We start from the raw sequence: 144,179 nt of genomic DNA, 5'->3' as shown, positions 1-144,179 counted from the left end.
TCTCTCTCTCTCTCTCTCTCTCTCTCTCTCTCTCTCACACACACACACACACACACACACACATTAAACCTTTTTCCTAACAGTTACAACTCAAAAGCTATTTTTTTCAAAACATTCTACCTCTACCTGGTGCCACAGAACTGCAATCCCACATCTTGAGATATAGAGGCAGGAAGGATCACAAGATCAAGGCCTGCCTGGGCTACAGAGTGAATTCCTATATCAAATAAGACTGCCTCGCAATAAAAGATTGAAATGGGGTTGGAGGTATAGATCAGTGGTTGAGTATTTACGGGCATGCATAATGACCTAGCTTTAAACTCTGCCATGAAATGATTTAAAACAAGAAAACACAAAACAAAACAGACAACAAAAACAGAAACACTAGTCCTGAAGTGTCCTTTGCATGGTACAATCTAAGTCTATAAATGACCAAGTCTCTATTTTTAATTTACTATTTAGCGTCTAGATATTTGAAGATGAAGAAGCTCTAAATATCACCTAATACTGGTCTACATTTTCTTGTTTAACAGAAGAAACACCTGACCAGGCCTGGAGTGGCATTCCACACTCAATATAAGACAGTTGTCTCTTACTAGAAACAAGTTATCCAGAAGTGTCCCTGAGGCTGTCCGTCCCCACTCTTGTAGAAGGAGGTGGGGCTAAGCTAGGTAAGTATCATGAGGACAGGCTTTGTCAGTCAAGATGTGCAGGGCCCTGCCTGGGCCCAGGGGTTCCTCCATCCTACTCCAGTGTGCCAGGATTCCCTGAAGTACTTTGGGACTGTTAGACTGATTTTTCTCTGTTCATCATATTTCACAGGGACAGGGATTTCCCATTTCCATGGCATACCATCAGGATACTCTCAACACCTCTATACAGAATGTATTATCTGGTCATTGAGTCTCTCTGTCTCTCTGTCTCTCTGTCTCTCTCTCTCTTTCTCTGTTTCTCTCTGTCTCTCTCTCTGTCTCTCTATCTCTCTGTCTCTTTGTCTCTCGCTGTCTGTCTGTCTCTGTCTGTTTGTCTCTCTGGCTGTCTCTCTCTCTGTCTCTGTCTCTGTCTCTCTAACATTGTTTTTTTCTGTAGACCTGGCTGGCCTGGAACTTCCTGTGCAGGTCAAGCTCACAGAGGTCAACCTGCCTTTCACTGTAAAGGCATGCAGCACCACACTGGGCTCTCTCTCACTTGGTTCTTCCTCAGATCAATCCAGCCAGCGCTCGCTCATAGCCTCCCCTTTGCTGCCGTTCTCCCAGTCCACTGTACTTTCCCTTTAAAGGATTAAACACAACTCCACTATCTACTGCCTCTCTGTACAACAAGCTGTTGCCATGGTTCTGCTGAATCTTCCACTCAGTGGCCTAAGTCTTCCTTCTTACCTGGGAGGGAAGTTGGCTTTACAGGCTGGGCAATCTCCAAATAATCTGGGAACACAATCACCCAAAGGGCCCTATCGGCTAAGTTATTTTAAGTTTCAACCTGTGGTTTTCAAGTCACACATATAGCAAACATTCTATTCTTGATACACTTGTGGCCAGAACATTTCGCAGAATCTCCTCTACTTTCCACTAGTCCCACCACAACCACAAGTAGCACAGACAGAACCACTCCTTTCCTTTTCTTCCAGGGCAAGATCTTTCTGAGCTCACACTAAGCTTGTCACTGAAGAGTAACAGCTCTGTGACAGGTTCTCAGGTGCAGTTCTCACTACACTCAGGTCCTAGGCTTGCTCTGGGCAAGGCATATGAAGAAGGTTAAACCTTGCCTATGTTAGATCTGGTTGGCTATTTGTATGCACAGAGAATGTGTTGTTTCCCACCTCCCAAATATCTTTATACACCTTTATGATGTTTTGAATGAAAATGGCACCCATGGGCTCACAGCAGCACCCTTAGGAAGTGTGGCCTTGTGGGAGGAAGTATATGACTGCTAGTGGGCTTTGAGGTTTCAGATGCTTAGTTAGGGTTTTACTGCTATGAATAGACAGCATGACCAAGGTAACTCTTATAAAGAAATTTAATTGTGGCTGGCTTACAGGTTCAGAGGTTCAGTCCATTATTATCAAGGCGAGAACGTGGCAGTGTCCAGACAGGCACGGTGCAGGAATAGCTGAGAGTTTTACATTTTCATCTAAAGGCTGCTAAGAGAATACTGACTTCCAGGCAGCTAGGATGAGGGTCTTAAAGCCACACCCACAGTGACACACCTATTCTAACAGAACCTTACCCTCTAAGTGCCTCTCCTTGAGCATATACAAACCATCACACAGCCCCAGTTAAATGTTTTCCTTTATAAAATTTGCTGCTGTCATGCTGTCTCTTCACAGTCATAGAAACTCTAACTCAGACAGCCTTTCGTGGCTTTTCTATAGGCAAATTGCCTCAATTTTCTGACCATTCTCCTACATGTTCTATAATAGTATTCTAGGATCCATTTTGCTTCCATCAGATCTTTGTTGTATCCAGAAGCTGTTTCCTAGTAAAAATATAACCAGGCTTCAGAACTTAGTTTAGTTGTTGCACTGATAGGTGTCTTCAAAACAAAACAAAAAATAAATAAATAAAAATAAATGCATAGAAAGAGAAAGAATGAGAAGAAAGACCAAAGCAGTCAAGTAATCTTAACAAGGTTCTCTATATCTAACAGGACATCAGTATGGTGTCTCCTGAGTATTTGTAATAGTCAATAAAGTTTCTCTCAAGATAAGGACACTTAATATGCACCTTGTATTTGAAAGAATCCTCCATCCAGGTATACTTCATTGACACATGATTAAGCACTTTGAAAGAATTGTTAAAAAATCTATAAAAATCACCATTGGTGTTGGTGTTCTTAATACAAGTATGGCTGATGTCCAATTTCCTGTCAATTAGCAAGACTATGTGGGATAGGCTGGTTTGACTCCCTGACTATCAGCTGTTGAACTCTCCTTTGCTGCCCTCCATGTATTGATCAAAAAGACTGTCAATCAAAACAGCTGGCCAAGACTACCCTTGTGTCAGCATCAGCCTCTGTGAGTGGCTTAAGAAAGCCAAGCTGTAATAGCTGGTTGCTCTGATTTCTGAAGGTGCAGCTGCATACAGAGCTACTTGAAGCAGTTTATACCAGACAGCTTTTGCTATCACAAGCCTCGGTGAGCTTCATTTCTACCTAAGTAGACTATGGGTTGAGAGGGCATGTCCCCTGGTGAACTAACAGAGGACTGCTATGACTGATGCTAAAGAGACAGTGCTATGATTGGTGCAGACACAAGCCTTCAATTACACGTGAAGATATGCTATGATTGGTGCAGACATAAGCCTTCATTTACATGTGGGGTATGCTATGATTGATGCAGGCACAAGCCTTCATTTACATGTGAGGGTATGCTATGATTGGTGCAGGCACAAGCCTTCATTTACATGTGGGGGTATGCTATGATTGGTGCAGGCACAAGCCTTCATTTACATGTGGGGGTATGTTATGATTGGTGCAGGCACAAGCCTTCATTTACATGTGGGGTATGCTGTGGTTGATGCAAACACAAGCCTTCATTTACATGTGAGGATATGTTATGATTGGTGCAGGCACAAGCCTTCATTTACATGTGGGGTATGCTGTGGTTGATGCAAACACAAGCCTTCATTTACATGTGAGGATATGTTATGATTGGTGCAGGCACAAGCCTTCATTTACATGTGAGGGTATGCTATGATTGGTGCAGACACAAGCCTTCATTTACAGGTGGGGTATGCTATGATTGGTGTAGGCACAAGCCTTCATTTACATGTGGGGGTATGCTATGATTAGTGCAGGCACAAGCCTTCATTTACATGTGGGGTATGCTGTGGTTGATGCAAACACAAGCCTTCATTTACATGTGAGGATATGTTATGATTGGTGCATGCACAAGCCTTCATTTACATGTGAGGGTATGCTATGATTGGTGCAGACACAAGCCTTCATTTACATGCGGGGTATGCTATGATTGGTGTAGGCACAAGCCTTCATTTACATGTGAGGATATGTTATGATTGGTGCAGACACAAGCCTTCATTTACATGCAGGGTATGCTATGATTGGTGCAGGCACAAGCCTTCATTTACATGTGGAGGTATGCTATGATTGGTGCAGGCACAAGCCTTCATTTACATGTGAGGGTATACTATGATTGGTGCAGACACAAGCCTTTATTTATATGCAGGCTATGCTATGATTGGTGCAGACACAAACCTTCATTTACATGCGAGGTATGCTATGATTGGTGCAGACACAAGCCTTCATTACATGTGGGGTATGCTGTGGTTGATGCGAACACAAGCATTCATTTGCATGTAAATTGTGTTGGGATGGGAACAGACACTCATTCTCTGGCAGGCTGCTTTAGATCATTTAGTGAATCTGCTAGGAGACAGCATCGAGGACATCCTGATATAACATCAAGCCTGATGAAAAATAAAAAGCTTCTTTCAGGCAGCCTTTTCTTTTCATGCTCAGAGTGTAGATAAAACCAGCGACAAGAAGAAACAGGCAGCTAAACAATTCAAGAGGGTGGAAGGGACGGGAGCGGGTGGGGCGGGTGGAGGTCGAGCGGACAGAGTCAGACTGACCAAGACGTGAAGACCAGAAAGAGCCACAGATGAGAAGCAGCAAGTCTTGGCCAATGGAAGAGTTCCAGAGAGAGCTGTCAGGCTCTGAGCAAGCGTCTCAGACACTCCAGACCTGGGAGCTGCAGCACTGACCACTGTCAGGAGTTGAGGAATCCTGATGCCTAGATCTATCAAAGATCCTCCAACGCTCTCCAAGGCCAAAGCCTGGCAATGCCTACTCCCTAGGCTGGCAAAGGAAAGGTAACGCTTGAAAGCTAAGGCTCATTTTGCAGATCCTTCTGGCTTCTTGCCCTCCCATTACACACCTTCTATCATTAGAAACCAACGGTCAGAAATTAAGAGCAAATGAATCTGTGTGAGTAGCTTATGGTCTCCTAGCTGGTGTGCTAAGTGTGTATCAGGCATGTGGGTTCAGTTCTCCCCCTTGGCATGTGGGTTCAGTTCTCCGTTGGTTTTCATAGCTGCTGGGGGGCTGATTGCTCACCTGGGGAATTTTTGGTGAGACGGAAAAATGGGAAACCATTGTTTAATGTCTCTACTCCTCATTTTCCAGAGCTGGAGTTCAGTGACGATGATTCTTTCTGGACAGGTGGTGGTTGCTTTTGTTCTCTCTGTGCCTGTCTGTCTTCCTTTCAGTTGGGAGATCACGCAGGCCATGTGTACTGGGAACCACATCCAGTCTTCAGCAGTATTTCTAGGGAGGCTATTGAAACAGGCCATGAAGGGTCATGGGCAAAGTGTGTGTGGAGACTCCTTGGACTGAGAGAAGGACTACATGGGACAACAAGGACAGACCAAAGAACACACGTGGATCCTTTTATTCTAAGATCCTGGGCCTGTGTCTTGAGGAAAGAATGCAAGCAGTTGCAGTGATTTTCCAGAATTTTCTGCCGGTCTCGTTGGGATGGAAATCCTAAGTTGCTGAGGCTTTACATAAAAAAGAAATAGCTCCAGGTCTGGAGAGATGGCTCAGCGGTCAACAGTACTAGCTGCAGTTCCAGAGGACCTGGGTTCAATTCCCAGCACCCACCTGGCAGCTCAAAACTGTCTGTAACTCCAGGGGATCTGACGCCCTCACACAGACATGCATATAGTCAAAACACCAATGCACATGAAATAAAAATGAATAATTAGAGAGGGGGGGAGAGGGAGAGGAAGAGAGGGAGAGAGGGAGAGAGAAAGAGGAGAACTCATTCCATTTCTTCTACACACGGAGTTAGGTTTACAAGTGTGTGCCCTCCACAGGTATCTGTGAACGGACAGTGTTACCTGTTCTCAGGCTGTCTGTACACACACAGGCCTCACTTCCACAGGAAGCTGTGGGTGTTCTGAGGCAGAGACGCTCACAAACCACAAAGGTTCTACCCACGTTTGAGATCTTCGCACAATATACAGTGCTGAAGGGAACTGTTTTTTTTAAATAAAATACACATCAGATAATGCTTAAAGGATTTGGCATAAGACACCTATTCAAGTACTGAGTGTCCCAAAGTCACTTGCTTTAGAGATTTATATAACTGAAGTTCACACCATAATGAGTTTTTAAAAAAATAATTCCAGAGACACCTAGAATAATTTTGAATCTCAAATTTGGTAATTTCCTTGGATTCAATCGTTTTGTTTTCTTCCTTTTTTAAAATTTAATTATTATTATTTTTTTAATTTTAAGATAGGGAAATTACCTGGTTGCCCTGACTGGATTAAAGGCATGCGCCACCACGCCCAGCTGAACTTAATTATTCTTTCATTTGCTTGAGCGAATGCAGTTGCCAGCTTGGGAGGGCAAATATTGGTGCGGTATCAATGATTTCCTGTATTTCTCCCCGGTCAGCTATGTGAAGAGCTTGACAAAGGTCACTCTTGCCTTCCTGACAAGGAAAATAACTACCAGACAAAGTAGAAATCAATCGCTGTTGGGGAAACTGGTAGAGGGTTAAGGCTGACTGCAGGCCATGGGTCCTGGGAGGGTGCTCTAAAGAACTAAAGGGTACCTCCCTCTGGCTATCAGACTATTAAGGCAAGGGATACCAAGGCCTGAAAGGAATTCAAAGTTTCCCAGGAATCTCATAGGGTGTTAGAATGAGGAGGTAGAGGTGTCAGGATGACCAGGTCAGGGTTACTTGTGTTTTCCTCTTACCTTCCATTTAAATTTAAGCCTCATGTCAGGGCTCTGAGGATCAAGGAACCTCTTCATCCGTCCCCCTTGCCAGTGTGGTCTCTCTGAACGAATCTGCTTTTTACCGTTGCTTGTCTGTTTAATTGGTCCATTGAAGGTGAGTGGCCTAACCTAGCTTGTCATTGACCTTTAAAGCTCTGATAACAGGGCCCCTGAGGCAAGATTTAAAAAAAACAAAAAACAAACAAACAAAAAAAGACAGGCAGATGTGGAGACCAGGCAGTTTACTGAGCGCTGAGCTGGAGGCAGCTGCTCTGGGGACAACCTGCTCAGGTTTAGTCAGGAGAAGGGAAACAATCTTAAGTTAGGGGCCTCCATATTTCCCAGGAGACCTAGTGGGTTTTCATTTTGAAGCCCATAGAAAGATCACAGCAGAACTCCAGCAGAGAAACAGGCGCGTCTATATTTTTTAAATACCTGCATCAGATTTTGTTCTGGGAAGAGCAATCCTCAAGGGAATCCGTGCAGCCAGAGCATCACCTACAGGGGTCTTACTAAAGCCTCATCAATAGGCTGAGCTGAAAGATAGAACAGGGGCACCCCCAAAGGCCTGCGCCCTAAGCACGGTCTCTAAATGTATCCCCTACTCTGCCTACATCTGCGCCTATAGGGTGAGTACCATTTCAAATCTGACCTGTAGTAAGCCTTACTTCTACTACTGTAATACCTTATACCTGAGAGGGTGATTGCTAAGGGCTGAAATTCAGAAGAGGATCTCCTTTCTTCTGTTGTCAAATCAGCTTGTGGGACCAGTAGGTTGATACAATAATGTTTTCCTTAAGAAGGTTTCATGCTCTGAATCTGCAGACCCATTGATGTCCAGCTCTATTCATGACCCCAGTGCTTCTGAGGGTTTTCTGAGGTGCTGCCAGGGGTCAGTGAATGTTTTTTTTCTGCAGGCCAGATCGTCTTCTGGGACAATCTCCTGGCTCAGCCTTAGAGCACCATGTGCTAGTCAACAGCAGTGGCTTCCAATAACTTGCATTTATCGAAGCAGGCTGGCAAAAGCATTGGCCCTAGCTTGCAAGTCTCTGATCCACCTAGCCATGGGCAGCCCCACCCCCAGGTGAGTGGCTTTGAAATTGTGTTTGCCTATGCTCCACCCTCTCAGCCTGCATTTTGGGAAAGAGTAGAGAGAGAGAGAAAGACAGAGAGAGAGAGAGAGAAAAACAGACACACAGAGATAGAGACAGAGAGGGGCAGGAGACAGAGAATATTTTTTGTTTTGCTCTTTTCCACCATCTCTGAGCTTTCCTAGAGACGCCTTAGGTATGTGTGTTGGTGGGAGGGGGAGCTGGCAATCCCTTCCCATGGTTGATGGGACAGGTCTTAGACCTGTCCTCATCTGTCCCTTCATCATTGGTTCATCGCATCATGTCTGTACAGGTTACTATATAATTATTCGCTCACCTAACATCTGTAGGCATGCAGGCTGACCCCAAGCCTGATCTATTTATTTTACCATGCCATTAAAAAACGTGTTAGTCAGCCAGCCAGGGATCTCAGATTCCGGAGACGGAGCCAAAACCCGAGCCTGTTGTGTCTTATCTTCATCTTGAGTCTGAGTTTTCTGAATGATTCTCTGAAGACCCCTCTCTTTGGTATGAGAGGCGGACATGGCAGCAACTTAATACCTCAATACCTATAGCCAAATAATTTCTACTAATCCCCTTCACGTCCCAACAGTCAAACTACCTTTTGCCCTTGGCATGGGTGGATGTCTAAGGTGCTTCAAAGTCATCAAGAAAATGGCATTGGTCCTCAGGTCTCAAACAAACCAAGATAGAAATGGCCTCATTTTCCCAACAGCGTGGGTGGAGCTCTGTGGTGGGACTGTGCAGACCCTCCCTCCATCTGATCCTCAGCTCCTGAGGTTTCTCACACTGGAGTCATCAGGATATCCAACACGGCTCTTCATTTTTATTTTAGTGAGACCAACAATAGAGGAAATACAAACTACAATAATTCATGAATATTCACAATCCCTCTATGTCCCCCTTGTACCTTTTAACTATCAGAGAGCAGCTGGATAATGGGACATGGACTGGGGTGAGACAGAGATGGAGACAAAGCAAAGGTCTGTGAAGGAACTCTGGGGAGGGAGGCGGAAGGAAGGAGCTGCTGGAAGGGAAATGAAACAGAAGAATGGGGGCCTGGGGAAGGAATTGGGGATACCAGGCTATTTGATGATGCACCCACTGAAACATCAATCCTCCTTTCAAGAAAACCCTTTAATGTCTGCACCACTTTTCTCCAGGTTTCTAGAACAGTCTGTATTTCACTCCCCTTTATTCTCATGTTGGCAGGGAAGGTTAGCATCTCAGCACCAAGGCTGGCTTCAAGACAGTCCAGCTACATTTGGGCTGCAGTCAACAATGGAAAATTAAAGTATTACCCCTTAATTTCAATATTGGTCACGTGATACCAATAACAAACTGCCTTTGGCTGGTTATGTAGCTCTGTGTTAGAGCAGTTGCCTGGAATAGATCCTCAACCCTAGTCGAGAGTCAGAAGAAAACCTTGGGGCTGGAAAATGGCTCAGTCGTTAAGAGCACAAGTCAGGTTGCAGAGGAATGGGACCAAATTCCCAGCACCCACATGGTGGCTTGAAACTATAATCCATGATTCCAGTTCTTAGAATCCAATGCCCTCCTAGCCACACACATGGCACACAAACATGCAGGTAAAATACCTAGACCCATAAAGTAAATAAATCTAAAATCAGTTTTTTTTTTTAAAGATTGCCTTTGGCGATTTCCCTATTGACTCAGAGTAAGCTTTATTATTGTCCATTTTTCCAGCATAATACATTTAATGATGCCCCCCTTTCACTCTGGAAAATATCCACATTTGGATAATAATAGATCAGGCATCACTCTGTGTCTCTCATTGCTTGGATGGCTTTAGAGTACACTGTGCTTTATACTATCAAAAGCTGAAGGGGCAAGCTGTTTCTACCAGCAAAAGCAACATAGAACTTGGGATGGGGGTAGGAGGCAAGTACTGTTCAGAGAGTCAGGAACACATCTGCTGCTTATAATCTTCAGAGAAGAGGGCTCATGTAGCTAGTCCGTCTCAGCTGCAAGAGAGCAGACAAGGTGTCATATAAATGTAGCCCAAATCATGCTAGCCAGCCTGGCATCGTTAACACCAGCAACCTGAAGCACTCATTCCACCTACACTGCTATCCATGGGCATTTCCAAGTGCAAGTCATCTTGTCCCCTCCTCTCCAGCCACAATATTTCTTGAGAATATCCAACTATGAAAACTTCCGAGTTCACATGTGTTTCCATCCCAGACTAACCACACCAGTATCCCCAAGACATCTGCTTCATTCCTCACATCCAACCATCTCTTTCTTTGCCACCCCCACTGCCGAAAAAGACGCTTGGAAGAATTTCATTCTCAGATTCATGCCTCAAATAAGGATGCATCTCATCTGTGTAAGGTGCTTGCTAAATAATCCCAAATCCACCCACAGTAAATGGCATTACCACAGTGTAATGCTCCCGAGACCTTCAGGGAATACCTTCCTCTCTCACTGCCATAGTTGGTCACTGGGTCTCTCAGAAGCATGCTTGTACTCAATAATTCAATTTCTGGCCTTTAGTGCCTCTTTCTACAGGAGTCCAAACTAGAACGAAGAACAAGAAGAAACCTCATTAAGGCTTATTCTCTATCCCTCCTGTTCTGTTCTGTAAGGAGCCCCCATCTCTGCTGTGATATCATTTTTTGCCCCCCATTCTCCCTCTCCCGCTAGTGGAATTACTTATCTGGGGATATGTCAAAGCTAAACCCAGATTCATATTACCCCGCAAGGACTCTGTAATAATTAGACATGTTTGCCAATACCATGACACGTCTAGCTGGGTCACAATTTGCTCAAAATACTAGTGATACCACGGGAATAACTGCTCTGTGTGACTTTCCACAGAGGACTTAAATGAGAACTTAGTCATGAGGCCACCGGACTACCCACAATCCCTCGACTGTCACTCTAAATGTAAGTTACTGCCTGCTGACATACTTAGAGAGATGAAAAATAGATTTATGGTGAGCTGAGGGTGTAGTTCAGCAGCAGAACCTATGCTTGGTGTGTGGAAGGGATTGGATTTAATCCCTGACCACCAAAATGCAAAGAATAATTAAACTCACAGTGTGTTGATCACATCATGTTATTGATGAGCTTGGGAAAAGGAAACGGACAAAGACACATTGCCTAAACAAAGCTATGCTCCTGCTTCCTATTCTTCTTGACTCTCAGGCTCCTATGCATCCGTTTGGTACTTGACATTCTTTGGGAGTTTTGTGGACCCGCTCTATTTAGACTTGAACATCAGAAGCTGTTTTTGCAGGCTCTGGGGTGACTGGACCCCTCTCCTTCCCCTCGGGCATGTGTGTGCAATCACCCAGTGGCCCTGCCTCCTCCTGCCAGGAGATGTGGCCATTCCAGACGTTTTATCACTTCCTTGTTTCCCGTCACATCCGATTCATCAGGGCAGAATAACTGGCAGGATTCGAGTGCAGCTGTGAGTCATGGTCCTCCCCCCAGAGCACCTGATCTCCCATTTGCTCACTGTTGCTGTTTTGTGCCTCATCTCTACCCAGGCAAGAGGCCGACTTAGCAGAAGAGCTGACGCATTTGGGTGAAAACGAGTTTAAAACAGTGTTTATTACTGTGCTTCCATTTGTAGAAAACGTAGAACTTTGGGGGATCAAAGAGAGCCAACAGCCTAAAAAGCTGGACACCTACACCCTTACATCTAAAAATATAACTTTACACAAAATATAAGTATATACACCATACATGATATGGATATCTTTTCTTCCTCTATAATGAAATGTTAGTAACCCCAGTGCATTCCCTCCATTGCTATTTTAATATCCCTCAAAGATTATGGGAATAATTCCTATAACAATGTAGTTACCACATCATCACTCTCACTTAAGTGTCTTTATCTATACAAACATTTGCACATATGCAGCCTTCAAAAACAACCTTCAAATGTATGTAAAGGATACATTTATTCTCACATACAGTAAACGTGAAAGTGGTCCATGCCTATAATCACAGCAATAAGGAGGCAAAGACAGGAGGATCAGAAGTTCGAGGCCAGGTTTGGCTACATACAGGAGACTTTCAAAATGAAAAAGAGAAGGAAGGAAGAAAGGCAGGAAGGGAGGAACAAAGGAAGGGAGGAAAGGAGTGAAGAAAGCTAAGAAAAAAAACCTTGGAGAGTGTCTGCTTTGTTGGTACAGTGACATCAAAACAAGTCCTAGAGAGGCAGCTGTGGCCTAGCTGCACACCGTAACTTGCCTCCCTCTCTGCCTCCCCAAAGCTTTCTAGCATAGTCTTCTATTACATGGCCTAGATCTAAGTTAACAAATGGGTCAGCTCTTCTGCTAACTTCTCCAGGTTTTAACTTTCATGTTACATTTTAGAATTTTGGAGCCCCTTGGAGGGGAGAGGAAGAACTCCTGTCATTGATGTGAAAGGTCTCTTAAGTCTTTTCACTCTCCAGTCTTCCTATTCTATTTAAGGCCTGAAAAAAATATGGTATATAATGGAACACTATGCAAAACTGTCTGCAGGATTGGGGATTTTTACCTCTCATTTTCTTCTTCTCTTCCATGCATGCCTCTATTATAATTTGATTACAGAATGGAGCAACGCACCGTAACTTCTGTTGGATGCATTAAGGTGGGTGTTGGAAGATCAAAGTCTGAGTGCTTTTCAAGCCTTAAATAAAGCCTGTGACTAAGTTGGACAACTCATTTCACCTGCCAAGAAGTCTTCTCATACTTACCCATTCCATCATGCTATTTGAATTTAGGAGAGAGACAAACATACAAACACTCAGAGCACACCTGTACAGACAGCCACATTCATTTGACGAGACGTTGCTATGAGTTTCTTTTGCTTTGATTTTATTCAACGGATAGAGCTGATTCTGACGCAACAGTTTCCACAACTGTCATAGATCCAATTGGTGGCGTGGTGATTTTTTTTCCAGTTTGCTTTTGATAAACAATCACCATTAGGAAAAAGATAAGTTCTATGTATAAACATGTATTCCCTGTGCCCAGGATGTCAGATGTATTCTAACTCCCCTTTGTGTAAAGAGATCATGTTTAAATCCCTTGAGTGGCTGTTCAGCTAAAGTTTAGAGTCTCTTAATCTAGTATTTGATGCTAAACCAAATAGGCCCTTAGGAAAGAATTAAGAACAAGCCAGACAGAATTTTATTGCACAATAAAATTCTTGTTTTGTGCAAGTTGAACAGTATCTGTTATTGTATTGTGTGTGAAGAGAACAATCATTGTGAGGGACAGGTAAGAACACTGTCTATGCACAACCCTCCCAAAAGAAGGTGATGTGGGGATACACATAGACTAGAGAGATGAACATTTGTATCATATTATCTGCTATTCAGAGTCTTACTCTTTTTGGTGACTCAAATGTCACTCCAATGACAGATAAGGTCATGCTAATAACAAAACAAACAAACAAAAAACCAAAACCAACCAACCAAACAACAAGCCTAGTATTGAAAATCTTCACCTAAATGTCATGAAGCACCCTCCATATCCTTGGCCTTAAATTCTAGCCACAGAACCACTCTGGGATTATGTGAACAATACAGACAGATTCACTGGCAATTAGCAAAAATCCCATGGAAAATGATCATGACCTCCATGGAACGCTTGGGTCTGCAATAACCAGGCTGACAGCTCTTTCTTCTAAGGAGAATAATTGCACATGAACACATTTCTTTTTCCTGCTGAATCACAGACCTTTCTTTCCTAAAGCCTGAGTCAAAGTGGAAGTCCCTTCAATCCTTCCACCAGGCCATTGGCTCTTCTCATTGAAGGTTACACTGACAGTAATCACTTTGGTTTTGTCCTTTGTTTCCATAAATTCTTTGGGGTTTGTTCTTATATCTGTTTGTGACTAGGATGTTTGTCTCCTCCCAGCTCTTCTGTTCAAACACCACTCTGCTAAATATTCCTGAGTGCCAAGTCCCACCATTGCTTTGCAGTGCCGTGGCAGCTTCTGTGTGGGTCCATAGATTCAGTGGCTCTTGTAAGGAAGGCCCTCTGCCTTTCCTGGATGCCAGGCATGGGGCTGTGCAGTTCGAGGGTACTGGGTGTCTGCCACATGTCTCTGCACTCTGTGGGTTAACACTGTCTCCTATAGCCTGGCAGCAAATGCTGAGACACTAAACGTTGTAGGTTGGTGACGGTTTACCGATCTGGACAACAGCCTTTCTTTGAGTGGGTTCCACTAACTTCTTTAGAGCTTGTATGCAGATGTTTTGAGAAACTACCATTTTTGTCTTCGTTCCCTCTACTTTGACAACACTCCAACATTCACTGCTATTTGCATGCAGCTATTATTATAATTTTCCCAGCCTCTTCTATGGATTTTGTCATCTCCTGTGTCTTCTCATGAGCTCACTTAGTGGTTTCCACAGGTGACCTAAGTTGTTTTTTTCTTTCTCATTTTTATTTTTGCCTTCTTACTTCCTGCGTGAAGATTTCCCTTTGAAACATCCTTCCTGCCTTTGTGTAGCACATTTTTTTCCCTCAGCCAGTCTCACTGTGTTACCCCAGGCTGGCCTCAAACTCTCCATCCCCCTCCCTCTGCCTCCTCAGTGACAGAATTAGATATTGTTAGTTATACAGGGCTTATATGTTACCCTTGGTAGGATTCCTGTCATGACTGGATTCTCTGTTCCTTTACTTGTTAGATTCATGCAGTTTTTTCTTCTCTACACCAGGCCAAATAATAATAATAATAATAATAATAATAATAATAATGATAATAAATATAGTATTGATGGGAAGGGTCTCAGATCCTGGTGACAAGTGTGCAGCAGTGAATGTTCCAGAAAGAAGGACATTTTCAGTTCTCCCTTTAGCCATCTAATTCAGAGACTGCAGGAGTTTTTCCTGATGACAATCAGGGATCAGAAGTCCAGTCATGCATCTGCCTCCTTTCCCCTGTACACATGTTTAATATTGTTTTTCCAAAATGCCTGAGACCAGACATGAAGGACTAGGAGTTAGACAGAGTCCCTAGTAGGCAGACAGTAGGTAGGAGGGCCTTGACTAGGGAAGAAAGATGGCAAACTTCCACGATGACTGGCTTCTTCCTCCCAATTTAAGACAAAACACCAGTGGCCTAAAACAAAGGCCTGGCCTGTCTGTGCCTCCCCTCCCAGGAGGGCCCCCAGATGATGGGCATGCTCTGACTAGTTTAAGACCAGATCAGAAACTGTTTATACTAACATTGTGGTACCTTGTCATTGTTGAAACTGATCAACCCTAGATTAGGGAGGAAGGTCCCTCAGAGCCCTCAAACCTCCAACCTGTTATGAAGCTGGATTTTCAGATTCCTGAATCCCCAGTCAGCTTTGTAGAACATCTTTTTGCTCTTGTGGGTGTGGAGTGTGTGTGTGTGTGTTAAATTTAGGAATATTTGCATTCTATATTCATCAGACTTATCTAGAGAAACAGAACTAATGGAATGAATACACACAGAAATATATGTATAAGTACACACACACACACACACACACACACTTTATTAGAGTAGCTCAATTAGTCCAACAAATGCGGTCTACCAGTGGAAAGTCCAAGACTCTAGCAGTTGTTCCGTCTACAATTCTGGATGCCTTAGCTGGTTTTCAGTCTAGGCTGGAATCCAGAGAAGTGAGCGCTAATGCAGGTGAAGAAACAGACTTGCCAGTAGGAGCTAGGACAGCAAAGAACAGAAGCTCCCTTCTTCCATGTCCTTTGTAAGAGCCGCCAGCAGAAGGTGTGACCTGGATTAAAGGTTTATCTTCCCATTTCAAAAGATCAAAATTAAGAAGGAGCCTTCCCATTTCAAATGATTCAATTGAGAAAAAAAAATCCCTCACAGGTGTACCCAGCCACTTGGGTTTTGGTTAATTCCAGAAGTGGTCAAATCAACAGTCAAGAACAGCCATTACCCGTGCCTATGGTGAGCTAGCTTAGGGATGGGGCTTGAGTCCCATAGAACTCAATTGGGATGCATATGTACCTTACACACACAGTCAGAAAGTAAATCTATGCGGTACTTTGAGCATCAACTCTGACTGTCACCTGAGATCAGCCATGGAATTTTCCAGTTGCGGCAGCATCATTGCTGACACTCTAGAAGGTTCGGGCTCTGGAGCATCTCAGACTACAGGTTTTTACATGAAGGGCTTTCAGCCTGTGCAACCTGCAGAGAATTTGGACCCAGTCAACTGCTGCTGCTGCTTCCCAAGATGCAGCACAATTCTCAAATCCTGGGCTGTTTGAGCATCCCTTGATCTGTCAAGACCCAGTTTGAAGTGGTGCCTGACTGCTCTATGAGAATCCTTCATCCCATATCCTAACAAGAGATCTGACCTAGGGACCCCATTCTGTTTGCCTCTTGCAACCAGCAGTGACTATATCACAGGTCCTCTTAATGGTGTGGGTTAAGCTCTCTAGAGGGAAGGCCAGGACTTTGCGCGCGCGCGCGCACGCACACACACACACATACACATATGAAGGATTTAGCACAAGGTAACTAACTACTCAACAGTCCTGTACATAATGGAGGGAAAAAGACAAAAGAGCAGTGAGTAGCACTGACAGGAGAGGCGATGGCTGGAATGGAAGGATGTGGCAGTGGATAGCAATCACCATGTCCTAAGAAGTCCGAGTGAGAGGAAGGAGCTGTGAGGTAGAACCCAAGGTCTTCTCTCCTGCAGATGAGGCACTGACTGAGTTTTAGAACCCAGGGTCATCTTTCCTGCAGATGAGGCACTTAACCAAGTTTTACCCTGCCTGGCTGGTCCAGCACAGGTTGTGTGTCCAACCTCTGCTGCTTTTCATCCACCCCTTCTTAACTACGCAAATGGATTCTCCCTAGAGAATGAGAGATGTTGGGGACAGACCCCGCCCCAAAACACAAGTGTATACAGAGCATCAAAGGCCAGCCAAACCAGTTGACTACCTGACCTGCTACAGGCTTCTTTGAGATCTGTCCTTTATGCTCAGACCTATCACAACGGTGGCTTTTAGAGCCCTTCAGAATCCAGAACACTAAACCCATGCTCCAATGAACATGCCTACCCAACATCAGTTTGAGGCTGTACCAGCCTGATCCTGGCTGGGTCCAGGTAGGTAGTCCTTTCAGTAGGGACCATGATATGTGTAGAAATTAGTTGTCATTTGGAATCCTTGGGAAATGGGATCAAGATCTACAGATGCTCAAGTCCCCTGTATAAAACAATGTACTATTTACATATGACCTCTGTGTTTCCACTACATACTTTAAATCATCTCTGGATACTCAAAACACACAATTCAACATAAATTCCATGGTAATGTTATTATTCATACTGTTTATATTGTTTAAAGGATGATGGTGGGGGCGGGGAGTCTATACATGGTCCATACAGACATAATTCTCTGTGCCTTGCATTTTTTAATCTAAGGTTGGATGAATCCAAAGATGCAGAGCCAATAAAATGGGATCGGATATGGTACTGTATTTTGGGGGGGTGACCATAAGCCCCCAAAATTTGACTACTGGGCCACCACAGACTTCTCTCATTTGCTCAGCCTTGAGAGTCTCCTCTTTCAAAGTGCTCTACCCTCCAGTGTTGACTCTGGGCAGCAAAATTTCCTCTTTGGTCTTTTTGTCGAGAAAAGATGACTCAACGGGGGTTTAAGGGAGGGAATTCTGGGAATTGGTGAAAACGCAGACCTTCCCTTTCTTCAGCTCAGTGAATCAACAGGTGTAGGTGCCTTACCATGTGTCAGGACAGCACATTGCCTTGTCCTCTGCACACCTGAAGACCCCCTTCCTCATGGAGGCCACTGGTGGAGACAAGAGGCTTCCTCCCATTGGCTTCCAGAACATCCAGAGATGAGCAGAGTCACTCATGAAGTAGGAGATTGTTTCTGTTGGTTAGAAGAGAATGTGTCTGGCTGGCTGGACCTTGAGTTCCACCCTGGGCTCCAGCACACACAGCCCAGTGACTCATCTCTGCTGCTCGGTTGGGGCCAGCATATCCTTCCTTCTTATTTGCCCATGGAGTACAGTTTTGCATACATCTCTCTTCATTCTGACTCACAGACCTCATCTTCAACCTTGACTGGAGGGAGTGATACCCGGAACATTCATTCCATCGAGCTGATTTCAGCAGTCCCCACAGCCTCACCCACAGGGTGCTAGTGCACGAGCACTGTCGGCTTGCCGTCTCACCTTTCACAGGCACGTCCTCAGAAAAGGCTGTTTTCCTGGGAGCTGTGGAAGTGGCACCTTCTCAGGGACCTCAGCATTTCCCCCATGTGGGGGCCAGATGGCTACAGAACAGTGAACAACCTTAAGCAGGTGGACTCTCGATGCCAGGAAGGGAGCTCACGCAATCAGGGCTTGGGGGGCTTCTAGGCCACTGTGGGGAGCCTCCGAAGAACATAGAGCAATTCCTTCATCACAGCCATGCATGCAGTGGAAAGGGGCAACTAAGGGCTTGTGAAGAGCCCCAGGAAGGCTTGCTAGCTATGGGAAAGGAGTGGGTCCATGTTTATGGGTGGCTCCTATAAATCTTCATACATAGCATCCCCCCAAGGAACAGGAAAAGGCTAGATTGAGTCAAAGGCCACACTGAGTTCTGCTGATTCCGGTTACAGTCCAAATAAGATGACGATAGTCTGGGTCATCATTTGGCCTCTGAGTCATCATGGAACCCAAGGATGTGGTGCTTGGCTTTCATCCTGTCCTCCTCTGAGTTTGAACAGAGCTAATGGCATCTATCTTCAGCTGTCCCCAAAGGACCTGGCAGTGACATACACTTAAGCAGCAGTGGCAGCAGCATGGTCAAAGAATCAAGGATTTCTGCTCTACCATGACAAGGCTGGGGGAGACTAAGTGTGGGAAGACATTTCCTCTCCAGCTGCTAGCCTCTGGGTCAGGATCTTAGTTCTGCCCCTCTGCTTTGAGAGGTGGGCAGACTCCGAAAGGAAATGAACCACTTCCAGAAGAGCTGGCCACCTGGACGAGGCCAAGGACTAAGGGCTCAGCTGGGAAATCCCCCCCGAGTGGGGGAATTCTCTGGGAGTCTTTCAATTAGTAAAAGCGCTTTCCCACGGGCACATGGTGGGAGATAACCTAAGGAAACCAGAGAGAACAAGAGAACAGGTAATGTGGGTAAAGAAAGGGCAAAGGAAGTTGCTGGCAGTTGGAAGCTCAGGGGCAAATTCCTGCTAAAATGCTAGCTCACCATTTCCAAATGGTCTTGATTTCGTGCAGAAAAAAAGTAGGCATGGCGATTCTCAAGAGCTATGCCAGGTGAAGTGATAGTAAGAAAAAAAGAGACAGGGAAACATTCTTCTTTACTGATCTCTGTTATAAATGGTGAAGGTAGAGGCTCAGAATGGCTCATATAGTTCAATAACTTTCACTGCAAGTTAAGACTGACTGAATGCACTTGACGATAGCTCATCCTGTGCCCCATCATATGCCCCAAAACAGGGCCTTGGGGGTGAGTACAAACACAGACCATGCCCATTCGGATCCCTCCCCACAACACCACCAAAACAGGAGGCAGCATCAGAGAACCAGCCCCTGTCTAGAATCCATGGGAAGGCAACCCCTGTGCCCTTCGGACTCCATTGGGGCTGACTGATAGATGACAAATGTCATCATGTCCAGTTCCTCTCCAGGGTAGAGCACAACAGCTGACAAAGGAGGAAACCTGTAACTTCAACTTAAGGCCAGCCTTTCATAAAAGGAGATGCAGTGGTTAAATTTAACAGAAAAATAAATTTCTGAATTCCCAAACTTAGCAATAATGCAAAATCATGAGATTTTATACATTAAAAAAAGACCCTTATTTTTAAATATCTGTTTTATGTGATGAGTGTTTTGCCTGTATATTAGCCAGGATTCTTTAGAGTAATAGAACCCATTGGATAATTCTATAGAATTATTCATATATATATATATATATGGAGAGAGAGAGAGAGAGAGAGAGAGAGAGAGAGAGAGAGAGAGAGAGAAAGGTGGGGGGAGATTTATGAGAATGACTTATAGGCTGTGGTCCAGCTAGTCCAGTCATGGTTATCTATGAAAGGAAGATCCAGGAATTCAGCAATTGATCAGTCTATGAGGTTGGCTGTCTCAACTGCTCTTCAGTATGTGCTAGAATCCCAAACAAGTCAGCTGCAGTGCCAGTGAAGGAATGGGCTTGTTACAAAGCGAGGGCATGCAGGCCAAGAGCAAAATCTTCCATCTTCCAGGTTCTATAGGCTTCCAGCAGAAGGCATGGCAGAGATTAGAGGCATGGCAGAGATTAGAGGCGGGGTCTTCACATTTCCAAAGATCTGTATTCAAGGTGTGCCTTCCCACTTCAACAATTCAGATTAGAAGTAGATCTCTCCACTTCACATTAAGCAAAAATCCCTCACTGGTGTGTCCCGTGGTTGGGGTTTAGTTAATTTCAGATATAGTCAACTTGACAACCAGGAATAGCTATCACGGCATGCACATGTATATGTGTGTGTGTGTGTGTGTGTGTGTGCGTGCCCGCACAACATACATGTCTAATACCTGAAGAGGTCAAAAGAAGATGTCATATTCCCAGGAAATGGAGTTGCAGATGCTTGTGAGCCACTATGTGCCTGCTAAGAACCAAACTCAGATCTCGATTACAAACAGTGGGTGTTTCTCTCACCAGCCCCTGGGGTTGTATTCATGATAAAGTCCTTCAGCATTTTTGACAGGAGAGTGTTGCTGCTAGGAAGACAGGAGTTGTACTTCTAAAAGAGTCTGAAGAGGGCTGCGAAACTGGAAAATATATAAGCAATCACTTTCTTTTTTTTTAAAGATTTATTTATTTATTATTATATGTAAGTACACTGTAGTTGTCTTCAGACACCCCAGAAGAGGGCATCAGATCTCATCACTGATGGTTGTGAGCCATCATGTAGTTGCTGGGATTTGAACTCAGCACCTTTGGAAGAGCAGTCAGTGCTCTTAATCACTGAGCCATCTCTCCAGCAAGCAATCACTTTCTAATGTGACTTCCAGACTGATTTTTAAAGCAGAATGATTATAAAAACCAGGCATATTCGCATGATTACAAGTAAGTGATTGGTGAGATAGAAAACTATAAAAGCTGTACTTTTGATCAGGCTGTAAGTAAGCCCCATGCTTGGCCAGAAACACTGATCAAAGTCTGGAAATTGGCCCTGGGTGCTTTGGACAACCCCTTTTTATTGTCATCCTAGTCTGAGGTTCTTGGCTCACTACCTCCCTGGCTTCCTCTTACCCTAAACCCCCACCCCTCAACCAAGAAACTCATGGAGGAGCTGAGGGTCACAGAGGAGCCAACAACAGTAAGGACAAAGAATTTAGAGGTGTGAAGACCAGTAAGATAAAACCTTTGCTTGGAAGGTAAATTAGTTTGCCTCTTATTTATGAAAAAACAAAAAACAAAACTATTTGTGACATGGAACAGGGAACTTAAAATGCCAGTATCATTTCTATGATTGTCTCTTATGTCGATCACCAGAAACTACCTACTTCTACCCCCACACACGATATAGACAAAGGTCTATAAAGTTAAGCTGAAAAGGAACTCCAACATGTTGCATGCAACTATGAGGTACTTTATAAAGCCCTAAAAATCTCTGCTAACACCACTCTAGAAGCCTGTTCTACTCTTATATGTTTACCAGGAAAAAAGAAAGCATACATCTAACTAAAGTTTTGTGCGTGTGTGTGTGTGTATGTGTGTGTGTGCTCCCTGTGAGTGCTCCCAGCCATCTTACCTATTGAAACATTAAAGTGGACGCTACACAGCTCATCAAAAGATGACAAGGACTATAACTGGTACTATCGATGATAGTTATACACCATGCATTATTCCAAAATACAAAAAAAAAAAAACCCAAAAAAAAAGAAAGAAAATATTTCAAATACTTTCTCCCTAAGGAAATGATGAAAGCTTAATGAGATACATTTCCTTAATCTCGTTTGATATCTGCACAAATATGTAGACATGCATCAGACAACTCACGGTGTCTCAGTAACGGGCACAATTTTGATGATTTTGTCTACCAGCTTAAAAAAAGAAAAAGGTAGTGACCACTGCAGACTGTGGTGTATTCATACAGTGGAATTTCACCTGATAGTTGAAGGGAATACACTGTGGAAATAATAATGTGTGGCAACATGAGTAGGGCCTGCACAGCTTCATGCTGATAGAGTCTTGTGCTGAGAAGGGGAGCCGGACATGGTCCCCCATTCCTAACCAAGAAGCTATTGATAACAATTCGTTTTCTTCGATGGAGTCTCACTGGATATATAAACCACCTTTAAGGGCAGCTGCTGCCCCCAAGCCCAGCTAAAGATGGCCAACACACAAACTCAATGATGTTTTTCGTTTTTTAGTTTGTTTCATATCGCTTTGTTAGGGCACCTTTTATCTTAGTGGTCTTTTGTTTGTATTATTAAATTTTCTGATTTTGTGTTTTTATGGCTTTTGTTTGTATGTGTGTGTGTGTGTGTGTGTGTGTGTGAGAGAGAGAGAGAGAGAGAGAGAGAGAGAGAGAGAGATTCTTGTGTTCTTTCCTTTCCTTCCATCCTTCTAACTGTCTTTATTCTGGTTTGTTTTCTAGAGAAAGACTGGGGAGGGTAAGAGGGGGTGAGAGGAGTTGGATGAGAGAAGAGAAAACCATAATCAGATTATATTATCTGAATTTTCAATTATAGATAGCAATAAAAGAAAACATGTCACATAAATGTGCACAGAAATCACAATCATTTTGCCAAGTTCAGATACCGATCAACTGTGGGATGGGCAGATGCCTTTTATACTAAGGATACTGAGGTCACGTGGTACCCAACTGAAAGTGTCTTAGGGGTGTCAAAGGGATTTCAGAACACTTGCCAAGATTACAGCTCTTAATAACTAAACAAAGCCACAATCTCTATCAACCAAAATAGCAACGACTACTAAGGCCTCAGAGAACATCAGACAGTGATCTCATTATGATGCATGGTTGGCAAACGGAAGACATGACAACCTTCAGGATGTTCCACAAACATGAGTGGCGATAAATTTCCTTAGGAGTCTTCTGGATGTGCTGAGTGGTTAAACAGTTAAGATTCGGATATTTTACCTCATGACTGGATTTTGTTTGTTGTTATTGTTGTTTCTAGTTCAATTCCTAGAACCTACCTAAAAGCTTGGGTGTAGAGGTAGGTATTCATTATCCTATTCCTCCTACAGCAAGGAGGAAGGTGTGGACAAGAGAATCATCTAGAAGCTTGTGAACCAGCTAGTCGGGTAGTACCCTGCTCTGCATCAGAAACAAGACCTTGCTGCAACAAAATGCACTATCATGGGCTACCCAAAACTTGTCCTCTGATCTCCACGTGTGCCCTTAATCTCTATCAAGATCTCAGAATTTGCAAGCATTCACGGTGCTAACTAGACGCCAGAGACTCCAGAGATTTAAGGCCTTCTTAACCAGCAGGTTCCACTACTCTTTGGGGGTCTCCAGTTGTAGGTGCATGCTACGCAAGTGCTGGGGAAGACGGCCTCTATTGTCCTTACTTCCTCTGATCTTCCTGGGAGATGGCAGCTGAGAAGAACCAGCAGCTGCAATCTTACCCTGCTAAGGCCTGCGAGAGAGTCTACCTCCGGATGCAGGGAGAATTGTCATTCTCAGCCAAAACAAACACTTTCCCATCTGGGCAGGCCACTGAGTGACAAGTAGCTTTTGATGTAGACATCACTGCCCCAGAGAGCTATTTATTTGGAAGTAAGGGGAGGAGGAAGAAGGAGCTTGTGTGCAGGGAACTGAGCTATCATATCCATACTTCTGGCAACACGATCTTCAGGGCCCTGGGCTGAAGAGATTCCTCTGGTGCCTTCAAAGTGGTTTCTGAAACCGCGCTCTTCCTGCCATAGCTCTCACGAGGCTTTATGGGGCCCCATGGAACGATTTGTTTGGGTTTAGCTCATTCTGACAGACAGACCTGAAGACCAGAAATGGGAGCAAAAGCAGTGAGTCTGAACTCCTCCGCTGACTGCAGTTTAAGAGCCCTGGGACTGTTCATCAGAGTCCTGAATCCCAGGAAGCCAGAGAAAACCAAATTCCTGTTGTAAAAACAGAACTGTGAGAGGCGCTGAAAAAAAAGCACGGAGAGCCACTGCCAAGAAATAAAAGTGTATCTTTTTTTTTTTTTAAAGATTTTTATTTATTATTATATGTAAGTACACTGTAGCTGTCTTCACAGACACCAGAAGAGGGCGTCAGATCTCATTACGGGTGGTTGTGAGCCACCATGTGGTTGATGGGATTTGAACTCAGGACCTTGGGAAAAGCAGTTCAGTGCTCTTAACCCCTGAGCCATCTCTCTCCAGCACAAAAGTGTAACTTTTTCTGCAAGTCTAAATTTGGGGAAACTCATATATATATATATATTTCTGGAATTGGACAGACAATATTTTGAAAGGTTTTGTCTCTGTCTGGTCCAGCACTCCTCTCAGCATAGTGTGTGCATTCTGAACCCACTCAGGTTTAGTGGCACCAGGATGGTTAGATTTAGCAGTTTTGGGACAGTCTGAGCATAAATATGAGCATCTGGCAAGTTAGCATACTAGTGACAATAAGATTTCTAGCGGAGCTGGGCGGTGGTGGCACACGCCTGTAATCCCAGCACTCTGGGAGGCAAGGGAAGGTGGATTTCTGAGTTTGATGCCAGCCTGGTCTACAGAGTGAGTTCCAGGACAGCCAGGGCTACACAGAGAAGCCCTGTCTTAAAAAAAAAAAAAAACCCAAAAACCAAAAATAAAAAAAGATTTCTAGTGTAAAACCTCATGGTGTAGATCACAAAGCAGGCAGCTGAGGAAGCACAAGGATTCTCTCTCTCTCTCTCTCTCTCTCTCTCTCTCTCTCTCTCTCTCTCTCTCTCTCTCTGTCTGTCTCTTTGTCCAGTTGGTTTGTTTGATAGGCAGCAAGCCTGGGTATCTCATACATGCCTGGCAAAGGAAGCACATGGTCTCCCATGGTACTTGGAGAGCACAGAGATGCCTGAGGGTGTGAGGAATTCAGAAGCAGAGCTTGGTACAGGGCCTGGCAGGGCTGACCTAGGTAGGGGGTCTCACCCAGCCCACAAGGTTATACAGGGCCTCAGAAAAATAAGGTAGTACAGTGGCAGAGCAGGGGCCCCCAAGGTACCAGACGGAGCATCACAGTGCAATTAGAGTCATTCACTTAGAAACATTTCCAATAAAAGTAGCGTGTGAACAAGGCAAGGTACTGCATTTCTGTGTTCTCGTTGCTTAGGAGATAAGGCAGGACATCATGAATTCAAGGCCAGTCTGCAATGTATAACAGGATGTTTTCCTTTCAGAAAGACCATTCATGGGTATGTTAGCTCTCTGTTCGCCTCAGTCCCATTTGCTTCGGAAAGACAGATGTTTGCATGACGTGCCTAACAAAATACAAAAGCTTAATGTTTTTGTTTATTTGTTTGTTTGCTTTTGCAGTAGGGTCTTCTTTTAGAGTCCAGACTGGCTTTGAACTCACAGCAATCCTCTAGCCTTAACTCCCGACATGCTAGGATTACATTGTGTACCATCACAGCTGGTGGAATTTAATTTTTAACATTGCTAATGGAGCACTACAGGGCCATCCTTGTAGTGGAAACTGCCTAAGACAAGAAAAGTAAGTAGTAACATGAGCATGAAGACAGAGGTTTATGGGTTCTCCAGCAGTGTCCTGTCTTATTTGTCAGAAACAACGATCATGCTTTACTGCGGTAGAAAGGACATTAGATCCGAGTACTGACCTCAGCTCTGGCTGAGCCCTGCCGCTTATCAGTCATAAGACTCTCTGGCAGTTCAGTTTCTCTGGGGCTCATTGTCCTGCTGTCCTGTAGGCATGCCATCTGACCCAAGGGGGCTGTAGGGGCACAAAGCATGCGAAAGCCCTCTACCCACTGTGAACCTGGTACAGCTTGGGGGGAATCATTTGTTTATCGGTTATCATCTGTAACCTATTTGTTATGGGTTGAATCTGAAGCCCCACCCCCTTCAGGCTCAGATTTCAAAGTCTTGACCCTTCAACCCTTTGAAGCCTGTGGAACTTAGGGGATGCAACCTGGCTGGCAGAAGTGAGTCACTAGTGGGCCTTTGAAGGCCACACCTAATGCTGTTTCTGGCTGATCTGTAGCTACAGGAGGAGCTGCAATTTCTCTGCTTTGTTCCATTCATGCCAGACTGAGGCGTCTATGAAACGGTGAGCAAAAAAGAAATCTCCCTCCTCCCACCTCCACCTAACCTGTTTCTGTCATAAGGATGAGTAAAGTGGTATTTGTTTAATACCTACTGTATACAATGCAAGAGGCTAGGGAACTGGGGACGTTGTTTGGGAACCAACCTGCATTGTCAAATGGCTTACGGTCTACTAAATGAAATGGTCTGTTTATGGCAGAGTGAAAGGATATGTCTTCCAGATCAAGAATAATCCAGAGCCGGTGGTGGCGCACACCTGTAATCCCAGCACTCTGGGAGGCAGAGACAGGCGGATTTCTGAGTTCGAGGCCAGCCTTGTCTACAGAGTGAGTTTCAGGACAGCCAGGGCTATACAGAGAAACCCTATCTCGGAAAAACAAATCCAACAAACAAACAAACAAACAAAAAGAATAATCCAGAAGTGAGATGAATTCAGAGAAAGAAGGAAGCAGTAGCTGACAGGAGCCAGGACGCCTTGGCCTGAACGCTGGAGGACGGCCTCGATGTGATCACATATAAGGTACACTGGCGCTTAGCTGAGCACAGCACAGAAGGTCCAGACTCTAGGTTTGAATGCACCCTTCTTTAGCCATCTAACCTTTGTAAACGTTATTTATTTATTTTTTTAAATTAAACTCCAAGCTTACCTGTCCAGATTGAAGAGAAAGCGGTGTAAGAATAGGTTCTATGGCGGTGTGGGGGAAGGGGGTCCCTCAGCCGGCCCACACAGAGGCAACTCTTCCACCTGAGGGACCAGACACACTGACGTGGAACAGAGTTTATTTGGGCCATGGGGAGGGGAGGGCATGCGGTGGATAGTTAACGGGTAACAGAGGCAGAGAAAGGCAGAGAGGAAAGAGGTAGAGGCTGGGCATGACCACGTGGAGAGAGAGGGAGAAGAGAGGGGGGAAGGGAAGAGCCCAAGAGGGCAGAGAGAACAAGAGGTAAGAGGCAAGAGAGAGAGGAGGGGGCAAGCAGCCCCTTTTACAGTGGGCCAGACTTACCTGCTAATGCCAGGTAACTGTGGGGAGGGTCATACCTGTCTGTTGCCAGGTAACTGTGAGGTGGAGCTTAGACAGAATCCTAGCGTTGATTTCTCCAGGAAGCAGAGAAATGTTGTGAGAAGGTAGAATAATATTTCAAATACCAAGACTCACTTAAGTCTTCTGGAACAGAGAAGGCAGGTAAACAAAGAGATTATTATTATGCCATTCATAATTTCCTAGTGTTTACATCAGACACCACAGTAAAACCTCTTCTCCTGCAATCATAGGAGGTCACCCGAATCACTGAATTCCTGTTTGGGTCCACAGACCGCAGGGTGAAAGCTAGACGGACTACGTGAATGTCGGGCCATTTTTTGGTCACCAAAGGGAGCAGTATCCACTTACAGACACACAGATACCACACAGAGCCCGGTCTTGTAGCATACTTTCCCAGGGCTCCCCCGTGTACTCAGCAGGACCACTCTCGGAATATTAAGTGTCTCTCTGCCTCCTTTTTTGCCCCTTCAGAGAACTGTCCACAAAAGAGAAATTCCAGACCTCACAGGGTCTGTCCCTGGAATGTGATAATACCCCCCAGCAGAGCAATACTCCCCACCCCCCAGGCCTGTGCCCCAGTATAAAGCTCCTTTGTAGGGACACTCAAGAGCTGGGTGTTGCTTAGAAATGGTTAGCCTACCAAACGGACACAAACGGGCCTCCATCTCCCCTGAACAATGCTCTAGGTTTTTGTCATTCCAATGCTGTCCCCAGCGGGCTGTTGCCTTTTCAGAATTGAGACAAAAGGGGCTGTGGGGTGATAAGCCAGAGCCCAGCAGCTGGCCCGGGTCTTGGCTGCTATCAAATGTGTGATTCATGACTGGGAGGAGTCTGCCAAGCCCAGCTGCAGGGGCTCAGTGAACAAGGGCTTAGAAGGGCTCTGCCCGGTGCCCTTTGCTGCGTGTGGACCCTCCCACCCCCTTCCCTCTCCAAAGCCTGTCCACTGGTTCACACCCAGCCAGCCAGCTTCAGTCAGGTGCTTGAAAAGGCCCATGACTCACAGGCAGAGTCAGCCAGAACTAACAGCACCAGGCTGTGTGTGTGTGTGTGTGTGTGTCTAAGAATTAAGTCCAAGTTCCATCAATGATTTCGAAGAGTGGAGTCCTTGTTGCTGTGTTCGCCAAAGCTCTTTAAAGTCATGGAAAGAAATTACCACAGCGGAGCCACCGCAAAGCCAGGGCTTGGGTCATAGAGCCCTGTTCTTCCTTCCCTAGACACCAGCCTGGAAGCGAAAGCTCAAGTTTTCCCCTGAGGACTGGCTGTGGTCTTCTTGCTGGGTTTGCTGCAAGATCAAAGCAAGATTTTGGAAGCGGAGGTTCAAATGCAAACACTAGTAGACTTGCTCCAGGCGCTGGGTCTCAGGATGAATTTTAGCATTGGGTTTAGGAGCCTGCTGCCAACGCCAATTGTGGTTTAGGGTACACTGGAAGAGTTCCGTATGGGAAGAAAACAATCTTTAATTTCCCGAGGGAATAGAATGGGCTGTCCTGAGACCTAACCCAAGAGGCAAGATGAGACGAGATACTTAAAAGATTTGCTAAGCTGAGACTGTCCTAGCCTGCAGAGGATGGGGGAGGGGTGCTGAGTCTTATTCTGAGAGAATGGAGAGATGGCTCTGCCTGGACTGGTTCCTATTGAGGATCCTGTGACAGACAGGAGGAGAGTCAAGTATACACAAGTTATCTCTCCATGGCCCTGAGATACCCTTGTGAAAGCCCAGATCATTGGATGTTCGGATTCTTTAGATAAAGCAGTATCTCATCTGTGTATAGCCTCCCTTTATGCCTTATACATTAGACTATCTATGATGCCGAGTACAATGTTGGTGCACCGTCGCGCTTAGGGACAAATGGTAAGCAAACATCAGTGTGTGTTCAGAACCGTTGCAACTTTTTTTCATGGATAGTCATTATAATCTCTGGATGGGCAATTTTGCTCATGTGGAAGCCATGGTTGTGGAGGGCTGGCTTCTGGCGTCTGGCTGATCTGTGCAAACAAAATATAGGGAGGGTATGGAAGAGACTGGCCATTTTAGCTCCAATAGACAGTGGCCAGGAACAGGAGGAAGGAGGGACGGGTTGGGAAGCATGGTGGGAAGAAACTTTCCATTGCCATCCATTATTTTATGTTTTTAAAGTATATTTATTTAAAAAAAAAAAAGCAACAAAAACAAACTGTAAGACTCGGGGAGCCTTAACTTCCCGGAGATCCCCTGACTGAACAATGTGAAGACAGGAATGCATGCAAAAAGCAAGAGGAATTTCATTTACTCCAGCATTTTGGGGTCGCCCTGTACGTGGGGGAGAATGACCCCGTGCAGCGGGCTGTGCAGTCCTCAGAGCAGCCGCCATTAGGCACAATGTGACCGTCAGAACAGTGTTACCTTTAAACTAATTGGTTGATCTGGGGTCTCTGGGCCTTCCCTAGCTGCAGGGACCTCCCTGGGGTCTGAGGAATGTCATTTAGCCCCTCCCTTCTGGGAGGGGCAAGTGTTCTATGACCTTTCCAAAGTCCTTGAGCTAACCCCTTCAAAACAAAACAAAACAAAACAAAATAAAACAAAACAAAAAACCAAGACGAGGAGGAGAGGAGCGAACATCCCATTATTTCTTTAGGAATACCTAGGTGGTGTCAGTGGATATGAGAGGGGGGGTGCTGCTCAAGGCTCAAGGATAGCACAGGGCTTGCTGAGCATGTCCAATCCTAAACCTTCAGTGACACAGAGGGGCAAATTCTGAGTCCCTTAATCTTCAAGGAGCCTACGGACTTCCAGTTTTGAAACTGAACTCCCCACAATCTAGTAAAGTGGAGCAGACATGGCTTCCCCATTCTTGTCAACATGTAGGAAATGTTAAGTCAGACAAGTCTGTTTATGGTCTCAGGAAATTGCAGGCAGACACAATGGCCTTTCAGAACTGTGGACAGTCACAGAACTGGATGTGAGTTTGTGGGGATGGGACCCATTTGTTTCTTAGTCTTGTATTCTCACTTCCTTCTCGGTGTTCAATGTTCTCCACCTGTCTCTACCCCTGGTGATCACTAAAAAAAAAAAAAAGGTGTTGTCTAGGAGCCCCACCCCCTTTTTAAACCTGAATCCATGAAATCATTCATCAGTTAATGTGGAACTTTTTCCTGGGACCATGGATCCTACCCAGCTTTCTTCTAACACCTTTCTGGGGTGTAAGTTCCGGTCTCTGGATGACACTTTATTAAACACTGACTGCCCCTTTACCTATATTAATTTGCACTAGAACAAAGGAGAGAGGCTTAACTTGACATTCACCCTTAGCACCCGTAGTTCCAAATATCTCATTATTCTTTGGTTTGGTTGCACATACTTGTGTGTGTGTGTGTGTGTGTGTGTGTGCATGTGTACATGTTAGAGCATGTAGAGGTCAGAAGTCAACTTCAAGTACCATGTCCTCTGATGCTATCCACCTTGAGACAAGGCTTCGCGGGCCTGGAATTCACCAAGTTAGCCAGGATGCTTCAAGGCTCTGCATTTCCCCATATCCCTAGGATTACAAATGCACACCATTACGCCAAGCTTTTATCTTTCTGTAATAATATTTTATTAATTCTTTGAGAATTTCTTGCAAGGCTTTTTCATCATATTCATCTCCTTCCTCCAACACCTACCAGACTAACCACCACCTCCTGCTCATTTGACCTCCCTCTGACTTTGTGTCCCCCGTCCCCCGCCCCCACACACACCCTGCCATTAGTGAGTTCAATTTGTGTTGCTCCAATACTCTTAGATGTGGGGCCTGCCCTGGAATGTAGATGACTTACCAGGGGTCACTAACTACCTTAAAGAAAACTGAGTCTCCCTCATCTTTCCAGCAGGTAGTCAGTGTCTGTAGGTCTTTTGCTTGAGTGTGGGGCTTTTAACTGTCTTCCTCTCTCCATGCTGGGTTTATATCGGGGTTGAGTTCACACGGGCCACAACCACTGCAAGTTTATCTATGCAACTTCCCTACAGTCCAGAAAACACTCTTTCATTGTAGCCACCCACCATCTCTGACCCTTATAACTTTCCATTTCCTCTTCTGGGATGATTCCTTAAGAATAGGAGGAGGAGATATGATGTCGATGTCTCCTTTAGAGCTGAGCTCTCTGCATCTCTGATTCTCTGTGTGCTGACGAGCTGTGGGTCTCTGAGTTAATTGCTCTCTGCTGCTAACAGACATTTTTCTGATGAGATACAGAGATGTACTAATCTATGGGTATAGCAGTAAGTCACTAGGAGTTGCTTTAACACTGTGTCTGTTGAGCAGAATCAATTCTAGGGTTTTCCCCCTAGGTCTCATGCTCCATGTAGCCTCAGCTTCTTGGGCCTGAAAATGGTGCTGGCTTTTGGTTCCATCTCAACCAGAGATGAGGCCTTACACTCAACTAGAAATGGGTTGGTTACTTGGTTAAAACTAATTCCACTATTGAACCAGTGGGCAAACTTGCCAGACTAGGCATTATTGTGGCTCAAGGGTTTCCAGCTGGCTAAGGCTGGCTTTGGCTTTCCTCTGATTTCATCCACAGCATCTCCCAGCACCGTGAAAGCTAGCCAGCAAGGATGAAGCTTCCAGAACAGCATACACTTGATTTCTCCACGTTTTATAATGCACGTTTATGGTGTCTTCAGTAATAGGGTCTTACTGTCCAATTCTGGGATAACCACGACCAATGACAACAGCCTGTATTGTTTGGAGGGATTTGGAGCCCTACTGTCCAACAACTCAAAAGGAGGTAGGCTGTTCCTGGTACTGGGTTTTGTGTTTGCTAGTACATAGTGTTTAAATGGGGAGGGATAAACTAACACAAAGGCCTTTGAAAAGGCTACATGGAGGCACTGGTGGCGCCTGCTTTTAATCCCAGCACTTGGGGGACAGAGGTGGGTGGATTTCTGAGTTTGAGGCTAGCCTGGTCTGCAGAGTGAGTTCCAGGACAGCTAGAGCTACACAGAGAAACCCTGACTCAAGAAACAAAACAAAACAAAACACCAAAACAACAACAACAGCAAAAAGCCACATGGAAACCTATTACTGTGAAAGCTTTCTGACACATACATACACACACATAAGCCCATATAAGAACAAAAATGATGTTATTCTATCATAGGGATGGATTCCCCAATGTGTCTGGCTTTTATTTTTATTTTATTAGTGTGGATTCTGGGGCTTAAACTCAAATCCTTACTCTTATGTGGGTGGCAAGCACTTTCCCAACTGACTGATTGTCCATGATTAGCCACATTTGGGGCTCTGTTGGATCAGTTCCACTCACATCACACACACACACACACACACACACACACATTATATCCCATCACCATTAAGAGCAGCAAGTAAATTAACATTAAAAGCTACCACTAGAGTGAAATTTACCAGATTTATCTTTAGATTTTAAAGATTTGTAAAAATCAGCAGAGTGAAGAAGATGGCCTGTCTAGCTCCCTGACTGTCTTGTGTGTGTATGTTTTGTGTGTATGTTTTGGTGTGTGGAGCTGGGGCGTGGTCACCTGTGGTTGTACATGTGGTGGCTAGCGGGTGACATTTGGTGTCTTCATCTAAGGCTCAGTGCCTCACAAAATCTGGAGCTTGCCAGTTAAGCTAGATTGGCTGGCAAGCAGGTCCTTGGGGCTGGCAAGCAGGTCCTTGGGGCTGCCTTTCTTCTCCCTCCCTCCTCCTCCCACCCCAAGCTCTGACATTACAAATGTATGACAGCTTTTACCTGGTTGGTAGAGATCCAAATTCAGGTCTTCACATTTTCAGAGCAATTACTTCGTCTACCAAGCCATCTCCTCAGAGGCCTATTGGCAATGTGGCTAAAGCACAGATTTCAGAGAAGTCATTAAAGTAACATGTATCTTCCCTCTTCCAAATTTTCATAATATTTTGTGCGCATGTGTACATCACATGGGTTTTCTCCAACCCTTGGCTCTTGAAAAAAACCAGTAAGTGTTATATAAAGTGGGAGCTGGAGCTCTGCAGAGCCTGCGACTTCTGAAGCGGAGCCATGTGTTATGGTAAACAAACAACCCCGAAGTGCCTGTCTTGCTTTTGGCAAGAGTGTTCAGGATTCAGCTGTAAGGCGTTGGAACTCCCACAGAAAGAATTTGGGTGAAGAATAAAGATTCCACTTTGTAGCACGAAACTAGGAAAAGGCCCATTAATGGCAAAAAAAAATTACGTATGTGTAAAGGATATGGGGGCGACCGAGTTTAAATACCAGTAGCTAGTTTTAAAGCCAAGAAGAAAGAGGGACGCACGATCACAGTAGAAGTGTTTTAAAAAAAAAACCCTGGTTTTGCAGTATTATAATTGTTTTAAACGAGAGTGAATGAACCTCTTGCACCAAGCTGTACCCTCGACCCCAGAAGATTTGTTGGTCTAGACACTTTCTAAGAAGACAGCACTCTTCCTACCCTGGGTCTTTCTGACCTATAGCCCTACAACACAAAACTGTTGTTTCTGGTATGTTTAGAGCCAGAGCTACCTGCTAGACCAAACAGCACACCCAGGTGAAGTCTGAATTAGGATGACCAGTTTTATTGACCCTCTGAACGTAGCCTGACAGAAGTTATTTGCCAAACCTTTCTGGGAAGTTATTTGCCCTGCCTTTCTGGGAAGGAGCTTACACCCCACACACTTAGATTTTGTCAAGGGTGGATATAAGAAATTGCCCTATTTTAGAAAAACACCTTTTCTTCCTTTCCTTTTCAAAACAGCTCCTAGGATATTGTTCAATGTCTTCAAACAAAGGCTCCTTGGCAAATTCCCTTTGGACCCCAAAAAGCTAGCAAAGGTTCGTTCTCCCTGGTGAACAGTTCTTCAAAATTACACGAGAAAGAATTCTGCCAGTGGGCGCTTTGTTCTTGTAGGCGAGGCTGGCGAGCAGTCCAAGAGTAAGTTTAATTGATCTCATTCCTCTCAAGTAGAATTCATTTTTATTGTTTCCTTCTTCACACCCTCTCTTTTGTTTTTCCTTCCTTTGGCTACCAACACCATTCTCACGAATACAACTTGTTCTCCCCCCATCCCAGGTGGGTGGCATATTAAAAAGGTACAATTAACTTAGAGATTACAAATATGCCTCCAGAGACATGTGTGCTTCCAATTGACTCTGCAGTCTCCTGGCACAAAGCTCTTTCCTTTCTTCTTTATTGTTTATTTATTTTGGGAGAGAAAGGACAAGAAAAGCAAGAGACAGAATCAAGGGTTGAGGTTTTGTCTGAAAAAATTCCCAGTGTTGAACAGTGACAAATACAACCCCACCTATTTAGATGGATCCAGAAATCATGATTTCGGCACTTAAAGTTCCCAGACCTTCTGTGGACATGGGGAGGGCTGGTTTGAGCCGGTTTCTTTCCTCAAGTGACAAGTGACATTGCAAACATGTCCCCAGGTGCTACCTTCGAAGCTCTGGTGTCAGAGGCCACAGGATGGGGTCGTGCAAAGGAAGTGAAGCCAGTGGGCAGAAAGGGGCAATCTGCTCAGCTGCTAACCACACCCCAGACCTCAGGGACGCATATTAAGACCTTTGTGTGTCTTTAAAAATTGTCCATAGCCCTTAACGAGAAATGAGAAACAAATGGGTTCAGTAGGTGAGACGTTATTCTCAGGTAGATACAAGGACCTTGGAGATATTTCTCTTTGAATGAGTCATCTCTGTGTATATATGGAAAGATCTACCGCTTCTTTTTTTAATTTATTTTTTATTTTTATTTTATTTTATTTTTTTGCAGACTTAATTCATTCATTTATTTATTTTGTATAAAAACCCCTAGGTGGTAGCCACAACTGGAGCCTGGGTCCTCTGAACAGAGACTCTGGTGTGGATTTTCACAAGATGATCAGTGAATCCCTGATAAGGAGACTTGGTGAACACAGTCTCTTTCCAGAGGTCGGGGGTCAGGTAGCTATAGGTCTTGGAGATGGCATCAAAGGTAGCCTTGGCAAAGTTGCCCAGGGTGGCAGTACAGCCTCTCTGGCTGACGTGTAGCAGTCATCTATACTGGCCATTATCAGGAGCTTCTTGGGCACAGGAGCAGAGACAATGCCAGTGCCTCTGGGGGTAGGGATGAGACGCCCCAGCACAGAGCCACAGTGGCCTGTGACCTTGCATGGAACAGTGTGGGGCTTGCCACTTCTTAATTCTTTTCTTTCTCTCCCCTTCAGCATGACAATAAATATTAGCTTAAGTAGAGAGCAGGTACTGATATGTGCTAAATGAATTTGATGGGTTTTGTTTTGTTTTTGAAGACAGGGTTTCATTAGGCAGCCTTGGCTGACCTGGAACTTACTCTGTAGACTAGACTGGCCTTGAACTCAGAGAGCACCTGCCTCAGCCTCTCAAGTGCTGGGATTTCCATGGCCAGCTGTTAAATGACTTTTGTTTTGCTTTGTTTTTCAAGACAGGGTTTCTCTGCGTAGCCCTGGCTGTCCTGGAACTCACTCTGTAGACCAGGCTGGCCTCAAACTCAGAAATCTGCCTGCCTCTGCCTCCCAAGTGCTGGGATTAAAGGCAGGCGCCACCACGGCCTGGCTATTAAATGACTATTTAAAGCAAAAGATCCACAAGTGGATCTAAACTAGAGATCTCCTGTTGGCTGCTAGACCCCCCGGTGCTCCATTTTGTCTGACAGGGAAGTGTTCCTTGCCACTTGGAACCCCGTTTACCTGGAAAGGCTGATACTGCTGATAGTGCCACCCAAGCTCCCTCACTGTCAGATGAACCTGGAAATGGCAGGAAGGAAACAGATGCAGCAGGGAACTCTACTCTTCCAGCTCTGCCTGAGGATGAATGATGGCAAACATCTCCTACGAGTGCTTTTGTTTATTTTGTTTTTTCAATGGACTACACGCTTTCTCAGAAGACTGTCTTGGGGTCTTTCCTTTGAACTAGACAGGTAGATTTTATTTCTCAGCCAGGTCTCTCAATAGTACAATGGTGACAGCGTAGGCACATTGGAGATGGGTTAAGAGCAGCAGGGCTAAACTTTACCCCCCACCCACCCTGATGAATCCTGATGTGTGTGAAGAGAAGCAGAGAACATTTCCTCCTCCCAGCATACCCAACACACCCAGGCCTCAGTAGTTACTGCTCTATCGTGTAAGTGCAAATGGGGCAGGGCCAGACGGTCTGCTCCTCTGCGCTACATAATAGATTCTGCTCATCGAAGATTCTAGTGCACTCAAGCACTTGGAGATTAAAGGGCTTTGTTTGTGACTCAATTAATAAAAACTAATATAAGACTTACTTTTTTTTATTGTGGAGGTTGTTTTTTAAATAACAGTGACAAAAAAGTTGAGGAGACTCTAGGATGGGGTAGAGAGGCAGGAGTCCAAACTTGGTTCTGTCAGTGGAACTGTCCTCAGAACCTTGCATGACAATAGAACTGTACATAATTACAGGGGTGGCGGTGGTGGAGGCATGGGGACTCTGTGAGGAGAGGAGGTTGGTGTGTGTGAAATGACATTCCCAGTCTTTCATATTTATATTACATATGCATATATATAAAATATTACATCTAAGGACTATAGTCATTTGTACCATTTCCCAGGGTAACCCCGTAGCAGGCAAGGCAAGGGCATGGGGCAGGTGTGGAAGGCGGCGATGGAATGGTTTGACTAGAAGCTCAGAGAAGTTGCAGGAGCTTCAGGGACTGCAAGAGGGCCCCTGGCTCTGCCGAGGCCAGGTACTGGCAACAAAGCCAGTCCTCCAGCTCCACGCCCCGCCTTCGGTCTACCGCCTTCTCAGCAAACTTCATCATCATCAGGGCTCGCTTCATGTCGATCCAGTTGTGCAGAGTGCTACACAGTAACTCCTCCGAGATGCACGGCTGCTCCACCAGCTCCCGCCGTGGCCCCCACAGCAAGCACTGCAGCACCCGCTTAGCCTCGCTGATGCGGATGCGCTTGATGGGATCGGCCTCAAGCAGCAGATGGGCGAGCTGCTGCAGGCCCGGAGAGTAGAGGGACAGCGTGGGCAGCGGGGGTAAGTCCTCCCGCCGGTAGTCGCGCTCCCGTAGCTGCGCTCGAACCTCGAATGGGTTGGGCTGGTGGAGCAGCTCATAGATGAGGATGCCCGTCTGGAACTCATCAAACTTGCGGTACTGGGAGGCGGACACGATCTCGGGGGCCAGCCGGGCCTGGCTCTTTTTCTGTTGTAGGTTGGTGGTGCCTCCTGGCTTCTGCTTGGCCTTCAGGAAGTTGCTGATGATGAGTCTGGGCAGGTGCTTCTCACCAGGTCCTCCCTGGCAGGCAGTGGTGGCTGCAGGCGCGGCAGAAGGGCACCTGGATGTGGTGGTGGGCGCGGTGGGAGTGGCAGAGAGCCCGGGGGAGCTCTGAGGGTTACAATGCGCCAGCAGCAGGTTCTCCAGACACAGGTCCCGGTGGATGATCCCGTGCTCCTTCAGGTGCTCCAGACCGTTGCAGAGCTGCAGAAGCAGGAAGCACACCCGGCGCTCATAAACCTCAGGCTCTGCCCGGTGGCTGGCTATAGAGTCCCGAACAAAGTCTGAGGCAGTCTGGTGCGGTACCTCCCGTGTGATGACCACCACACAGTCCTGCTCCTGGGCAGGGGCGTGTGGGGGTGCGGCAGGCGCAGGGTCCTTGCTGGATGGGTCGGGGGAGGCAAGCATGCTGGAGGGCACAGAGGCCACGAAGTGGCCGCAGTCTTGCTGGATATTGAAGTGCACTGGCACTGACGGGCTGCCGTAGGAGGCTGATTTGGGTTCTGGGGTTTTGCAGATCTGTGGCGAGAAGGAAAAGTGAGGTTAGGCGTGGCACCTGGTGGTTCTGTGAAACAAATGCCTGGAGAGATGGCATTCTCCTACCGAGAAGCAAAGTACTTCTTACCTGTTAGGATTCTGTCTAAGCTCCACCCCACAATTACCTGGCAACAGCCAGGTATGCCCCGCCCCACCATCACCTGGCAACAGCAAGGCAGGCCTGGCCCACTATAAAACGGGCTGCTCAGCCCCTCCCCTCTCTCTTACTCTCTTCCTCAGCTACCTCTCTGCCCTCTTGGGCTCTCCTCCCTTCCCCCCCTCTCTCCATGTGGTCATGGCTAGCCTCTACTTCTCTACTCTCTCCTTTTCTCTGCCTCTACTACCCCCTTAACTCCCATCCTCTGCCCTGAAGAAACTCTATTCTATACCATGTCTGTGTGTGTCTGGTCCCTTGGGGGAAGGGATGCCTGGGTGTGGCCCACTGGGGCACCCCTCCCCCACACTGCTGTAAACCATAGTCTCTAAACCTCTTTCTCTTTTTATGATCACAATGTTACCTTACATTATACATTAAACATCACTTAAAGGGGCTCACAAGGACTAAAGAATTAGTGCTAAAACATACAATTCTTAGAAAAATATGGAGGAAATATATCATCTCTGAGACTTTAAGCAGCATTTTCCTCTCCCTCCCTCTCCCTCCCTCCCTTTCCCTCTCTCTCTCTCTCTCTCTCTTAACTTATGGGGCAATGGTATTCGTACACTTTTAGGATCTGGCCATACTCTCTTCGGCCGCCTTGCTTCCTAGATTTAGGTAAACACGGAATGCCTGCTATATGAAATGGCCTAAGGGCCGACTTATGCCGGTGGGTGCAGGAAGCTGTGCTCTGCTCCAAGCCAGAGCCTTGACAGCAGGGATTAAATGGCGAGTGCTCCCCTGGGAACAGGGAGCCACTGGGCTGGAGGGCATCCTCAGAATTGCAAACAGGAATAAACAAGATGGGTAATCTCAGACTTCCCTGTGGGAGGGTGCCTGGGGAAATCCACACAGTCACCATCTCTTGATCTATCAGACATTTGAGCTCTTCTGCTCATCCTGATGGGGTGTGCCTCCAGAGGAAAGCTAACAATCCTGTGAGCCCGACTCAACTGGAGATTCTCAAACTGGTCCGGAGATCCTCTTAGACCTCAGTTCCCTTGTCACTGCACTAGAAGGGACTGAAGATGTTCTCTGTGTGTCTCTGTCTCTCTCTCATCCTCTGCTTTTCAAGCAGTGCCGCCCCAGGTTTAGAGAGGAGAAAGGTACCTTCCATCTATGGATTATAAAAGCTACAGTGCAGGCCACCACCACCCTGCCCGTTGTGGAATCTTTCAAAGAGAGACAGAAAGACACACACACACATACACACATACATACACACACACACACACACACACACACTGACTGACTTTGGGGCAAAATTGGGTTGCATACACTATTCACAGTTATTTATTTATTTTGTAGCTATATAAACCTTACAGCATGGAATTTTGCATTGCAGAATTCCTTCAGCATCTGAAAGAAAGGTTTTATGGTTTTTTTTTTTAAAGCTAACTGAAGAGTGGGCGACACATTAATGTGTTAATTTCTCTATTGTGGGGGCAGAATTGACATTTCAGAAAAGTCTGTCTACTCCAGTAATCGCTGCTTGTTACACCAATAAAGCTGATTTGTAAGCTACAGTCTTGCCTCAGGGTCTCCCTGCAGCTTACCCTGCCACACTGCTTTTAAATGGCAATCCTCTGGAACTCTTTTTATATTTATTTATTTATTTATTTATTTATTTATTTATTTATCTATCTATTTATTTATTTGTTTATTTTAGTTCAGCATCATTTATTATGACAATGATATTTGCGTGTGGGGGGGGCGAGTTGTGAGATTGCGGATGTGGGGGTAGCGGGTAACAAAGGACAGCTTCCCCTAATTGGTTCTCTCCGCCCGTGGTGGATTCTGGGATCTCAAATGCACATTGTGAGGTTCGTGCAGCAAACATTTTCACTGGCTGAGTCATCTCTGTAGCTTGGAACACTTTTAAATGAAAGAAAATTTGTGGCAATGAGCCCTCACAAAAGCTTGGCCTATAAAATACTCATGTATGGACCAGTTACTGCCTGTCAAGGCCTCAGTGGACAAGTGGAGGATGGTTTGCTGGAATCTCTTTATTCATAGGACACACACACATACACACACCAGAGCCTTGTATGTGTGGGGCACTGTGTTGCTTATGGGACTTTCACAAAATAGCTCCTTAAACCCCACAAAAAAGTAGATGGTCTAAGAGAAACTGAGGCTGTGTGAGATGAAAACTATGTACCTGACAAGGAACCTGGGAAGAGTTCTTTAAGTTAAATGTATAGGCAGGAGCAGACTGGTTTTATATATCAACTTGGCTGTTGGTATCAGGACCTCCAAGACCTGTGACATAACAAGGGCAACAGGGCGACCTATATGCCTGTTGCCAGGGCAACAGCCACCATTTTCCCAGAGTCCATTGGGCTCACCTTTGCCTGTGACCACATCACCATCCATACATATGGGAGTAGCACCTCCTCCCCTCTCTCTCTTCCCACCGCCACCTTTGCCCTTTCTCTCCTCAATATACCCCACGTGGAACTGTTTGGCCTGGTGTGGTCTCTGCTGCTGCTGCTGCTGCAGTAGCTCACCGACCCTGCCGCTGCTGCCACAGGCACAGCCACCTGCCGTTCTTAACATCAGCAACCTTAACATCACCAATTTATTGGAGATTCTTATCTAAAGTAGCTACAGTCTATAAAGGAGCTTCAAATATGGAACTAGCAACTATGGAAGCAGGCTCCAATAAATTTAGGGCAAGGTTTCAGTGACTCTAGTCACATATTTTCAATAACTGATGGTGATGTGACTTTGTCTTGTCTGTACTCTGCTTAAAAAGCCTTATTTAATCTATATTGCTGATGCTGAATTCAGAGCTAGCATACTATAAACCCGTACATTCGCTGGACAGCTCACGACAGACTCTCTGCTTATGAGCACCAACAGTCCTTCAGCACTATGCTTGTGTGCATAAGGTGTTACACAGCAAACTCATAGACAACACCCGCAATGAAAAGCACAAAATCTGAAAAAGAGAGGCACTACATATACTAAAAATAAAATAAAATAAAATAAAATATAAAACCACATGCTTTTGGTCAGAGCAGAAAGCAACTGCAGAACATGCCCTGATTTCCCATCAGATGGAATCACACACACCAGGCCATCCCCATGTTTTCCTGCCCTGCACATGTCCACAAAGGATGGGAAAATGTTCTGAGCATCGATTTGTGGGTTATGAATACATTTTAGTGGGCAGATTCTGTTACAAATATGGAAGCGATAATGCTGAGGATCTGTGGTAGTTATCGCTTGTTCTGTTCTCTCTGTGCTCTGACCGGGACAATGGAGGCTCCCAGGGATGAGTTTAAAAGACGCAGGTATGGCTTTGGGCACCAAGCCTGTCCCATGGTGAGTTTGCAAGGACAAGGTTGCTATGGTGACTGCTCTTGCCATTATGTCTGTAGCCCTTTGGTGGTGGGGCAGAGCGACTGGTTTGCAAATTCTCTACAACAAGCCTGGGAAGGGTTTCCAAGGCTGCCTGTCTTTCCTCCAGACTATAAAAGGCTCCAGGCCCAGCAAACATGGGCCCAGAGCCCGGAATTGAGCCACTGACAGTTTGCACAGAGATGCAAATGAAGGATCTGGGTAAATAGTAACTGAGATGGAAGCATTACAAATCAATCAATCAATCAATCAATTAATAAATAAATAAATAAATCAGTCGTCTTGGAGAGATGGCTCAGTGGTTAAAAGCTACAACTGCTTTTCCAAAGGTCCTGAGTTCAAATCCCAGCATTACAAAATCAGTAAGCTGGGCCTTCAGAAAGAACCCCTGGCACAGTCACCCCCTCGACTGGAGAGAACAGCCACCAGGAACAGCCACCCAGCCCCTCCCAGACCTGGGCAGGGGCATCCCAAGATCACTCTCCAGTTGCGATGAAGATGATCTTTAGCCCTATATCCCTCTGCTGCAACCCATCTCCTTTCCAGGGGACCCCACCCTTGGTTTTAGCTCTGGAACTTTCCAAAGACCTTGGGCTCCCCTGAGATTTCAGACTTTGTGCAAACTTTGCCTTGTCTTAAGCTTTGGAATCAGAGCCCAACTGATACGTGAATAAGAAAAAAGGCCCAGAGGCTCAGTCAGTATAGGTCGCATAATTATGATCTGTGGTTCTACATGGCTGAGAAACAGTTTCAAAGCCCACAAGAACTAACGATTCCCCCACCCCCTTCTTTCGGCCACATATTCACAGAGTCAGGCTATAAGGGCTATAACACTGTCTCCATGTTGTAGGTTAATGAGTCTGTGGCGGGAGGTCCCAGAGTCAGGCACAAGCAGGTGCCCATCTGCTATTGCTCCCTGGGACTCAGAAGCAACACTGCATTTGATTTCAGGGTCTCTGCTTAACATGCATAGATGAACAGAGCTCAGGGACACGCAGGCGGCTGGGAAGGAGCCCAGCTCCCCCTCCTGTGGACTCTCAGATGACTGTATTCTGTCTAGACTGCACAGCTAATGAAGTGGAGCAGCTGCACGTGCCGAATGAGGCTCACAGCTCCCCGCCCCCCATCGCCAGACCAGGCACATTTACAAAGCAATAACGCCTTTTCTAATTACAGTATCGCTTCATGAGTATTTGCTGCTGTTCTCCAAACTTCATTTTTTTTTCCAACCTGGTTCAGTGGAATGCCACTTGTCCAGGAAAGTCAACTAGGAATCCTCTGGAACTGTCTTCATTGGAGATCAAGGCTTATTATCTTCAGGTTTTCTCCTGGTTTAAACTCGCAATGCAATGAGGAGAAGGGCTTGCTTCTAGCATCCTCTGGGAAAGCCTATGTGTTGTGTATTGGGGAAAATGGGCTCTTGATGCCAAGCTCCTTGGCACAATAGCTAGTAGATCAGAGAGATTCTCTGCTAAGGTTTGAACTCAGTGCTGGGCCCTCTGCTTGGTTCTTGCCGTGTAATCCCATCACTTTCTTTGAATTAAGTTCCTTTAAGATTGCCTGAGACCTCCAGGTTTAGCACCACGAGGCAGGGTGAAATCACAGGACAGAGACAAGGAGAAGACTGGAACATGAGTCACACGCCGAGTTCTCACGTTCCCTGAACATCTAAACTCCTGTCTACCCTCTCCTCTCACAAAGTCCACATGGTAACCTGGGTGTTCAGTTCATCTTGTTCAGATAGCTTTTCCATCTCCCTTTCTTCTTCAGATGTTGCCCCCGCCCCCATCTCACACAGGGGCAATAAGAAACATTTGTAATCACAACAGGAAATAAAGGAGACTCCCCGATGGCTGAGCTGTGTGCTGAGCAGGTTAGGTAGAGCGTTCAATGCATTTTCGACTTTGCTGTACTTGCAAGTCGAATAGTGGGTATTTTAGGACATGGCTTCAGTAGAAGTCAAGAAGCAAATATACTGGATACAGCCATCCTAACAGAAAAAGAATGGGCCCTTTTCATCTTTCAACTTCACCTGGGGAAGGGGCACAAAATTTATCTTATCCAGATGGCAGCCTCTGGGTTGGGACCTGAGGTGGCAATGAAGGACTTACAACGCAGAAGGTCCCTTGGGACAGCTGGCTTCTTCCTCCCCTCCCCTCCCCCCTCTGTTCTCTTCATTTCCTGTGGCCTTGTGATTAAAGCAGGGGCCTCACATAGGCTAAGCAAGTGATTTACTACTGAGCTACATCCCAACCCCTGCACTTCCTTTGTAAGACAAGAGTCTTGCTGACTTATCCAGATGGGCCCTGAGCTCACTGTGTAGCCCAGGCAGGCTGTGAACTTTGGATTGTCCTACTTCAGCCTCCGTAGTAGCTGGGATTTTTTCCCCCCAAGCCTGGCAGTACTTTCTCATTAACAGTGCCTACTTGCTTGGCCATAACCTGATCCAAGTCTTTTGTGACCCTGATATCTGTTAACTACATAGAGCACCCTAGTAGCTGACCCTGTACCCTCTCTATAGAAGGGTGGCTTTTAAATGTACACAGGTCCCTTGAACATACTCCTCAGGGATCCCAGCCATCTTGTCTGGTGGTATCACAAGTTCCTTCAAAGAAAAATCTCAAGTAAGAATCACTGCAGTGGCATAGGGACCTAATCCACCACCCAAGAATCTAACTGTAACAGTCAAATGTGTAACAGTCAAATGTGTAACAGTCAAACAAGCAAATGTTTACAGTTGCTTATACTGTTCAGGACAATGTCTGAGTCAAATGTTCCTGCTTCCATGACTTGACGAGCAGGCACCTTAACTGTCCATTTCTCTTATTGGATTATAAGCTCCGTAAGTTCACACCTCTGTCTTCCTATCTGTTAGGATTCTGGTCTATGCTTCACCCCACAGTTACCTGGTAACAGCCAGGTAGACCTGGCCCACTATAAAACAGGCGCTTGCCCCTCCTCTCTCTCCTCTCTCTCTGCCTCCCTCTCTCTCTCCCCCTCTCCCCCCTCCTCTCTTTTGCCCTCTTGTTCTCTCTGCCCTCTTGGGCTCTTCCCTTTCCTCTTCCCTTCTCCCCCGCTCTCCACGCGGTCATGGCCGGCCTCTGCTTCTCTACTCTCTCCTTCTCTCTGCCTTTCTCTGCCTCTACTACCCACATAACTCCCCTCCCCATGTCCTAAATAAACTCTATTCTATACTACACTGAGGTGTGTCTGGTCCTTCAGGGGGAAGGGTTGCCTTGGCATGGGCCCGCTGAGGCACCCCCTTCCCCAACCTGCCCATAGAACATATTCTTACGCCACTTTCTCTTTTTTTGTGATCACAACACTATCTTTGTGAAATACCCAACACAGAGTAAAAAACCTGCCGAATACTTGCACGAACTCTGCTGCACTAAGCCGTTTCCTAGGGCAACCTGGACCACAAACCCAAGAGCACACAGACCATATCTTAAAATCATGCTAGGAATTTCACGGCGCTACTTCCCCTGGTCTGGCGGAGAGTGAGGTCACCCAGTACCGAGTTTAAAGGCATGCTGGCTAACCAGCCCACTTCCAAAAGCTTGGCGAAGTGAGAAGACTCGCCAGAACCAGTTGATCAGACCATCGAATGGAAAGAGGGTAGCACCTACTTTCACGGCATAGATGCTGCCTGGATCCTCCGAGCAGGTGGCACAGTAGTAAATGGCATCCCCCGAGTCACAGCAAGGCTTGTTGCAGGTCAGCTTGAAAAGGGACCAGTTGTTCTCGTCGAAGCGTAGTTCCTTTTTCTGGCCACCCATGAAGAGGTCTTCGCACTTGGTCACCAGGCGGGCCAGGGACTGGGTGTAGAGGCCCCCGAGCTTGGCATAGGTGCCCTCCTTGCTGCTGATGCTACTCAGCAGGCTGTGCAGCTGAAGCTGGGTGCTGCTGGAGGAGGCCTGGCTGGACACGCTGAGCTGAGATGACGACGTGGAAGCGCCCGCTCTGCCCTGGAGACTGGGGCTCCCGCAGCCGCCTTTGCTACTTGCCGGCCCCAGAGCTGGAGCCCAGGGGGTACTGACTTTGAAAGCTTTCTCCAAAGGCTCAGAAGAGGAGAAGACGTGGTGCGAATGGTTTCCAGAGCTCAAGGAACAACTAAAAGGAGCCTCGTCATGGGCACAAACATTGGTATCTGAGTGGCTTAGGTTCAGCTTGGGACTTGCCGTCCGTGGCTTAGGGGAACCTTGGGTCCAGAAGAAGCCATCAGGGGAGGAGGCTGCACGGCTCACTATCTTTTTCTGGGGCAGAGGAGGAGGCTGAGCGGGACCGCTAGGGGACACATCCTCTGTGGAGCCTGACGGAAAAGGGACCGGAGCAAAGAGTTTTTTCCCGCTGATGGTGGGTGAGTGGGCAGGCTCATAGGATGGACCTAGAAAAAAAAAAGAAGCCAAAATCATCAGGCTGGAGATCAACGCCACTGGCTTAGGTACTGTGGGACTATTATTTTTTAATTGGCCAAAGCAATTAATGTCATCATATTTCTTTCTTTAAGTGATGTATGCAGAGTGAACAAACTGCAAACTGCACGAATGGTAACCACTGTCAGCGAAGTCTCCCTGCGCCCCTCCCTCAGCACTAGGCACCTTTCAGAGGACTTCTCAGTCAGCAATCTCTCATGCACCGTCTGACAGCCCCAATGCATCTGCATGCATGGCAGCAGCAAACCATTCTTTGGAAGGCCGCTTTTCTTTCACATCTTGGAGAGATTTAATCTACTCCACCCTCTGAAAGAGCCGGATCGTAACAGATCACCATAGGTCAGCATTATTTTTTAACTAGCCATCTCCTGATGGACCCTGGGGTGATTCTAAAGCTTCAAGAAAAATGCCGAAAGAGCAACAGTAAACTTGAACACACCTCTCTTGAGCCTACTTTTTGAAAAAGTCAGGTCTAAGAAAGTGTCATTTATTAGAGTAAAAGAACGTGCTTCCCACCCATCTTTTATGTCTGGGTTACTGGGACGTGTGTATGTGTTTGTACCTGCATGTGCAAGGACACATGTGTGTGCATGAATGTGGAAGCCCAAGGTCCACCATGGATTTTATTTCTCATGTGCCATCTATCCTGCTTTTTGAGAAAGGGTCTCTCAACTGGCAGGATGCTTATCCATTAGTCTACTAAGCTGGCCAGGGACAAACCTATCTCTGTGTCTCCAACATTGGAATTATAAATGATGTCATCACAAACTGTGCGTGCGTGTGTGTGTGTGTGTGTGTGTGTGTGTGTGTGTGTGTGTGTCTGTGTGTGTGTCTGTGTGTGTGTGTGATGGGTTCTGGACCTCATGTCTTTATGCCTGCGGCAGCACGGCAAACACTTTAATGACTGTGCCATCTCTCCAGTTCAAATCTCTCTATGTGTACAGTTCCTGTATGTGTTACTATGCATTTCTTTGGGCTTTTACAAATAAATATCTTTGCGATGTTAGAGAAAGGCGAGTCTGTAGAAATTTTACAAATCAGAAGGACCAGAAATTCAAAATCATCTTTAGTCACATATCAAATTCAAGGCTAGCCTGGGCTACAGTGAGGCCCTGTGTTAAGACAAACAAGAGAACCAAACAAACAGTAGACGTGGAGCGAGGCACGCTGTCCTCCTTGCCCTCTTCCAGCCTGCTGTGGTTCCCGCTCTTGCTTCCTGGTACATCACAGTTGATCAGGATCAAGGTAGCTGTCCTTCCCACCTGGCGCTGCTTAGCTAAAGGCAGGCAGGGTCTGTGGGGGGGCGGGGGTGTCAGGAGTTCTGCGGGCAGGGCTAAGTGAATGACCTCTGTTTCTCCCAGGAGGTGTGGGTTAATAAAAGCAGCCGGGACCAGCAGACTTTCCATGTCTAGGAAGTCTTCCCTCACAATCACAGCAGACAGTATTCCAGAACCAGCCAGTGTGTGGCAGGGAAACTACACTGGACTTTGACCTCAGCAGGCTCTACAAACCTGGAGTGCTTAGGTCTTCTATGTCATGCTCCCCAGGGAGGTAGGTGGCTCTGCTCCCACGGACTGGGTCAGTAATGGGGACACAGTTTACAGGTGATTCATTTCCTCTATATTCTAGCAGAGGAAGAGGAAGGAGGGGTGCTGCTTCCTCATAGCCTGGTTAAAAAGCATCAAGGGCAATGCCACCTGCCTCTGAGGCTCCCCAAGTCCATCCAGAAGGCCTCTGCTAGTGAGTTCCTATGCTCAGGAGCAAGAAGGCAAGTGCTTTAGAGACATCGTGAAATCTAAAGACTGGGCTCATGCCTGAACCAAGACCTTTGGGGTCAGAGGCAGCGTGCCCAGAGTCATGGTTCCTTTATTTCCCTCATTTGAGTGCCAGTGGGGCCACTAACCAGTCAGTGTCTTGGCTTGTCTGTTCTTTATAGGCCTTGTTCTGATTTCCTAAGCCTGACAGGGTCTGTCCTCACCTTTAATGTCAACTCTCAGAATGTCACCAACATGCCCCTTTATGCTTTTACTAGGGATTTAGAGCAAAGGGCAGGAATAAACTACTATTCATATCCAGTTGAATTTAAAAACAAACAAACAAAAACAGAAACAACAACAACAAAACCACCTGGATTGTACTATTTGGAATTCTACCATTAAAATCTATAATTTTAGCAACTCTCCACTTCAACCTTTCTGAACATTTGTTTTGTCTGACAGCCATCCCAGAAACCCCTGCGCAATGTCTAGGCAGGTGGTTAATTTGCTCCCATCATGCCTCTCTCCAACTCTAGTTCCTACATTGGAGACTGGTCAACTTTCTAATCAGGAACAATGGAGGGATTCTTTAAAAACAAATCCATCTCACACACATTCCCTAGATCTTCAAGAAGAATCAAAATGTCAGTTACAGACCCTGCACAGAAGCAGTGTTCAGGCACCGGAAAGCCTACTACCTACCTATCCTGTGTCCCCATGACAATCCCATAGGAACTAAGTTGGTGGAAACTTTTGACTGGATCTAGAACCTATAGCAGTTTGGCCAAATCTGATAAGTACTAGGTGTTCTAAGGCACGTATGGCACCAAGGATTGGCATGTAGGCTGGTCAAATATGTTTCACATCTTAGATGCTGTGAGTTTGTGCTAGGATGCTCCAGCTAACAAGATGGGGTAACTGCAGGAATGCTCCCAAATCACACATCTGCCCAGCAGAGGGAAAAGAATGAAGTTGCGCAGACATATCACTGATAGGTGGCTCACTTCAAGTGTGGACTTCCTGCATCCAACGGGGTGTTATATACATACATAAGGATTTTCATATTTTTGAAATAAAAATGGGTCTGGAGAGATAGCTTGAAGTGATAAAGAGAATGGAGTTGAGCTCCAGAACCCATGTCAAGAGAAAAAGCTTGTAACTCCACCACTAGTGCTGAGGAGGGGAGATAGGCAGATGTCTGAGGACTTGCCCTTCTAGGCTACTTGGTCAGTTTCAGATCAATGAGACTGTTCCTTAAACCTTAAAGCCATCACCACCAACGAAGCATGGAGGGTACTGGAGGTTGTCCTCTGACCTTTACACAAACGTGCACACATGTGCACATGCCTCTATCTGTGTAAGCAGGTATGGAACCACAGCTGGGGAGACGGTCCCATGGTGGGCTACAGACACCTCAGGGCCTTAGAATCACTTACAAGATGGATGCTCTAATGGATGCTAAGATGTGACCTTCTACATGGAACTGAGGGGACTGACACTGTCACGTTCTTGATTTTTTTCCTGGAGAGCCATCTCTTCAATGCTGCTCTGGGCAAACAGCCTTTGGATTATGTGTCGCCTAGGTCACTATTCTCAGCAGCTGTTATGGTCTGCTGCGCTCACCAAACCCAGAAGAGGACAGACAAACAACCGAAATGCTTCCATAACTCACAGGTAAGCCATCTGTCCGGGAAAATCTACCTAAAAAGAAAACCTGAATGGCTTTGGCCCATGGACATAAAGACTCAAATTCAATGGTCTACGAAACTGATTCTACCATATCCTGGTTGTCTGCTGGTACCGGGTCACTGTCTCCAAATTCTGGCTTACAATGAGGAGCAGGGAATGCTGGGAAAATTTTGTGGGAACTAGGCAAACTCTCTAACATTGAGCTAAATTCCCAGCTGAGTAACACTGCGTGTGAACTAAGACAGAAGGTTCCAAACATCATGTCCCAGGGGTTCCTTCCAGTCTTCAGTTCCATGTACAGCATACTCTGAGATGAACACCCAGCATTCCTTTAGTTCATGTACTTCAGATAAGAGAGAACTCCTCTGGAGGAAAGCAACACCTGTGGCATGCTGGGTGAATCTCACAAAGGCAGGGAGGAGGGGAGGGGGGATGGGAGAATGTATAATAGTTTGGTATCTTTATATTTAGAAAGCAAAGTCAGTATTTGAATGGTTAAGGAAAACAGGTTGCTCCCGCCTCAGAACGGAGGGCAAAGGTTCAAACTGTGGTAGCATGAGGTCTGCCTTATGATAGTCTTCTCTTCCTGCTGGGGTTTAATAGGTACTTCCACTGTCTCTTCAGCTATGAGAGCCGGGCTCACGGAGGAAGCGGTCAGCCCTTGTTTTGAGCCACATGAGCTAGCATTGTTCAGCTCTTCTGTGTACTGTTATCTGCCAGGCTGGAGCAGGCATGGAGGCGGAAGGCACAGTTCCTCCTGAGCTCGTCCAGCTCTGCACATTAATGTTAGCCACTGCCCCAATTATAAGTATTTTTTTTTGGTTTTTTTTGTTGTTGTTTTTTGGATTTGTTTTTTTCGAGACAGGGTTTCTCTGTGTAGCCCTGGCTGTCCTGGAACTCACTCTGAAGACCAGGCAGGACTCGAACTCAGAAATCCACCTGCCTCTGCCTCCCAGAGTGCTGGGACTACAGGCGTGCGCCACCACCGCCTGGCTAATTATAAGTAAATAAGTAAAGCAAAGACAATCACATTGCGTGTGTGTGTGTGTGTGTGTGTGTGTGTAAAAATTGAAATATTCTATGGATTGTCACTTGCCAATCTAATGTAGGTGAGTGGACATCTTTAAAGATTCACCCACTCATCAGTTAGTATTTCTTTTTTATTTTTTAAAGATTTATTTATTTATTGTATGTAAGTACACTGTAGCTGTCTTCAGACACACCATAAGAGGGCGTCAGATCTCATTATGGATAGTTGTGAGCCACCATGTGGTTGCTGGGATTTGAACTCAGGACCTTTGGAAGAGCAGTTGGTGCTCTTACCCGCTGAGCCACTTCTCCAGCCCGGTTAGTATTTCTTAAGCACCAAGGGTAAGATATTAGAAACAAATCAGACGTAGAATACTCGACTCAGACCCTAGAGAAGTTTGATTCTCTCATTAGAGATGAAGAAAGGACAGCCAAACCACCTGTGTAGGCACCGTGCCGTGCAGAAAGAGGCAGTCAGGGAGGTTTCTGCTGACAGATAGGAAGGTAGCAGCTCAGGCGTTCTCCAGCTGCACAATTTTCCTAGAGAATCTGGAGCAGCTCAGTATCACAAGGAGAAAGAAAGAGGCTGAGCGGAACACTCCTTTTAAAGGATGCCTTGCTTTTCCAGGAAGATAAATGTGGCTCAAACTAGAAGCATGTTATTAGCATTTTGCAGCTGGATGCGGCATTGGTCTCTCCAGACCACGCCATCATCCCAGACAACAACAACCAAGGCCACAGTGTGGTTTGCATGGAGGGAAGGGTCTCAGTTTGGAGGACAGGTTCCTGGGGTTTCCTCTACCCCAGTTAACAGCCCAGCTGGGACTCTGAAATTGAGATCTTTCAACCTCAAGTTGTGATGCACCCGTGAGCATTTTCTTCTTAGGTAGTTAAACCAAAACCTCATTCAAGTCACTTTTCATGTGCTGTTGGTAGAAAAGCAAGCTGGCATTTTTAGAAGACGAATTGAGGATGATTACTTGAAATGCATCCAAATTTTAGTGCACCAATTTTACTTCTTTTAAGAATTCTTGTCTCACAGATAAGATAGGTAAACCGAATATCCCCAGTGTGTGTTTCAGGATCCCACTTTAATTTTCTAACAAAACAGCCTAATTATACCACTGGCAAGAAAGATTTAACTGGTGGATAACAATGGAAAAAAATAGAGAGCATCTTTAAAAACAGAGGTATACTAACGGTTCTGACTTGAAAGACTTCAAGTACAAAAATGTATACAACTGAATTTCATGACACTTTGATTCATAATGATAGGGAAAAAAATGTTCAAAGTGGCAGGGACATGAGACAAGGTGTCAGGAGAGAGGCTTCTTGTTGTATACCTCTCTACATTGTTTGTTATTTAATCATAGATACGGATGAGCTTACCGAAATCATACCTTAAATGGTACTCGAATGTAATGAAATACAGTGGCATTAATCGGAGTGTTTATAGAAAACTGTTTAAGATAGCCTCTTTGCTGGCAGGGTATGGGATACTGGAAGTATTTAAATGGAGTCTGGTTTCCTCTGGAACAAATCTGTGCCTCAGCAACATCTGGGACAGAATCCCCGACTCAGTTCTTGACAAGCTGGGGTGCAGTGTATATTATGCTAGGGCAAATTACTTATATAACCTATTGGACTGAATGGATGGATTTAGGATCAAGAGATCTGATAAGCCTGTCTAATACAGCCCACGTTCAATTTAGGTAGACAGTTGTGAGTACCTGTCTGCAGATCTCTTTGAAAAACTACAACTTCTTCTTTGTTGTATTTTTGGTCGGAGATTGTCTGGGAGCAGAGCAAGGGCTGACTGGAGGTCAGACTGCCGGTCGCTTGAACTGCAGACTAATCTTTGTGGACTTCCCTGCCCCCTTCCTGGCTTACTTTCTCCATAGCCCTAATTGCCATGTGTGAAACCAGCCATGTGCCCTGTGAAGAAAGGGACTGGGCAGTCATTTCTGGATCTTCAGCATCTGAAATTGTACCCAGGGTGTAGTTTATATCAAATATCTATCAAGTCATTGGCAGAGCATGCATATAAAGACACCCCACTCACCCACACATATTTTTTTTTAAGTACTGGCATTATTGTGGAGAAAAACAGGCCGATTAAAGCTACAGTATTTGGTTACATCCCTTTGGCTCTGGCTTCCTAACTATAAGACCCAGGAGTGCCGCTCTGGCTCTTGTAATGAGTGAGGCTCTATGTCCACTGCATGGTTAGAGCTCTCTGCTCTGTTCTGTTGCTGATGCTGGTGGCTTCTGTTAGCTAACAGCAAACTCTGACCTCTGTCTGTTGACTCACTCAGTTAAATCAAAGAAGGAAATGATCCTAATATGACATTAAGTCTGTTTTTATTTGGTTTGGTTTGGGTTGGATTGGGGTTTGGGGTAGTTGTTTTGAGTTAGTGTCTCTTATAGACTAGGCTGGCCTGGATTGCCACATCGCTGCAGACTCTGTAGCACGTGATGTGCTTGCCTCCACTTCCCAAGGGCTAGGACTGCAGGCCTGCATCACCCTCCTCAGCTCTGGGTGTGTATATTTCAAGGCAGTCACAAGGGTCCTCTGGCCGTTTAGCCAATGATGTCCCCACCCATCCACTCTCCACAACAGATCTGACCTAACGGTTGGGTTGCGTTTGTTCCTCCAGAACCAAGCACGATCTGCTTTCTACACAGTGACTCTCTGCTTAACGAGCTGTCCCCCCTCCCCGCATTCCAAAAATGTCATAACAGATGCATCAAGAGGGATATGAGATCTGATAAAGGTATAAAATGAAAAAAGTTACAAAGATATAAACATAACATTTTGGTACTTTAAAACTTAGATAAATTCCTACTTGAAAAATTTAACAGGTTTGATATATATTTTGCTGCAGGGAGTTGGTTGAGACAGGGTTTCTCTGCATAGCCTCAGCTCTCTGGAACTAGCACTGTAAACCCAGCTGGCCTTGAACTTGGAGATCTGCCTGCTTCTGCCTCCCAAGTGTTAGGATTAAAGGCACGTGTCAGTGCCCAGGCCTCATATTCTTATACAATCTAAATGTTTCTTTTGCTCTTAACCCCAGAGAGCAGATAGGTCTCTAACTTTGGCCTTCAACCTTGATAAATTCCTAGCAAATTTAAATAAAGCAAGGTGGTGACAGGCTCTGGAATGATTTTTTTTTCCCTCAACTTAGGCCACACCATTGATGCAAAACACCAGGAAGATGGGCATTACTTCACCAGTGAATTCTTGCTACAGATAAATGTATTACCCACTGGTTTCTGTAGACCAGTGAGGAAGTTGCTAATTCTCATTTCACACAACTTCAGCGTGAATGGAGGCCTTGTCCCTTCTGATTCACAGCCCCAGTGTCTGTTGTAAATGTCAAAAAGTCAAGAGGCTCTAGCATTTCAGTTATAAGACAAAAGCAGATAAGAACTTGTGGGCCTGTGATATGAATGTTCTGTAAGAGTCTGAAAGTGCCAGGGGTGGTGGTGTGTGCTTTTAATCCCAGCACTCAGGAGGCTGAGGTAAGCGGATCTGTGAGTGCAAGGCCAGCCTGGTCTACAGTTCTAGGAAGCAAACCAAACCAAACCAAACCAAACCAAGCCAAACCAAACCAAACCAAAGAGTCCAAAAACAAGTAGACCAGATCCATAGTGGGAAGCCAAAGGAAGAATTTCTCTTGTCAGTTTCAAAAGCTAGGCCTGATTCAGAACCATATGAGAGAGAGAGAGAGAGAGAGAGAGAGAGAGAGAGAGAGAGAGAGAGAGAGAGAAAACACTGGTTTGCAAAAGGTGAACACACCTTCTTGACAGATGTGGAACCTACATTTGACGTTCTTGTCCACTGGTGAGTTGATTTGTGGGAGACAAATGTGAAAATAAATTCATTTTGATTCATGTTATTCAGAAAGTAACATGAGAAAATATCTTTGTTACGTCAGTCCAGCTTCTAAGCAAATGGGGTCGATTTCCCCTCGTCTGCACCCAGAATAGCAACTCAAGAGGCTCTCCTTCTCTCAGTGTGCACTGCTCCCCTGTGCCTCCGGCTCCCCTTGTCTGTTTTTGTCCCTCAGAACATTCTTCACTCCTCCCTCCCTCATCACGTTTGATCACACTGCAGACAGGAGCCACCGTCCCATCTTCTCAAAAGCGCGTTTCAGGAACGTCGTCCCTCCATACTCTTTCTAGAAGTCCTTATAAGTTCCGTGTTCTGGGGAACTCTGATTTTCCTGTCTTTCCCCCATCCACCCATATGTCAGGCATGTTTTCAACTTATCTTTCCCAGCTCTGAGAACAGAAATTGTGGTTTATGCTGAGGCACTTCAGCCTGGCTGTTCTCACGATATCAGACGTGTGGCGGCTGCATTGTACATGGTTAACACTCTTAAAACTGGCCATGGCTCTCAACTGCAGCTGGGCAGACTGCATGGGGGCCTGGCTCAGGTACCCAGGCTTTCAGAGAATGATCTGCTTCAATGAAATTTTGCAGTGGGATGGGAAAGGAAGGAAGGAGATAGGAGTCCAGAAGAACTGCGGAAAAAGACAGTCTTGTCTTTGCTACGTTTCCTCCAAATCACTACGAACACATTTCCTGTTTTTGAGTAAGAACTTGCAGAGTTTCTCATTAGAAAATGCATAACCCACATTTGCTGACAAAAAAAATTGTCTACCCCAAAATTGTCCCTTGAGAAAATGTACTTTCCATACAATGAGGAAGTTATAGCAGCACAGGTGTCACCCTATCATACTAAGGCAGCCTAGGAGAAGAGGATACCCACAGAACATGCCCAAGGGGTCAAAGAGCATACCCCACCACCACCACCAAATTCACAAGTGCAGAAAACCTCAAGCTCCTTTTGGTGAACGTGCCCAATAGGTCAAATCCACATATTATACTTCAATGATTAATATGGAATGAAGGTGGGCAATGGCCTTACAAAACCTTTATGTTTTAATTAACAAACACTTATGCAAACAGTGTTATATCCATGTACGTATGCATGTGTATGCATATAAATGAAACAACAAGACATCAAGGTTCCAGGGAGTCTGGTGGATAGAAAGAACTATATATAGCTGACTTGTTAATCAGAGAATCGGGAGCTTTCTAACATGCTGTGTGTGTGTGTGTGTGTGTGTTCATACACATGTGCCTGAGGTTAACATCAGGTCTCTTCCTCAATCACATTTCCACCTTATATTTTGAGAAAAGGTTTCCAAAATGAACTTGAAGCTTCCCAAGTCAGCTGGACTGGCTAGTCAGCAAACTACAGGAATCCTCTAATCTTTTCATCCCTGGGGCCCAGTGCTGAGAATCTAAACTCAGATCTACATGCTTACAGAGCAAGCAGTTCATCAAGTAATTCAATCTGGTCAACCCTCAGCATGTCTTTGGTTGTAGCCTCCTCTTGCCCTGCAACCAAGGCTGTACACTTCTAATTACGGAGGGTGATATGATAGGATAGCTTGTCATGAAGGAATAAACTTGGGTAGGATCTACTTCCTGACGAAGCAGCACCAGCACAGAAAGCCTTGCTCCGGCCTTCCAAAAGCTGGCAACCACTAGAATCTTTAAAACAGAAAGTAAGCCCGTCTGTCAAGGGTTGTTACCTCCATCACTGCAGGTCCTGGAGTCCGAGGCTAGGCTATCTGTGGAGCCCGTGATGAAGCTGACTTGGGCCCCTCTGAAGGACGGGCTGAGGCTTTCTGTAGAGCTTTGACTCACCTTTTCCAAGTCAGAGCTGCTCTTGTTCATTTTTAATAGGTGCCTGGAGAGGGAACAAACAACGGACAGGATTTAGTTGGCTTCCATAAGAGAGAGACCCAATGATGGGTCATCGACCTCCCGTGCTCTCAAATGCTGGTCAGAACCAGGACATTATAAAGAAATTTGGTGGGAGTGTGAATGGGGATTCTTATGAAATTTTGTGAACACAACTGGTAAGTATTTCCTGAGAGAGGTGCAGAGAAGAGTCAAGGAATTCAGACGAGCACCAAAGTCCCACTTTGGGAGGAACTGTCTTTACATCTGACCCCATCTGCCATTTCTGCCATCTACTATAATCCAGAAAAATGTGACTAAAAAGAAAAAAATGGAAAGTGCATCATCCAGTCCACTGTCTGTTGACAGACGGAGACCATATAAAGAGCTGCAGAAATTGAATGTTTTTTATAAGTACTGGACTGAATTGCAAACTAGATCCAAAAACACAGGCATTCTTTTTTTTTGCGCACTACCCCACTACCATGCCTTCGGTGTCCTAAATTGATCCTTGGACCCAAGAAAAAGTTTATTTAAAATTTCCTTAAATGTCTGATGATCTCAAACAGAACCAAAATAATCCTTAAAGCCAAAACCACCTATGAGTTGGTTTGTTCTGTTCCTTGGATAGAATTGTCAGCACATAAGAGATATGAACACCAACTGTAAGAACAGAGCCCTGGCCTCAGGGCAGTGTGCTGGTACCACGAAGAGTGTCCAGGTCACGGACCCTCCTTCCTTCCCACTTTCCAAGAGCTACACGAGTATTCACTTTGTCACCTGACATTTTGTCATGAAATAAGAGAGCCACAATCAGTCCTCATCGTTCCCTGTTGGTGATACTCTGCCCCCTCATTTGCTGAATGGACGCACCTTGATGGCATCTTTGTCTGACTATAAAAGACCCACACCTCCATATCTGCTTTAGGAAACACTCAAGGCAGCAGAACTGCCTTACTTAATATCCATGACCTCACCAGAACTCAGAGAACTTAGAGATGAATATCTGTGACTGAATTCTCTTGTTTTTATTAGAAAGGTTTACAGAAAGCTTGTTTTCTATCAGAGAAAATGTTCTTCAGAAATCATGCCATTTCCAACCTTGAGACCCATGTTAACATTTGTTTGGAAGCCTTCTGATATTAAACAACTCTAACAGTGCAGGCATGAGTAAATCTTAACATTTTAGAACCATCGTCAAGATCTAGGAAACAAAACAAGACCAACAAAGAAATAAAAAGTGAAAGCAAAAGGAAACACCACCAACACCATCAACACCACCAACATCAACACCATTAACACCACCAAAAACAATACCATCAACACCACCACCAATAACACCAACCACATCAACACCACCATCACTACTACCACCTACACCATCACCAACACCACCAACCACACCGACACCACTCTTACCACTACCACCTACACCATCACCAGCATCAATACCATCAACAACACCAACACTACCAAGACCAACACCAACAATACCAGCAAACCCTTCATGCTGTGGGAGCAACGATCTTTATTTAAGCTTCTGACAAGATTATCAATAGTTTTGCCTTTATCTGGTCTTTTAGCAACGACATTATAGTTTATAGACTGTAAACTCCAAAGCTTCTGGGTTAAAGGCCTTCTGCGCATCAGAGTACAAAGACAGAGACTTCGGGAAGTGACTCAATGATGAGACTGTTGATACTATAGATGGATGAATACATTTGTAAATTGAGATCTTGATGTGGTTTGGGGAGAAAATGGGACTTTCAGGTGATGAAGCCTGACTGGAGGTCAGAGGATGTGCCCTTGCAAGGTCCATTTTGTACCTAGCCTTTTCCCCTTTTATCTTCCTGTTCCCAGGCTACTATGAAGTGAGCCCATTGCTCTGCCTCCTGGTACCAACCATAATGTTCTGCCTCACCCTAGACCTGCAAACAATGGATCCAAGTCATCATGGACTAGAGCCTTTCCTCCGTCAAGTTGGTTTTCGCACGTATTCAGTCACTGTGGTGGAACTCAAATAAAATGTCTTTCTCAGAAGTTACACGATGAAGCTTCAGGGAAGGACAACCCAGTTAGGGACAGAAGCTGCCTCGAAAGCAATCCCACTCCAAGGTGTTGTCTAGATTTTCCAGTCCCCAGACCTAGACAGTCTGGGGCTAGGGAGATAGCTCAGTGGGTAAGTGCACCTGGTCTACAGGCATGAGGTTTTGAGTTCAAATTCTCATCATCGTAAAACGCCAGGTGTATCTGTGGAGACAGAAACAGGTGGATCCTGGGAGCTTGTTCTCTATCCATTGTGGCAGAAAGGAAGCCTCTGTTTCAGTGAGAGAGCCTATCTTGAGGAAATAAGGCAGAAAGCAATAGAGGAAGAAATCTGACCTCCTCAGGACTCCGCATGAGTGTATGGGCACATGTACCTGGACAGAGACAGACAGACAGACAGACAGACAGACACACACATACACACACACACACACACACACACACACACACAGAGAGAGAGAGAGAGAGAGAGAGAGAGAGAGAGAGAGAGAGAGAAAGAATATCACTAAGGGGGAAATGTCAACACCTTGATTCCTGAGCTGGCAAGGTGCCCAGTCCACATACTGAGGAAACACTTGATGAGGTGTGTATACATAAACAAATCTGAGTGACTCACTAATACCCCCAAGTGAGAACAACACGTGTACACACACACACACACACACACACACACACACACAGGTATGCAAAATTTGAAAGAAAATGTAGCTCTTGTGTTCTGGATGCAGACAGATCTCTGCGAGGAAACAGGACCGAGGATGCTGCTCCAGTACACAGTGGGATGAAGGATGCTTCAATAGGAAGCAGGGCAGGACCAATAGTGATGCTGTAACACACACAGGCCCAAGAGTGCATCAGCACAAGACGTGAGCTTGTTGTGGGCTCTGGCAGACACTTTTATTCATACAAATTTTTGTATGATAAAATTAGTTACATAAATTTGTCACCCATTGCTGAATTTTATTGTTATATAATTTAGGGATTTCATATTTATATTCATTTAAAGGCTAGCTCACAATCTCTCTTTCCTCTCTTTCTGTAAAGGTTAAATTAGAAATACAAAGCGAATTGAGTCCTTTTTTCTCATTTTAAATTATCTGATGTCGTTTTTATAACAGCGACATCTGTAAAGACTGAACTCTGGTAATCACGGGACCAAGATATGATAAAAATGTTTCTGACCTTGGGTAAGTAGGTAGGACTTAAATAAGAAAAGAAAAAAAATGAATGTAGATGAAAGGTTGGATAATTTTCAGTGAAAAAGTTTACAATGTCGACCTTCTGCATGGTGGCAGGCTCCACACAGTGAAAAGGTGAACCCCAGGGGTGAAAAAGCTACTTATCTGCCACCCCTGCACCCCATAAAAATTGCTATCCAGAATATTCAAAGAAGGCCAAAGACAAACACCATGAGTCTATTTCTTGAAAGGCAACTGGGGACGGCAGAATGGCTCAGACAGAAAAGGGGAGCACAGCCAAGCCCGCAGGCCTGAGTTCGATTCCTGGAGCTCACAAGATAAAGGGAGAAAAGTGACTCTTAAAACTTGTCCTTTGTCCCCCAGACATGTGCTATGGACCACACACGCCCATACACTTGTATACGGCAGGTTTAAAAACATCTTAAGGTGAGATAAATGAACAAACAATTCATAAAAGAAGACTCAAGAAGTCACTCAACACACAAAAAGTGGGTCGGCGTCACCAAGTAAAATGACAATGGCTAAACAAAACAAGCTCCCACTTTAACCAGGAATTTAAACAATAACAGGTGTTGTTTAAAGATGTAGGAGAATGGGCATTTGCTTGTACTGTTTGTAGGACCATAGATTAGTGTATACACACATACACACATAAACACACACACACACACACACACACACACACACACAAACCACCACCACCACCACTTTAATGTATCCTGAAAGATTAATTCAATGTAACTCAGTGTCCATCTTCAGGCCTACTTATTGAAGTAGTTATAAATCTAGTTATCAAAGGCTAATTATTAGAATCACTAGCAGGTGGCTAAATCATTCTGGTGAACAGAAAAGTTTACTGGCTAAATAGTTCACTTCATCAAAACAGAAATAACCAGAAAATAGACACAGTGAACCTTGTTTGTTTCAGGGCCATGTTATGTGTGTTGGGTAAAATATTAAATAGTTTCTGTGTGGGCCTCAGTTTTTACAAAGCTACTCTAGAATTGGGATCAATAAATAGTTTTCCTTGAGCGGCAAGCCAGTGAGGGCTTGAGGCTTCGTGACCATGTAGACTGACTGCTCAACTCTGTGGCAGTGGCGAGAACAAGCCACAGCCATGAAAATGACTGGCAATGTTTTCCTATAAAACTTTCTTTATAGGAGGCAATAGTCACTGACTCCTGTTCTAGAGGAGACGTCTCCAGCTAGACGCATCATGCGAACTATACATGTAACTTCAATTTTTCTAGTACTTACACTTAAAAACATAAAAGGTTTGCGCTACTGAGTTTAGTATTGCACTTCAGTGTAACAAACCAAATGATTGTCATGTCAACAGGTAATCAAATATTTTTCCTTCGACATGGAATTATATACTTCCCATTGGCCTGGCACTTGCTATACGGCCCATGTTGGTGGGCATCTCATTCTTGTCAATCCTCCTGCCTCAGTCTCCCCAGTGCTAAAGCTGCAGGCAAGCCACCACTATATCCAGCTAGTGCAAAAATGTTTAATGAGCCACTTTGTTCTTTTTTTTCATCTCAAGTCTTCAAAATCATCCATGTATTTTATATTGACAGCACACTGGGTGGAAACGCTAACTATACTTTAAGCTAGAGTCAGGGTCCTGTAGAGTGTATCCTGTCACGGTCCTGCAGAGTGTATCCTGACACGGTCCTGTAGAGTGTATCCTGTCACGGTCCTGTAGAATGTACAGAGAAACTCATTCATGCACAAGGACCTTCAGGACAGGCTAGAACTCTCTTTCAATAAAGGAACACGTACATTGCGGTATAGTCTTCTAATGGAACAAAATACGGCTGCCAAACAAGTGAACAGGATTAGGATTATGTGTAAACATAAAAAAGAATGCTTAGGACGCTAAAGAGTAAAAGCAGTTTGTATCAAGGCATCTTAAGGGCACATAACCATAGATGCATTCTTTAAAGTCATCAAAGAAACTGGGATGGTGCTCGCTGACTTTAGACAGTAACTGCGCTGGGTGGCACAGTAGGGAGCTGAATTGAGGACTGGATAGAGAGGACTCTTCCACGGATCAGTCGGGCTTTGCTAAGATAAACCTGGGACTGAGGGAGTCGTGGTAGACCGTGTGCTTCACAATCTCCATCCAGGTCCCAGATTCCACCCCACCACCTACGACGTAAGTAAATAAAACACACAAAAACTAAAAACAGCAAAATGTTAATATATGAAAAAAAAAATCTCAGGGAAGACCCATGAATACCCGTTTAATTATTATGAGAATTGCATTGTGTGTTTGAAATCTTGGATATCTGGAAAACAACTACTTCTCCTTCGAGTGGAGGGAAGCCCCCTAGAGCGTGGCTGGAAGGAAGGGCTTGGTGTGACCTGGAGGGGCATCATCATGTCCCCAAGGAAACCGCAGGCACGGAGATTACTGCTTCCCCATCAAGAGAGTCAGTGGATGGAAGGCTGTGCTTCTTGGATCTGGATTGAGGTTGGGTGTTAGTCCTTCTGAATCTAGCCGATGTAAGGGAGAAGTCACCTCTTTAGAGTCTCACTCAGTGGGTGCATATTATTATTATTATTATTATTATTATTATCATTCACATGTATGCCTACGCACAGAAAACAGAGGTACCTAAGAGGAGACTGTATAAATGTTCACATCTGAGGCAGAGGTAGAAATCTTCGGCGTTTTAAGATTAGCCTGCTCTTTTCCCTGTCTATAAATCTCAGGAACTTCAAATTCCAATCAGTAATTAAATTCAAGAGGCCCCAGGAGGACTTGAGTATACATGGGGACATACTTCCTGATATACGTTTTACACACACACACACACACACACACACACAGATGTGTTAGGAAGGGTCAGGGATACCACTCCATGGTGAAGTACTTGCCCACACATATGAAGCCCTGGGTGTCGGGTGTCATGCCCACAGCTGCAAATAAGCTCCCATGGAGATGTGCAGAGGGTCAGGAAATTGAATAGAGGTGTGTAGCAACGGGGGATGGGCAACTGGAGATAGCAACCGGAAAGTCCCAGATGCCAGGAAAGCAAGAACCTCCCAGGACCCCACAGGAATGACATTAGCTGAAATACCCCACAACAGGGAGGGAGAGACCATATCCAGAGGTTAGGCATGCCCCCTGCCCCCAGCTCCAAAATTTGAACCCAGAATTGCTCCTGTCTAAAGGAAATAGAAGAGTGGACCAGAGACGGAAGGAAAGGCCATCAAGAGACTGCCCCACCTAGGGATCCATTCCACATGCAGACACCAAACCCAGACACTATTGCTGATGCCAAGAAGTGCTTACTGACAGGAGCCTGATACAGCTGTCTCCTGAGAGGCTCTGCCAGATCCTGACCAATACAGATGTGGATGCACACATCAGACTGAGCACTGGAGGAGTTAGGGGAAGAACTAAAGGAGCTGAAGGGGCCTTATCTGGCATCAGTGGGAGGGGAGACCCTTGGTCCCGAGAAGGCTTGATGCCCCAGTGTAGGGGAATCCTAGGGCGGTGAGGCGGGAGTGGGTTAGTGGGTAGGGGAACACCCTCATAGACGCAGAGTAAGGGGGGATGGGATCGGGGTTTGCAGAGGAGAAACCAGGAAAACGGATAACTTGAAATGTAGATAAATAAAATATCCAATTTAAAAAAATAACACACACACACACACACAAAACCAAAACAGGAGCATCCAGATCCCAGAATGGATGGCGCTCAGAACAGCACCAACAACTGCCACCCTGGGAACCTGGGCCATCTGACCGCTTTGAAGACTGCCACTTTAATCAGGGAATGAGCCAAACCACATCAAATTTTAAAATGAAAGGTAGGCTTGCCATCAAAGCTCAGGCTTACAATCAAGACGGTTTTGATTCTTCAGTCTGTGTGTGCAATCGACTTCTTAAGACTCTCTGAGAGAGAGAGAAAAAAAAAGCTTAAAATCCCAAAGGTAAAGTTTGTGAACCTCAGCAGAGCGTTCTGTCAGATGTAAGGCCAAGTGGCCACAGGAGCAGGCTGACGATGTGTAACAAAGCTATACTTACAACGATAATTTGATGTGTTTTGATTTTGATCCACAAAGCTGGTGCAAACCCTCTATAAAAAATGAAATCTGACGTCCCATGACTTCAGGAAGTTAACCTCAATGAACAAAACCCACATACACTAGTCTTTCCTCTTTGGTGGGGAAATGGACCCCATGGTCTGCTCCGTGCTGTGACACATGACCTATTCTTGCCCAGACTTCCTCTCCCGCCTTCCACTGACAATTGTGTGCAGGGTCACAGCGGATCTGTGTGAACATAGAACTCAGCGGCACGGCATCCAGCCACATCTCACTCTGCAGCTGCTACCGGGTGCTTTTAGAATGGCTTTTCCCTCCATTGTCCCGAGAGGGCTAAGTTTTGTCAGAGTGATCTCTGTACTACACTGGGAGAAAGCTTTAAAAAAAAAAAATCAGCCGGAAGAGCCATCTGCCAGACTTCCTTATTCATAGAGACAGGCCTCATCTAAAAATACCCTCAGAACCTCCAGAATGAGAGCTTTCAGAATGGCTGCAACCCTTCACGGAGGCCATGCGCCAGTGTACAGCATGAGGACACCTCTCCAGCTTCACAGTGCTGCCCCAGGTGACCACACAGCACACAGTGAGACCGAGGAAGCGTACTCACTCTCCCGGCTGGATTTAGTTTACTTCCTACACTCTTAGCGACAAAGAGCTTCCTGCCTCTGTAGCTACCAATTTTGAAAACACAAATAATCCCAGTATTGGCGTTTGAAGCAAACTCTTGACAAACACGCCACCAATGGCTAGAGTCGATCACATCTATCTTTACGTTTAGTGATAACCTGAAAAAAACCTAATGAGAAAACTTAAAAGACTAATGTTCCTGTCCTAGAAGTAGAAACCTCTTATACATGTCTGCGCACCTTTCAAAAATCACTCAATGGAGGGCAAGCATTGGTTTCAGATTCAAATAATCGGCTAATGCTGCAATGACCAAGGAACAAACAACTCTTACCATGCTAACCCCCAGCCGGAGATGTCCTCATCAGGGTGGCCTGGTGAGCCCTGGGACAGGCCAGCCAGTGACTTCAAGCCAGCCAGTAACTTCAGGTGGCATGGAGCTCCAGAGACGGTCCAGAGTGCTTTTACCCTGCTGTGAATCCCCAGCTCCCAGCTCCGCTTGCTTAGTTCCTCTCTGACTTTTCTATAAAATGCACTTCCTGCGGGACCACAGGAAAGCAGGGACGGCTCGGCCTCTGACCCGCGCCTTTAATCACCAATTGTCTTATTTGGCCGGCTCTAAAAATACATTGCGTTTCTTTACTTACTTTCTAGGACTAAGGGCCCCTCTCTGAAAGTTAATTAAGTCATTCAGATTTGCTTGGCGAATAGAAATGCCTCTCTCAGATGTCTGTGTTAATTGCAACACATCCTCCTCGCTGTCTCTACACACACACACACACACACACACACACACACACACACACGTTGCCTGCTCTGCACTGAGTGTTAAGAGCTGGAGGATGCAAATGGAATCGGTATAATCGCTGTGCTTTGACAGCCCTGCAAACGGAAGGGAAAAACTTCTCAAGCTCTTTTAGGGAGAATGCAAGCCACGTCCTTAGAAAGTCTTGCAATCTTGACTCAGACTCTTTCTAGAACAATGTTATCATCGCGACAGCTGAATGCAGAGTCCTACAACAGAGTGCCCACAGGGATACTTTTGCTTGCATTATTTCTGTTACTTGAATGGGGCAGAAGAACAAATCTCAGACTTTCTGTGGCAGTCTCATTCTGAAATATGTACAAACACATTGGAAAACCCACCAGAGGGTAGGAGCCGGGTAAGCTGGTATATGTCTATAACCCCAAGCTCAGCAGCGGCAAATGGAAGCAGGTAGATTTTGTAGCTTGAAGACCATCTAACTCGGTGGTTGATATTAACATTATGATTCATAACAGCAGCAAAATTACAGTTATGAATTAATAACAGAATTATTTTGTGGTTGGGGGTCACCACAACATAAGGAGTACTATATAAATTAAATAATGTATTAAAGGATTGCAGCCTTAGTCAGGAGGTTGAGAACCACCGATCTAGGCGAATGGTTAATTCAGTGGTTCTATTGAGAAATACCCCCCAACACACACGCTTGAACCTCAGATGATAAAGCTATTTGGAAAGGTTTAGAGGGTGTCGTCGCCTTGTTTGCAGAAGTATGTCACTGGAGGCCATTCCCAGTTAGCTTTCTCTGCTATATGCTTGTGGTTCAAGATGAGAGTCCTTAAGCCACTCACTCCTGCCACCGAGCCTGTGGCCTGCAGCCCCACACTTCCAAACCTTCCACTAGGGACTCTAACTGTATGGAACTATAAACTAAAATAAGTCCCTTTTAAGTTGCCTTGGTCATGGTGTTTTAACATAACAACAGACAAGCAACTAATGCAGCTAAGTTCTAGGTTCAGTAGCAAACTGACTCGAAATAATAATAACAACAACAATAATAGTAATAGTAGTAGTAGTAGTAGTAGTAGTAGTAGTAATAATGTGAAAGAGGATGGCTCCCAGCACTGACCCCTGGTCTGCACAATGCTATCCGCACCTACCCGCACCCTCATACATACAAACCTACACACACACACACACACACACACACACATACAAAGATGTACACCATTTTGGTCAATATACTACCCTTTCCCCTTATAGATTCATTTTTCAAACAAAATTCACCTTCTGCTGGTCACCAAAGTGCCCAACATTTCCTTCCTTTCTCCCTGTCCAGGCGGAGAGGAACTCCTTCCTTTCTCCCTTCAAGCTTCCCACCCTTAGGTGAGCACTGGCTCTACTTACGTACAACCCCTCCCCCCATTCCAGTCTTCTTGGGCAGACAGCCCCTCTCTGTGGAACTTACAGGGAGCCATGGGAATCACCTCACTGGGCAGATCTGTATGGACCTGGTTAGATTATTCTAATTGTTTGATGTAAAACAAGCTTTTTACCACTCCCAAACCAGGCCCTGGTTTGGTTGCAGAGTTGTGTCACAGGCAGGGCATGCTGAAACACAGAGTAATTATTAAATCCTTCTTGATTCAGTTTATCTGCATCTGTTTCAGTATCTCCCCGGCATCTCAGAGAAGACATGCTCTCCTTAAGAAAGAATTACCCTTGCTTGGCAAAACATGCCGGAGGCAGAAATGCCAGGCAACTCTTAATTGAATGAGGGAAACTTTCTCTTCAAAATATCTCAGTCTTAAAATAGCCTGCATTTCAATACCCTGGATAGTCTTTCCCCCCAAAAATTTAGTGATTAGGCTCGTAACAAACATAAAAAGAATTTATTGTTATTATCTTTGTTGCTTAAAAACAAAACAAAACACAAAACACCAGAGTCTTGAGTATTCTAAGCTAGCTCTCAAAGCTACCTAACTGACGTTGGTCTTGAACTGCTGATTATCTCCTTTCTTTGTGCTCTCTGGTGAAGATGTTCTAAGAGTTATTTTGAAAATGCCAAGGTCTGAAAGGAACTCAAAGGAGCAGGCTGCTTTGGGGTACCTTTCATACTCACTTATTTGCATGTATAAGTATAGAAAATTGGTTTCACCCATGGTCAGATGACATCCGCACAATGCATCCTCCTTCATTTGCATGTGCAACAAATACCCTGCTATTCTCATGAGACGTTACAGCCGTACAGCCTCATTGGCTCGATTTTGCATTTAATGCACACCACTTAAGTAAGAATGAATCTTTTAAAAATGGGGAGGGAAAGCCATAACTGATTCAAGAGAATCGGTGAGAGCACAAAAATGTATATTTAATCTTTGCTCTAGTTTCCTTGACACCCAACTCCTGAAATTCTTAGACTCCAAAATGCTAAGTATCTTTGAATAGACTGGTGGGTTGGCTGATGGCTGACAGAGTCTGGAGGAGTTGGAGCACAGAAGCTGGTGAAGGGAGGATGACCATGGCAGGAATAGGGAGCTGGACTTTTAGCCCCATTTCCAAAGCTCCTGAGGTTGGAGAAGGGCTGAAGGTTAAATTAATCACTAATAGGGAAAGCTTTAATCAACTGTGTCTGTGCCATAAAACCTCTATAAACCCAAGGGATGGATCATGAGGAGCTTCTGGAGAAATGAACACATCTATTTCCTGGGAGTGGTACACAGGAAAGGGCACAGAAGGGCACCCTGGCCGTGTACCTTGACCTATTTATCCTCCTGGTGTTCGTCAGTAGCCTTTGGGAGATCTTTACAATAACCCTGTAAATGGATCTATTTCCGGAGTTGCTCTAGCATATTGATCAAGCCCAAGGAAGGAGTTATGGGAACCTGATTTACAGTCAGAAGCTCACGTCAATAGCCAGGGGCTTGTCATCGGGATCTGAATGAGGGTGAAGGCAACCAGGGACTAAGACCTTAAGCTGGGGGACTTGACACTGTCTCCAGAAGGATACCTAGTCAGTGTTCTGTGCATAACTAACTGCATTTACGAACAGGTCTCATGGGTTTGACCACAGAAGTCTTCTGTATTGGGTGAAGCACCACTAGTTTTTCTTGTTATTATACTGTGCATCTGGATTAACACCCACAGAACCAATGTCCCATACAAATCCATATGTTGATAGTCCCCAGCACATCCATGTCCAGTGATGGCACCTTTAAGAATAGATTGGATTGCAGGCCTCTGACGTCATTGATGTGCTAACCCACTGTGGGTCCATCACCTGACACGTTACTGTGAGGAGGTGGAAAGTTTAGGAATTGGAGCCTCTTCCTCACTGTCACTCCCCTTCCTGGATGACGGCAGGGGAGCCACCTCCTCTGCCATGACATTCGGAATTAGCTCAGGCTCCAAGTGAAGAAGCTAGCCAACCATCTTCACAATCTTCTGAACCCTGAGCCACAATGAATCCTCCCCCGACTGAAGTTGTTTTCTGGGGGTGTTTTGTCATTGACAGTAAGCTAGCCAGCATACTGACATGTTTCTCTGAGAAACACACATACACAGCGCACCTGTGACTCAGTCAACCATCAAAATGCTGAAATCGGTCCACAGAACTTTGCCGGCATCTGCCCTGTCAATACATTTTGCTGCTAAAGACATATTTATTAAAGATGGGTCATTTGGGTTTCAAAGAAGAAGTCTTGGGATTGTGTCACGGGATGTGTTTTCTCCTAGATGTGTTGGGCTGCTGGGTTCAGGGATGATGTGGTAGACATTTGCAGCTCCCTGGGCGTGATTTCAGTGAAGGCTAGAGATGGTGATAAAGCTGTTGAGGAATAAATGGCAGGTGCTAAAGAACTCAACAGTTAGACTCCATTGCCCAACCTAGGACCCTTCATCTCCAATACAATCCTCTAAGAACACAGGGTCCAGCTACAGTCTGGAAAGTCTGCTTTACAATTCTGTTCACATGAGAGCAGTGCTTGGGCAAAGGAGACAAATACAGTTAAACACTAAGCAACTGCCGGGTCACAGAAGGGTTGTCCCATGACCTGCCCTGTGCATACGCAGGGCCCTCGGGAGAACAATTTTCCAAGCAACTGATTAACCTCTTGAATGGATTTTCAGTCACCTCAAAGGGCACCAGTGTGATAGCTTAGCCCAAATGTGGGATTTCCCAAGATTGCTGGCTGTGTCTTGGGGAAAAATGTGCTTAGTTTCTCTGTTTCACCTTTCTATTTATAATGTAAAACATTAATGTTTGTCTCTAAGAGTGCTGGGAAGGTTCAGGGGTTAGTATTTATAAGCACTAAATATCACACTAGTTAGATAGATGGACAACCAGATGATGGGATGGACAGACGGATAGATAACAGAATGACGAGGTCAGCAGATTCCAATAAATCAAACCGTTTCTTTGCCCCCTGAAAAGTCAGAAGGGTTAGAGAGTTCTCTCCACTCTTCTGTTCCCATTATGGTCATTTGAGGAAACTTGAAGAAAAAAGATAAGCAAGACAATGCTTTAAGAGCACACTACTCTAAGTCAACCAGAAAGAGCAGATTTGTTCATAATACAGACTTCATTTTGAATCTATGTACTTAACATTTGGATCATTTACAGTCTAGCTCCAGATCCAGATGCCAACACAGCCCCAGCCGATCAGGTTACTCGACTCATTCACTTCCTGACTTTCAGAGTAGGAAAACCCAGGAGAAGGATAGCCTTTAGAGTATCATTCTATCATTGCAGAAAAGAATCTCCTTTTGAGTACCTTGGGCTCCCTAGGACAAGAACTTCCTCTTCATACCACATCTCCATGAGCAAGCAAATACCTCCAGTGGCTGACTCAGTCAAGCCAGTACTAACCTCGTCACGGTGTGAGTCACTGTGGTTCTCGTCTTAATCTAGCTATTCTTGTAACAATCTGTCCATGAGGATGACTGATTTATTGGTTTTGGTGAGTCCGGTTTTAGAATTCTCATACTTCTGTTCTTGGTTGACAAATGGTTCAAGTTCACTTTCCCGACTCTGCCCATATCCCACTTTTTTTTTTTTTTTTTAAAAATCAGTGTGTATTTTTGGTAGACCCCATTTCTACACCTCCCACCTCCTTTTCAGCTTGAAGGCTGTTCATAGCACAGCTAATAGGATGGCCTACTTGCCCATCTTCATGCTGGCCCAGTCTGTTATCCAAGAAGGATCAGAATTACCTACAGGCTCTCTTTACACCCCCTGCTCAATTCCTCACCACTCTCTTACCCCAGTAGCTCCATTTCCCTAACCCTCAGCCTTAGCTATAACCTCCTCATCTGTATTACTCCAAACACCTGCTGTCCTTGCCTCTGCCTAGGACTTTTCTAGAAAAACAGACAAACATGCATCTAGGGCCACGACGAACTTATGCTAGGTCCCCCTCAGGACCTGAAGACTTGATCCTAGGATTGATATGAACTCTTGAGGTGCAACAAACAGACAAAAGGATCTCGTCAAAGTAGAACCATATTGGAAGTCTTGTATTTCTTAATTCAAAAACTTATCACAAAACTATGGTAATTGAGAAGGTGGAGCTTATTTGGACACACATGCTCAGATAGCAGGGTGGGTAAGTCCATTAAGGGAAACAGACAGTCTTTCCAACAAGTGATCCTGGAACAATGGATGAGTGTGGACTCTAATGAAAACTAGCCCAAGGCATATCAAAGACTTTAATGGAAAGCCTAAAAGAGTCACATCATCAGAAGGGAACAGGAGCAGAGTTTCATGACACTGTATTTGGCAATGGCTTCTGGGAAATGAACCTGGGGCACACAAAGGAAAAGGATACATTGGGCTGTGATATCTGAAAGTCCTTCATCCATCAGTGGATGCACTCAACATAGTGAAAAAGCAACCCTCGGGCTGGGAGAAATACATTGGCCAACACTGCTTCTAACAAGGATTCAAGAAGCAGCACACATAACCCAGTAACTAGAACAATAGAAACAACAACAGAAGCTTAAAACGGGAAAAGGCCCTAAATAGACATTCCTCCAAAGATGTTTAAAAGAGCCAGAAAGCATAGGGAAAGACTTTTTTTTTTTTACATGACGAGTCATTAGAGAAATGCCAATCAATTACAATGAGAGGCTATTCCGTCCTCATTTGGAGAGCTACTATTTAAAAACTTAACAAATAATCCTGGGAAGTAAAAGGTTGTGGGGAGGATGTGTGGACATCTGAGCCCTTGCTTACCACTGGAGAGGATAATGGAAGACAGCAGTTACAGGACATCACTGTATGACTGCTCCTCAAAAAAAGTCGTTTTTGAATTAGACATAAAGTGACTCAGCAATTCCAACTTCTGGCTACCCCCAAAAATCAAAGACTGGGCACAGGAGATCACACACAAAGCAGCACCATTCACAATAGCTACAAAGACAGAAGGGAGCCAAGTGTCTATTAACAGATGAATGGACAAATGTGGGACCCAGCAGAATCTCAAGCCTCAAGAGGACATTCTATCAAAGCACAACACAGATGAAACAGAAGATGCTGTGCCAAGCAGAACAGCCCATCACAGAAAAGCACATGACCCCACTTACATGGGGTCTAGCTCAGGACCAGAGACAGGAAATAGAACAGTTGCAGTTAGGGTTGGGGGTGGGGAAGGGGGAGAAAGTGGTGAGTTATTGTTTGATGGATGTAGTTTCAGTTTCTGCAAAATGAAAAGAGTTCTGAAGATCGACTGTACGACTATATCGGTACGTAGCCAACTCTCAAGTTCTGTTTCTGGAGACCTAACAGGCCAGGGAGAGATGGAACTCAGAAGTAAAAAGTGGTTTCTGTCGGAAATATTCACATTTTATTTCCTATCACTGATTTCCTTGTAATTTAGCACAGCAACTATTTACAAGTCAATTACACTGTGTGGATTGTTTAAATAACTCTGGAGATGATTTAGGAAAGCTGGGAGGATTTGGATAGGTCATATGCAAATGCTAAGCTACTCTATAAAAGACCTGAGCATTCAGGAAGCTTGGTACCCATAAGTAGTGCTTGAATCTGTCTCCTATGGATATGGAGATAATGACTATATCTACTATACTGCTTTGTATGCAAAAATGGTTAAGACTGCAAACTCTACACTAGGTATAATTTGCCACAGCTTTAAAAAAAAAGTAAATCACCTAAAACGATAAGAAACGAGCTTTCCTTTTGGTGGAAAAGAAAAGTGGGGTCTGGAGGTACAGACCTGTACTCCCAGCAAGTTAGGGCTAAGACTTTTGGACCACAAGTTCAAGGCCAGCCTACGACTTATTGACACTGTCTTTGGCTTTAAGAAAGGCCTACTCGGCATGTCGTCCTGTGATAGGATTCTTGCTTAGCATGTACCAGGCCCTGGGTTCACTTGGCAGAAAACCTTCCCACAACCAGAGAGACGTGGCATGTTCCACCGTTTCTTTGTGCCTGCATTGGTTTATACTAACTGTGTTTTGCAATGTGTCTTTGGTCCTTTGGTGATCTCACTCCAATGTTAAGCCCGTCCCTGGTTTTGTACATATTTTTTTTAGTTTGGGCTTCTATTAAGCAGTTCCATTTCATACTCAATGGCTTTTCCCATACCTGCGCCTTAAGAGATGAATATCTGAAAGTGTTCAAACTTCCTGCTACTATAAACAATACTGCAATGGTTTTCCTTGTATATGTCCCTTTATTGACCCCCTGTGTGAAATTTTCAAAAATAAAGATTATGTGGCTATGGTGTGTTTAATAGTTAACTTTAATAGATAACATCAGATTTTTTTTTTTTTACAAAACAAACAACAAACATAAAAAATACCTCCCCCACCCCAAATTACTTCAGCCTCAAATTTCTATGTCCTTTACCAGAAGGACATAGATAGCTTTTTCCCTCCTTTTGTCAAAATTTGGTGATATCTGATGTATAAATCTGGTGTACACCAAGCTTGTTGCTTCTCAATTACATTTCTGTTTGTTGCGATTGCCATGATTTTACTCTCTCTCTCTCTCTCTCTCTCTCTCTCTCTCTCTCTCTCTCTCTCTCGTGTGTGTGTGTGTGTGTGTGTGTGTGTGTAGATGCAGGTGTGCCGTGGTGTGTATGCTGAGACTTGTGACCATCCTCTGGTCTCAGTTCTGGCTTTCTGCTTTGACTAAGCTGGTCTCTTGTTCACTGCACACAGTGGGCTAGCCATTTTACACACTTCTTGGCCTTCTCCTGTTTCTGCCTCCCATCTCACCTTAGGAGAGCTGGGCTTACACACGCTAGAGCGCCTGACTTTCAGTTCTGGGACCTTTGGGTTTCCTCTTTCACGCTGTGATTATTCCAGCTGCAGCCACCCTCACGTATGATGACAGAAAACAGCATTTTAATGTGGCTTTATCTCTACTTTCTACTTTTTCCTCATGATAAACTACTTAGCTAAAATCATCTAAGAAACAACCCACATGTTCCCCACCAATAAATGGTCCAGGAGCCACTCATACCCAGTCTTCATTGTATAGGGATTAAATAAACATCAATACAAAAGCCGTCTCAGGCCCTGAACTATAAGGACCTGGTGTATTATACATGAAAGGCCCTCACGAGCTTTCTTTACACTTTTGTAAGGAATGTGGACAAGCTTTGAGAGGAGGATGAGCAAAAGATCAAGGGTAAATGCTTAGGCTTCGCAAACGATGTCTCTAGTGTCATATTTGGAGGTGACAGGAATAGACAAAGGACTTTTACAAAACTAATAAGTGAGGTGGGGGGGGTGGGGGTGGAGGATAGCTTAGCCAGCAGGATGTTTTCTGTGCAAGCGTGAAGACCCACATAAAACGTTAGGGCTAGAGACAATTGATGAGCCCAGACCTGGGGCGGGAGAGACCTGGGGCTTCTTACCAGCCAGCCTGGACCAATTGGCAAGTCTCGGGTCCCAAAATAAGGTGTGTGATTGCCAGAGGGAAAATGCCTGGGGTTGATCTTTGGCTTCCACAAGTATGTGCACGTTTGTACATTTCTCTAAATATGCACACAAAAGAAAGAGAGTCAACAAAGAAGGAAGGGAGGGAGGGACACACACATACACACACACAGAGAGAGAGAGAGAGAGGGAGGGAGGGAGAGGAAAGGAGGGAGAGAACAGTGAATGAAGGCTGTCAAGTGAGTTCATGCTTTCATTGTCAGTGTGAGCAGATACTTGGAAAGCCACTGAAAGAAAGACACGCTAATTTGGGCTCATGTTTGAGATACAGTCCATCATAATTGGCAGGGCACGGCATCAGGTAACTGTGGCAACAGGAGCCAGTGGCAATTGGTTGTATCCATGGGCAGTCAGAGACAGAGAGAGGACAGGAAGCAGAAGGGGCACAGGGCACAGGAAATATAGAATAGGTCAATAAATCTCAAGACTCAGCCCAGAGTGACACATTTCCTTCGACTAGATAACGCTCTTCTCCTAAATGTTACAGCCACAGAAATGACGAAGGAGAGTACATGGGAACATTCTTTACCCAAGCCATAACACCGAGTAAGCGTGACACATCAGCTTGTAGCTGCCCTGTTCTATCAACTCTAATAGAGGTGCCCTTTGCCCTGCTGAGTATCTTTACATAAAAGATGGTCTATCTTATTACCAGTATGTATTAGGAAAAAAATCACAGTATTTGATTATCTAGTTTGAATCCATAATATTTCACTTCCACATTGAAGCTAACCCTCCACAGGATTCGGACACATTTCCCATACCTGCTCCCTCGCCCTCCAGTTAAGGATGCAGAAAGCCAACAAGACAAGGGATGAACACACACTGCTTAGCAGATTTAAAGACTGGAAAAATAAAGTTAAGGTATGTAACAGAAGAACTGCCTTAAGAGATAGGTAGTAACTTGGTTATAAATGTCATTTACTCCAGCAGGGCTCCAAAAAGGTTAGTATTCCTAGATCATCCTAATCCCTTACTGAGCAGAAGCAATACACGATGACATTCCAGTCTGAAGTCAAAGATTACATTTTCTACTAACGCTCAACTTAGAACTCTAGGCTAGACAGAAAACAGACCCCATTCCCCAAATAAAGGAATTACTGAATTCCTAAGTTAATGTAGACTGGTTATTGAGTACCAGCCTTTTTGCATCTTAGATGGTCAATTTTAGGTTTAACGCCAGTTTCACAAATCTTTAGCACAGGCATCAGAACTTCCATCTCTGCACACCCTGCAGACATTACTAATCAATTGCAGCAAACATTACCTACAGGCTAGGTTCTCACATAAAGTGCTAGGGAAGTAGTCTAACTGATCTGAACTGGCATAGAAGATCCTGCCTTCCTGATAGAAGGCACTGGGCCACAAAAGCTTACTTCTGCTTTGCTCTACACATTTTTAGTTAAGAATTATTTTAAATGATGATTGGTTTTAAAATTCTAGCTCTCCTTTACTTTCTTCAAGTTTACGTTACTTATTGTCATGTCTACTGATTTCAACAATTCTTGTATTTTATTCCCATTAATCCTACCAATGTGGAGCTCCCACCATTGGGCAGGACCCACCCTGATGGGTTTCTTACAATCCAGGAGCAAACTGTGACACCCTATCTTGGTTTGGGACTTTTAAAAAAGTTTTCAGTCAGGCAATGGTGGAGCACACCTTTAATCCAAGCACTCAGGAGGCGGAGGCAGGTGGACCTCTGTGAGTATGAGGCCAGACTGGTCTACACAGCTAGTTCCAGGACAGTCAGGGCTATACAAAGAACCCCTGTCTCGAAAACAAAAACACTTAGATGAACGGGTCTGAAATGGCTAAAAGCCAAACTGCTGGAAGTCAAGGAGTTATTTACCAGGGACAGAAATGATAACGGGGTCAAAGAACAATGTCTAGGTGAAAAGAGAAGGCTACTGGACTAAGGAGATGGATCACTGGGTAAGGTTTGCTGACCAGGAGCGAAACCCTGGCTTGGGATCCCAGCATCCACCACCACCGCAAAACAAACAAACAACAAACAAATCCTAGACATTGTGGCACAGGCCTGTGATGTCAGTGCTTGGGGTAGACATCAAGACAGGTAGAATGGCGTATGAGGGGCGGAGCGGCTGCATGGTCTCAGGTTCAGTGAGAGAGCTGGTCTCAAAAAGCTGAGATGGAGAAGCGGCTAAGGTAGACCTCGGCCTCCGGCCTCTGCCTGCATGCCTGCAGCCTCACAGAGCTAAGTACGTTTACACACACACACACACACACACACACACACACACACACACACAGGCATTTGCTACACAAATGCACCGCAAAGAAATAAAGCATAGACAAAAGGGAAAGCTCTTTTTGTAAGAACGGGCTTCGACGTGGAGGCTTCCCTTGTCACCCAGCAAAGGGCGAAAGCCCTCTGCTGGGAAAGCACACAGAGAAAGCCACCCAGGGCACTGGGCCTGAACTGATTGAAGGAAGGAATTTTACAAAGCTGCATGGGAAGAACATGAACATGCTTAACGCGAAACATTTCTTGGTATCTGTCCAAAGCCACTGGAAACAAAGGCTGCCGGATGTCAACATAGAGACGACCAAAGACATCTACGATCAGAAATGTAGTTGCTGTCTGCACAGAGGAGAGCAAGGGCGATCTGTAGCCCTTCAACCCTCAACCATGAAAGGATGAATTATAGCTAAACAAGTCAACAATTCCCACAGCATGCCTTGGGGCACTAACAGAGAACTGCCTATCAGTTTGCTACTTCCACGCTTTGGAAGCTGTCAGGCCGTCCCAGTCACCAAGTCCCTTTGGCTACCAGAGGCAGACAGAGGACTGTCACCCAGCTTCAGCCTGTGTTTGTAGACTTCTCTCAGAAAGCATGAAAAAGTTATACTCAAAGAAGCAACATCACCCTAGAATTCTTGTAATTTGCTGCTGGAGGGGTGCGTGCGGGTGTGTGTGTGCAGAATTCTAGATGGCTACTCTCTGAAAGGAGCACTCTTGTGGTAAGAGGGGATGGGCGATTGGCTCCACACACCTGCTCAGTTTAAAACAAAACAAACCAGAAAAGCTAAGTAGCACAGCAAGTCGCAGAGGCCACTTGCAAGACTGAAAACGCACAAGCACTGGAGAGTAATTAATCCAAGAAGGAATGCACTGTGCCCCACCGTGTTTGCCCACCTTGAAGCGTGGACAATTATTAACCTCAGCTTATTCAACTCAAGGTGGCAACGTTCCACTGAGCAGCGACAGGCAGGGAGTTACAATGGGTGTCCAGCAAAAAGCCAGATAGAAACTTGTTTAATCCATAGAGTGCTACAGCCTTCTGAAAAACTAAACATTCTGGCTGGGCAGTGGTGACACACTCCTTTAATCCCAGCACTTGGAAGGCAGAGGCAGAGGCAGGTTGATCTCTGAGTTTGAGGCCAGCCTGGCTGACAGAGTAAGTTCCAGGACATCCAGGACTACACAGAGAAACCCTGTCTCGAGAAAAAGGAAAAAAAAAACTTAAATATATATATATATATATATATATATATATATATATATATATTCTGGGCTGGAATGATGATTCAGTGTGTAAGGGCATCTGCATGCCTTGAGTTTGATGCTTAGAACCCACAAGAAGGTGGAACTAACTCCCTAAGCTGTTCTCTGACCTTTAACACACAGCATGGCACGTGTACACACACACATCATACACAGCAATAATTTTTAAATGTTTATTTTATCTTATGTGCCCATGTCTGTGCCTGAGTGTACTATGTAACACCATATGCGTGGTGCTCAGAAGCACACCTGCTCACTGAGTTCACACTGCACATCTGTTCACTGAGTTCATACTACACACCTGCTCACTGAGTTCACACTGCATGCCTGCTCAGAGTTCACACTGCACGCCTGCTCACTGGGTTCACACTGCACGCCTGCTCACTGAGCTCATACTGCATGCCTACTCATTGAGTTCACACTGCACACCTGCCCACTGAGTTCACACTGCACGCCTGCTCACTGAGTTCACACTGCACGCCTCCTCACTGAGTTCACACTGCACGCCTGCTCACTGAGTTCATGCTGCACGCCTGCTCACTGAGTTCACACTGCACGCCTGCTCACTGAGTTCATACTGCATGCCTGCTCATTGAGTTCACACTGCACACCTGCCCACTGAGTTCACACTGCATGCCTGCTCACTGAGTTCACACTGCATGCCTCCTCACTGAGTTCACACTGCACACCTGCTCACTGAGTTCATGCTGCATGCCTGCTCACTGAGTTCACACTGCATGCCTGCTCAGAGTTCACACTGCCCGCCTGCTCACTGAGTTCACACAGCACACCTACTCACTGAGTTCACACTGCACACCTGCTCACTGAGTTCACACTGCACACCTGCTCACCGAGTTCACATAGATGCAATCCTTAGACCCCATGAGGAAAAGAAAAACCTATTGCTGGACTTTTAGCATCTTGCACACAGTCTAATATAAAAAGTAGGTCATTAATAGATGTCCAGTGATTCAGAGAATCTCTAACACCTAGGAATAGTCTAAGGGCAGGTGCTCAAAACTGCATAGAAGTTCTTTAAAGATTGTATTATATACACACATACACACAGATATACATACATATGTATATGGGTGGAGGTCAAGTCAGCAATTGTTAAAACATTGTAGGATTAAAAGACAGGAATTGATTTTAATAATTCCTGCTTACAGTGCATGAGATTCCCTGTGTCCAGATTCTGTCTGCACGCTCATGGGAAGAGGCTACCCCTGGCTTGCCTATGGAGCAGCAGAGTATAAACCTCACTGTTGACACAGGGCCCCTGTTCCATTTGTTACGATGTGTGTGGAGGGTGTGCAGTTTCTCCCATGGAATATGCCCTGCATGCGTTCTCTCTAACCCAACTCTACCTCTCATTTAAACATGGACAGAAAAGTTCCACATAGCTAGAGAAGATCCTCTATACACGATGGTGCTTCCTAACTCAATGTGACTTCCAATTGCCACCCAGATGTTAATCCCTGCGATTCACCACAATATGGAATGGGGACGATATAAAGTGTTAGAGGCTTTAATCAGATTGGATATGGACGTTGAAGATAAATGGCCATCTCAATCACTCTCTTCCCGTCCTTGGGGTCATGCTGCATGACCGTGTTTCAGGACAGACCACACAATGAAGTGTCGATTCCTCTGGCTAGCAAAGTGGCTACCTTTGTGCATAGCAAAAACTCTACTGGTGACGTTGTCCCTCCAACACAGGAGGACTAAACAGAACAGCCTCATTTCTGGGCACCCTAAAGAGGGAATGAACAGCATACCATGTAGTGGGTTGAGTTGAAAATTGGTAAGATCAGAACAAAAAAATATCTCCCACTTTCATGGGGAAATTTTTTCTTGGATTATTAACCTTACCTAGCCCCAGATCATACAGAAACAGAATCTGTCCAGCTGTTTTCTGATTCCATCATCAAGTTCACCTCTGAGCCTGAGCCTATGATTTGAATTTGGGGGTCTCTTTGAGAACCACTTGTCTGCTGCTCTAACAAGACAAATGGCTGTCTACTGCCCTGGTCGCTCAAAACTTGTAAGCCATGTCAAACTAGATTTGTATCTGCCCAGAAACAAAAGGCCCACAGCAACTGGATTCCTGGGCACGTTAATTGTTTTCCCAAGTGCTTCCCCTCTCCTTTAGCTGCCTCCTGAAGGAGAAGTGTGCATGCACACACGCACACACACACACACACACGCACGCACGCACGCACGCACAGCCCACACTTCTCTCCTGCAGTTTTTGGTTTCCTAGTCAACAACCTGCAGTACTTGTCAACCCTTATCTTATTATAATCCTGTCCTGAACAAGATGACCCAGAAACCAGCGAAGGTCTGTCTTCCCAAGCCTTGTGAGTTTGTGGAGGTAGGCAGTTGCCTTGACAGCAGTGAGTAAGAAAGAGTCCAGACTCAGTCTCACCATCCCATGAGGAAGAGACACAAGGAAGTTGCGCTAAATAAGCTCAGAGAGCCTGTCTTGGAAGACATTACAGCAAGAGGTTAAATAAGAGGAATTAGCTACTCACTGAATACTCAATATAGGACATTGCAAAGCCAAGCCACTCCCCTCAGAGAAGGGGTCAGAAAGCAGGTGAATCCATTTCTGTTTCTCCATACTATGCAAGTAGAACGTAATGCAGTCATGCGTGAAGCAACCTTTGTCTAGGTGCTAAGCACACATAACACACATGTTGGAGCTGATTGTTAGAAGCAGTCCGGCCCCAAGCATGGAAATCAGATTACTCTTCCATGTTGCCTGAAGATGCGCCACAATTTCCATTTTGGAAAACTGATATCATCTTCCATAATTACCTATGTGTCTCATGATTGGTGGGACTCAGCCCTGACTCAGCTGGGGCTGTGGGGCTCCTAACATTCTCATTCGCCTGAAATTTGACTTCGGACATCAGAGTACTTCGGGGTTCTTTGCAGTTTCCTCCTTAAAAGAATTCCACATAGACTGAGTTCCAGAATTCAAAGCTAGTTGATGGTCCCAAGTCTGCCCTCTCTCTACTCACAGGGACATGTAAAGACTCAAAAGACAATGCCAGCCACACGGGGAAACTGAGAATGTTTCCTCAAGTGAACTAGCTTCTCTTATTCTTTTATTTTTTTAATTTATTTATTTATTTTTTTTTTTTGGTTTTTCGAGATAGGGTTTCTATGGGTGGCCCTGGCTGTCCTGGAATTCACTCTGTAGACCAGGCTGGCCTCAAACTCAGAAATCCACCTGCCTCTGCCTCCCAAGTGCTGGGATTAAAAGCGTGCACCTCCACTGCCAGCTTATTCTTAAATTGCCATAGTTTTGAGATTCTTTTTGCTTATTTGTTTGTTTTTGAAGAAATGGAACCCATAATCTCTGAAGTCCCCACCTTACTTGAGCTACATATAACCCAAAGGTTTTGTCAGTAGTGTACTGGACCAAGAGTTTCTGGATTTGTCCTAGGTGCTAATTAAATCCTTTCCTGAGTCATGTTGCTATGGTTACCAAGATCTCACCAAGAGTCATAGGAATGACTCTTAAGCGAGAAGTTCTCATTACTTTTCTAAGACTTCAGTGGTATTCCCAGGACTGACTCCTACAAGATAGGGGTACAACTGTCACACCTAACACCCAAGGTGCCTTTTGCCTGGATATTAACTAATCTCCTCAGTGAATTCTGGTCATTTCATTTCAATAATCGGGTTGGAGCCTCATCTGGTTCTGTGAGGAAAGGAGCTCACTGTGAAGTCTCAGCACCTGCAGGAACTAATATGGTAGGCGAGAACGAACTCTTGAAAGTTGTCCTCTGACCACTGCACCTGCGCATGTGGACATGGGCACACACACATAAATAAATGTAAAAAAAATGAGAAAAATAGAATTAGGCAAGTATAAGCTATAAGCATTCCATCTAAGAGGCTCAAGGAGACCACGTGTGACTTGTTCAACACATAAATATGAGACAGAATAGAAGGTTGGCTTGGGGAGGTTGAATCTGGTTCTCCGGCAGCACTGAGTCATATGGGCACAGCTGTAGGGTTTTACTCTCATACACCACTCTATTCTGTGTGCACTGGAAGGTTAGGAGCTGCTCTACAAGTTCTGGCTAAGTTTCCAGGGACAGCTTTAACCTCGTGTAGATTTCTTCAGCAATCAATCCATTTTGTCATCTGTGGACAATAGCGGGTGATTGGTCTCTCCTGGGACTAGTCTAAGAATAAAATGAGCTATTATGTCTAATACCTGAAAAATCTATGCTTCCCCCCTGCATAGTAAGTACCTTACAATGCCAACTCAGTTGCTGAATCATTCACTCCTTCAGGGAGTTAAAACTGCAGCCGCGGGATCAGAGTCTACAAACACCAAGGAAGGTGTCAATACTGCGTGGTGGGTGGCCAATGAAATAGCCAAACAGAGCGGCGGTCATGAGAACAAGGCCCCGTTAGATCACATCACAGCCTAAAAAGGCCTTGATGTTCAAAGCCAAGTGTCACAGCGGCTTCTCTCTGTGGTCAATTCCCTTGGTTCTGATAGCAACCCACGGTTGCCGCTCAAACAGAACACCACCAGCAGCAAGACCAGAGAGACCTCTTGGGAAGCCTGGCATTTTGTCATAGCGGGTCACTCCTCTCTTGATCAAGATGAGCTTTTCTTTCACCAAAAGCGGGGGGGGGGGGGGGGGGGGGGGGGGGGGGGGGGAAATCCCCAGAATTTACATTCTATTCACAGTTCAATGGCTTAGAGAAGACACCTACTTTCCTGGAGCCTTTGAAAGGCGTACGAAACTAGCAGTGGAGTGGTAAGGCAATGGAGAAAGCTGTGAGCTTTAGCATGCCAACAGCAAGCAAGCGAGACTCTTGCTCCCTTGGAAACCCCACACCAGAGGTGCTTTAACCATGGGCAAAGCTTCGTTTAAAAAAAAAATGACCCCATTAAGGCCAAGCAGTAATAGTTGATTGCTTACATGCTTGGCTTTAACATACCTAATTCCTGTAGTGTGACCCCCTTTAGCCTGTTGCAACAGATGAAGTTACAGTTTTCCCCCAGAACACTGCAAGAGCTACTTGGAGATCTGGGGAGCAGACTGATTATGAGAATGTAGCAAAAGGAGCAACAATTTGCTAGGGTTGTTTTGTTTGCTATTGTGATGCGGTGAAGCTGGGAATCAACCCCCCCCCCCCCCCCCCCCCCCCGTCACACTCAGGCTAAGCATGGGCTCTGTCACCGAACTTGTGTTCACCCCAGCTTTCCCCCTTTTTCTTTTTACAGTGCTAGAGACCAACTATGCTGCCTTACACCCGCTAGGCAGGTGCTCTGCCACCTCCACCCCCATTCCCCTACCACCCCACCCCACCCCGTCCCCCACCCCCTCACCCCTCCACCCCGAGCTTCTTTGTAAGGTTCATTTCAAATAGCCAGTACACACACACACACACACACACACACACACACACAGCTTCCAGGTTTGTTTGCAGAGCACACACACACACACCAAACATGAGTTCCTGCTTTCTCAAGGCAGAGCCAGGCCTCTGGGAAATTTACATAATGCACAATGGCCTTTGGGCAGCCGCTGGTGTCTGGCAGGCTGCACTCCAGGACAGGCCTGAGGCTTTCCTGAGAGGCAGTGAAAGCAAAGGTTCTAGGGAAAGGCCCCATAGTACGCTGTTTCTTTCTTATGACTGCCTCAGGGTACTCACCTTGACTTTGGAGGTGGGGGAGGGGGTGAGAACGCCTCCAATCTGCCTCTGTCCTTTGGGAACTCAAACGCAAAGGAAGCTGATTTGCTCATCCCAGAGTTAGTTTTGCTGTTCTGCCCAGAGGAGCCATCAACGGGATGGAGGCGGTGCCAGGTAGAGGAGTTTGAATGGTCTGCGGCACCATTTTCCAACTCTCTCCCCCAACTTTGACTCAACACCTCCTGCCCCACCTCCTCCTCCTCCTCTATGCGGCACTGGCGGCTCCAAACACCAGTCTGGTATCTTGGCCGCCTCTGATCCAAGACTGAAGAGGAGGTGGCTGGTGGGGGGCACTTGGCAGGGTCCCCGGCCGCAACACCGTTGGTCTGGCAGGAAGAAGTTAGGTTAGCAGGAACTCTAGACGAAAGCTGGGGTCCGACACTGCTGCCACCGGTGTCACTGTGATCAGTCAGAGGGGGCGCTGCAGGTGACACCGGGGACCCTCCGGGGCTGCTTTTGGACAGCTTGGGGGGAATGGCAGGCTTCTCTTTGGATGTGTTTTCAGTCACATTATGCGGATGGCTCTCCCGTGAGCTCAGCTCCTGCGCAACCGAAGGCTCCTCCTCACAAGCTTGTAAGTCCTGGTTCAAAGGCCCACGGGGCCACTGCACCCCCACAGCAGAGTCAGGGCTGCTCAGATAAATAGTCCTGTGGTCCTCTTCTGGGTGAGCAGCGATGACAGTGATGGTGGCTGCTACCTGAGGAGCAGGGGTTGGGCCTTCCCGGTCCTGGCTCCAGCTAGAGGGTGTCTTCTGAGCCCAGGTATCACCTGTGCACACGTGGCCCTGGCTATGGGCAGCTGCGACCTGCTCTTTCTTGGGCTCGGGCCTAGGAGGCACTGGAGCTGCCTTCTTCCTCTTGGCACTTTCGGCGTAGATGGGTTCAGGCCGCACAGCCTCCCTAGGAAGGGGGGCTCCTCCTGGGGGCTGGAGCTCCGCGGTTTGACCCACACATTTGCCGGAGGTGATTGAGTGGCCGCTAGAGTCCGGCTGCTTCCCCGAGGCTGGTTCCTTCACAAGAGAGCAGTAGTCATTCTCCAGGTGGGGCGCAAAAGGGCTGCTGGCACTGCTGCGGCTGCTGCCACAGGACAGACCATCTGAAGAGCTGGCAGCCTCTGAGTTAAGGGATGGCTTCTTGGGGCCCAGGCGGGGCGGGCTCACTGTGGATCCCTGGCCACAGCACTCTCTGGGGAAATTCAGACCCTGCTTTTCCTCTTCGGTTAGTCTTGTACACGTCCCCCGCTCCCAGCACGTAGGTGAGCGGTCCCCTCCACGCCTGCCAGAGCCCTCGGTGCTATGCACAGTATCTTTGGATTCTGGACGACAGTCCAGAATGGAGCAGTATTCCCCACCCTCGCTGTCTCCTGAGGGTGAGCACCTTTGGTCACTCAGGTCATCCTCTGAGGGCAAGGACTCCCGCAGGGGCTGTGGAGAGGTGCAGGGCCTGGGGCCCTTGGCGCAGCTGGATGTCATCCCTGCAAAGGCAGCTAGCTTCTGACGAAAGCTCTCCTGAGCTGAGGGCAGCTCTTCCTTCCCGGCCTTCTCTTCCTGGAAACTCACTGGTTGAAAGGCAGCGTTCCGATCCACTCGGGCCTCCAGGTTATGCAGTCCGATCATGGTGTAGGCTGGGGGACAACGAGAGTTGCCCTCTGTGCAGGCGAGAGGGCCTGCAGGCTTCTGCATTCCTCGGAAGCTGCCTAGGTAAACTATTGGCCCATCTTCCTGTTTTGGGAGCAGGAGCTTGCCTGCGGTTCGTCTCCAGTTGACCTACATAGTCCCAGGGTTCAAAAAACAAAAAAACAAAAAAACAACCCACATGTTACACTTTATCAGAGATGGGACAAGAGAAACACAGTTTAAGGGATAACATTGTCACCTGTCTCAGCACGCAGGTCTATCCCAGTGGGTAGGGAAATAAAGTCAACACCACGCCCACCTCTGGCCTCCCCAGAGTTACGGTGACTGGGTACACCTCGAGCATCTGTCTTTCTAGATGCTGAGCTGTGCATCCCACACAGGGACGGTCACACCTTTGGCTCACATCTGCTACGCAACAAAAATCAGCACCAAACCCAGAAAACGTGGAGACCCCCAAGAGCTGTGTGAAGCAATTGCACTAGTTTGAAAACAGTTTGAAACTTTGTTTACCGCTTCCTTGTGCCGACTGGCCTCTGGATAACCCAGCGATGGCACATTCCTGAAGAAACAAGCCATAACTTTTTTTTTGTCTTTCCTTCTTTTTTTAAAAAAAATTATTTTATTATTCTATGCTTGTTTCATGTATCTCTGAGTGCTAGCTACATGTGCGTGCGTGCCTGGTACCCAAGGAAGGCAGAAGAGGGCATCAGATTTCCTGGAATTGGAGTCATTGTTGTAAGCACACACGTGGGTGTAGCCATCACTCTAACCCCTCCTTCCCCCCTCCCACATATGATTTTAAAAAGCACCTCACATGAGTCGGTACAGGCTAGGGGACAAAGGGATGGTTTCTGAGCTGACTCCAGGCTCACTGTCTCTTTGCTAGGTTCTCCTTTGAGCTTTGTTCCCCAGCTGCCCTTTCTTCTAGTTTCCGGCAGTCACCTCAGCTCCCACCTGTTTAAGGGTCTGGACTAGTAGGGCAATAAGGCAGAAGTGTGAGCTACTCGCGCCTGCCAATCATCCCAGTCAACAGTTACACACCCCGCCCCCCCCACCCCCACTCCCCACCCCCACCCCACCTCAGTCCGCTTTCCTCTCCTTCTTACCCACTCCCGTCTGTACAGACAGCCTCATTGCAGGGCCTGCGGTAGGGCTCCTTGCCCCAGGGGACACTGACTACAAAGAGTCACCGGCTTATATAGGTGAAAGTTGAAGGTGTCAAGACCGGCTGACTGAATGGGTGTCTCTGGCAAGCGGCACTAAAAAGGACAGGGAGTTTGCTGCTACCTCAGGAAATGCCTCTCTTCACATAAACCTCTCTTGAATTAAAACTGACCTTTGTTTTCTCCTACACTCACACACCCTTCCTGGCCCATGTATCACACTGGCTGAGGAAATCCAGGACACTAGAAGAGGTCATTGTGGAGCAAGGGCTCTTAGAATGTGTCAGGCATATACTCTCAGAGACACGTCCACAGACAGCAGCCTCCAGCCTCTCTGGCCCACACACCCTGTCCATAATTATACCTTTCTAAGGGTTTCTCTCGAGAGAAGAAGAAAGGTTGATCCTCTAGGGGTATAAATGTTTTTGTGGTCCTAGATAAAGCTGGCAAAAGCTACACGTCAAAACTGGAAGTTTTGGAAACTTCCAAGTTTCCAAAGAAGGAAAGGAAAGGAGGAGGGGAAAAGGAGAGGAAAGCGTGTGTGTGTGTGTGTGTGTGTGTGTGTGTGTGTATGTGTGTGTGTGTAACTCTGTTGACAAGGCAGGCACGACCAGCTCACACCTTTGCCTTATTGCCCTACTAGTCCAAATCCTGAAGCAGGAAGGGGCTGGGGATACGACTCAGTGGGCAAAATGCTTGCTATGCCAGTACAAATCCTGGGTATAGATCCCCAGAACTCTCTATAAGAGGCTGAGTGTGGTGTAACGAACCTGTAACACCAGGGATGGGGGAGTGGACAGAGACAGGTAGATGTCAGGTGGCTCGTTGGCCAGCTGAGAAACAGCGAGTTCCTTCAAACTGAAATAGAGGGGGCTGGAGTGATGGCTTGGCAGTTAAAAGTACTTATTCTTCCAGAGAACCCACGTTCAGTAGCTTCAGGCACCCATCTGGAATTCCAGGTCCACGGGATCTGAAACCTCCTTCTGGTCTTTGCACACGGTATACTCATATGCAAACAAACTATTCATATACATAGAATAGAAATAAATCTTTAAAAGTAAGGAAACAAATGAATAGAAAGGTAGAGAGCAAGCGAAGAAGAAAACCTAGCAGACCAACGGAACATTCACAGGTACATGCATGCACACACCCCATACACACACACACACACACACACACACACACAAATTAAAAAGAAAGGCTACCAGCATGGACATCGGCTGAGTAAGAACTCATTATTATAAGGAACTCCTGCTATATTTTAGATGTGACTGAGCATTGTGGCTCTATTTTTTAAGGCTTTATCTTTTAAAGACATGTGCTTATGATCTTTACAACGTATGGGGAAGGGAAGTGGGTGCAGGGAGCCATGAAAAGACTGGTCGTGAGTCGACGGTGCAGAAGCTCATGTGCAAGGGTACTGGGGTGGATGGCAGTCCCCGTGCAATGGCTGTTGCTTCTGTAAATATCTAAAGTTACAGCCAATAGTTTAAAGCTTCTGTTTGTCTTTGTTTTTGTGTTCCCTTTTATAAGTCTCCAAATCAGGGAAAAATCCTGATGTATCTGGACTAATAGATACTAGCCTAAAGGGTGGCACAGAAAGGCAGATGATTGGAATAGGCTAACAGCAGCTGTCAGGGAGTAGTAACCTCGGGGCAAGCTAGTAGGCAACTATCCCACAGGAATTTTTGCTCCAACAGCCCTCCATGGCCGCCAGCCAACCACCATGTGTTAGAATAGGATCAGCCCCTGTAAAAATACCAGCAGAGTTAGTCAGCCTCACCTTCGGCACTTCAGAGCTCAGGCTGGCTTCAGTCCACAAGTCGGAGGTCTCAGAGCTCATCATGGTGGGCTTTACAGCAATGGTGGGCTTTGAGTAAGCCGAGCCGTTCACGCCTTCATCTTCTAGGCGGTAATTGTCAGCTCTGGCCGGCAGGCGAGTCCCAGCAGGGAGGCTGTTAGCTCTCGCCTTGGGATGGCCAGCGGTCAGCTGATGGTCACTCCGCAAGCAGAAGCAGTTCTTGCAAGATCCGGGTTTCCAGATGTGCTCCACGAAGTCACTGCACGCAGACATGTTTGGGCTCTCGGGGTTCAGTCAAACGGTCCGGAGCGCTGTGAGCCAAGGAGGTGCCAGTTCATCTTGGGCCCGGCTCTCTGATGAGGTCTTGCAGGAGGCAGAGATGAGTTCCAGATCAACTCCCTGGAAGGCAGATCAGTGCCTGATTAGGAATGATTAGGAGATGTGGGCGTTAGCAATAAGAGCCCATCACGAAAATGGAGACAAGGAAGAAGAAAGGAAAGAAGGAAAAGTGGCCAGAGGGGAATAGTCCTTTTATTTGGGCCCTGTGCTCCGCTGTCGGAAGCTCTTTGATATCTTTGATATTCCTTAGGGCAGCTCTATCAGAAACTTTACAATCATTGGCCCCTTTCTCAAATAGAGAGCATAAAAGACATCCCGGGGGTTTAGGAAAGGGTTTTAGAAAGTACTTGCCATGCATTGCTGCCTAGAAGATGAAGGCCTGGATCTCAAATGTGAGGATCTGGGTTCAGATCTTCAGCACCCATTGGAAGACTGAGCAAGATGGTTGGTACACATCTGTAAACCTAGTCGGGGGGAGCGGGGGGGATGGGAACAGGAAGATCCCAGGAGCGGCACAGCAAGCCAGTCTAGCCAATCAGAGGGCTACAGGTTTGGTGAGGGAACCTGTCTCGCAATAATAAGTGTACAAGCAGAGATGGAGACACTCAGTATCAGGGTCTGACCTCCACACATGCAAGTATGGGCATACATCTCTCTCTCTCTCTCTCTCTCTCTCTCTCTCTCACACACACACACACACACACACACACACACATCATTTCACTGTCCCCAAACACGGTGTTTTAGATTTTTTGAGAGGAAAAGGGGCCTGAACCTAGATTCTACATCCTTTCAGACCCTGAGGTGTCCAGACCCTGGGGCACGACTGCCCAAGAACTACAAAGTAGTACCACATAGAAAATCCAGGGTTTGTAGGTGAAAGCATGGAGGTTTTGGACAAAAACTAAAGAGGGACAGAAGCAGGCAGGGACTCTGAAATGGAAACTGTTATCCGCGCTTCTTTGTTTCATTGTTGAAAAGTGGGAGAGATGTGGTGCCGGCTTGCCCCACAGGGGCACCTTGTCAGGATGTTTGGCATCACGGGAATTCTGCTCCCCCTCCCCTTGCTTAATCTACACCATTCAATTCTGTGCTGAGGTAGAAAAAGCAGGGTGCCACATGCCAAGTTGGAAACAGAAGAGAGAAATGCCTGACTCCACAGTCCTGGCCTAAGAGAGACTGGGTAGCATATGAGAGAAGAGGTTATCCAAAAGTTTTCCCTATCAGACCCCAGGGACAGGTAGTCAGTCACTTTGTCAAAGCAGCTCACTGCTTCTGAAAACAAATACAAATGCCCCCTTTGCTCCCACAGACCTACAGTAAATTTCCTGCTCAACAGGAGCTCAAAGGGCTACGACATTACCCAAATAATCCAAATAGCATCCCGTAAGGTCGCCACGAGTCCCATTCTATAGGTGCAGATGCTACAGCAGAGAAAGACTCGCCCATCTACACCAAACCTGCTGCTTTCCGAAGATAAACCACTGGACCACCCTATGTCACCTTCACCTTGTCCAGGATCCCAAGTAGCTCGCCATTGTCCCCTTCCTGCTCCCTCAATGCCCCCTTTCCTCTACCGAGGATGCCTCGGCATCCTTTAGGAGAGTGCTCTAGGAAGAAAATCTTGTGGAGACTCTGAGATAAACAGATTCTCCTTGAACTGGGAAAGCACTGCCCTTGGGGGCTGTACTCCACCCCGGCAGGTGAGAATTTGCCCAAGGTTAATTCTCTCTAAGCAAACAACAGGACTAACCAGATAGAATCACCAGGAGCTCCAAAGCTCCGAAGCTCATTCCAGACTTCTTGTGGGAAGCGCTCCATCTCTCGTCTCCCACACTCACAGACGAGGTGCTTATCCGTGGGTACAGAAGCCAAACGGACCCCTGCTCCAGCCAGTTAATGAGAAAACAGCTTCCACGGTAAACTAAATGAACACACACAGTCTGCAACCTGAATGTTTCTACAGTCAGTATAGGGTCTTCTCTTTAACAATGCTAGGCTAGATTCTTCTCCTCCCAATGGGCTATACCCAAATAGCCTTCTCTGCCAGATCTTCCAAAAGCGGTCACAGGCTTCTAACAAGCAGGGGAATCATGACCAGGTTATATCTCTCTCCTCCAGTCACCAGCCTCAGAGAGCTAAACGCTTGCTGCTAAGTTTGGTAAGGGGTGCAGGGGCAGCGGTGGGAGTGGGTGAGTGGAAGAAATGTTTTGTTTTAGTCCTCAGAGAAGTTGAGATTGACATTCTAAGGACTCAGATTTGTGTATGAAGCCCGACTAGACCAACCAGGTCATAGCAAAGCCATCTTCAGGCCCATGTCTACTGTAGGCAAGGTTCCAGTATCCCACAGAGGGCCTTGGGGAAAGCATGGGCAGGAGCTCTGTGGGTCAGCTTCCCAGGAAACTAGCTCTAGGTCGGGCTGGGGGAGCTGTGGAGGTTGGCATCCAACCACTTCCTCAGAGGCTGTGTGCTGCACACTCACACAGATGCAGTCTGGGGTGGCCATATCTCATTTCCTCTATAGCAGGCAGCCCAGAACACCCAGACACCCCACTTTCTAAAGCTCCTCCCTCCTCTCCTTTTTTGTAGCCATCAGCCTCTGCCAGCCTTGAGAGTTCAGCAGGCAATGAGAGATCACTGTACTGGTCCAGAAGCTACCTTGAGACCGTTCACTCATCCATGAGCACTCTCTTGGCACTCTTCCGCAACTCTGACATTTTCTGCAGGCTGACCACAACATAGACCACACGACTCTCCGGAAACACAAAGGATTTTTTTTTAGGGGAAGTCGCTGAATAAGAGTAACAAAAGAAATCTCGGGCTGCCCACTGTCACTGATTCACTGTGTCCTGTTAAAACTGGCTCCTTAGTCTCTGCAAGCAGACATTCCCATTTTGTCTTTGGAGCTAGATCAGCTTCTTAAGCAGCACTTCAGGGCCTGGAACTGTCTCCTGTTTGCTTTCAGGAAAAAGATGGAGAACTGTGGAAACTACACTCAGAGCAGGAGTAGAGAGCCCTGGGTAGCACCAGCTCTGCACAGCCTGGGAATGGCACCTTCTCGCATGCCTACCTCAGAGGGTAGGTGGGCCCCCAGAATTATGCAAATTCTCCCATTTCTCAGTGGGAGGCTGCAGTGTAAGATCAGGAAAAGATCTCAGCATTCTTTGTAATCCAAGTCAGAATAAAATAGCTTTGCCTCTGCAAACTTCTGCACTACGATTTACAAGGCTGAGCTGTCAGATACCCTCCCACCCCATCTCAAAAAGAATCTGAAGAATCAGGGTGGCCAGATCCTAAGTATTTTGGCTTCAAATACCCCTCATATTTGCACCCCAAATTGCTCATGCCTTACTTGATAAAATTCCAGAAATTTTCCATCTAAATAATACTTTCTTATATTTTACATAATAATAATAATAATGCAAACCCTCAAAAGGTATAGTATGTATGGAGAGTATATCGATTAATGCATTATATTCCATTGGCCAAAGTGGTCTGGGGAGAAAGCAGGAAATGACTACCCTAACACCCGCACCTCAGGGTATATTATGATATTTACATATCTTTTTATTTTCTACTTTCTGCAATCTTAACTCAGCAAGAGGAGTGTGGACTTGAAGCCTGCGCACTCTGAATCAATAACGGGAGCAAAGTTCTGAGGGACCCCAGGAAAGCCAACTTGCTTTCCCTGGGGCTTCCTGTCAAATCCCTTCAGAAGGGGCTGGCTATAAAGGAGAGTTGAGAACAGAGATCAGTTAAACCTTTGCCACCTGATTGAACTGAATCCATTGCAAAACTCCTCACCCTTAGATCTTTAGATCTTTGGGCTCTGCCATCGGCTCTGCAAAACCATGGTTGAGCTGTGCCTCAGAGAACAGACACAGTGAGCGAGCGCTGTGGGCTGAGAACGCTCAGCCACCTCCACTCCCACACCCAGGACTCACAAGTGGAGATTCTATTTTCCAAGGGGGTAAGCGTGCTCGCTCCCGTGTGCATGTGGGTGTGTGCACCCGGCTGCAGAGGGGACATCCTAAGCAAAGGTTGAGAGCTAGCTCCAGGTATGGAATGATCACCAAGGTTCATCAAACAGACAATCACCTTCCTTCAGAGATCAGCTGCAGCCTAAAGGTGGCTTTCCTGGACCCTCAATTCGTCACCTCCCGGTCTGGTCGGAGCAGCCCAAACGCCTCTGCCCCTCTGCTTCTTTGACAATATTCACTGCAGAAAGGAGTTCCCAACACACAAAACAGAGCAGCCAGACCCGCAAGACCAGTAAAACCATTACAGCAGTCGATCACCCTTCCCGGAACTCCAAGGAAAAGTTTCCCGGTTTCAAAGCGAGCGTTTCTCGAATGAATTGAAAATACCCCCTCCGATTCCCCAGCTTTCCCGTCTCCACGCCTGCACCGAGGGCACAGCCCGGAGCACGAGGTTCGGACTCTCCACGCGCTCCGATCGGTCGCCTGTCACCCCGGGGGACGCCAGTAGGGGCTGGCCGGCCGGGCCACCACAGCGACTCTGCGAAAGCCCCTGGGCCGCCACGTTCGTCAAACAAAAAGCGGCGGGATCTGGAGAGAGAGAGTGGTGGGCTCACCTGGGGACTGTGGTCCCACACCCTCGCCGTCGGTGGCCCAGCCGTCCGCTGCCCCGCCGGGAGCCTCCGAGCATTGTCTGGAGCGTGTCTGCGCGCAGTGCTTGCCCAGCCGCGGGCGGCTGACTTCTGCCTGGGCCCGGCGGCCGGGTGGCAGCTGCGATCGCGGCTCCGCCCCCTCCGCCTCGGGTGACGCCGCCCGCTCGGCTCCCGCCGCACCCCCGCAGTCCTCGCGGCTGCCCCGCGTCTCTACCGGGCCTGCGCGTCCCGCCACTCGGCTCGTCCCCAGCCCAGGAGGGCGGGCGATTGCCCCTGCCCAGGTCCCTAGGAACTCCGCACTGCGCCCCGCCCCCTCGCTCGCCACCGCGAGGCTCCGCCCCCCAGCCCCGCGCCTCGGCGCCCCTCGACCTGGAGCTGAGCCCCCACCCCACCCACCACCACCACAGAGCGTCCCCTGCTCAATCCCTGCTCAGCGCAGTTCTTCTTGGAAGATCTCTGGTGCTCCCAGCCTTCCTTAACCACAATGCACAGATAGGTGTGTTGGAGTAGATGCACTCTCATCCATCCACCCAGCTGACCCTGGAAGACCCTGGTGGGGAGGGAGGAAAAGACGAAACACGGAACACAGGGGATCGGGGGTTCAATAATAAGATCAAGGGTAGTGGGCTGTGAAAGGGGCGTGGGCGCCTTCACTGCTACTTACTGTTATCCTAGGAGAACCATGAGCCGGCTGGAGCAGGGCTGGCAATACTGAGAGATTTCAGGTCCCCCGCTCTGCTCCTCATGTCCAGGCCTCTGCCAAATGGCTCAGCACATCGCTTTGAACTTTAGTGTTTTAACAGTGGAATGCAAGAGCTGGCCCAGAGGACCAGCCTTCAATCACGCTGGGGCACCCAGGTCCTCCACCTGTGTTTATACCGCTTCCAGGGCAGGCGTGAGTCACTGGCTGAGATACAGAGTTCAAGATATTGTTCCTTCGGTGAAAAAACCTTTTAACTCCCAGGAGGAGGACTGGCCGGTTGCCTCCCTTCTCCCAGCTGTCTGAGTAGGACAGACATGCACCTTGCCCTGGGTGTTTTCTGAGATCGCAGGCACTGAAGTTACCTCACAGTGCCAAGCCTGAGTGAAAATGGAATCTTCTCCTCAGTCCCCTCAACACATCTGGTTGCTGCCCTCTGTCCATCTGCCTTATGGAGTCACATCCTTAATCAGGATGACTCCACTGAGAGAAGGAAGGTACCACCCTAGACCTGCCCTCTCCTTTCTGTAGTGTTAACGCTGGGAGGGCTACATAGAAGATGAAGAAGGGAGAAGCCATGTTTTGGATGTGTATAGCTTCTATGTGAGAAGGGGAAGGGGCCATAAGGGGAGTTTACTCATTATTCAATGTCCCTCATTATTCATATGAGTACGGGTAGACTGATAGGAAGGCTCAGATGAACAGGAGCAGTACTCACATTCACGAAGAACCTACTACATGCCAGGCAATGTCACAGGGCGCGGTTAGCACGTTTCGACACAGGTCCAGAAGGGCCCTACCCTTTGCCAGGGCTCCTCAGGTGAAAAGGGGTAGCACTGAGATGGGAACCAAGAGCTGGCTGATTCCACCGAGAGTCCGCCATGTTGCCCTACTGACCAATCATTTCAACAAATACATAAGGAAAACTCTGGTGGCAGCAGCATGACATTCTCCTGAGGGACACAGCCCGCTTATGAAGACACCAGAGTGGAAGGTGCCAGCAAGCAGGCAGGTACAAAATGGTCTGCACTGGACAAACACAATCCTGACCCAAGAGGGGTTTGCAGTTTAGTGACACTGGGCCCTCCCTCCAGTGGGGGTTTTGGAATCATTCATTCGGGGCTCTCAGGATTCAGGCTTCCCCACTTCTATCAGTCCAAGGGACATAGACACTTCCCAGGATAAATAAAGGCCACGCCAAGCACATGGGAGACACTTCAACATTTTTTACTCTTTTCGCCTAATTTATCCTTAATGCACAGACAACCTAAGGGACATAATTAAAAGAAGCAAAGTCTGCAATGCAGGGAGACCACTGTGGTCCTGTGGCGTGACACGGCACGTGAAGGGTTAATTTGGATTTTTCCTGCTCAATAAACTGTTCCCAAATGGCTTGCTGGTCTCATAGGAGATAAGTACACAATACTGCCCATGCTGATCCATAACGTGGTGTTTTTTTTTTTTTTTTTCTTTTATGCCAGCAATGTGGTAGCAAAGAGAGCTTCAGCCCGCCCTAATGAAAACCAAATCTTTCAAAGTGACTCAGAAGTACATGACATGCCCCCTGCTGGCACGGGCCCCTTCCCGGGGCTGTTAAGTGTGGCATATCCTCTATAAAGATCGTAAGCTCACACACATGGTGGACGGTCAGCTCAGACTTGCACTCCACACCCTGCAATGCAGTGCGATCCGTGTGCGCTCAGTGTTTTGCATCTGGCACTGGCTTACTGGTTGCTTTTCATGGTCCTTTCTACCTGGGGAAGGAGGTCTTTGATAGGGATCAGACCTTTCATAAGAGCAACTCTCTTGGGTGTTTTAGTCCTTGGGCACCATTCTGCACAAGAGAGCAGTTCAATTTTAGGAGATTGAGAGACAAGATCGAGACAGGGGTAAGGTAAGGTATTTTATTACGGCAGAGCCAAGGAGGCAGAATCAGGAAGTGTGTGCTATTAAATTCTCCTAAGAAAACACGAGCTGGGACACTGGAGAGGCCTCAGAGAGCGTGTAGACCAGGCTAAAGAATTCTCATGCAGACTCCTCTTTTCCACGTCTGGATGAAACCTTAATGTCAGAAAGGTGTTCAATTTCAGTCCATGAATATTTATCGAGTTGCTTCTCCTTAGGATGAGATTTTATAGGGAAAACAGTAAAAGACAAATAGAAGCTCTAGGAAGGGAATGGAAGTGAGTCAGGTAGGTGGTAGGAGAGAGAGAGAGAGAGAGAGAGACAGAGATAGAGACAGAGACAGAGAGACGGCGAGGGAGGCAGCCCTTTCATGGAGGAAGGGGCCTTTGCACAATGAGAAAGGTTGCTATTTTGGGACAATGGGGACTCTCCAGAATGAAGGAATGGTATCTACAAAGGAATGGATATGGGAGTGGCCCAGGACTTGGAGGACAGTCTGGCGGGAGCAGGATGACAGACAGGAGACACAGCACACTGTAAGGTGACACTGGGTGGAAACAGCTGGCTTGCAGGTGAACCCATAAGAAAACGCAGGCATCTCTGAGCAGGAGGGTGATGTCATCTAAGGTGGTTTCTCTTCAGGGGTCCTTGGACCTTGTCTTCCAGGTGGACTAGCAAGTGGAGGAAAAGATTAGAAACAGGAAGCACGACAGAGTTTCTACCCCGGGTCTGGATGGCAGACAGTGGCAGACAGGGACACGGCAAGGGGACGAGCAATGATGGCTTCTTTTGAGAGGTTTGGACTTGGAGACTACGACGACAGGACTGATTGACCGAGTGCTGTATTTACTAGCTTCCATAATGAAGCTTTGGCTGTGTCAGACCAAACGTGCACAGCGATGTATGTGGAGTTCCTCATTTAAACCTCACAGAACTACTGTGTAGAGGGCATTGAGAATGATGACAAGGAATTAAAGCTTCCCAGCAGTATTCTAATCTCAGTGTACGGATAGGATGGTAGGATCTTTAGTACAAATAAGAAAGTCAGTGGGATATAGCTCAGGGGGTAGAAAGCCTGCCCGGCAAGCAGGAGAGCATGCATGCAATCCCCAGTAGCCATCTGGCAGAGAAGAGGATGGCACTGAAGTCCTGAGAGGGAGACAAGAAGGCATATCACAAAAACGACACAGAGACGTGGAGGGCTAGAGGACACTAGTCTGGAAGAGACCATGGAAAAAGAATGTTAGCCCCCTTTCCTCCAAACTTTGAAAACCCCGACCAAAGAGAGTCCTGTCTGAATGAATAGAAGTCCTTGAAGAACAGAGAGCCACAGGGGAGGAGTGGTCCCAGGAACTTTGGGCTGTTACTTGCACATGGGGACAGTTTCGAATAAGCTTCAACTCTCAGTTATTTTATGGATAGCAGCAGAAGGCTGCAAATAACATTGCAGAAGGAAGAACCCAAGTGGACTGTGGGCTGTAGACCTTAGCCTGGGCAGGGGTCCACATGGAGAACAGGAGGAGCTCACGCACACCAGGAAAATACTATGGGCAAGGGTGGCGACTTGAATATGCTTGGGTCTGTTCACAGCACTAACATCCTAAGACAGCAAGCCATGAGCAAGTACACTCAGAACTGGCCCTGATGTCAGGCCCCAGCTGGTGACATTCAGGGTCCCAAGAACATCATAGAAGAGATTGAGAGTGAGGGAGAGGGGGAAACTCCCGGTTGCTGTGGTGAGCTCTACTAGAGGGGCGGGGCTGGCACCAAGCTTGCATAGCAGGTAAGATCCTTGCTGCCCGAGGCTGGTGACCTGAGTTTGACCCCTGGAACTCAAGGAAATGTGGAAGGAGAGTCACAGCACCACAAAGTTGTTCTCTGACCTTCACATAGACGCCACAGTACAGTGCACACACTGCACACATATACACATATGCCACGCAAAGAACAACAACAACAACAGCAACAAGAATACACTTCTGTGCTCTTTCTGTCCCACTTGTGACTGACATTCTTTACAAACCAGAGAAAGGGTGGTCTGGCAAGCATTTATAGCCTAATTCTTCCACATCTTTCCTCCCAGAGTCTTACAGTCACCAACCCAGAACTATTTCTTCCTCATCTGAGGAAATCCTAGCAGTTCATCCCTTGTCACAACCTTGTGGGGAAAAAAAGAAAAAGAAAAGAAAAAAAAGAAAGAAGGAAAAAGAAAAAGAAAAATATTAAAAAAAAATTTTATTCAGTGGGGACAAGCGTATATATTGACCCAAAGCTTTTCAGGAATCTGAGGAAGGAGGGTTACACGAGCCCAGGATTTTAGGATCAGTCTTTGCAATGTAGTAAGGTACCCATCGCACCACAAAGCAAACAAAACTAAACTACTTTAAATGGCTGGGTTGAGCTGGGGGGCACTGAGGGGTGAAGGGCTTGTTTAACATGTGCAAGGTCCTAGAGATGGTCTCCAGAATCCCAACCCAAAATAAAGGTGATCCCCACTCCTACACAAAGAATCCAAATTGATTTCTGATTTGTTTTGTTTTTCAAAACAGGGTTTCTCTGTGTAGCCCTAGCTGTGTTGGAACTCACTCTGTTGACCATGCTGGTCTCGAACTCAGAGATCCACCAGCCTCTGTCTTCTCCGTGCTAGGTTTAAAGACATGCCCCATCACTGCTGAGTCCAAATTCAATGGATAAGTAAAACTTGTCAAACCTTTGGTTCGTCTCTAACTTTGGTCCTAGGCAGTAGCCGTCCTCAGGATCAAACAGCTGAAAATTTCTCATAGACTAAGCACTCGATAGTTGTTTTTGGTTTTGTTTTCTACCCAAACTGGAAAGCATTTAAATAACATATGTAGGATGACTAAATCACAAGCCTCAGGGACCTGAGAGACAGAGTTCACTTCTCAGCCTGTACGATCTTTCCGTCTGCCCACACACTACATAGAGCCCAGATTGTGTGTGTGTGTGTGTGTGTGTTAGGGGGTGTCACATTTTTCTTCTTCACGTAAAATTTTCATCAGATGTACATTCAGTGACAGACGTATTAACGTTTCTACACAGTTCTAAAGCAGTTTTTAAACTGTTGCTGCTGTAGCTTAAACTGTGCCCCTCTCCCGCCAAAAGATGTGTTGCAGTGCTAACCTCTAGGACTCAGAGCACGATCTTATTTGGTAGGGAATTCTCTATACCCTCTAACTAAGGCAAAATGAGGTCATGAGGGTGGGCTCTCATCCAATGTAGCTGATGTCCTTTTGAAAAGGGAAACTCGCACTGAAACAGGTATATGCAAAGGACGGCAGTTTGAAGACACACGAGAAAAAGAGCCTAAGTAGTGCTGTCACGGGAGCCACAGAATGCCAGGGTTAGCCTACCAACATCCATCACCGTTTGAGAAAAGGGGCATCAGACATGCATGAACCACAGAATGCAAAGACTGTCAATATGAGACCCAGGGGGAGGCAATAAAGGACTCTCTCCTTGAACAAGAGTCAGAGCCTGACCCTGTTAACATGCAGATTTTGGAATCCAGAACTATGAGAATAAAATCTGTGTGATTTTGGTATCCGTTTTGGATACTTTTCAGAGTAGCCAGTGAGAAACAAACATTGTTTCTAAAATAAAAATGTTTCAATGAGTGGCAGGCACTCCTGGTGAGAAGGCAAACCATTCTAAGACTCACCTTGTAAGAGTATCATATGGGAGCCAGATTCGGGAAAGGCACTTTGTAGTAGGAAGTTTATGTGTCCCTTCATTCAGTCTTTGCCTGTCTTGCAAAGAAGATGTCCGTTTTTCATTGACAGTTCCTCCATTCTTCAGTTTTAGGGTGTCTGAGTGGGAGCGAGGCCTGCTTCCATAATTTGAACCTTCATGTGTATGGGTGGAAAAGTAGGCCTCTTCCCTAAGGCAATGTGAAGTGACACGTACCAAAGCCACCAGGGGACAATCATGGCTCCCACAGCTTGGCTTGTTCTCTATGCTGCAGTCAGAGCAGAGTGAAGCAGAGCCTTTCACAGGAGGAGGAGTTGGAGAGGTGTTTAGTTAGGGTCTTACTGCTGTAAAACACCATGACCAAAGCAGCTCTCTTAAGGACAACATTTAATTGGCTGGCTTGCGGGTTCAGAGGTTCAATCAATTATCGTCAAGGCAAGAGCATGGCAGTGTCCAGGCAGGCATGGTGAAGGCTGAGCTGAAAGTTTTACATCTTCATCTGAAGGCTGCTAGCAGAAGACAGACTTCCAGGCAGCTAGGATGAGGGTCTTAAAGCCCACACCCACAGTGTCACACCTACTCCAATAAATCCATACCTACTCCAATAGGGCCACACCTTCTAAGAGTGCCACTTCCTAGTCTGAGTATATACAAACAATCACAAGAGGGAACACCCTCTCCCCTTTGAATGGTCCACCAGCCTGCCCTAAAGAAACCTCTCTCAAGGACAAATCCTTTGGAAAACTGTTTCACAATTTCTTTTCTTTTCTTTTTTTCTTTCTTTTTTCTTTTTTTTTTTAGATTTACTTATTTATTATATGTAAGTACACTGTAGCTGTTTTCAGACACCCCAGAAGAGGGCATCAGATCTCATTATGGATGGTTATGAGTCACCATGTGGTTGCTGGGATTTGAACTCAGGACCTTCCGGAAGAGCAGTTAGTACTCTTAACTGCTGAACCATCTCTCTAGCCCCCCACAATTTCTTTAAAGTTTATATATAAACTTGTCACATAATCCAGCAGTCCCACTCTGGGACCTACCCAGGGCACATGAAAATACATTCATACAAAGGCTTGCACGCACAGGCATACCATAACCAGTAATAGCCAGCATGGGAAGAGCCTGTGTGCCCATCAGTTCAAGAATGAGTTAATATCTGATACACTTCGGTACAATGGAATTACTATTTGGGAATAAAAGAAAAAGAAAGAAGAATTTACTATTGGTTCATATTATAACACTCTACGTTCCTCTAGAACAGTGGTTCTCAGTGTACCTAATGCTGAGAGGCTTTAATACAAATCCTCATGTTGTGGTGACCCCACCACCAACAACAACCATAAAATTATTGTCATTACTACTTCCTGACTGTTATTTTGCTGATGTCCTAAATTGTCATCTGACCGTCTGAGCTGGAGGATGGTCACATGACATTAGCATCATTCAACCCTCCAAAGAGACCCACTGCTCTGGGACCTCGTTGGCCCTATGCTAAGTGAAAGAGGCCAGACATGGTACCATCTCTTTGTATGGGATATCTCTGGTGACAGGAAGCAGGCTGAGGGCTGAAATAGGGCCGAGGTAGCTAAAAGAACACAAGAGTGTTCTAAAGGCAGACTTTTTGACCAAGGTTGAAAAACATGGCCAATTTGCTATAAATCACTGATCTTGATTTATAGGAATGATCTATTATCAGACAAGTTGCTTATAGGAGGAAAGGCAATGGACTGACCCTCAGGCCAGAAAAACGGGGAAATTCTGATGCCTGCTTCAACACCATGAACGAGGAGGAAATGGTGCCTAGTCAAAAAGCCAGTCTTAAGATGACACCATATAGTTTGGTTTATTTGAGGTACGCAGAGCAGCCAGCTCCACAGAGGCAGGACAGAGACTGTGGGTGGCCAGAGCTGGGAAGGGTGAGTAGAGACCTCAGGATTAATAGGCACAAAGCTATGGTTTTAGCAGATGCAAAGTTCTGAGTATGGACAGTCCTGATAGGACCGTGGTAAATTTTACTCAGCGTCATTGAATTTGTGTATTTTTGTTTTGTTTTGTTTTGTTTTGTTGTTTTTTGGATTTTTGGTTTTGTTGAGACAGGGTTTCTCTGTGTAGCCCTGGCTGTCCTGGAACTCACTCTGTAGACCAGGCTGGCCTCGAACTCAGAAATCTGCCTGCCTCTGCCTCCCAGAGTGCTGGGATTACAGGCGTGTGCCACCACCACCCGGCATGAATTTGTGTGTTTAAAATGGATGAAATAGTAAACTTTATAATGTCTATCACTTCACACACACACACACACACACACACACACACACACACACACACACACCTTCATGGTTTTAGTTTAAGCCAGAGAGAAGGAATCTGTTTCTCTGTTTCTGGAAGTTGAAATAGGTCAGAGAAACCCCTTGTCTTAGTCATCGAAAAGACCACCATTTATAAAACCTGTGAAGGGAAGAGCTCAGTCTCTGGTCCTATAAAATTATGGAACCCCTGGGTAGTTTTCTGCTCAGTAACTCTTCATGAGAAAACAGTACACAATTTGCTGAGGTTCACAGTTTGCCTAGAGTCTGTTCTTCACCTTCTCACAGTAGTGGGGGCTTTGGGTGCTATGGGCACCTCTGGGTCTCAGTTATCTCTGGCATTTTGTTCAAAACCAGGGCTGGGGAAATCTCATTTGGGAAATTTCTTATTTCTCTTCATGGTACATCCCAAGATAAAACCAATCCAAATAAAATATGGATTTTAGCATCTCTGTTTTTGAGTTTCTGATGGCATGAATCTTGCCCAGAGACAAATGTTATTTGATTTCCTTGAGGGGCTGAGTGAACTGACATTGGGGAGGAAGTGAAACCTACACTCTAAGGACCCGTGGGTGCACAAAGCCTTCTTCCATTTCCCATCTACAGTACTCAGTGGGTAAGGCCCTCTCCAAGCCCACTTTGTCAATTGCAGGGCCTTCTACAAATACAACGGCATCTTCCTATGTCATAAGGCATACAGTAAATATTCTTCTCATTTGAATTTCAGTAAAATGAGGTGTGGGAGACTTTCATAGCTAGACCAGTCAGTCAATAATCCACCTCAGAAGGTTCTAGAAAACAGATTTCTCTTGCTAGTCTCCGAATTTGGTTAGGATTTTTATTGCTGTGAGGAGAGACACCATGACCACAGCAAGGAAAGCACTTAATTGGGGATGGCTAACAGTTCAGAGGTTTAGTCCATTATTGTCATGGAAGGAAGCATGGTGGGACTCTGTCAGACACAGGCAGACATGTTGCTGGAGACGTAACTTGAAAGTTCTAGACCTAGTACCTCAAGCAGCAGAAAGAGAGAGTAACACAGGGCCTGGCTTGAGCATCTGAAAGCTCACCGCCTAACCGAAGTGACAAACTTCCTCCAACACGGCCACACCTATTCCAACAAATCCACACCTCCTAATAGTGCCACACCTTATGAGCCTATGAGGGCCATTTTTATTCCTTTTACCACATCCTTAGTTTAATCAACCCAATTAACTATGCACACTATTACAACTGCTGTCCTTCCTGTATAATCCGAAGGTGACAAGCACCGGAGATTCTCGGTCAATACAGAAGGGAAGGTTACAAGGAGGTTTCCACAACTAATGTACAGAGTTGGAACGCTTTGCAGTGACCCAGGAAGGGGAGAGAACGTTTGCGGGGCAGGGTCAGCTGGTCTAAAAAGGGGGAGGGGAACAACAGCTTCGACTGGACTCATTTACTGGAAAAGCTGTAGGCCTTGTTAAGGACTCTTTAGGATAATAGCTCTTTTGACCGGCTGTTTGGCTTTTTCCGCCTTTGGAAGGAGTAGCAGTGGCTGGCTGGAAGAGATGTGGGGAAAGCAGGGTAGTAAGGGGGTCAAAAGACACGTGACGGACTGATTAACAAGCAGGCTTTGTGAGCCGAGTCAGAGGGGACACCCGCAGAGCTGCCAGACAGGCTTGCCCGGGTGTGTGATGTGGGGGCAGGAGGACAGATTCAGGGTCCAGGAGGCTGGGGGTGGGGAGGGGTTGAAGGGGTGGAGAAGCAGGCTAGAGCGCTGGATGAGAAAGCAGGTTCCAGAAAGATGCCTCACAGAAGTATTCCAGCCGAGGAAAATGTACTTCTGCCACGAGGGAGCTCAAGAGTCTCATCTCTGATTCTCTTTTAAATAAATATTCCAATATCTAGCATTTTCACCCCTGGGTCAGCATCACAAGACACAAGAGAGAGAGGAGGGTTTTGATTACAAAGGAATCTGTTTTCAAACAGAAATGGATTCTCCCAAAAGTATTAAAATAAACAGAAAAATCTATTGTGACTCAGCTGACTCAGGCAGGGATGACAGGAGCCTTCACTTGCTGGGCCCCGCAGAGCTTGTGGCCAGAGGGAGAGAAATGTGACTTTCAGATCAGGGCACAGACTGGCTTTGTCTATTAGCCAGTGGCACACACCATAACGCTATTGTATTGCAGAGAGTGGCCAGAGAGAGCCCGTCTCTAACACAGGGCAACCTGTGCTGGGCAAACCGGCAAGAGTAACTCATGGGGGGAACATCGGCCTCAGTTCTTGTTTTCCCAGGAACCTACATTTGGGCAGCGTGATGGAGGGAGAATGGGGGGAAAATTCTATGCCTTCCATAACCAATCAGTTTAGCCCAGATGTAGCCCTTATCTCAGTAAATATCAATATGTATGTATAGTCTCTCTACAGAGATGGCTAGATTTCCAGATATGTGGACTCTTAAACTTAGTTCCACCATGCCTTCGAAGGATTTAAACAAGGCTGACTGACATGACTGTTATCTCTCTGACTCTGGGATATCTCTTCTCAGTGCTTCTGTTAAACTTCTACTTCCTTATCAAATGGGATGATGTATGTCCAACTTCTGAGGGGGCTTACTTTAATTTTTTTTAATTACTTATTTTATTTTATTTTATTTTATTTTATAATGGGTGCTTTGCCTACATGAATATCTCTTCACCAATCAATGCGTGGAACCTGAAGAAGCTAGAAATGCACATTAGATCCCTTGGAACTGGAGCTATAGACTGCTGTGAGAGCCGGGAAGGTCATGGGAGCTGATCTCACGTCCTTTGGAAGGCTAACAAGGACACTGTGTATTATATTATATCCAGTTTGGAGTCTGACATACGTATACTGTACTCTGAGTAAATACTGACTTTTTAAAGCACTCATCAAATGGTAAAGACCTTTTTGTTTGTTTTTGTTTTATTTTGTTTTGTTCTGGAGACACTTTCTCTGTGTGTCCCTGGCTGTTCTAGAACTCACTCTGTAGAGCAGGTTGGCCTCAAGCTCAGAGATGCACCTGCCTCTGTCTCCCGAGTGCTGGGATCAAAGGCGTGCGCCACCATCCAGCAATGAAGGGCACGATTTCATAGCAGTGTCCCATAGGTGAGGAAGGTTGGTAGGTCAGGCCTTCCTCAGTGATGAGCCATGACACAGCTAGGTACCTTTTGACTGTCTTAGTGGGACAGAGCCAATGAGATCACTATTTTATGCTTTGGAGGGACACCATACTCCAAGGCCACTCTGAAGCCCAGGGAACCAGGTGGACCTACCTCCCCAGGGACGGTGTGGTCTGAGAGCTTGGGGATCCAAGAGCAGGATGGAGGAAAGGTTATCTAGACTGTTATTTAATTTCATGTTCTCGGGGGATCAGATTATCTAGTGGTGGCACTAGGAAGGAATACGTGTGAGCATTGTTTAGGGGTGTGGTTCTACCCTTTGCAGCTCAGAGACTCAGATGATGTCGGAAAAAAAGTCAGGAAGTCTGTGGGGAACACCTGGGAGACATGTTACAGAGACAGAAAGAAGGTGAAAGCCCTCCTGAGGATAGTAACTCACCCTGGACCTAGAAGTTGGAGGACTGAAGTTTACTTCTGGTCATGGGAAAGTTAGACTCTAAAACAATGGTGAATGCAGCAGGGTAAGGATTCAGGCCTTTTCATTCGGGGCCTCTTGACCATACAAGATGGCTGAAAACATCACTGTTGTTAAGCTCCCTTCCGGGTCCAAAGAAAAACACTACCGAGGATGTATGTGATGTCCCCTTAACATCCAAAGGGAAGGAAGAAAAGAGAGAAGAGAGAAAAAGTAAGAAGAACAGAATTAGAGGAAAAAAAATATCTTAAGTCCTGTGTTTTTAACTTTGGACATCCAGGTGATTAAAATCCACAGCCCACCCATCGCAGACTGAAGTCCTGCCTTCCATCCAACCAAATGGGCACTCCTAGAGACTCAGGCTATCTCCACGTTACTTTAATGGTTGTCTCAGCTGTGACATGGTTCAGTGTGTCGCAATCAAGGCAAGCCGCAGACATACACACACACACACACACACACACACACACACACCCCTGAGGGTCCAAGCAGGTCATTATTTGCTCCAAAGTCATCACAGTGCTTCTGCCACGCCAGAGGCTTTCTCCACCTCCACATTCATCTCTCTTCATCATCTCCCTGGTCTACACCCACAGGTCTCCCCGACAGGGAAGAACAGGAAGTTACCTCACCAGGGGAAATTAGGCTCTCCTGACTACGCAGTGACCTTTTCTCTGTTGTTTGCATTTTTTTTGAGATATGCAGACATGTAGCCCCATCTGACTTCAAGCTCGGTGCATACCCAAGGACAACCTTGAACTTCTATTCTCCTGTTTCCGCCTCCCTGGTTCTGGTATGACAGGTGTGTGTCACCATGGCCACCCAGCTTGTCCTGTTAGGATGTACACCAGACCTTCTTTTGGCTACTCCAGGTGTGAGGCCAATCTGCTTTCCCAGACAGTATTTTGAGCATCTCTTTAATCCCCAAGGCCATGGCAACCACAGGCATTGTTCTTCATGCTTGCCTTTGCCTATGCTCGAGCACACACACACACACACACACACACACACACACACACAGAGGCACATTTTTTTCTTCATACTTTGAGAAAAATTTTAAGTATATTCCAGTTAAATAGAATTTTAAATATCTAATACTCTCTGTTTCTCTATTAGGAAAAAGAATCATAGCAAGTGTTAGGTTTTCTAGTTCTAATATGATTTAAGTATCTTTTTAAGCCGGGTGGTAGTGGTGCATGCCTTTAATCCTAGCACTTGGGAGGCAGAGGCAGGCAGATTTCTGAGTTTGAGGCCAGCCTGGTGTACAGAGTGAGTTCCAGGACAGCCTGGTCTACATAGTGAGTCCCAGGACAGTCAGGGCTATACAGAGAAACCCTGTCTCAAAAAACAAAAAACAAAAACAAAACAAAAAAAGTATCTTTTTAAAGTTTTTATTACATTTAGTGTATGCATGTGTGTGCGTTTGTGTGTGTGCTTGTATGTGTAGGTATGTGTATGGGCATGTGATTTTGTATGTGGGCATGTGTTTTTGTGTGTGGGCATGTGTCTTTGTGTGTGGGCATGTGTCTTTGTGTGTGGGCACATGTTTTTGTGTGTGGGTATGTGGTTTTGCATGTGGTCATATGTCTGTGTGGGGGCACATGTTTTTGTGTGTAGAGATGTGTTTTTGTGTGGGGGGGATGTGTTTTTGTGTGTAGGTACGTGTTTCTGTGTTTGGACATGTGTTTTTGTGTGTGGGCGCGTGTTTTTGTGTGAGGGCATGTGTTGGAGATCAAGCTAACGTCCTCAAGCTTTAGTGACAAGAGCCTTTGCTGCTGAGCTCTTTCACTGACATTCCGTATATAAATCTTGAGGCATGGCCATTCCTTACCACAAACCAAACAAGAACTCCCAAAGCTCACATTTTATGAAACAAATTACCAAAACAGCGGGACCTGCTATTTTTTTTTAAGAGAATAGAAATGTGGGCATGAGAAATATAGACATAAGATTAGAAGTCCTTGCTAGAGATATTCGGCTCTTGGGCTGTCTGTAGTGTAGTAGACTGGCTGGTTTTGTGTGTCAACTTGACACAGGCTGGAGCTCCACAGAGAAAGGAGCTTCAGTTGGGGAAGTGCCTCCATGAGATCCAGCTGTGGGGCATTTTCTCAATTAGTGACCAAGGGGGAGGGCCCCTTATGGGTGGTGCCATCCCTGGGCTGGCAGCCTTGGGTTCTATGAGCGAGCAGGCTGAGCAAGCCAGGGAAGAAAGCCAGTAAGGAACATCCCTCCATGGCCTCTGCATCAGCTCCTGCTTCCTGACCTGCTTGAGTTCCAGTCCTGACTTCCTTTGGTAATGAACAGCAATGTGGAAGTATAAGCTGAATAAACCCTTTCATCCCTAACTTGCTTCTTGGTGATGTTTGTGCAGTAATAGAAACCTTGACTAAGACATGTAGAAAACAAACAAACAAAACAACAACAACAGAAAACCTAGGAATTACCACTGAGGTGCTCTGATACATTGCGGTTCATGCCTTGAACGCCAGCATCAGGAGGCAGAGGCAGGTCACTCTCTGTGAGTCTGAGGCTTGCCTGGCCTAATTCCAGCCAGGGCTACAAAGTGAAATCTTGTCTTTCAAAAAACCAAAACAGCAAAAAGAGAAAATAAAACAAACCAAACAAACAAACAAATAAAAAACCACTTCTCAAGTTTCTAATGATTTAGTGAAGTAATGGTCAATTTTATTATTTCAAACCCTGGTGTCTCCTATATCCAACAGTTAGTCTGCCCTCCTATTGGGCTCTATGGAGTTCACAATCTCTAGTTAGCTCTCAGGTTATCTCTGTCCAGGTCTTCCCTGAGCTCCATCATACAAGGACACCCAGTGACTTCTCTTTTCACGTGTCACCATTGACAAGTAGATCTATAAAGACTTTTCCTGCTGTGATTTCTATTTTAATCATTTCTAGAATTCTCATTTCCCATTCTCTTCTCCCACCTAATGTTAGCCAGGTGTTGTGTTTGTTTGTTTGTTTGTTTGTTTTGGCAATGCTCATCATAGGTCCTTTGTCTCCTCCGTTCCCCATGGCCTCGCCCTCCTGTCCTGTCCATCCTGAACACCAGCCATCTCTACCAGTCTCCTTTAAAGTCTACTTCCAAGCCTCTCTTTATTGCTTTTAAACGTTTTACAGGCTTCCATCTTGTTCCTGTCTCGATGATAACTAAAAAGACAGGATCTTTGTTTGCCTTGAAGGATTGAAACGAAGTGTATGTGCGAGAGTTCCTAGGGTAAAGCTATCAAACTTCAGGGCAGTGATGTGCCACTTATAATGCCAGCCAAATTTTCATTTGACCTCAAGGCCAAGGCCTGTTCGTCCAGAACAGTATAACTTAGTCCTAACTGACTGAGGAAGAATGGGTAGAGAAACAGAACCTTGACAGGGTTGGGACAAGACAACTGAAAGGTAGATAAGTCGATCTTGCCTGAAGTGAATATCTCAGATTGCACTCAATGGTGACCTGAACTATGAACCATCTCCAGAGTGTCATGTGTCATTTGCATATCTTCCTTCCTTCTTCAAATTCACCCAGGTCTAAACCTGTTTACTTCTCAGCTAAATAGGGTTACTAATGCATCATGCACTGCTGCCTGGTCTACTGCTTACTCTACGGCTACTACAGTCCCTCCCTTCCTGGGAAAGCTGCAGAAAGCCCCCAAGCTAGCAGCTACTCAGCCAAGCAGCCAAGTATTGGATACCCAGTGCCGAATCCTGCCTTCTCTGGGCCATGTGTGACCATTCATCTCACACACTCCCGGAACTAAGTCCCCTTGTGTGGGTGATAAGAGTTTCAAATAGTTTACTGCTTTTCAATAACATGCAGGCTCTGGGTTGCGTGGGACTTTAGGCTTTGCTGGATAGAGCACCGATTTTGTTTTTGTTTTTGTTTTGTAATCTTTTGCCTTGGTGTTGGCTTAACAATAATGTGATGATAAGGATTGCATAGGAAAATATGAGGTCCTTCAGTCAGAACAGTCACTCTGGTGTATGTGTGTGTGTGTGTGTGGGGGGGGGGTACTTGGAATCCCTTCCTGTTTCTTTCTGCTGGAACTCCTTGTGTCTAAGTTTTTAGTTGTCTTGATGTACTACCCAAAGGTGCTATATTAGTCTGTTTTTCGTTGCTGTAACACAATACTAAAGACTGAGTAAATTATAGAGTGTATTTTGGCTCACAGCTCTGGTTCAAGACCCAAGGCCCACATCCAGTGATGGTTTGCCAGCTGACAGAGTCAGAAAGTGATGTGGGATATCACATGGTAAAGCAAGGCACGTGTGTATGTGTCTATTTCCTGGTTTCTCTCTTAAACAAACAGGGGAAATCATTAACAAGGTTTTACCCTGATGACCTTATCTAACCCCAATCACCTCCCAGAGGCCCTATCTCTAAATAACCAAGATTAGGTTAAGTTTCCATCCTCTAGATATCTCACAATGGGGGTTAAATTCCAACAAGAGTTTGCAAGCCACAAGCCACACTCAAACAGTAGCATGTGCAGAAACAGAAGAAGCTGTGTGCTGCCCACTTACAGTATCCATGAAGATAGTAAACCAGCTGGAACCACAGCAGGCTCCTCTGGGGAATCACCTCTACTCACAGACAACCATGAATGACCCAGAAGGTTTAGGTTGAGTTATACATTTTCAGTCTTCCAAGATGTAAGGGAAGTTTTGGAAAAACAACCCAGGGTGCTGGCAAAGCCACCTGTCAGAATTGCTTAGGAATCAGGGCTTTTGTCCTGATCTTTCTTTTCTCCCCTAAAGGCTTGGATGTTTATAGATGCCTGGAGGATGGGGGAGGAAGATGGGAAGAAAGGTCAGCAAGACTCTCCCAGTTGCCTTCCCTTTTCCCCAGCTACGGGTTTCTAGGCATCATCACCTCTCTGAGATTCTGGTCTTGTTAGGCATCCTACTTCTAGGTCACATGTAAGACATTTTATGGAAATCAATTAGCTATCTTTAGGTGTTCTAATTTTATGATTTACTTTAAGTGGAATCACCCTTTTTTGGTTGGGACAGCCATATGCATATGCCCACCCAATATAATCGAGATACCCTCAAATTTCCCTCCTTTGTTGTCAGACCCCTCCTGTCTTTCCACACCATGAACATTGCTCTTCTGCTCCTGTCTTGATAGTTTTGCCTTTTCCCAGAAGTCATACACATAGGACCGTACAGTACAGTATAGAGCATTTCAAGCTAGGCTTCTTGCATTAAGTCTAATACTTCTGAGACTTATTCACCATGTCCTACAGAAAAGTGTTGGCTCTTTTCTCTTGCTACGTAGGATTGTATAAGGGAACTTACTAACACACATTTATCCATTTATAAGTTGATGAATATTTGGGCTATTTCTCAGGTTGGGTAGTTTTAAATGATGCTCATTTAAAAATCATCTTCCTTTTTAAAAACAAACAAACAAAAAAAACCAAACTTAACTTGCTCCACCCCCAGTGGCTTATGATTTATTTACTTTTAGTTTGGTATGAAATAAAAGACCTGTCCTTTGCTTATTGCTTAAAGCATATACTCTAAAATATAATTCTAACCAGTATAGTTTGGTCATGGCATTTTGCCACAGAGGTTCCAACGGGCAGCAGTGTCTCTGCCCTTCTAGGCCTGAGTCTCTCCACATGGGGAAGAACACACCCTCCCTGTCCACATCTACGTAAGGAAGAGAAAGGTGGCTGTAGGTCCGGAGACTGCAGCAGGCCCAGGTGTCTGCTCCAGTGGTCCTTTCACAATAGAGCTCATATAAATAATTGTGTGCAAAGGGTTTTAAAACCTTTCCCATAGGAAACTGGGAGCCAAACTTTAGTGCTTTAAACTCTTCGTTCATTTTGAAAATTACCCACCAGAGTAAGAAGAAAAATACATATGAAGACATCAAAGGGCTAAGATCAGTAGGTGCTGAGTTATGGTATGGTGTGTGCCTACAAGAGGAATTTGTCTCACGCACATTTGCCTCAGGCATAAGAGTGTTGCAACATGCTGTGGTATCATCCTGTAAAAGTATTGCAGTTAAACTTTCTTTCTCCAGCATCCGTTCTCCTCTAAGAAAAACTTGAGAGAGGGGGCCTAGGGAGCTGGGGGATGAAAGAAAGGAAGATGGGAAAAGGGAATGGAGAAGGGAGTGAAGAACATGGTCAATTTTATAGGACCTTGTATCATAGAGTCTCAAGTTGCTTTCAAAATCAGACCCATTTGATAGTACATGATTGTCAGGACGTGGGAAACTCAGTAGAAACTGGAATGAGTTATTATGAACCATAGCGTGGTGGTTAATTTTATGTGTCAACTTGGCTGAGTCCTGGGCTGCCTGGGTATGTGGTCAACTGTGGTTTGGGGTGTTTCTGGGAGGGTGTTTCTTAGATAAGATGGAAAAAAAGATTATCCTTGAAATGTGGATGAGTCTTGTCTGGGCACCTGAGGCCTTAGTAGACCAAAGAGGTAGCTTTCCTCAAAACAAGAGGGGAACCAGCAGATGACCTTGGACCTGAACTGCAGTTCCCTGGGTCTCCAGCATACTGGTCTACCCTGAAGATCTTGGATTTACTAAGCCTCTGAATCTCTAAAATTTCATATGCTGATTCTCTAATGATTTTCCCTACTCCTTGTTCCCTGTTCTCTTCCCTTCTGTTCCTTTCCTTTCCCTTCCTTTCTCTTCTCTTCCCTTCCCTTCCTTTTCCTTCCCTTCCCTTCTCTTCCCTTCCCTTCCTTTCCCTTCCCTTCCTTCCCCCTTCCCTTCCCTTCTCTCTGCTTTCTTCTCTCTTCTCCTTTCTTCTCTCTTCCTCCTCCCACTCTTCTTCCTTTCCCTCCCCACTTCCGTCTCTCTCTCTCCTCCCCTTCCCTGTATTCTCTGTGACTATACACACACAGACCCAGACACACACATTCCTTCCTGAAGAATCACATTCCAGACGATATTAAAGACAATTTGTCCAGCCCTCATCCATCTCTTCTATAGTATCTGTCTAAACAAGCCTCAGAATCTCAGCTGATCAGCTTCTGTTCCCAGGAACTTGTGGGCCCCCAAAGCACCTACTATCCACTTTGGACATCCCTAATGATTACAGTTTTGTTGTCCTTGTTTGTTTGCTTCAAAAGCAGCAATTGCATTGCTCCACTTCCCCATGGCTTCTATACAGCTTTGTTTCCAGGCTATTTGGACACAGGTGCACATTCCACCAATTCATCATAATTTGAATGATGTATGTGGCAGAGGGATTCTGAACTATTAACTGGGTTCTCTTTTTTTCTCTCTTTCTATGTGTAAACTTGTGTCCATTTCATTTCCTTGTACCCTTTACCCTTCTTTCATAAATCACCTAGGACATTAGTGTCTCCTGCCCCAGGGCAGCGAAAGAATCAGGATGTAGAGGACAAAGTCAACTGTGTGTGCCTGGTGGATCAGGGACAGAGCAGAAAAAGTACTACATTGGCAGGAACTGCCAGTATGATAAAGAGCAACAACACACTGACTCCTGTGTATCTGATGCCCAGGGCCAGACAATGTGTGGCCCTTTGGGTACAGCTGGACAGGGAGTGTCCTAGGACTAGAAGAAGCCCAGATCCCACAATGATTCAAGAAAAGGTGAGCTGGAATGAACCAGACTAAGTCTTTTCCACTGAGAGAGTAGAGGAGCATGCAACCCAATTTTAGTTGGGTTTACAGAAAAAATAAAATCTACTAATAGCTCTTGTTCAACTGAGCGTACAGAATGAATGATGTTACCAGTTTGACCCTCCCTGGAAATAAGCTACTGAAAAGACTCTTCCCTTTGGGAACAGTTCTGTTCCTGGAAGAGGGTCCATGTAGGGTAAGAAATCAGAGTCCCAGGAAAACACCCTGGGAATCATAGGCTGCTACTTTGGTCTTCTAATTCCTCATTTCCATTCTATCCTGTAGCCAACATTCGTTCAAAAAGCATGTACCGAGTACTTGCTATGTGATCATTACTGTGCTAATTATTGGAAAATCAAAGACAAAAGAAGCCTTATGTTTCAAGGAGAGGGAAGGGAACACAAAAATTGCGAGCCCGTGCAATTAAATGTTGCCATTAAGAGGGCTGAACACACAAGGAAGGAGCTCAGATCCTTTCCCTAAAGAGACCTGCTTAAAGGCAGTGAGTAAATAGTTACTTTTAATGGTGATCACTAGGTGAGACCCTGAAGGAGACAGTCAGGATATGGGGCTTCTAGGGTGCCAAGCTTGATCATGGCTGGAACCAGTTTATAGAGCTTACAGCTTACAGATACAGCTTACAGACAGGGGAAGCAATGCTTGGCTTTCTTATTGACATACACAGACTTTTAAGGACACTGTATACGGGTGACAGTATAATCATTAAACAGTTACCATGCTTGTCAGCTATTATTGTCCTCAATCTTCACCGTAATTCAAAATGATCAGTGGCAACACTGGTCTGGAAATCAAGGTTTAGAAAGTCAAAGGATATGTCTTAATAGGGGCAGAGTGAGCATCCAAATCCAGAATCCTTTATCCATCCTATATGATTACAACCTGAGACACATTCAGAACTTACAATGTGTTTGGTTCTTCTTGGGATCCATGCCTTTCCACATCTCCACAGCAGAGCTGGGCAGCTGTGACCAAGACTAAATGAAGCCTGCAAAGGAAGATATACTTACTACTTGGCACTTTCTAGAAAGTTTTCTGACATCTAAAGATAAATTTTCTCAAGCAATTTGACCAGGCAGTGTTCTCGATTACAAACTGTGTTTGCCTATTCCCTTTTTGAGATGGGTCTCCTTGTGCTCAATTTCAGTAAGTTTTAGAGACACCAGACAGTTTTGCTAAGAATTCATGGCCAAAAGTGATCCAAATTAGTCCTCATGTTTTCTTGATTAGGATCCTTCTGATTCTATGGAAACACCAATGTCGAGAGTAGCAAACTTGAACCACCTTATTTCTGGGAATTGGTGGTAAGAACTAATCACCTTTGAGAGAAGGACAGAAATAATTACTTTAAAACTAAATAGTATCTGGGTTTTGGAATGACAAGGTGAGTGATTCTTCTGGGATTATCTCACTTGAATTAGTGCCAGTCATTGCAAGCCAACAAATCTCTTCTCAGAGGCAGAGGAAAACACATCCCAGGTGACTGGCACATTCTTTTACGAAGTAGGGTGTGTGCTATATATATGTCTATGTGTTACATGTATACACACACACACACACACACACACACACATTCTTCAGGCATAGTCTTTTGCCTTTTGGTACTTATTCCAATGTAACTCTCCTCCATTGCTTCCAAGTTACACAGTGAAGTGGAAATTTCTTTTTTTGTGTGTGCCATGTGATGTTTTTCTGAAAACTGTCTTATGAGAGTATGTTTTGCTGAAGCAGACAAGTGGGAGGATGTTTTTTTGAGAATAGACAGGTGGTGTTTTTTTTTTTTTTTGGAAGCTGTTTGGAAAAAGGTCACGTGGTGTTTTGCTAAAGCAAGCAGATGCTTGAAAGGACACATGTTTGGAAAGCGTATAAGTGTAACCCAACAGACAGTGGACAATGCTGTGGCATTGGTTCACCTTGCCTTCTTTGCTGATCACCATTTCTTGTGACTTCGTAGAGAGAAATGCACCAAAGGTCTTCTTGTGATATTCTGGAGGCTTCTTGCTGATTCTGTGTGGACTCAGGCTGATTGGCAGAGCCTTGAGGTTTCTTCTGAATTAAACTGCCATTGATGATGGTGATACTATGTGGTGTTTTTGAGTGGATTGAGCTGCTTGCTGATATCTTGACAACAAAGATTGGATTTGCCCCAAAGAATTATTTCTAAATAGGTCCACATTCTCTTTTTTTCTATCAACCTTTCCTTCCCACTACCTCTGGTGGGTGGTGGGCTAGAAGGGAAGTTAAAACATTTAAGAACCCTTTTTAAAGTAGATTTTGAAAAATCTAAGCCTATACATCCGACAGTGACAGCATTAATTGTCATCTCCCATGTGCTGAAATCTATACTGGGAATTTCAGAATAGGCAGTATCAATCTTGCAAGCTACTCTCCTGCAAACACTAGCCCATCACTCTTCCTTATCACCATATTACTTCACAGTATCTTTATGGTCAAAGGGTCAAGCCATGATCATGACACCATCAAGGGGATTCATGGAGTGTTCACCTACTGGAGGGTGGTCTTGCCACAGGTGTGATGGGAGCACATACTGTCTAAGTCATCCTGGTACAAGAGCTATTTCCTGGCAAAGCCTGATGAGGGTCTTAAGAGTTAATAATGGGTATTCCTGAGACAGTAAAGAAAAAAAATCAGGGAAGGGACAGAAAGTTCCAGAAGGCAGACAGCAGAGGAGTCTTAGGCAGCTTCTTGGCAGATGCTTTTAGATAGCCTTTTTCTAGGTGGGATTTCTGCCTCACCCTATGACCCACGGCCAAAGTGCAGATGGTGTTGGGGAAGATGAATGAGGCCCAGCCCTGTGTTTGAGGGAGCATTCTCTGTGAATCCCGGATGCCTGGAATAGTTGATGTAACAAGAGCAGTGCCAGCGATAGTTCATTGAGTTAGCCTGGAATTCTACTCTGGCAGGAAGGCCATTTAGGCAAAGACCCACCATCAGGACTTTCCACGTTTAAGGAAACAGTCATGCAAACACCACAGCCATACTTGAACTCATCTACAGCACACTGAAGCCAGGTCATGTGCTAAGCACCCTGTAACCTTCCCTTCCCTTCCAGACATTGTTACCTTTCAGGAGAATTCAGATGTCATACCAATGGTCTTGTTAGCATTTTTATGAACATTTATCATTAATAAAATCTTTTCTGGGGTATAACTTAAGTACAATGTAAAGAACAGTGAGTATGTTGGGTCTGTGTGTAAATAACTTTTTTCCTACTAATGTTCATAGAGTTAAAGTGTCTCCTGTGCAAAATAAGAATTTTAATGACATTCACCCTTAACAAAAATCATAAATACTGCTAAGTGTCGGCAGGTTGGCAGACTGAGCTGAGATAAGGAATGCTCGGAGTCCAATGTCACTGCTGATATTTGCTGGCGGACCTTGCTTACTCTGTATAACATAGTTCTGTGTATTGGAATATGCAGTGTCTCACACAGTAACATGACACAAGCTCCTGGTATTCAGCACATTTTGGAGCAAAAGCATGACGCTAAGACCCTCTGACAGGATTCCACTTTGACCCCTTGTAGATTACAAAAGGGACATTCTTTTTTTCAAGACAGCCGTGGAGATCAGCTTAATCACTCTCAGATTATGGCTTGTTAACTATTTGTCACTTTGAGTTGATGTAAAAAACCGGAACCAGACACCCCTAATCAAGTTCCCAAGGACCAAATGGGGAAAAAAAAGAGCTCAGTGGTTTTCTTAACCCTTAAAAAAATCTGGTTTTCACGCAAATATTCAACTAAATATTGTAAAAAGCAATGTGTCATTATTGTTACCTCTATAAATCCCTTCTGCTCTATGGGTTTGATCAGGAGAGAGCTCTTTCAAGGACTCAACTTTGTACTACTAATACAAATGCCTGGTTTTGTATTTGTAGATAGTGTTGCTAAAGAGGTCAGGTCATTATAAGGTAGCTTGGTTGATTCCATTACACTCGATACCTCTGAAAGCTGATAGAAGGTATCAACTTCCAGATCCATTTCAAGATACACAGGGAACCTTCTGAAAAGGATAATCAAGTTTTGAGCATGAAGAGGAATCACAGAGAGGCATCCCCATCTCAGAAACAGCCATAGGTTCAGTGTTTCCTCATGAGCATCCTTTGAAGCCTCTAGTCACATCTTCCAACAGTGACATTGGATTACCTGCCCTCTCACCTGCTTCTCCTTCGCATCTGTGAGCTGCTGGTCTCTGCTGTCATTTGTGTTGGTTTCCCTAAATCACCACCAGGGAAGATGCCCACTAAGCATTTTGGAAAGAAAAGAGAGAGAAGGGATGAAGAATGGAAAATGAAAGCCAAAGCTCACCTATTACATCTACAAAGGCACTGGGGGAGATAGAACTTGTATATAGTCTGATAAGAGAAAACATTAACATTTAATAGGAGAATAAAATATTTATAGTCAAGAAAGATTTACTTAGGATCAAAATACGATTTATAATTTAACAGGTGCTATGGGTCTTATGCAATGAAAAATGAGTGCAATATAATGGGCTTTCAAGTCATAAATATAAACTAAATGGTTGAGTTTTCATCCCCAAGAATGGCTTATAGTATTAGTTATGCAAAGAAGAAAACATAAAAGAAAAGGGTTCCTAAAATCAGTTTCTTGAGTGACTATACAGTCTCTCTAAACTTCTAAACATTTTAAAAGTCAACAAAGAACTATTATTGAAATAAAGACTCCTTATCATATTTATATTTTATAAAAACAAAATACTTTTGTTAGTCTTACCGATAAGTGGTTGATTGAATTCTTTGTAAATGAAGGGCTTTTCTTTTTCTCCTTTGTAACTGGAACAAGGCAAACATGTAGGTTAATCATTAACGGACTCCCCAAGCCTTCCTTCTTCTTCCACTCCTTAAACAACAGGATCATAAATCTTTGAGCTTCTCTTGGTGTTATCTCAACCGAGGTTCAGAGGTTAATATTGTGTTCCATGAGCCACAAGTCTTGTCGCCAAAGAGCTCCTGACAGCAGATAGTCACCAGGCACCCAGACTGCCTTCAAACCCATTCCTCTAAGGATTCACATGTATGTGGCTACATGTTGGAAGAAAAAAAAAATAAAACTTTACATTTTGGAACAGTTTTGGATTTTCCTGTTGCTGTGATAAAATACTTTGACAAAAGCAACTTAAAGGTTTATTTGGCTCCCAGTTCCAAATTAAAGTCCATCATGACAGAGTGGCAGGAGCATGAGAGAAGTCACACTCTATCCTTCCAGTGAATTAATGCATGCTAGTTCTCGCTTACTGATCTTACAGTTCCTTCTCTACTGATATTCAGTCCAGGGTCCTCTGCCTAGGGAATGGCTCCGCCCACAATCAGAATGGCCTTTCCACTTTAATTAATGAGATCAAGACCACTCTTCACATACATTCCCAGAAGCTAATCTTAAAATCAATAATACCTCACAGGTGTACCTGAGACTTGCCTCCTCGGTGTCAAGATGACAGATTTATAAAGGGGGAAAATGTAAGAATAATATAGAGAATCCCTTCGATTCCCTGAATCTAGTTCCCGGTGCTACTATGGTCTGTTTGCTATAATTCATAGACAAATATTAATGCAATATAAAGAATACAAGTCCATATATTTATGTTCATTTGCTTAGTTCTTAAGTAATCATTTTCCCCCCTTTATTCTGGTTTTGGATCCCAGTCCAGGCACTATGTGACTCCTAACTATCAGATGTTCTTAAGCCCCTTGGTTGATGACTTTGGCCGTTTAGGAGATGATGTGTCATTATTACCTGTCTCATAGAATGTAGTTCAAGTGGAATTCATCCGCCTTCTTTCTCATGACCCCACATAGGTTTCAGGTTTGAGGAGCAAGCAGGAACCTGGTTGCATTGCACCTGTTGGATCTGTTCTTATTACGACTGTTGACTGGGGTTGGTAGTGATCTCTGAGGGAGTGTTCTGTTTGCTTTAGCAGGCAGGCAATTTCTCTCCCCTTTCCACATGCACTTCGGGAGAACTTACCCTGTACAACCCACACTCAACAACTGGTCTCACCTCCATCAGGGACATGATGCACTTTAAGTATTAATTTTTTCCTCCTGCACAAATGTCTTTTCTTTATGTCGTTCCTCTTACTCTATGTTCTCCTCAAAACCTGAAACCCATGTGGAGTCAAGGGAAAGAAGAGGAAATGAATTCCACTTGAGGTATGCTTCACAAAACAGCTGATGACTCCTTGCCTTCTAAACTGTCAAAGTCATCAACCAAAAAGGAGGCTTAAGAACATGTGATAGTTAGGTGTCACATATTGCCTGGAGTGGGATCCATAGCCTGGTCTATTCAATATTTCATGTTGGCATAGACTCTTATTTTACTAGGCCATAAGCTGATTCTACTTTGTGGCTCAAACTGTTCTAACTTTGAGCATGAGGTAATCGTTGTTGGCTTCTGCATCTCTTTGATATATTCTTTAGTTGTGCATATATGCCATGTGTATCGATGTGTGTGGACTACATGTGTGTGGAAGGTGCATGTGTGTGTGTCTTTCTATGAGTGTGTGGAGGCCAAAGGTCAACGTAGGGTATCAGTCTTCAGAAGCCACCACCGTGGCTCATTAGCCCAGGCTACCCTGGGCTAGCAAGCACCAGCATTGTTCCAGGGTCCACCTTTACAATACTGGGTTTATAAGCAAAAATAATCGTGCCCAGATTTTGCCTTTGTGTTCTAAGGATGGAATTCGGATCCTTAGTCACATACAGGAAGTTGTGTACTAACAGAGCCATTTCCCTGGCTCATTTTATAGGACTTAGAAGAACAGTCTTACTTTCTGGCCCTATGAGATTCTGGTCCCTTCATCTGTATGATCTGACTCCAGACCAATAATTAATCTTTCTTTCCATAAACCCTCATTTCTCCTATTGTAGACTTGGAAGGTGCCATGTAGAAACAAGATCTGGTCGCTAGGCTTGTGACCTGATATTGATCCTAGTCCCTTTAAGTTGGCAGAACAGGGAAGTGCCTCTACAAATATTCTGTATGTAAGCAAAGTACACTCAGATGCATTTGTAACTATGATAAGCCGAAGATAAATTCATATCGAGTGGTCCAGGTTAAGTGCAGGAACTCATGGATGCTTATCTGTCAACTTGTATTCCACCAGGGTGATATCTGACCCCTGCTGTTTACCATGTATTTGCTGTTCACTTCCAGTCTGCATATACAGCAGCATGTGTGTGTTAGCTTGTAGCCCCATGGGAAGCCGCAGTGCCAGTCAAAGCACGGTGCCTGGGCATGGATTCTTTGCATTCTGATAGGCTGTGCTTATTTCCCAAGTAGCTTAAGTCAGCCCCTCACCCTGCCCCCTCCCTGGCGGTTGCTTCATCCAATGCATTCACCTCCTTTGGCCATTTCTACATTCAGTCTCAGGAGTCTCCAATGACCTAAGTGATTGGCATACATTTAAGATCTTTTTTTTAATGGACGTGCAGCAATTGAGTAGATTTATGAGGTACTATGTGACGTTTCAATACATGTCAGCACGCAACATTGTACAGTGACACATCAGAGTGATTCTCATGTCCATCGCTTTAGATGTTTATCATTTCTTCATGTTGGCAACATTTGAAACCATTCTGATAGCTACTTTCAAGTGTGTAATTCATTGCTGTCAACTCAGGATGAGGGGATGAGGGTTGTAGGTCAGTTGACAGAGGGCTTGCCTGCCATGGGCAAAGCCCTGGGTTCTATATCCAGCACTGAGTAAACTCAGCCCTATGACTAATACACTTGTAATCCCAGCACATAAGAGGTAGAGGCAGGAGGATGAGAAGTTTAAGGTAGTCCTCATCCAAATATAGTTTAAGGCCAGCCTGGGCTACATAAGACCCTGACTCAAATAAAAATGTTACCATAGCTCTCTTCCAGTTCCTTCTCTTATCCAGCTGTTCCTCTGACCGTATTACCATCCTCTGTCTCTCTCTCCTTCCCTCTCACATAACCTTGCTGAGCTCTGGTAACTACTGTTCTACTCTATGTTTTTGAGACCTGATTTCTTGTCTTCCACATAAATGAGAACATGTATGTTTTTCTGTACCTGACTCATGTCATATGACCTGCCCTGTGTGCCCATCCATGCTGCCACAGGTGAATTTTAGGTTTTCAGTTGAATAATATTCCATTGGAATATCCTCCACATTTTCTTAACTCCACATCCACTAATGAACCCTTGGGCTCAACTCCACATCTCAGCTATTGTAAGCAGAATACAACACACATGGGAGCGCAACTGCTTGGCAAAATGACTTTGACCCTTTGCACAGTGGGATTGCTGGATCATAGAGCAGTTCTGTTCTCATTTTCTGAGGGACTTCTTTTGTATTTTTTGTCGTATGTGCTAATTAACATTCCCACTGGCACTGTCTGAGAGTTCCCCCTTCCCCTTGTCCACTCTAGCATTTGTTATCTGGGCCTTTAAAATAGTATTATTATAACCATTCTTACTGAGGTAAGATGAGGCTTTGTTGACCATTTGATCTGCCTTCCCTCAATGATTAGTCATGTTGAAAGTTCCCCCCTCCCCCCCCCCCCTTGGTCATTTATATCTTGAGAAAGGTCTACTGAAGTCATTGCCCACTTTCCACAGATTATTTATTTTCTTTTTGCTGTTGAGACATTTGTGTTTGGTGTTGCGGTTTGTCACTTGGACAATCACATGAGAGGAAATTCAGAGAGAACAGGCCCATGGTTATGGGACTTCAATGCTTCCTGGGTCATAGTGAGGTTCTCTTTTACGCATGGGACCACCTGGCAAAACAGAACTACTCACTTTGTAGTTGACCTAGGAAGGAGAGAGCTGGGTGGGAGAGGGAGAAGGAGAGAGAGAAGGAGGAGGAAGAGGAGAAGGGAGAAGGAAAGGGACAACAAGGAGAGGAAGCTTGCTCCTGTTGGAATAAGATGCAGCTCCCAATGACAAAGACTCAAGTGGCCTGCTTCAAAATCTCCCACTATCTCCCAATAATCCCACTAAATGAAAAGCAGAATAGGTCAGAATTCCCACAATCCAGTCATTCTCAAGGCCTGGTTCCAACAGATGAGAACCAAGTTTTCAACTCATGAGCATTTTGAAAGGGACATTTCTTATTTAAACCATGATAGGAGCTAGGGTTCCTAGTCTCTTCAGCATAATCCCATGTTGACTGAATACTTCACAGACAGCCTCTCCCATTTTGTAGGTTTTCTTTTCATTCTTTAGATTTTTTTCTTTGAATCCCCAAAGCCTTTTGGTTTGATTTCATCTCATATGGTAATTCTTGCTTTTGTTGCTCACAGGATCATATCTGGAAACTCCTTTGTCTGGACCATTAAATGGTCTTTAAAATGTAATCGGTTCAATATGTTCTTTGCAAGGACTTATTGTAATAGGAAAATAGTGTTTAAAATCACTCAACATCCAGTAAAACTGATAATCCGTGGGCATTTATGAATCCAACTAGAGTTTAATACTACATTTGTATTTGTAGTATTAAAATTGCATCTGTATTATGCTGGGCACTGTGACAATATCAGCTGGTAAGTAGGACTCTCTCACACACACTTTTCAGATTCTTTATGTCCTTGCATAATAGGGACTTGGGCATATACATTTTAAAAGCACCAAGGAAAGAAACCGAATTGTGGCAATCACAGCCACCTCTCAGAAATTCCCCAAATCTTTAGATATGTTATATGTTTAACCACACCCAGTGGCTCCACAGCCTGCAAAACTCTTCAGTTTGGAGACTGGTATTTACATAAGGTTGGGATCATTTTTCTTCTACTGCTCTTTCGTTTCTAGCTTTTTTTTTTTAAAGCAATTTAAATTTCAGGGGAGAATAATAATTACCAAAGGCTCTGTAGCTTTTGTCTAATATATTCGCCTCCAGCACAATTTAAATTAGAATTCCAGTTGTCAATCCAAGAATGCTGAAAGCAACAATTACGCTCTTCTACCGTGGCGGGTGACCTGTGGTCTTGCTCTTTCGTGGACTGTATCTGTCGCGCCAACCACATTATCTAAACTGCTAATGAAATTGTACGATGCAAAATTATGTCAATAAGGAAGGGAGAGACAGTTGTTTGCTGCTCTTCAGGAGTGGAGGGGAAGCAATGAGCTGGCTACCATTGGAGAATTAACAAGAAATCTTTCTTATAGCATCCATGCTTTCTTTGTAAATCCCCACCTGACCCAACTCCCAGAATGGCCACGTATGCAATGGTGGTTGGTATAAGGCACCTTGGCTGAGAACTGTAGAACTATTTCTACAAATGCTATAATAGGAGGTGTAACTGAAGAGCGGAGAACAACATTCTGAGATTTTGGGATTGAGTTTGAAAGGTCTGAGAAACGCTTACTTGAAAATCAGCATGCATAAAATAAGGCACTCTGTGGACAGAGGGCTGGATCTTTCGATGTGAGTGCACGCAACAGGGTTGAGGGTATAGGCAGTATTGATGGGACGGAGCCTCTCATGGTAGTAAGGGTGCTGCTGAGTAGTACCTTTTAGCCTATTCATTGTTAAGTCAAACAACTATCCTCTGCTTGCAGGGAACTTGAAAGCCAGAGAAGGTATGTGGCAATGCTGATTAGTTAGAATGCTGTATCAGTTGAGATAGAAAAACATTAACCCTAAAAGCCTCCTGGAAGTTGTTTTTGTTCATGGGTGGTGTGTGTGTGTGTGTGTGTGTGTGTGTGTTGTGTTGCCATCCAGTTGCTTAGAAAGACTGGAAATAGACAGAGGGAACAAGGACATAGCAAGAAGTTATGGTCTATGTTGCTGCTAGGACCCATAGGAGTAAGAACTGGAGGAGGCTGGGCCAGCCATTAGGATATACTCCTGTCTTCTGTGATAAGCATGAGCAAATTCTAGAGGTCTGTGTACGCATACTCAGAAGAGTACCTAGAGACAAGGATTATTTTTTTTATTCGATATATTTTTTTATTTACATTTCAAATGATTTCCCCTTTTCTGGCCCCCCACTCCCCGAAAGTCCCATCAGCCCCCTTCCCTCCCCCTGTTTTCCCACCCAACCCTTCCCACTTCCCTGTTCTGGTTTTGCTCTATACTGCTTCACTGAGTCTTTCCAGAACAAGGGGCCACTCCTCCGTTCTTCTTGTACCTCATTTGATGTGTGGATTATGTTTTGGGTATTCCAGTTTTCTAGGTTAATATCCACTTATTAGTGAGTGCATACCATGATTCATCTTTTGAGTCTGGGTTATCTCACTTAGTATGATGTCCTCCAGCTCCATCCATTTGCCTAAGAATTTCATAAATTCATTGTTTCTAATGGCTGAATAGTACTCCATTGTGTATATATACCACATTTTTTGCATCCACTCTTCTGTTGAGGGATACCTGGGTTCTTTCCAGCTTCTGGCAATTATAAATAGGGCTGCTATGAACATAGTGGAACATGTATCCTTATTACATGCTGGGGAATCTTCTGGGTTTATGCCCAGGAGTGGTATAGCAGGATCTTCTGGAAGTGAGGTGCCCAGTTTTTGGAGGAACCGTTTTGATTTGCATTTCCCTAATGACTAATGAAGTTGTGCATTTTTTAAGATGCTTCTCCGTCATCCAAAGTTCTTCAGGTGAAAATTCTTTTTTAACTCTGTACTCCAAACTAAGCTCAACTCCAAATGGATCAAGGACCTCCACATAAAACCAGACACTCTGAAGCTAATAGAAAAAAAACTGGGGAAGACCCTTGAGGACATCGGTACAGGGGGAAAGTTTCTGAACAGATCACCAATAGCGTATGCTCTGAGATCAAGAATTGACAAATGGGACCTCATAAAATTACAAAGTTTCTGTAAGGCAAAGGACACCATCAAAAGGACAAATCGGCAACCAACAAATTGGGAAAAGATCTTCACCAGCCCTACATCAGATAGAAGGCTAATATCCAATATATATAAAGAACTCAAGAAGTGAGACAAGGATTATTAATTATGCCAGAAAAGGAAAATAGAGGATGGGAGAGGAGAGGATGGAAGAGGAGAGGAGAGGGAAGGGGAGGAAAGAGGAGGGGAGAGGAGGGGAGGGGAGGAGAAGGGAGGGGAGAGGTTTGAGTTGCCTGGAGAAAGGTAGTCCCTGCCCTTGAGAGACCAAGTGAATTGTGATATGAACAAATCATGGTAAGGCCCCTGCAGAAGACAGATCCGAGCCTGAGATTATGAGAGGATCCAAATTCTACAAGGAGCCATGAGTGCGCTTAGCTGTGCCCTAGTCCTCGGTGTAAGATTCCTTTTTCAGACAGCCTGTGGACTATGTTTGCAGTGCTACCAGGAGCTGAGGTGACTGAGCACTCTCCTGGAGGCAGAGACAGGGGTCAAGCACTCTCCTAAGTGGCAATAGGAACTAAAATAAATTTAAAAAGTAACAAACTGAGACTTGCCCTTGAGAAGACACATCATGTCACTTGAGAAGGCTCAGAATAGCTGTGCAGTCAGGGATAAAGTTGCATGTGGGGCCACATTCTAGCAACTGAATTAGGAAGGGCTCGTGCATTCATAGTTCAGGAGAACAAAGCCCCCAGAGATTTCCAAGTGAGGTTCATCATTTCCTGGGAGGTTCGTAGACACCATGGTTACACTTGAAGCTCTGTACCTCCACCATTCTTTTCTATTCATTTTCTCTCACAAAAAGCAAGATATTGATCACCAGAAACAATTTCAGCAGTCAATAAAAAAGAAGAAATTATATCTAAAAAGGGAACACATTTCAAATGTTTTAAACTAACATACGAGCAGAGGAGCCAAGCTTCCTTTAGTCCTTGTATGTAGACACCGATGTATGCGTAGGCGTGTGCACACATATGCCCTTATTTTAGAGATCTTCTCGGCAGGTGGAGGACCTGTGCTACTCCATTCTAAGAAACCTCTGATTGCAATTTGACTGAAATAGCCAAGGTGCCCCTCCTGTAAGTGGAAGCTTGCTAAACATCTACGGAGTGCTGTGTCCTTCATAAAGTGCTCTTAAACAGCTTTGACACACCCCCCCATCCCCGCAGTAACATTTTTCTCACCAGTGTGGCTGCGTGGCTTTCACTCTCCTCTCTTTGCTGTGCATTGTGTCAAGGTTAAGCACACACACTAGCACAGCCCACAGGATGAGGCAGACACCAGCTCTTGTTTGCTCTCTGGATTTAGCACGAGGGAGGGAAGATGCATTCTGATTCCTTATTTGGTATTGCAGGCCTTGATCTTCACACAAACACAAGAAGTAGCTCTCCAAACTTCGGGTGGAAATCAGATAATTATGGACATTTGGGTCGAAGACATGCTTACCACGCTCAGACAAAAACTGCCCAGCCACTGTGCAGACTCAACTTCCCATCTGGCCAAGAATTAGCCCCTCAATAAACCCATAGGACTCTGTCTCTTGCAGGATTTGGTATCACCCATGCTTGCCGAGAATGCCAACCTAAATCTCTTACCTGCCATGCGATGTACTGATTACAACTCTCACAACAGAGAAAACTGGGGCCTGCCTCCTAACTCAACTTAACTACACACAGTAGGACAACAGGAGAGCTTGTGTTCAGATGACGTTCCACAGATTCTGATGACGTAACAACCATGCAGTGCACTTTTTAAAAACACAAAATCTGGGCTAGGAGTATAGCTCAGCGGAAAGCTGGTAGAATGTTCACCACAGTTCAATTCCCAGGCACTCAAAACAAACAAAATATGGCTAACTTCTAGAAGAATTGTGTTAATCTTGTTGAGGATAAAAATGACGTTCCAAAGGGAACTCTTAATAGACATAAATTTAAGTCTTTATAAAATTTACCAAAGAAAAACATGACTTAAGTGAGGGCGGAAATGTGAATTTACATAGTTGGAGTGCCGTGCCTGGGGCTTAACACTCATGCAACCCCGATTCGCTATGCTGGGAATGTCACTATTGAAGAGCTAAGTGGTTTCTCTCTGTCTGCATTTTTAAGACATAAGTGGCTCATCCAGTGTAGCCTCTCTTCTGAGGGAATAAAAAACTCCATCATTATAATTATTCTTGTCATCATAATCATTGCCATCATCATCATCACCATCATCATCATCATCGATGTGGCTATATTTTCCTAGGACTGGAGTGGTTTTCTTCACCTTATGTGACTATCATATTTATTCCCCCCACCCCATTTCAGGAACAGGTTCGCTCCCTTGATCATCCATCCTCACTTAAGCTTCAGCTATTTCAGTCATGACTTCAGTGAGCAGAAATGAATGACCAAGTTGCCTTAACGGGAAAGGACAATACCATCCTCTTTCTTGTTGTTCACTCGAATTGTTCTTGTTTGCTTAGCAGTGCCTAGCCCTTAAAGACGTCTTTTCGTGCACTGGCTGCTGAGATCGCTCCACTGTTGTTAAAGTGACTGCTACCAAACTTAATGGTATGAACTCTGTATCTGGGGACCCATAGGATGGAAAGAGAAAAATAAAGGGACTCCTGAGAGTAGTCCTCTGATCTCCACATGTGTGTTGTGTCACACGTGTGTGCACTCTCAAACACGCAGCACACAACAGAGACATGTTTGCTTTGTTAGATACTGATATTTATTTTGAAAATTTATATCATATGTTTACATTCAATTTATGCAATGCTGTATGTATGTACTCTAGATGCTAGCCCTATCTTAGACACAGAGTTGGCAAAGATTTTTTCTATTCAATAGACTACTATGATGATGAAGATCCTTAGCTATTCAGTGCCATTTTGTTTCATTCCATTCTGTTTGCTGGTTAATGTGGTTATTCCTGTGCCATTGGACCCTCCTTCAGAAAGCCACATCTCTTCTTCTATCTTGTTTTGCTCTCACGCGTTCAGAGCTTCAGGTCTTACATTAAGAGCAGCAGCTTTTCTAACATGTCAGGTTCTTTGCTGGCTCCCTGTGAAACAGTTTTGCATGGCTGGGGCAGCTGCACATTCATGGAAATCCAACCAAGGCAAAGGTCAGGAAGAAAGTCCCTGATGAAACCCGGCATAGGATTTATTTATTTTGGGGCTCCAGCTGTGTCCCTCCCCCTTCCACACCATCGAGCAGGACACTCTGCTTCCTTTTGTTAAGATAATTTTGGAAGAGTGGAATTTAGGCTCTGTGTTGTTATCTGTGCTGCTTTACAATATGCAAGTTCTTCAAATTCTTTCCACCAACCTGATAAGACCTGGTACTACCTCCTCATGTATGGGGTGCCCAGGAAATTATGATAATGTAGACTGAATTTAAAAAAAAGTCTGCAATCTATCAGTTTATCGGCAATTTAAGGTGGGATCGCCTGTCATGGTAGTTTTCCTTCCTGGCTCTGCTGTGAAAGATGGATTTGTACCATATGCCTAGGGATGCCTGATACATTTGTATTCATAAACACCTCTGTGGTGGTTTGAATAGGAATGGCCCCCATAGAATCCTGTGTTTGAGTGTTTGGCCTATAGGGACTGGCACTATTAGGAAGTATGGCCTTGGTGGAGGAAGTATATTACTGTGGAGGCAAGTTTTGAGGTCTCCTATGCTCAAGCTAGGCCTAATGTGACAATCTTCTACTACCTGAAGATCAAGATGTAGAACTCACAGGTCCTTGTCCAGTACCATGTCTGTCTGCATGTTTTCCACTATGGAGATGATAACCTAAACCTCTGAAACTGTAAAACCAGTCCCAATGAAATGTTTTCTATTATAAAAGTTGCTATGGTCGTGGTGTCTCGTGTTTGTAACAATAAACTCTTGAGGAGAATGGATTTATTTACTATTTGTACACCATAATCTACTATTGTCAGGAAGTCAAGACAGTAAAAAGAAGAATGAAAAGATCATGTATAGACCCCTGCTTGTTGCTTGCTCTCGGGTAGCTTTCTCCTCTCTTAGACTATCCAAGAACCCCTGTCTAGGGAATGGTGCCACCCACAATCATCAGCTAACGGTCTTCCTACATCAGCTAATGATCAGGACAAACCTCACAGGTGTGCCCACAGATTAAACTGTGGGCCTCGCTCTACTTCTGCCTTCGGGATCCTCAGGCACCGTTGGTTGTAAACTAGGCAGTAAAGAAAGGATTAAAGCTTGGGGAAAGGGGACGAGGAGAGGGATTCTCAGGATCTCTGTGCCAAGGAGTGAATACTAGAGATGAATTTTTCAATGTTACAGCTCTTCTCTATTATGGGAAGTGACTTTACAGCTCTCTTAGACTATATTCTGTGAAACAGCAGTTCTCTTTATTCAGGAGTAACATGGGCTATATAAATCTTAGGGAGTGGGTAGGGGTTTTCAGGGAGAGTGTACTTTATTGGCTGGGGCTGAGGTACTGGAAATGCTTTATTTGCATGAGGAGAGATTCCAGGTGCTTAAGTTTGCAATTTGGCTATCAGTGCTACTGTGACCACCTTAAGGGGAGTAGGGGTGGGGCATGCAGGCTGAGAATAGGGAGGGACTGATCCTTAATCTTACCACTCTCCAGAGGAGATATTTGGGGTTTGGGTACTTCCTGACTTCACTCTTGTTCTAGGTCCATTCTCCCTGGTTACACTTGACCCACACCTGATGTAGATAAGTCTTCATCATTAAGACTCTTTCCCAGGTCATTCTAGGTTGTGTTGAGTTGACAGTTCAAACTAACCATCACAATGCTTTAGATATTCCTCAATTTGATCAAGTTGACCATGAAGATTAACCATCAGTAAGAGAAAAATCCTCTCCAGTGCATGCATTTGTAAGGACATTTCTTGTGCTTCTTTTCAATAACAGTGTCTGGCTTGTTAAGATACAAATGAATACACAGTAAAGTGATTTGGTCCAGGTGACTTCAGGCTCTAGAACGCCACTTGCTTCCTCAATGCTAGATCAGAGTTTGGCTTCTCTAGGTACAACTGATTTGTCAATTCTCAGCTCTCTAAAGGATTGGCCAAGGTACCTGGAGTCAATGTTTCACCCTCAACTGTACGCCCAAGACCCTGCTTCCATCCAGCACTCAATACTGGCCTTCTTCTGAGTTCTTAGTTTCAAACAAAGTCTGACATATACAAACATGATCACAGAATGCATTCTGTGTGCTCTCTTTTTAGCAACACCGAATAAAGACACTGAGACGTGTTTGTATGGTTGTTCATAGGAAGCATTTGCATTTTGTGAGTCTCTGTTCATGGATGTTCTCTTTTCTAAATGCCTGAAACAATCTGACTTTAATATACCCAATTTACCAAGTAGTTTGGAAGACAGAACCACAATTAAGGAAACAAACCACAATGAAAAAACAAAACAAAACAGGGACTCTTCAGATTTTTAAACCCATCCCAAACTCATAAATGTGTTTTATGTGTTAAGACATATTAATGAAACAAGTAAGTCAACAGGTTAAAATCTTAAACCCACAAATTATAGTACATAGAACCTCATCTATGTCAATGATTAATTAAGCACCGGATACATAAAATACCCAGGACTGCATGTTTATGGGACCTAGAAAGGGAATCCCAGACTCGAGTCAGATCTCCAAGAAATGTGTAATTGGATAAGTTGCAGAGATGGCAAGAGCTACTGTTCATACTGGCCATTACAGCAAATAAGAGGATTAGACAGCCCTGTTATTACACAGCAGGGAGGGAGAGGCAGGGGATTGTCTGCTTTCTCTCCATTGAAGTTTATAGTTCCATGACAGCAAGTTTAGTCATGTGCCTGCATACATACTTCTAATTCCTTATGTATTGCTTTAGTTGCTACTTTGGACACTTTTTATGTGAATAGAAACTTTGAATACTAAAACCAATCTATATATCTACCATCGTCTTAAATAATATATGCTATAAACATGTTGGCTGTGATTACGTGTCCTGCTATCCCGCTGAACTTTTTAGTTTTCCCTTTTGTTATTGTTGTTGACACAGAAAGATGATATTCTTATTCTTACTATTATCATTATTTGATTACATTTATTCTGAAGTTTACTAATTTCCTTTTTCATATTTTTCTTTTAATTTTAATATTGTGTCTTGGCTTTATATTTTTTGTTAGGGAATTCTTATAGATATAGTCTATCTGACATATTACTACTTATTTGTTTTAGAATATCTGTTATATTCTTGCCTTTGAATAATAAATCCACAGAGATAAAATTCCAGTTTTTGAGTTCTTTTTTCTTAGGTTATAGGAAAATCTCATCCCAATGCCTTCTGACTTCCATTGTTGGGACAAGAAGTCAGTTGTTAGGCTAAAACATACTTTGTGGAATATTTCTGTTTTTTTTTTCTTTTTTTCTTGCTTGTAAATAAATTTCATTTTCTGTTATATAATGGGGTCATATACAGTTGTAGATTCCTAGAAATTTATTCTTCTTTGATTTGGTAGTCTTTGAAATATGAATAATGTATTTTTACTGTAACAGAAAACCGTTAGCCAGTTTCAGGGTGCCCCTATTCTCTGTATTACATTCTTTTGTGATTGTTTGATTTGGAAACTAATGTAATACTACAAGGTTCTTAGTGTCTTTAAAAATGGTTTCTTGCATTATTTACTTGTCTGTGTGTTCATGTGTATATACATGTGTGTGGATATGTGTGTGTGAGTGTGTGTGCATATATATGCATGTGTGTGTACAAAAGTATTCCAGAAGAGACTGTTCGCTCTCCTGGAGCTGGACCACGGATGCTGGGGACTGAACTCCAGTCCTCTAAAAGAGAAACAAGCTCTTTAGGCCCCTTAATGTCTTTAAGTTTTTTCTACCTTTCTTTTTTTCTTTTCAGCGCCGAACTATAATTCCTCCAGTACTGTTTTCTATTTCTTCTGTCTTCCCTGTATTCTGGATTGACTGCCTTTCCTATCATTTCAATGTTAAATATCCTTTTTGGATTGTCTTGGAATCTTTCGATTGATTTTTAAAATCAATTCACAGTACCTTGTGTGTGATTATGTGTGCTTATCGGGAATGTCTCTGTGAATGGCAGCTTGTTGGAGCATTGCCTTTACTAATTTTGAGATCTTCATTGAAGGCAAGGTCCTTCAATGTAAGAAGTCAGCTCAGGGAGGGCACTGCCAACTGGTGAATATTCTAAAATCTTTTAAAAGACAAACCTGGACTGAAAATTGCTTTGAAAGTGGGCACTATTTATTTATTTATTTATTTATTTATTTATTTATTGAGACAGGGTCTCTCTCTACATAGCCTGTGCTGGTCTAGAACTGTGTATACCTGGCTGGCCTCTAACTCACATAGATCCCTTTGCATTTGCCTTCTCATTGCTGGGATTAAAGGTGCGCGCTGTGCCCAGCTAGATACACTTTTAAAACACTCCCTTCTGTAGGGCTCTTACCTTCTGAATTCCGTAGTTACTCTTGGATTTTCTTCCTTGCATGCAAAGGATGATGCAAACGTTTGGCTCACATCTCTCCCAATTTACACATTTGTTTTAAACAGAATATTCATGGCTTTGAGTATCCCCAGTACAGAGCCTAAATTTGGGGCTTGCTTCGCTGCCAGTACATTTTCCTCCCTGCTTAGGTCAGTTTTTACTCTCCTGCGATTTTCTCCTTTTTTTCCTTACGAATTAATTTAGAAGGAGCTTTATTTTTGAAAAGTCAAATAAACAAAACCAGCATCTACCTCGGCAGTTCCCAGTGGGAGAACAGACCCAGTGATTCCATCAGAAGCCTGTGGAGAAACGGCAGCTCACGAAAAGTTGCAGAGCCTCGCCTCGCTGTTTAATTACTTCCCAAAGCCCCAGCAGGGCCTCACTCTCAAGCACAGGCTGAAGTATGGTCTTCTGTAATGTTTGGCCTGCACTCATGTTTTTTACATGGATGTCATTTGTATAGCCACAGATGTACACTCATAATGGAAGTTATGTCAAAAATAGCTTCATTGCCTAGGGGTGCGACTCAGTAGTAGAGTTTGGCTAATGTGTGAGAAGCTCCAGATTGGATCCCCAACATTGTAAAAGAAAAACAACAACAACAACAACAACAAAACACACACACACACACACAAAAGCAGAAGTTACTGGCAGTTATAGTGTAATACTAAGGCTTAAGGACACTGTAAGTAACCAAGGTGCCCTTTCACATGTATATCCAGAAATCCATGAATACTGTTTCCATGCTAATACTCAGTAACAGGAATAGGTTGCAGGTTAAAACCATCAGTCATAGAGAAAGTGATTATGAGTGAATAAAAAGGATCAACTATATTACCACAATGTAAGGGGAAAGGAAAACGGAAATGAAAACTAAGAACGTATTCTTACTATTTCCCAACACCATTTGGATGTCTCTCCTTGGCTTACCTACTTATTTTTAATAGTCACACTGGTGGCATATATCCAACTAACCACAAAAGATAATCTCGGCAGTGTTTGTGCTTGCTGGTACAATGATTTCTTGTAGAGAGCCTTGAATTGCTTACAGAGTTTATCCCAAATCATCTCTGTGTTTCCTTCAAAGAGCGAGTAATGTCTGGCCTTGACCCAAGCTCTCTCTCTGCTCCCCGATTAGAGAGGTGAGAAGCTGAGGTCATTGCTGTCCCAAGATATTCTAGAGCAGTAGTTCTGAACTTTTCCCAATGCTGTGACCCTTTAATATAGAGCTTCATGTTGTGGTGTGTCCCAACAATAAAATTATCTCATTGCTACTTGGTAACTGTAATTTTGCTATTCTTATGGATCATAATGTAAATATCTGACACGCAGGATATCTGATATGTGACTAGGTGGCATTCTACCTGTTGAGAACTGATACTTAGGAGTACAAGGAACCCCATAGGTTTCTTTGAGATATTTTAAAAGTTGAGATATTAAATTCTTTTCTGAAAGGGGAAAAAACCCAATAGTGGACTGTCTATCTTAGACCATAGCGTGAAGAGTTCTGAAAGCTAAAAAGAGGCTAAGATCTTTAAACTTTCCTGCCTGAGTCCCATGAGACACTTATAATGATATGTGTAACCTCTAATAGTGTAACCTCTAATAGTGTAGCCACAGGACAATATGGACCTTGATGGCAGAGCTGAAGATGGCAGCCCTGTTTTTCAATATTCCCAGGACTTTCTTTTCTTTCCTGACTTCTTTTGACATGCAGAGATAGGACTGGCAGGTGTCTCATAGCTATCAAAATTAAATCTCAACATGAGTTGGTTTAACAGAAATAGAACTGGTTCTATCATAATATTTTAAACACGCCTTCTTCTACAGATCCTGAGGGGATGGCTGACAGAGCATTCGTTCATAAGAAACTGCCCTAACAGGGGTAGAGTGTAGACTCTAGAGCAGTGGTTTTCAACCTTCCAAAGGCTGTGATCCTTTAATACGGTTCTTCATGTTGTAGTGACCCCCCTCACCAGAAAATCAGTCCATTGCTACTTCATAACTGTAATTCTGCTACTGTTATGAATCGCAACATAAAGATCTGTGTTTTCTGAGGGTCTTAGGAAACCCCTGTGAAGGGGTTGTTTGAACCCTCTTCCCTCCTCCAAAGGAGTGAAGACCCTCAGATTGAGAACCACTGCTCCCAAGCCAGGGCTGCTTCCTTGGTCAGCTCCTGCATCTGGCCCTGCTCAATCAGTGAATTCTCATTCACTGTAGAATGGAATGCTATTGGTAGCTGCCTCTTTGGACTGCCAGGACTTAACCGTTTATGTCTTGAGATCTTCAGAGCAGTGATGGATGGGTCTGCTGCACACACCATGTTCTTTACTATATTTCCTTTATCGTGTTCCCTTTTTCTAGCCCTGTCCTTTCTCTCCTGTCAGTGATGATGCTAGGCTGTGATCATTGGCACAGGGAAGGGAAAGGGCAGCAGAGATCAAAAGAAGCAAAAAAAGAAAATATCTTCTGAGGCTTTTGATGTTTCAAAAGATAAGCTTTAGGAAATGGAAAAGGGCTGAGATAACCGATTGGTAGACTATAGATGGTTATAGGAAGTCATTCTGTCCTTTACTCCAATTATACACTAGCTAGAACAGGATGCCATCAACTGGAGGAGAGCAAATTGAATGGAGATGTTGTGAAATCACACATATTGGTAGGTGTCTGAGACACCAACTTCCTAGTCTTGGTTCCCGTGCCCATTGTTGGAGGTACTAGAGCTAGATCCGAAATGACCCCAAACCCTGCACATACGACTTCAGGTGATCAAAAAACACAGTGGTCCCATGTCTCCTCACTGTAAGGTGGCAATGGCTGGTGGGACATGGTGGTGAGGCTTCTGTTGCCCCACAGTATTCTTTGTCCTTGTGGCCACCAAAAGGTAGATATGGAGGATGGGAATGAGACCTCCTCTGATGGAAGTAAGGCTTCCTCAGCCACCCGGGTGGACAGTGATGTTGGGCAAGATGCCATTCCTATTAAGAGTCATAGGTAACAGACGGCAGGGAGACTGAAGATGATGCTAGCCCCTTTCACAACTTGTAATGCCTTCTTGGGACTCACCTGCCTGGAAAGGGGAGAGGGATCAAGAAAGGCTGACTCCTAAAATAAACAAGAGGCCAAACTCGACATTGAAATGGTTTTTTTGGTTTTGTTTTTTAATTGGTTTTCTCTCTGCATGTTTGCCTTTGCAAATGGAGAGTCACGCCTGCTTTACCTGTTTCCTCCTGACTCAGACATGGCCCTCTTTTGGGGACAATGACCTAAGCTTTGCTGGAAGGATTCAGTTCTCCACTGACAACATGAGAGTCATCAGGGTGTGTCCACAGCCTGCCATGGCCCGACCAAGGCCAGAAGAGCCTGGGGACTTGGGAGCATCAGATTCCATGAGCTCACAGTTGGAGCATCTTGGGCTGGGGAAGGATGAGTGCTGTGGCGCTCCTATGGGGTTTGGCAGAGAAGGGGAGCACTGTTCAGACTGCTAGACTCTGCACTGCAGTAGCTGTGGTCCTCTGTATACTGGTAACACTGGAATCCTAGGTCTTCTATTCCTTCTCAGGCAGGGTTCATCCAACAAACACAAATCAACGTCTATTGCATTTCAGGCATGGGGTTTCACCCCTCATTAAGTTCATCTATTCCAGGCTAAACATGCATGGTGGCCAGTAGGCCTCAGGGGAGCATAAAGGGAATTCCAGCCCAGAGGCTCCCTTTCAGAAGAGAGGATTCTTAAGCTAAGTCCTGGAGGTTAAAAGGGAACTCATTATACTAGACACGGCAGGAGGGAAAGTGCTAGCTAAGGAGATAGCCTGAGCAAAGGCATGTGGGGGAGGGGCAATGTGTGTGCAAAGCTCTCGAGGCCTTCGGCATCCCTGGGTGGTGGTCTACAGAGGTGAGCTTGAAGAGGAAAGGTTGAACAATGTCATAGAAGGTCTCGAATACCATGATTAAGCGTTTGACCTTAGTTCTGTAGTCCATAGGGAGAGAGTGGCTAGCCTGTGACAGGAGAACAGTATATGAGTTTAGATCTTACAAAGTGTGGCAGCAGGTCCAGGGATGGATACAAGGAGTGTAAGAGACAACAAAACCAATAACCAACCAACCAAACAAACAAACAAAAATTCAAGGCTGTCTTAAGTCTTCTCATCCTCAAATGAGCTCCAGCAAGTCTCCAGGTTAGCCTAGAAGCACGGCCTCATTCTTTGCTTGTGGAGGAAGGTCCAGGGGACATTTTAGATTAACTGCAAACAGCCTGGAATTAGGCATATCTGAGCTGAGATCTGGTACCTACACTACTTCCGGTTGACCAAGTGGGTGGGGCAAGACTGTCTGCCCAGGCCCCTGGCTTTGTTCCCTTTTGGAAGCAGAGGATCTGGATTCCTCTCTCTCTCTCTCTCTCTCTCTCTCTCTCTCTCTCTCTCTCTCTCTCTCTCTCTCTCTCTCTCTCTCTCTCTCTCTCTCTCTCCTGCCTCCTGACCTGGCTGCTGTGTGGAATTCCCAGTTCCAGCCCTCTTAAACAATTCCTATCCAGCTGCTCCCTGCCCCCACCCGAAACCTGGCAAGGCAATTCCAGGAATGAGCCCTTCAGGTCACCAAGCCGGATGAACGTTGGTCAGTGTGATGAGAGCAGGTGGCTCCTGGCTTCAGCTTGTTTGAAGCTGAGATGAGTTCGGGCCTCAGCCCAAATCCACGAAAGACTGGATTCCTACTTAGAGCCGGGTTTTCGTAATTAACAGTGTGTCTGGGGCTTCCGAGATTGCGGTAATGTGATACCGCCTCGTTCAATGACTTGGCTGCGTTTCTCAGTTCTGCTGGCTTCAGTCTGCCTTCCCCCAACTTATTATTCATGCCCGTGTCTCAAATTTTCATATCTCACACCCACCCATGGCCCAGAAATATTGTCTTGGAAATTAAAGGATAGAAGGAAAGGGGCAAGATTACAGAGAGGGGGAGAGCGATGGAGGAGAGCATTGGGGGCCAGAGCAATGGGCCGGGGTTTAGGGACAATTTGATGACCACCTAGGACCAGGTAGCAGCGAAATCAAAATCTCAAATCAGAATATCAAAAGCTCTAAGAGGAGGGAGGAGGATGGGGCAGAGAGAAGTGTGTTGTTGCCTTGGAAAAGGAAATTGTGTGACAAGGTGAAAACCCAGCTCGAGTTATTGATTCAATTAGTTTATCTCTGCAGCCCAGCTCCGAGCTGTGAGGAGGATGTCTCAGGGTGGAAACCGGCAAATGAATGAGCTTGCAGCCCAGAGGTCCTAGACCGAAGACAGCTAGTTTCCTTGACACCCTGCTGCTTTCTTGGGGCCCCTGATGGTTCCTTTGAACAATAGAGCCTTCCCTCCCCGCTGTTGGCTTCTCTCATCCTTTAGGCTGGCTGGATAGTCTGGCTGATCGCAGGTGTTTTGGCCCACAGTGCCGGGAGAGCTATAGACTTAATGCCTTAGGCACATGGGCTTTTTCCTTTAGAGGGATGAAATGCTGGGCTGGGCAGTGTGACCAGCCAAGGAGATGGAGCAGAGCTGAGAAGGCACCTTCTACAATTCTACAGTGTCACTGTGGTGAGACCTCAGAGGTGCTCCACCCTGGGCACATAGAGACTCTCACTCAGGAACTTTGACAGACATAGCATCTTCAAGGTCTGTCGCCATAGGACGAATTTGGTTTCAGGTAAGGGCCTTGTATGCCCAATCTTTTCCTTTAAATCAAAGGAATCCAATGAGTATGAGGTTAGAGACTCCCTGACTTGAGAAAACACATCACTTTTCTAATTAGGAGAACGGCAGCCCCTATAGTAACGTGATATTTCCTCCTTTTCACAGGAAATCTGAGAGCCACAGCACAGTGGCCTCTCTGTTAAGCCAGAGGTCTCTTAGCACATAGTCTGCCCCCTTCCTTGGCAGAATTCCTCCTTCATATGGCCGTGTGGGATACAGCAGTCTCCAGAAGGCAGCACCTTGAGGGCAGACAGAGAAGTAGTCTACACAGAAACCTACAGACTCCTACAGTCTCCCAGCCCCAGGACAGACTCAACGGCGTGTATGTGCCTACACACAGACATCACAACGACAGCTCTGTACCGGTGTGCGGTAGCAGGTGACTTTGTTGATGAAATGCAGTCACTGTCACATGGAGGGCAGCCACGAGCCTGAAGAAGCCATCCCTCTGAAGCCGGCAGGGTGGGGAACTTTCTGGAGAGCTCTGGTTTTCCTGTAAGGCAGATTGGACACGGTAAATCGGAATAGCGAGGCAGACAAATCCGGGGAGAGAACGGCCTGCCTGTCTCTCAGAGCCTGCGGCTTGGCAGCTTGGAGGATTTCAAATGCTCAGCACGGTGGGCGTGAGCTTTTCTTAAATCTTCCATTCCAATGACTTGCCTCCTCTCCCTTTCAAATACATAGGATACCTTTACAGCCTCTTCTGCTCTCTTTTAAAAGAACTACAAAAGCTTTGCCACCTCCTAGCACGGGATAAATACTCTCAGCTGGCCCCAATACAAATGCGAGATTAATTTAATTTCATACCAGGCTGCACTCCATTTTGGAAGATCTTTGGATCACTTGTGATGAGGGCAAAGGAAAACGTGAAATGGTTTTAATATGGAGACCGCACTTCGGCACACCAGTTCGGATTCGTGAGTCCAGTGGACCATGATGCGGAATAATGATTGTTCTAACAGTGCCTAGGGCAGGCCCCTGCTCCACCGAGGAAGAAGAAGATGGCATCTCCTGCTTCCCCTGGCAGGGCCAGTGTGAAACACTGGAAGAACTGTCTCCCCTCACCTCACGGCAGGATGAGACACTTCGTTTATAAATTCTGTGGCATTCACCCAGCTGTGCAGGGTCCATTTAGTCTTTGTTATGTTTTTATAGATTTTCTGCTGATGAGAGAGAAGTCAATAGACAACGATGAAGAGAGCTGTAGACGGAGAAGCAGAGGAAAGCCAAAGAACAGTGCCGTGGAGACAAAACCAGTGATACAAACCAGGTTCACCTGTGAGGTCTTATAAAGGCAAGTTCTCTGCATTTAGTCATTGGAAAACAGAGACGTGGGTGCCTGGGGAGATGGCCTCGTGGGCGGGTAGTACACGAGTGAGGACCAATGTTTTCATTTCCAGGATCTCTGTAGAGCAGGACACTGCAGAGCATCTGTGATCCTAGCATGTCTCCTTCCAGAAGGGGAGGCAGAGGCAGGAGAATTGCAGGAAGCTTGCAGGTACACAGAGGCAAGGGGCCCTTTTTCATACAATGTGGAAGAAGCCGACTGACATCCTAGGTTGTCCTCTGAGCTCTGTGCATCATGGTCCATGTGCACATGCATTCATACATGTATGCATACTCATACTGCACACATACACACCCTGTACACACACATAAAAAGAAGTGGGGTGCTGTCAGGATAAGCTGAGTATAATTGGGTACCCTATTAATGATACTCTGCTATGCTTGCAGACAGAAGTCTGGCATAACTCTCTCCCGAGCACCTTCATCAGGCAGCAGATAGAAACAGATTCAGAGACCCACAGCTAAACATCAGTCAGAGCTCAGGAAGTCTTGCAGAAGATTATTGGGGGATAGGATTGAGCGGCTGAAGGTGTCAAGGACACCACACCACAGGAAGACCTACAGAGTCACCACCCATGAGGGCTCACAGAGTGGAACCACCAAAGAGCAGGCATGGGCTGGACCTAGGCCCCCTACACATTTGGAACAGATGTGCAGCTTGGTCTTCATGTGGGTCTGCTGCCAACTGGAATGGGGGCTGCCTCTGACTCTGTGGCTTACACTGGATCCTCTTCTGCTGACTGAACTGCCTGCTTAGGTCTCAGTGGAAGAGAATGTGCTTACTCCTGCTGGGTCTGGACGTCTCAAAGCAGGGTGGTGCCCAAGGGGGCCTTCCCTGTCTCTGAGAAGGGGCAGGGGCAATGGAAGAGGGCTTTGTAGTGGTTCTGGGAGGACAGGAGGGAGCAGACTGTGATCTGGATGTAAAGTGACTAAATAAAGTAATAAAAAGAATGGGTACCCTAAAGGTACTTGGTTGAGATGATTGAGAATTCTGTGGCCGCTGAGAGTATTTCCTGGAAACCCCAAAACTGACATAAGAGGCCAACAGTACAATAAACTTAATTATCAGGCCAAAGAGGCAACCGTGCACACCAAAATGCTACCATTTCTCAGTACTCCACAATTGAAGCCAATCATCAGTGTGTGTGTGTGTGTGTGTGTGTGTGTGTTTTATTTTTGTTTTGTTTTGTTTTTAATATTTGAAAGCTGAGCATGGTGGTACCCGCTTGTAATCCTAAAACTTGAGAGGCTGAAGCAGGAGGATCACCATGAATTCAAGGCCAGCTTGGGCTACACAATGAATTTAAGGACAGCCTGGGCTATATAGATAGTAAGACACAAAGTGAAAAAAAGATAAAGGATGCAGCCTCACAGAGAAGAAAAACAAATATATCCTAATTTAAGATGAGAAGGCAATTGAACAATGGGCACAGTGGACGGGGAGAATGTAATGGAGAAAAGTAGATATTGGCTGGAGTCGCACCCAGCTGTATTTGATACCTGGAGAATAGATGCTAGGTCACCGATGCATGATGGGTGACTACTGCATTGAATGTGGGGAAGATCTGGAGGTGCTATGACAGGGGGATTGAGAGGCTGTGATCATGCTAGACAGCAGTGTTCTGTCTAGAAAGCATGAACCAGCTGTGGAGTTCATTGCTACTCTCGATGCAAGGTGAGGTATGGCTACACAAAACCCTGGTCCCCCTACCAACTAGAGGAAAACTAAAGAGCAAAGAAATCCAGATGTTTGCCATTCTTCCCAGCCAAGGTTGTGTGGTGGTGGGAGGCACAATTGTCACATGCATTAGCCCAATGCCTAAGACTCCATACACAAAAGGAACAAGTGATAAAGATTTATTTCATGGCATAAAAAGACAACATTCTGTTAGTCTGTTTGTTTGTTTGCAGGAGGTATTCCTTCATCTCGCTTCATCTCTGAAACACAGATTCCCCACTCCCACCCCCTTCCACAGTTGCCCCAGCAGACTGGCTGAAAAAAACAAGATATTTGGGACTCATCCTCGTGGTGAGATAGAGTGGTTCTGGCTATGAGAAAAGTAAGGAGAAATCAAGAGCACAGACATGCATCTGTGTTAAGGTCATGCACAACAGGTAATGGTCTTGGCATGTGTATTGGCTGGTTTTGTGTGTCAACATCACACAAGCTAGAGTCACCATAGAAGAAGGAGCCTCAGTTGAGGAAATGCCTTCATGAAATCCAGCTGTAAGGCATTTTCTCAATTAGTGATCAATGGGGGAGGAGCCAGCCCATTGCCAGTGTTACCATCTTTGGGCTGGTGGTCCTGGGTTTAATAAGAAGGTAAGTCACTGAGAGCAACCCTCCATGGCTCCTGCATCAGCAGCTGCCTCTAGATTCCGGCCTTCTTTCAGTTCCTGTCCTGACTTCCTTCAGTGAAAGTATAAGTCAAATAAGTTCTTCCCTCCCCAATTTGCTTTTGGTCATGGTGTTTTGTCCCAGCAATAAAAGCCGTACCCGAGACAGTATGCATGGGTATTCTACAGTCTTCTAAATGCAAGTGCTGAAGAGGTGTTGTGTGAATCACAGACAGAATGTTCACAAGGAAAGAACGACACGGTATAAAAACTGGGAAGATGGCTCAGTGGGGAAAGCTGTCTGCTGCATAAGCCAGAGGATCCTAGTTCAAACACCCAGAGCCTGTCTACACAGCAGATGGATTTAGCAAGCATCTGCAATCCCAGAGCTGCTACGGGAAGAAGGAAGGTAGAGACCAGAGCACCCCCAAAAGCTTTCAGGTCAACTAACCAGAAGTACACAGGAGACAAACAAGAGACACTGCCTCAGACAGGACAGAAGGCAGACAAGATGACATGGAGGGGGGCGAGTGAAGAGACAGACAAACAGGGAGAAGAGGCAGAGGGGGAGAGGGAAACAGAGACAGAGACAGAGAGAGGGAGGGGTGGAGAGAGAGGGAGACAGACGCGCGCGCGCACACACACACACACACACACACACACAGAGAGAGAGAGAGAGAGAGAGAGAGAGAGAGAAGGTAACCAAGTATTCCAGAGTCCCTGGTATCAATGGTTTCTTGGCATGTGGCACTTTCAGGATTACAACGGTAAAGTTCCAGAGAAATCAGGCTGTCCCACCACCGCAACTCGGACAGAAACATTGGACGGGATTATTCATTATCTGTTGCATCCATTTCTGTCCATAGAAAGGCTTCAGAACTCTTGGAGACTCTGAGGGGAAAAACAATCTCCTGGGACTAGATATTAAATACACACCAGTAGGTTGAAATTGTTAAAACCCAGACTGCACAAATTTCTAAATTAGACTTCTGGGAAGATTTCTAAAATGGAGTAATTGCTCAGAAGCTCAAAGCATTCGTCTAGCCTCTGATGATGAGTCACCCTGCACTTCTGCCCCAGTTCAGAGCACAGCATTTTAATCAGGAGCCTTGGTCCGAAGGCAACACACTAGCCCCGTCACAGTGCAGTGATCTACAGACTCTGGGGACATTTCTTTCTTCCCTCCCCACAACTTACCTCCCCCCTACCTGGAGGGGGGCTCATATGATGTGGATCCTCCCCCTCGCTGATGTTAATTAAATACCAGGTGAAACAAAAGTCAAACAAGCCACCAGGCAGATGGATACTTATTAGCTCACTCTGGTTAAATAAATGTTGGGGTATAGCAGGAACACTGTAGACAGCAGTAACCGAGAAGACTCGTGCAGGACAGGATTCTAACTGCCTTTAATCAGTCAATCCACAGTCCATCCAAAGGTCTTCAAGAAAGAAGCCTGCTTCTGAGTCCTCCTCGGTACCAATGGCCCATCAACTTCACCTTCATCATCATCAATAGTGGTTGGTCGCAGTGGGGGATGGGTAGGGAGTAAATGTACACAGTAAAGTTGTCATGAGGGCAAAAAGCTGCACAGAACAGCTCAGAAACAGTGGTAGGAACAACACACACACACATACACACACAGACACACACGCACACGCACACAGACACAGACACACAGACACAAACACACAGACACAGGAACATACACACAGACACACACACCCTCACACACACACAGATTCTTGGGTGAAGGAACGGCTGCCAGTCCAGCATTCCCAGTTGTTTGACCCTGTCCTGTTGAGAATTCACATGGGTCTTCTTCAGTTTGACTGTTTGTGAAAATCATTGGGGGAAAGACACGTTGTTGTTGTTGTTGTTGTTGCTGCTGCTGCTGTTCTAGACAGGATTTCTCTATGTAGCCTTGGCAGTTCTAGGACTTGCTCTGTAGACCAAGCTTGCCTGCAACACAGAGATTCCCCTTGCCTCTGCATCCCAAGTACTGGGACTAAGGCATGTGCCACCACAGCCATTGGGCTAGAAGAAGCTTTTAAAATGCTGGCCGTGGATCCAGTCTTTGAGGTTTCATTTCAAGTGATCTGGCTCTGGCTCTGGCTCTGGGTTTTCTAGGCACAGCCGAGTTTGAGTCGGACACTGGGGCAGATGCACAGGTCAGTGGTTTTCAAGCTCACAGCACCTTGGTATCCCCAGAGGGCTTGAAATAAGCAGTTTCCTGGAGATCAATTGCAAAGTTCCGGCTTCAGTAGGGCAGGGTGGGGCAGGGCGGAACAGGGTGGGGCAGAGCGGGACAGGGCGGGTGTGGGGGTGTAGGGGAGGCTGGAGTTTTAACAAGCTCATGGATAGTCCTGGGCCTCTGGGATTTGATTGCTGGTGTGATGGCTAATTTGGATGGTCATCCTGATTCGACTAAGAAATACCTAGGGCAGTAGGACATATATGTGTAGATGTTTCCTGAAATGACCTATTCTATAGGGGTGGGGCCATCCCATGAACTCGGGTTCTAAGCCAAATAAAAACAGGGAAAGAGAAAGCCGGCTGAGCACGACCGTTCCCCACATCTTTGCTTCTCTATAGGTTGGACCCTCAACTCCAGAGAGAGCCAAGCAAGACAAGTATTCCTTCCTTAAGTTGCTTCTTGCTGGGTATTTGGTTACAATACCATAAAAACAAAACAAAACAAAAAAAAAACAAATGCAGGCCTAGGTGGTGTGTCATCTGTCACTATCCCCGAGACCACTCAGTACCCTGTAGACCGATGGATTTCACTTACATAGCCTTGGGGCCTTGGGGTGGGGGTGGGGGGCAACCGCACCTATTCATCCATCCAGGCCAAGTTGGTAGATTTTCTTTTTCCAGCCTCCAAAGGAGGGCTTTTATTCTTTGTTGTCCACCCCCAACCCCAGTAGCTCCTGAACGCCACTGGTGGGTGTGTGGCAGTCCCACATAGT

General features: G+C 45.4%; 1 protein-coding gene across 1 annotated transcript; it reads right to left on the bottom strand.

The window, feature by feature from the left end:
* Positions 1-34,904: 34,904 nt before the first annotated feature.
* Prag1 (PEAK1 related, kinase-activating pseudokinase 1) lies at positions 34,905-92,625 on the bottom strand. The gene is made up of 6 exons (XM_052162154.1): positions 92,539-92,625; positions 87,588-88,004; positions 82,966-84,770; positions 55,935-56,092; positions 45,046-45,803; positions 34,905-37,875 (listed from the first exon to the last, which is right to left on the bottom strand). The coding sequence occupies exons 2-6, from the start codon at positions 87,876-87,878 to the stop codon at positions 36,760-36,762; spliced, it is 4,128 nt and encodes a 1,375-aa protein (XP_052018114.1). The 5' UTR covers positions 87,879-88,004; positions 92,539-92,625; the 3' UTR covers positions 34,905-36,759.
* Positions 92,626-144,179: the final 51,554 nt, after the last annotated feature.

Source organism: Apodemus sylvaticus, chromosome 18 (genome assembly GCF_947179515.1).
Source record: "Apodemus sylvaticus chromosome 18, mApoSyl1.1, whole genome shotgun sequence".
Lineage (NCBI taxonomy): Eukaryota > Metazoa > Chordata > Mammalia > Rodentia > Muridae > Apodemus > Apodemus sylvaticus.
Note: the sequence above shows the minus strand (reverse complement) of the source record. Positions and strands in the feature narration are given on the sequence as shown.

Bases quoted from the DNA above. Each gene is read 5' to 3' on its own strand.
- Prag1 (XM_052162154.1), bottom strand. From the start codon at position 87,878: ATGTCTGCGTGCAGTGACTTCGTGGAGCACATCTGGAAACCCGGATCT. The intron at 45,804-55,934 runs GTAACAACCCTT...TTTTTTTTCTAG, and splicing joins CAGGACCTGCAGTGATGGAG to GTCCATCCTATGAGCCTGCC. The intron at 37,876-45,045 runs GTAGGTGCTACC...TTCTCGCCACAG, and splicing joins GCAGCATCTATGCCGTGAAA to ATCTGCAAAACCCCAGAACC.